This window comes from Scyliorhinus torazame, chromosome 4, assembly GCF_047496885.1.
Source record: "Scyliorhinus torazame isolate Kashiwa2021f chromosome 4, sScyTor2.1, whole genome shotgun sequence".
Lineage (NCBI taxonomy): Eukaryota > Metazoa > Chordata > Chondrichthyes > Carcharhiniformes > Scyliorhinidae > Scyliorhinus > Scyliorhinus torazame.
In genome coordinates, this window is record NC_092710.1 from 269,029,464 (window position 1) to 269,173,642 (window position 144,179).

At 47.8% G+C, this 144,179-nt stretch overlaps 1 protein-coding gene across 3 annotated transcripts; it reads left to right on the forward strand.

Moving 5' to 3' along the window:
- Positions 1–42,569: 42,569 nt before the first annotated feature.
- On the forward strand, positions 42,570–116,252 carry cnr1 (cannabinoid receptor 1). 3 transcript variants are annotated; one of them, XM_072499779.1, is made up of 3 exons: positions 42,570–42,684; positions 42,979–43,092; positions 95,077–116,252. In XM_072499779.1, exon 3 carries the CDS (start codon positions 95,138–95,140, stop codon positions 96,560–96,562), a length of 1,425 nt encoding a protein of 474 aa, XP_072355880.1. In that variant the 5' UTR covers positions 42,570–42,684; positions 42,979–43,092; positions 95,077–95,137; the 3' UTR covers positions 96,563–116,252. The 3 variants fall into 3 exon arrangements, with proteins under 3 accessions (XP_072355880.1, XP_072355881.1, XP_072355879.1); XM_072499780.1 differs by lacking the exon at positions 42,570–42,684 and adding an exon at positions 52,216–52,236 and having other exon boundaries at positions 42,813–43,092; XM_072499778.1 differs by lacking the exon at positions 42,570–42,684 and having other exon boundaries at positions 42,813–43,092.
- The last annotated feature ends 27,927 nt before the right edge of the window (positions 116,253–144,179 follow it).

Consider the following 144,179-nt stretch of genomic DNA (forward strand, 5'->3'; position numbering starts at 1 on the left):
TCGCCCACAACCAGGAGGCATTTGAGGGCATGGGCACACTGCCCTATACCTACAGAATACGACTCAAACCGGACGCCACCCCGGTCATTCACGCACCTCGCAGGGTCCCAGTGCCACTCAAAGACTGCCTCAAGCAGCAGCTGCGGGATCTCCAGGTCCAAGGGGTGCTTATCCCGGGTCACGGAGCCCACGCCATGGGTCAGCTCCATGGTGTGTGTTAAGATGCCCTCTGGCGAGCTCCAGATCTGCATTGATCCAAAAGACCTCAACAACAACATAATGAGGGAACACTACCCCATACCCAAACGGGAAGAGATCACGAGCGAAATGGCCCGGGCTAAAATTTTTACAAAACTGGATGCCTCGAAGAGTTTTTGGCAGATCCAACTGGACCAGTCCAGCAGGAAGCTGTGCACCTTCAACATTCCTTTCGGCAGGTTCTGCTATAACAGAATGCCATTTGGCATCATCTCGCCATCCGTGGTCTTTCACAGGATCATGGAACAGATGATGGAGGGCATCGAAGGGGTGCGCGTCTACATTGATGACATTATCATCTGGTCCACCACACCACAGGAGCACATCAATCGTCTCCAGCGCGTCTTTGCGCGGATACGGGAAAACGGCCTTCGCCTCAACCGAGCCAAGTGTTCTTTCGGCCAAACCGAGCTAAAGTATCTGGGGGACCACATATCCCGGTCAGGGGTCCGTCCGGATGCAGACAAGGTGAGCGCCATTACAGCCATGCCGCAGCCGGCAGACAAGAAAGCCTAGGCATGGTCAACTTCCTGGGGAAGTTCATTCCCACCCTTGCCTCCCACATGACGACTCTTCGCCACCTAGTCAAGAAGTCCACGGAGTTCCAGTGGCTGCCCGCACACCAGAAGAAATGGGAGGAGCTCAAAATTAAGCTCACCACAGCCCCGGTATTGGCGTTTTTCGACACATCTCGTGACACTAAAATTTCGACTGATGCCAGCCAGCCAGTCCGGCATTGGGGCGGTACTCCTACAGCGGGATGACACTGCGTCATGGGCCCTGGTCGCCTATGCCTCGCGGGCCATGCCCCCCACAGAACAGCACTACGCACAGATCGAAAAGGAATGCCTGGGTTTGCTAACCGGAATAGACAAGTTCCATGACTACGTGTATGGTCTCCCCCAGTTTACCGTTGAGACTGACCATCGCCCCCTGGTCAGCATCATACATAAGGACCTGAACGAAATGACCCCTCTCCTCCAGCGCATCCTACTCAAACTCAGGATGTACGACTTCCAATTGGTCTACACCCCGGGAAAGGACCTTATCATTGCGGATACCCTATCTAGTGAGTGAGCACACCGCCCGACTCGGAGGGGTTCGTCTGTCAGGTCGAAGCGCAGGTGGCCTTCACATCGGCAAATCTACCAGCCGACAACTCCAGTCTGGCCCGTATTCGCCGGGAGACTGCGGCTGACCCCCTTCTACAACGTGTGATGCGCCACATGATGGGAGGGTGGCTCAAAGGACAGTGCCCGCAGTTCTACAATGTCCAGGACGACTTTGCCGTCATTGATGGTGTCCTTCTAAAGCTGGACCACATTGTGATTCCGCACAGCATGCACAAGCTGGTCCTCGACCAACTACACGAAGGCCATCTGGGGGTCGAGAAGTGCAGACGGAGGGCCCGAGAGGCGGTATACTGGCCGGGCATCAGTGATGACATTGCCAATATGGTGCTCAACTGCCCCACCTTCCAAAGGTTTCAGCCGGCGCAACCTCCTGAGACGCTTCAGCCCCATGAGCTGGTGACGTCTCCCTGGGCGAAGGTGGGTGTGGACCTTTTTCACGCGCTCGGCAGGGACTATGTAATCGTCATTGATTACTTTTCAAACTATCCAGAGGTCATACGCCTGCACGATTTGACATCGTCCGCTGTCATAAGGGCCTGCAAAGACCCCTTCGCTCGCCACGGCATTCCGATTACTGTCATGTCGGACAATGGGCCCTGTTTTGCCAGCCAGGAATGGTCATCCTTTGCTGCTTCATATGGCTTCACACACGTGACGTCCAGCCCTCTGCATCCCCAGTCCAATGGAAAGGCGGAGAAGGGTGTTCACATCGTCAAGCGGCTCCTCTGCAAGGCTGCTGCTGCCGGATCGGATTTCTGCCTAGCCCTGCTAGCCTATCGCTCGGCCCCACTAGCCACTGGCCTCTCACCAGCCCAGCTGTTGATGGGTCGCACCCTCAGGACCACTGTGCCATCCATTCTGGTCCCCACAACCAACCATGCTCCGGTACTGCACAGGATGCAACAGCAGCGCGTTCGCCAGAAGATGGCACATGACACACGGGCAACTGATCTTCCCGCCCTGGCGCCTGGAGACGACGTCCGCATCCACCTACCAGAAGGTTGCTGGTCAGCACCTGCCGAAGTTCTCCGACGTGTGGCTCCCCGCTTGTTCCTGGTTCGCATGCCTGATGGCTCCATTCGCCGGCGTAATCGCCGGGCTCTTCGCCTTCTTCCATGCTCGCTACGGGAACTTACACCGACACCGCGCCCTCCTGTTGTTCCTGATGTCGACTTCGTGGAGCTTCCTGCCACCATGCCCATTCCATCGTCGCCCGTGGCCAGGCCCATTCCTCAGCCGGTGGATCCAGACCCACCCTTGAGGCGGTCAACCTGAATTCGTCGCCCACCGACTAGACTGGACTTATGAGCCTGTTTGAACATTGAACTCACTGATGCATAATACCACTGTGTTAATATGTTTCTATTTTTCCTTGTCGTTACAGGAGTTTGTTTTGACGATTAACATTTCCCCGTCTTTTGTTTATGGTACAACCTCGTTGCTATGTCGCACCTGACATCGCCCCTTGTATATAGTTTAGCCCCATGTACATGCTGTAGATATTGCACACACACACATTCAGCTGCATTCAGTACACATCTCTATTTATAACCACATACGCACATGTTCTTGTAAAAAAAGGGGGGATGTCATGATATTCAGGTAAACATCATGCTGCAAACACACATACATACTGATGGACAGATCAACAGACCAATCAATACACACGCAATACCACAGCCAATCACAGGCAAGAGCATACACACTATAAAACGGGGAACACGACACTTCCCGGGCATTCCAGCAGGAGACAGCTCAGGGCACAGAGCTCACAGCAAGCCACTCAAACATCCACCATGTGCTGAGAGCAACTCCAAGATAGTGTTAGGAATAGGTCCACAGATTCAAGGGTTATGATCGAACCTCAGTAACCAGTTTACCACTGTAAATATATGTTAGTAATAAAACTGAGTTGTACCATTCGCAACCGTGCTGGTTTGTCTGTGTAGCAGAGCACCCAACACATCAGGACCCTGGCGCTGTGAAGCCACAGTGCTAACCACTGTGCTACCATGTTGCCCTATATGGAATGCCCGTGGATTTGGAGACTTGGCTGACCTTAAAGATTGGGTCATCATTTTCGTAAATTTTCTTAATAACCTAACAAAACCCAGCCAGATCCACTACTTGTCATGCAAGTGGGAGCAGAAATTCAACTGGAGGAGGCTACAACCAGAGACCCACGGGATGACTCCCCAGCATTGAGGTAAGTGGTGAGGAAGGCTCTGGGTGAACCCAGAGTAAGTAAGGTGCAGCAATTTCCCTTTCTCCTCCTGGCCCAAGAGCAAATCTCAATTTAAAATTCAAAACATACTTGCTGGGGCTCTCCTGGCCCAAGATCCACTTTGCAGCAGGCCAGGACAGGCAGGAAAGCTGCCACTGCTCCCTGAATTAAAAATTCCAAATCCGAATATTTAAAGAAAGAGTCTGCCTTCCTGCAGGGGTCCAGCTTGCTCGCTCAAAAGAGCAGGTTAAAAACGAGACATGGCAGTAAGCCAGGTTAGGATCAAGGGCGATTAATTTGCTATCCTTGCTTTTAAATGTTAAATTCAGGGCTATTGTGTTTTTCGCCACAATAAGTGTGCAGCCCAGATACAGGCATTCAACCCAATTGATCTTTGATCACTGTACACAAACCTCCACCCATCCTTCCTCATCTAACCCTAAGGTATATCCTTCCATTCTGTTCTCCCTCACATCCTTACTCAGCTTCCCTTCAATAGATCTATGCTATTCTCCTCCTTGTGTTACCACATGCCTGCCACTCATTGGGTAAGGAGATTTGCTTAAATTCGCCATTGCATTTATTGGGGACTCTCTTATATTTGTGGCTCGTGGGTTTGGTCTCGCCCTCTCCCGGCACACATTTTCTCTTTGACTACCTTATCAAACCGGTAGAGGCTGCACGGTAGCACAGTGGTTAGCTCTGTTGCTTCACAGCGCCAGGAGCCCAGGTTCGATTCCTGGCTTGGGTCACTGTCTGTGCAAAGTCTGCACGTTCTCCCCGTGTCTGCGTGGGTTTCCTCTGGGTGCTCCGGTTTCCTCCGACAAGTCCTGAAAGATGTGCTGTTAGGTCATGTGGACATTCCAAATTCTCCCTTGGTGTACCCGAACAGGCGCCGGAGTGCGGCGACTCGGTGACTTTCACAGTAATTCCATTGCAGTGTTAATATAAGCCGACTTGTGACAATAATAATAAAGATTATGATTATTACAATTTTAAAGTCTTCTGTTATATTGCCATTCAGTTTTCTGTTTTTTTTTCAAGAAAATAATCCCAGCCTGTTCAGCCTTTCCTGATCAGCATAGCCTTACAGCCCTGGTAGTATCTTTGTAAATCTTTTTTTCCGTGTCCTCCAGTGCCTTTTTTATAATATGGAGCCGAGACTAGAAATGGGCACAGCATTCCAAGTGAGGTCTAACCAAAGTTTGATTCTAGTTGAACATGATTTATCTTTTTTTCAATTCTATCCCTCGAAGGGTGAACCCCAGTTCTTGGTTTGCCTTTACTATGCGGCCTTATTGAGCTATGTTGCTACTTGTAGTGATTTGTGTATCTGTATCTACAGATCCCTATGTTCCTTTACCCCCGTGTCATGTGAGAGTACCTGTAAGAAATGGGATGTTTAAGCAATGTACCTTTAAGAAATGGAGCTGATCATACTACTGAAGTGATGGCAGAGGGTGGGGGGAGCTGAGCTCACTTCTGCTTTTTGAGTTTCAGTTTGAGAACGTAGCTGAGAGTGTCTGTGTGTTTTGCTGTGAGCTGCAGGAAGAAAACACAGAGCTGGTCTGTTGATTTCTGCAATCCAAAGACTATAAATATATTGAATGTAACCTAATGTGCTCCTATTTTTGAAAGTTTGAAGTCTTTTGGATGTTTAAAGGAACAGTTTGAAGGATTATTTAGTGTTGTAGTCTTTTGAGGTTATCTTTGAAGTAATGGGTGTTAAGATATTCAATGTTTGTTTTAAAAGGGTTAACTTGAGTTCATAGAATAATCATTGTTTTGTTTTAAAAAAACACTTGTCCATTTTTGCTCTATCACACCTGGAGAGTACGCCGTGTGCTTCCCACACCACAATCTATTAAACGTTGTGTGTCGGTTGAACTCCATGAAACACTTTGGTGTTCTGTAAACCCGGACCCATAACACCCCATTAGACTTTTATCACTGTCACTTTCTTGTTTTCCTTACAAAAATGCTTCTGCCTGCAGATTCTTAGAATATGTTGACTATTGCCCAAAACTGGTACTGCTCGTAAACATCTTAAAATCGCTCTATCTACATTTCTTCCCTTGAAACATTTCTTAATACTTACCACTTTGATCAAGCTTTTGCTCATCTGCCCTAATATTTCTTTATGTGGCTTGGTGTCAAATTTTGCTTGATAACACTCCTCTCAAGTGCTTTAGGATGTATTACTATTGTCAAGCCAAGTAAAATATTCATCACTTTAAACAAGGACTTTCCTTGTATGAAAGCTTCTGGAACTTCCGTTATGTCTTTAAAAATGGATACCGATGAGCTGTTAAGTTGGCTGTCAAGGTGATCAGATGACCTTGCAACTTTAACCCATAATAACAGTCTTTATTAGTATCACAAGTAGGCTTACATTAACACTGCAATGAAGTTACTGTGAAAATCCTCTAGTCGCCACACACCAACGCCTGTTCAGGTACACTGAGGAAGAATTCAGAATGCCCAATTCACCTAACGAGCACATCTTTTGGGACTTGTGGGAGGAAACCTGTAAAAGAAAAAATGGGGAGATATGTCATTTGAAATGTGGCAGTCTGGCAATACCTGACCTAAGGCTACATGAGAGAATGTAGAGAAAAATCCCACGAAGGGTTAACAGCAGCTGCAAAAGAAGGTTTTGAAATGCAGTTAGCCTTTATCAAACAGGTGTTAAGAAAACAGCTTGTGACTATTCAAGCTGTAAAACTGATGTATGTCTTTTAAGTCACAGCAGATTGAACTTTTAGTTATATGGAAAAAAAACAATATTTCGCACCTTCTTTGAAGTTAATTATTTTAGTAAGCAGCTAGAAAAGAATGGCTAGGAATTTCAGTTGAATTGGGTGACAAATGTTTAGGTGTGAAATTCTGCTGACACCAGGTGAACATGGGAAGCTGGAGACAACGTGTCCATGGGAACACACGTTAGACCCAAATCGGAGTCAGAGTTCTGAGCTGGGGGCGCTATTTGATAATAAAGCAACTTTAGAAATGACAGAAACCAGATGTAACACCCCTCTGGGATCAAAGAACTTTTGAACATCACAAAGGAAACAATGTAATCAGAGATCGATGAGCTGAAGTCATGCTCAATATGAATACACAGTTGTGATAGAAATAATTTAGATTAAAGGTATCTTGTACAATCAAGAGTAAATAAAGTTACTTTACGAGAATTTCAAATAAACTTAATAACTGCTAGAAGGGATATATAAACCCTAAAAAAGGGGACAGCCAGCAGAGTCAGCTCTCATAGCTCGGTCATGGGAAGAATAGAACATAGCAACCGAGCAGAACAGCAAATCCATCTGAGAAAGACCAAAAGCTAAAGAAGAGAGATTGTCAAGGTGGACCTGAAGGTCTTTTCAACCAACCAGGGGAATTCAGAAACAAGATCTTTTTACTTCTCTGTAAAGACAGTGATGGCATCTTTTAAAAGAAATATAATAATAAAATAACTTAAAGTTTTAACCTGAAACAGTGGTTATTACAAAGTCTACTTTACTTACTTAGCAATGCGGGACCCAGGATCGATGCTACTAAGTGGTAAGTAGATAAAATTCTTCTATGAAGATATGGGTTACACTGGGGGATAACTTGAAAATATAGTTTGACCCGAATAGCACCCACCTAAGTCTGCATAGGATTCAGGGAGTGAGAATCCCTGTTCACCATTTAGAATGTCTTATTGACCCTTTTTGGTACAGAGGGAATTCAAACCAGAGAACCCGGAGGAAACCCACACACACATGGGGAGAATGTGCAGACTCTGCACAAACAGTGACCCAAACCAGGAATTGAACCCGGGCCCCTGGCGCTGTTGAGCAACAGTGGAAAACATTGCAAACCCTTCAGACTATCAAGCTACTGGAAAGTTCCAAATTGAATCATAATGGGTGGGGCTATCCCCTTTGAATGAACATGCTCTGTGGAATTTGCAGATTGTTCAAAGTTAACTCTAAGACACAGAGTCAATGGACTCCTAGACTTTATGGGCGGAATTCTCCAAAGTCCTGCTGGTATGTTCAATGGTGGGTTGGTGGGGTGGGGGGGAAGTAGAGAATTTGGTGGAAGGCCCAAAATTTGGTTTTACACCAAATTCCCTGCACATGGCATATCAGGAAACTGCTGGAGGCTGGTGAGAAACTTATTTCAACGAGCTAATGGGATACAAATATCCTTGTGGGGATTATAACACCCCTCTCTCCCAAAGTCCAAAAGTCCTCCTTCAGGCGCCAACAGTGGCGCCTTCTGCGCCACTTTGCCCACAGCTGTGATTCTGCCTGTGGGGCTCAGGGTGGGGCAGAGTGTACCGTTTGGCGACCGTTGTTTCCTGGCTGACCTCCGAAGAGTTATTGCCGGTACCAATGCATCTGCTTCTACAGACACTTCGGCGTCCATCTCTGATCCGGAGTCATCCTCCTCCTGCTGGACCGGGCATTGTGACCCAGATGGCTGGGCCCCCAGGCAGTTCTTCGCATGGAGGAGATGCTAATACTGCCGCTTAGGCATCGTGAAGTGCAGGTTCTCGCTTCTTCAGGTGGTCCAAGTTCTTTCGCTGAACTCTCCCCTGAACCTGGATTTTCTATGAGGCTGGACCTGTTCTCTCCAGCACTATGCCTGGGAGCCAAAGTTCCCCATTGCCACAATTGTGGGCATAGACTGTAACCCCTGTGTGAAATTTGCACCCTGGCGTCCTCAAGTTGTGGTGCAGCTTTTGCGCCTCCTGCTGCACCTCCACTTTCCTGCTGAGGCTCGGAAATGTGAGACTTAACCTGGCTCTAAGTCGTTGGCCACAACAGTTCTGCAGGGCGATTACCGTCATTGATGTGGCGTTGTGCGGTAATTAAAAGGGAACTGGGCCAGCCGCGTGTCCAAGGAATCTGAAAATGTTTATTATGCCCCTTTTGAAGGTTTGGACCGCCCCTTCTGCCAGGTTGTTGGAGGAGGGGTGATACAGGGACGTTCGGATATGCCAAATGCAATTTCACTTCGTAAATATAACAAATTCTTCGCTAGTTAACGGCGTCCTACTATCCTTTAACCTAAGGGGTTGAGTGAATATCAGGTAAGCTCTTCCTTTCTTTTTCTTGTTTTATCTAGAGGGGATGGCAGGGAAGGCAGCACAATGTTCCTCCTGCGGCATGTTTGAGGTGTGGGACGCTGCCAGCGTCCCTGCTGATTTTATCTGTGGGACGTGCACCCATCTCCAGCTCCTCAGAAACCGTGTTAGGGAATTGGAGCTGGAGCTGGATGAACTTCGGATCATTCGGGAGGCAGAGGTGGTCACAGATAGAAGCTTCAGGGATGTAGTAACTCCGAAGAATAAAGATAGATGGGTGATGGTGAGAGGGGCTGGGAGGATGCAGTCAGTACAGGGATCCCCTGTGGTCGTTCCCCTTAGTAACAAGCATACCGCTTTGGATACTGTTGGGGGGGGGGCCTTACCAGGGGTAAGCCATGGGGTACAGGTCTCTGGCACAGAGTCTCTCCCTGTTGCTCAGAAGGGAAGGGGGAGACGAGTAGAGCATTAGTCATTGGAGACTCCATAGTTAGGGAAATAGATAGGAGATTCTGTGGGAACGAGAGAGACTCGCGGTTGGTGTGTTGCCTCCCAGGTGCCAGGGTCCGCGATGTCTCGGATCGTGTTTTCGGGATCCTTAAGGGGTAGGGGGAGCAGCCCCAAGTCGTGGTCCACATAGTTACCAACGACATAGGTAGGAAAAGGGATAGGGATGTTAGACAGAAATTCAGGGAGCTAGGGTGGAAACTTAGATCTAGGACAAACAGTTATTATCTCTGGGTTGTTACCCATTTCACGTGCTAGCGACGCAAGGAATAGGGAGAGAGAGGAGTTGAACACGTGGCTACAGGGATAGTGCAGGAGGGAGGGTTTCAGATTCCTGGATAATTGAGGCTCATTCTGGGGTAGGTGGGACCTCTACAAACGGGATCGTCTACACCTGGACCAGAGGGGTACCAATATCCTGGGGGGGATATTTGCTAATGCTCTTCGGGAGGGTTTAAACTAGTTCAGCAGGGGATTAGGAACCTGAATTGTAGCTCCAATACACAGGAGGTTGAGAGTAGTGAGGTCATGAGTAAGGTTTCAATGTTGCAGGAGTGTACCGGCAGACAGGAAGGTGGTTTAAAGTGTGTCTACTTCAATGCCAGGAGCATCCGGAATAAGGTGGGTGAACTTGCGGCATGGGTTGATACCTGGGACTTCGATGTTGTGGCCATTTCGGAGACATGGATAGAGCAGGGGCAGGAATGGTTGTTGCAGGTGGCGGGGTTTAGATATTTCAGTAAGCTCAGGGAAGGTGGTAAAAGAGGGGGTGGCATTGTTAGTCAAGGACAGTATTACGGTGGCAGAAAGAAGTTTGATGAGGACTCATTGATTGAGGTAGTTGGGCTGAGGTTAGAAACAGGAAAGGAGAGGTCACCCTGTTAGGGGTTTTCTTTAGGCCTCCGAAAAGTTCCAGAGATGTAGAGGAAAGGATTGCAAAGATGATTCTGGATAGGAGCGAATGTAGCAGGGTAGTTGTTATGGGGGACTTTAACTTTCCAAATATTGACTGGAAACGCTGTAGTTCGATTACTTTAGATGGGTCCGATTTTGTCCAATGTGTGCAGGAGGGTTTCCTGACACAGTATGTAGATAGGCCAACAAGAGGCCATATTGGATTTGGTACTGGGTAATGAACCAGGACAGGTGTTAGATTTGGAGGTAGGTGAGCACTTTGGTGATAGTGACCACAATTCGATTACGTTTACTTTAGTGATGGAAAGGGACAGGTATATACCGCAGGGCAAGAGTTATATCTGGGGGAAAGGTAATTATGATGCGATGAGGCAAGACTTAGGATGCATCGGATGGAGAGGAAATCTGCAGGGGATGGGCACAATGGAAATGTGGAGCTTGTTCAAGGAACAGCTACTGCGTGTCCTTGATAAGTATGGACCTGTCAGGCAGGGAGGATGTGGTCGAGCAAGGGAACCATGGTTTACTAAAGCAGTTGAAACACTTGTCATGAGGAAGAAGGAGGCTTATGTAAAGATGAGACGTGAAGGTTCAGTTAGGGCGCTCGAGAGTTACAAGTTAGCTAGGAAGGACCTAAAGAGAGTGCTAAGAAGAGCCATGAGGGGACATGAGAAGTCTTTGCAGGTAGGATCAAGGATAACCCTAATGCTTTCTATAGATATGTCAGGAATAAAAGAATGACTAGGGTAAGAATAGGGCCAGTCAAGGACAGTAGTGGGAAGTTGTGCGTGGCGTCCGAGGAGATAGGAGAGGTGCTAAATGAATATTTTTCGCCAGTATTCACACAGGAAAAAGACAATGTTGTCGAGGAGAATACTGAGATTCAGGCTGCTAGACTAGAAGGGCTTGAGGTTCATAAGGAGGAGGTGTTAGCAATTCTGGAAAGTGTGAAAATAGGTAAGTCCCCTGGGCCGGATGGGATTTATCCTAGGATTCTCTGTGAAGCTAGGGAGGACATTGCTCAGCCTTTGCCTTTGATCTTTAAATCATCTTTGTCTCCAGGAATAGTGCCAGAAGACTGGAGGATAGCAAATGTTGTCCTCTTGTTCAAGAAGGGGAGTAGAGACAACCCCGGTAACTAAAGACCAGTGAGCCTTACTTCTCTGGTGGGCAAAGTCTTGGAAAGGTTTATGAGAGATAGGGTGTATAATCATCTGGAAAGGAATAATTTCATTAGAGATAGTCAACATGGTTTTGTGAAGGATAGTTCATGCCTCACAAACCTTATTGAGTTCTTTGAGAAGGTGACCAAACAGGTGGATGAGGGTAAAGCAGTTGATGTGGTGTATATGGATTTCAGTAAAGCATTTGATAAGGTTCCCCACAATCGGCTCTTGCAGAAAACACAGAGGCATGGGATTCAGGGTGATTTAGCAGTTTGGATCAGAAATTGGCTAGCTGGAAGAAGACAAAAGGTGGTGGTTGATGGGAAATGTTCAGGCTGGAGTCCAGTTACTAGTGGTGTACCACAAGGATCTGTTTTGTGGCCACTGCTGTTTGTCATTTTTATAAATGACCTGGAGGAGGGCGTAGAAGGATGGATGAGTAAATTTGCAGATGACACTAAAGTCGGTGGAGTTGTGGACAGTGCGGAAGGATGTTACAAGTTCCAGAGGGACATAGATAAGCTGCAGCGCTGGGCTGAGAGGTGGCAAATGGAGTTTAATGCAGAAAAGTGTGAGGTGACTCATTTTGGAAGGAATAACAGGAAGACAGAGTACTGGGCTAATGGTAAGGTTCTTGGTAGTGTGGATGAGCAGAGAGATCTCGGTGTCCATGTACATAGATCCCTGAAAGTTGCCACCCAGGTGGAGAGGGTTGTTAAGAAGGCGTACGGTGTGTTAGCTTTTATTGGTAGAGGGATTGAGTTTCGGAGCCATGAGGTCATGTTGCAGCTGTACAAAACTCTGGTGCGGCCGCATTGGAGTACTGCATGCAATTCTGGTCATCGCATTATAGGAAGGATGAGGAAGCATTGGAAAGGGTGCAGAGGAGATATATCAGAATGTTGCTTAGTAAGTTTGCAGATGACACAAAGGTTGGTGGAATTGCGGATAGCGATGAGGACTGTCTGAGGATACAGCAGGATTTAGATTGTCTGGAGACTTGGGCGGAGAGATGGCAGATGGAGTTTAATCCGGACAAATGTGAGGTAATGCATTTTGGAAGGTCTAATGCAGATAGGGAATATACAGTGAATGGTAGAACCCTCAAGAGTATTGAAAGTCAAAGAGATCTAGGAGCACAGGTCCACAGGTCATTGAAAGGGGCAACACAGGTGGAGAAGGTAGTCAAGAAGGCATACGGCATGCTTGCCTTCATTGGCCGGGGCATTGAGTATAAGAATTGGCAAGTCATGTTGCAGCTGTATAGAACGTTAGTTAGGCCACACTTGGAGTATAGTGTTCAATTCTGGTCGCCACACTACCAGAAGGATGTGGAGGCTTTAGAGAGGGTGCAGAAGAGATTTACCAGAATGTTGCCTGGTATGGAGGGCATAAGCTATGAGGAGCGATTGAATAAACTTGGTTTGTTCTCACTGGAACGAAGGAGGTTGAGGGGCGACCTGATAGAGGTATACAAAATTATGAGGGGCATAGACAGAGTGGATAGTCAGAGGCTTTTCCCCAGGGTAGAGGGGTCAATTACTAGGGGGCATAGGTTTAAGGTGAGAGGGGCAAGGTTTAGAGTAGATGTACGAGGCAAGTTTTTTACGCAGAGGGTAGTGGGTACCTGGAACTCGCTACCGGAGGAGGTAGTGGAAGCAGGGACGATAGGGACATTTAAGGGGCATCTTGACAAATATATGAATAGGATGGGAATAGAAGGATACGGACCCAGGAAGTGTAGAAGATTGTAGTTTAGTCGGGCAGTATGGTCGGCACGGGCTTGGAGGGCCGAAGGGCCTGTTCCTGTGCTGTACATTTCTTTGTTCTTTGTTCTTGTTCTTTGTTGCCTGGTATGGAGGGAAGATCTTCTGAGGGAAGGCTGAGGGAAGGCTGTTTTCGTTGGAGAGAAGAAGGTTAAGAGGTGACTTATTTGAGGCATACAAGATGATCAGAGGATTAGATAGGGTGGACAGTGAGAGCCTTTTTCCTCGGATGGTGATGTCTAGCACCAGGGGACATAGCTTTAAATTGAGGGGAGATAGATGTTGGACAGATGTCAGAGGTAGGTTCTTTACTCAGAGAGTAGTAAGGGCGTGGAATGCCCTGCCTGCAACAGTAGTGGACTCGCCAACATTAAGGACATTCAAATGGTCATTGGATAGACATATGGACGATTAGGGAATAGTGTAGATGGGTTTTAGAGTGGTTTCACAGGTCGGCGCACCATCGAGGGCCGAGACTTCCGGTTGCGGCAATGCGGAGCTAAGCCGCACGATTCGGCAGCTCCCGCGAAGACGGACTTTTGGGCTCGCTAACGGAGCCCCAACGGAACTTTTGATACAGACAACCCATGGGGAAGGAAGGAGAGAGGTCCCCTACTAACCTGCATGGACCGGACCCGCAGCGAAACGGCGGAAAAAGTGGCCCTGGAGCAGCGGGGGAAGAAAGAGAAAAAAAGCAAAATGGTGGCACCCACGGACAAAGAGGAGATGCAGGAGTTCATCAAGCGCTGCTTCGAGGAGCTGCGCAAGGAGATGGTGGCGCCTATGCTGGCAATAATTGAAGGACTTGGAGCAACCCAGAAAGCCCAAGAGGTGAAGGTCCAGGAGATCCAGGAAAAAGTGAGTGAGAACGACGACGAGCTTGTGGGCCTGGCGGAGAGAGTGGAGCGGCACGAGGCACTGCACAAGACGTGGGCGGGAAGACTCGAAGACCTGGAGAACAGGTCGAGGAGAAACAATTTGAGGATCCTAGGTCTCCCAGAAGGAGTGGAGGGGGCCGTGCCGTCGCATATGCGGGCACAATGATCAGGACACTGATGGGTGCGGAGGCCCCCCCGGGATTGCTGGAGCTGGACGGGACGCACCGAGTGCTGGCGAGGAAGCCCAAGGCAAATGAGCCGCCAAGGGCGATGGTGGTGAGATTTCACCGGTTTACGGACAGAGAGAGGGTCCTGAAATGGGCCAAGAAGGAACGGAGCAGCAAGTGGGACAATGCGGAGATCAGAATATACCCGGACTGGAGCACGGAGGTTGCTAAGCGGAGAGCGGATTTCAACCGGGCCAAAGCGGTGCTGCATCGGAAAGGAGTGAAATTTGGAATGTTGCAGCCAGCGCGGCTGGGGGTTACACATAATGGCCAACACCACTACTTCGAAACGCCCGAAGAGGCGTGGACCTTTATACAAACTGAAAAGTTGGATTCTAATTGAGGGTTTGTGTGGGAGGGGGGTGTTTGAGGGTTGAAGTATGATGATTGTTGTATATAGGGGGTCAACCACGCGCAGGAAATGCTATATGGGCTGGGGGAGAGAGACAAGGCCACGACAGGAGCTGCGCCATAGGGGACTGGGCAGGTTCTGGAAAGCGCGGGGTTTTCTTTCCCGCGCGCGGCAAGGAAGGCGGGAAGGGGAACGAAGGAATATACATTGATTGGGAGACTCTCACACGGGGGGGGGGGGTCAAAGGGATGGTGGGGGAAGCCGGGGTCAGCAGGTGTCAGCTGACTTACGGGAGGGATATGGGGGGAGCAAAAAAGCTAGACGGAGATCTAGCGGGGGGGGTGAGAGTCCCTCCAATCCGGCTGATAACGTGCTGAAGGCAGACGTGGCAATGCTCCAAGAGACACATCTGAAGGTGGCAGACCAGGTCAGGTTAAGAAAGGGATGGGTAGGACAGGTATTTCACTCGGGATTGGACGCAAAAAATAGAGGGGTGGCAATTCTGGTGGGAAAGCATGTGTCATTTGAGGCCAAGACTATCGTAGCGGATAATGGAGGGAGATATGTGATGGTGAGTGGATAATGGAGGGAGATATGTGATGGTGAGTGGGAGGTTGCAAGGGACGTGGGTGGTGTTGGTAAATGTATACGCCCCGAACTGGGATGATGCTGGATTTATGAAGCGCATGTTGGGGCACATTCCGGACCTGGAGGTAGGAGGACTGATAATGGGAGGGGACTTCAATACAGTGCTGGACCCAGCACTGGATCGCTCCAGATCAAGGACGGGAAAGAGGCCGGCGGCGGCCAAGGTGCTTAGGGGGTTTATGGGCCAGATGGGGGGAGTGGACCCATGAAGGTTTGCAAGGCCACAGGCCAGGGAATTTTCTTTCTTCTCCCATGTACACAAAGCCTACTCCCGGATAGATTTCTTTGTTCTGGGTAGGGCGCTCATCCGGAGGGTGGAGGGGACGGAGTATTCGGCCATAGCCGTTTCGGACCATGCCCTGCACTGGGTGGAACTGGAGCTGGGAGAGGAGAGGGACCAACGTCCGTTGTGGCGGCTGGATGTGGGACTGCTGGCTGATGAGGTGGTGTGTGGGAAGGTGAGGGGGTGTATTGAAAGGTATTTGGAGGCCAACGACAACGGGGAGGTGCGAGTGGGGGTGGTATGGGAGGCGTTGAAGGCGGTGATCAGGGGAGAGCTGATCTCCATCAGGGCTCATAGGGAGAAGACAGAGGGCATGGAAAGGGAGAGGTTAGTGGGGGAGATCTTGCGAGTGGACAGGAGATACGCAGAGGCCTCGGAGGAAAGATTACTTGGGGAAAGGCGACGGCTCCAGACGGAGTTTGACCTGCTGACCACGGGCAAGGCGGAGGCACAGTGGAGGAAGGTGCAGGGGGTGACCTACGAGTACGGGGAAAAGGCTAGTCGGATGCTGGCGCACCAGCTCCGTAAGAGGGCAGCAGCGAGGGAAATAGGGGGAATCAAAGATGGAAGGGGAGCCACGGCTCGAAGTGCAACGAAAATAAATAAGGTATTCAAGGCCTTCTATGAAGAGCTGTATAGATCCCAGCCCCCGGGGGGGAAGGGGGGATGAGACGATTCCTGGACTAACTGAGGTTCCCGAGGGTGGAGGAGCAAGAGGCGGTTGGTTTGGGGGCACCAATTGGGTTGGAGGAGCTGAGTAAGGGTTTGGGGAGCATGCAGGCGGGGAAGGCCCCGGGGCCGGACGGGTTCCCGGTGGAGTTCTATAGAAAATATGTGGACCTGCTGGCCCCGCTACTAGTGAGGACCTTTAACGAGGCAAGAGAGGAGGGAACCCTGCCCCAGACAATGACGGAGGCGACAAAACCTTGATTCTAAAGCGAGAAAAGGATCCACTGCAATGTGGATCGTACAGGCCGATTTCGCTCCTCAATGTGGATGTTAAGCTATTGGCAAAAGTATTGGCCACCAGGATTGAGGACTGTGTCCCGGGGGTGATTCATGAGGACCAAACGAGATTCGTAAAGGGCAGGCAGTTAAATACCAATGTGCGGCGTCTCTTAAACGTGATAATGATGACATCGGAGGAGGGAGAGGCGGAGATAGTGGCAGCAATGGATGCGGAAAAAGCCTTTGACCGAGTGGAGTGGGAGTACCTCTGGGAGGTATTGCGCAGGTTTGGGTTCGGGGGAGGGTTTATCAGATGGGTTAAGCTCCTTTACAGCGCCCCGGTGGCGAGTGTAGTGACGAACCGGCGGAGGTCGGAGTACTTTCGACTGTACCGAGGGACGAGGCAGGGGTGCCCCCTGTTGTTTGCATTGGCCATATCACTTAGGGAGTCTAATAAATGGAGGGGGGTAGTCTGCGGGGGAGAAGAGCATCGGGTATCGCTGTACGCGGATTACCTGCTGCTATACGTGGCGGACCCAATGGAGGGGATGGTGGAGATCATGCAGACTCTGAAGGAGTTTGGGGAGTTCTCGGGCTACAAGCTTAATGTAGGGAAAAGTGAGCTTTTTGTATTACAGGCAGGGGACCAAGAAAGAGAGATAGGGGACCTACCGCTGAGGAGGGCGGAGAGGAGTTTTCGGTATCTGGGGATCCAGATAGCCAGGAGTTGGGGGGCCCTACATAAACTGAATCTGACGAGGTTGGTGGAGCAAATGGAGGAGGATTTTAAAAGATGGGACATGCTCCCACTCTCGCTGGCGGGTAGGGTGCAGTTGGTCTAAATGGTGGTCCTTCCGAGGTTTTTGTTTGTGTTTCAGTGCCTCCCCATCATGATCACCAAGGGCTTTTTCAAGAGAGTAGGTAGGAGTATTATGGGGTTTGTGTGGGCAAATAAGACCCCGAGGGTTAGGAGAGGGTTCCTGGAATGCAATAGGGACCGAGGAGGGTTGACTTTGCCAAAGCTAGGGAGCTACTACTGGGCAGCAAACGTGGCGATGATCCGCAAGTGGGTCATGGAGGGAGAGGGGGCGGCATGGAAGAGGATGGAGATGGCGTCCTGTAACGGAACGAGCCTGGGTGCGTTGGTAACGGCACCGCTGCCGCTCTCGCTGACAAAATACACCACAAGCCCGGTGGTGGCGGCAACACTAAGGATCTGGGGCCAGTGGGGAAGGCACAGGGGTGCAACGGGAGCATCGGTGTGGTCCCCGATCAGGGGTAACCACCGGTTTGTCCCGGGGAAGATGGACGGGGGGTTCCAAGGCTGGCATCGGGCGGGGATTAGAAGAATGGGGGACCTGTTCATTAACGGGACATTTGCGAGCCCAGGGGCACTGGAGGAGAAGTTTGAGTTACCCCTGGGAAATGCTTTTAGATATATGCAGGTGAGCGCTTTTGTGAGGCGACAGGTGAGGGAATTTCCATTGCTCCCGGCACAAGAAGTTCAAGATAGGGTGATCTCGGGCATATGGGTCGGGGAGGGCAAGGTGTCGGAAATACACCAAGAGATGAAAGAAGAGGGGGAAGCGCTAGTAGAAGAGTTGAAAGGTAAATGGGAGGAGGAGCTGGGGGAGGAGATTGAGGAAGGGCTATGGGCTGACGCCCTGCGTAGGGTTAATACCTCCTCCTCGTGTGCCAGGCTCAGTCTGATACAATTTAAGGTGGTTCACAGAGCGCATTTGACGAGGGTGAGGCTGAGTAGGTTCTTTGGGGTAGAGGATAGATGTGAAAGATGTTCAGGGAGCCCGGCGAACCATGTCCATATGTTTTGGTCATGCCCGGAATTGGAGGGGTACTGGAGAGAAGTGGCGGGAGTAATATCCCAGGCGGTGAAAGTCCGGGTCAAGCCAAGCTGGGGGCTAGCAATATTTGGAGTAGTGGATGAGCCGGGAGTGCAGGAGGCGAAAGAGGCCGGCATTCTGGCCTTTGCGTCCCCAGTAGCCCGGCGAAGGGTCTTGCTATTGTGGAAGGAGGCGAAGCCCCCTAGCCTGGAGGCCTGGATATACGACTTGGCGGGGTTCATAAAATTGGAGAGGATTAAGTTTGCTTTGAGAGGGTCTGAGCAGGGGTTCTATAGGCAGTGGCAACCGTTCCTAGAATATCTCGCGGAGCGTTAGAGGAAGGTCGGTCAGCAGCAGCAGCAACCCTGGGAGGGGGGGGGGTGGGGGAGGAGGGAGGGGGGAACGAGAGATTGTTTGAGGGGATGGACGAGCGGGAGATAAAATGGAGGGTGGGGAGAAATGGCACGTGCGGCCAAGAGCCAGTGTATAAAGCTATGTAAATATACCATCTTGCCATGTATATATCTTGCTCAGGGTGACTTTGCATTATTTTGTTACGGGGGCGGGGGGGAGTTATTGTTTGTAAGGGGAAAAAATTGTGTTGTTAAAAACCTTTAATAAAAATATTTTAAAAATAAAAATAAAAAATAAAAACATCGAGGGCCGAAGGGCCTGTACTGCGCTGTAATGTTCTATGTTCTATCCGTTACCAGAATCTCAGGGATCCCATGGTTGCAAAATGAGCCCCGGTTTGGGGCCCTGGGTGTTGTTGGGGCCATTCTGTGCACCTCCAGCCACTTCGACCGGGCATCCACAGAACAAGGAACATGGACTGCAAGAATGGTCTTGCGAAATCCGCATGTAGACCTGTGGGCGTCCTGGCCACTCCCAGTGATGAAGGGAAGCCACCGTGGACGTTTCTGATGCTCCTGGCATGCGGGCAGCTAGGTATGACCATCTCAATGTCTCCATGTCTCCATTGATGCTGGGCCACCAAACAGTCACGGGCAATGGTAGACGGCTGAGAGCATTGGCATGGACAATCTGCGTATCCAGGTGGTGTCGGAGTGAATATTCATGTGCAGTCAGCAGAAACACCCAATGCTGAATTCTAGCTAATGCAATGGACCGGATTCCCTTATCCTCCCAAAAACTGGCCGAGCAGTGGCTGCGGTCTGTCACTATGGCCCTCTTTCGCGATTTGAGCATAACGTCGCTCTGCATCCGCCAGAGTCCTTGAAGCAAAGCAATAGGGCGTTGTATGCCGTTGTCCCATCCATGGGCCAGCACCGCCCCAATGTCGTACGTGGATGCATCGCAAGTCAGGATTAGAGCCAGCCAGATTATAGTGAGCGAGGAGCTACTTACACAATAGGTGCTGTAACACAACTAAGGGAAGACGGACCGACTACTCCCCGTGCGTTACCAGAGTCACAGTGGTCCCCACTGGTATAGGTCGCTAACCTCACTTTGGTGTTGTGCACTGTCAGTGGCATGATCCCTGCGCGGAGTCGCCGAAATGTGCAATGGTCCACGATGGGGACAGTAGCTCCAGTGTCTATTTCCATTATCACGGGGTGACCATTGATCTGTAATGTGACGTGGATTGGTGTTACCTTTGGGGCCGTGATGCAGTTCAACTGCAGTAAACAGTCCTCCTCATCCGGGGGGGCCCACATACAAGACCCTGGTTCACGGTGATCTCAGTGGCTGTTGTGGACGCCGTTCTCTGCGCCGCAATTAACGGCTCGGACCATCACGAACTCTCCAACCATACATTTGGCCATTGTGGACGGCTCTCCGCTTCACCCTGGGGGAAGGTATCCCTCCGGTCAGCGGTGACTCCCGAGATCCTGACCTAGCTGCAGAATTGCCCCTGGGGCCGCCCTTTCGGAGGCGGTCTGGTCAGACAGGCACTGCCCCATGATGCAGAGGGAGTTCAAAATGGAGGGCGGGCCAATCAATGGACGCCATAGTCCATGGGCCCCTGCGGCTCCTCCTCTCCTTTCTCCTCATGCTCGCCGATCAGTGAAAGCTCGATGGCCCATTCCAAATCTAAGGTGGGCTCTGTCAACAGCTGCCTCTGAGTGGCCGTGTTGTTCATGCCACACAATAGCCTACCCCCAATGTTTCAGAGAGGGGCGCCCGAAACGCGCAATGCCCTGCTAGACATCTTAGCCGGGTGAGACTAAGAGACTGCCTGCCGTATTAAAACAATACCGCTGCATACTTACGGAAGGCTGGGGATTATTGTGTTCAGAAACAAAAGCGACCAGTTCATCAAAAGATTTGGGGTGGGATTCTCCGTCAGCTGACCCCGAAATCGTGAAACGCAATTGGGCGGAGAATCAGCCTTGACGCCAAAATTGTGGAGAGCACCGGGCCCTGCTCCGATTCCTCGACAACGGCATCAATGAGTCTACTCCGCACGTACAATAAATGGCGTTTGCATATCTTTACTGGGCCTGACCCTGTATTCTTCGGGCTGCCGCGATGCTCTGCCTCCGTCGGGGGTGAGTTGTCGACGGCAAGTTTCACTTGTGGTTATAAAAATTGGGAAACAGGTGCCATGGCTGCTGAAGGAGAGAGTGGAGGTGGGACATGCAGAAGCGCGACGGTGGGGCTGCCAGCGCTGGTGCTGGCAAGGCTGTCTTGGGGAGTGGGCCTCCATCAGGTCCAGGAGAGGCAACCGGTGGGGGGGTGACCAGGGAATGGACCGTGGGCATGGGGACTTGATGGGATGCATGTCACCCCACGAGCATCGGCCCATGCCAGGCTTCATCCAGTGAGGAGGTTGTGGGGGAGGGTAAGGCTGGACAGGACATGGGGCCCGGGCAGGCACGGGAAGCCGCTTTTGGGCCGGCGCTCTGATCGTCTCCAGGTTCACCCAACAGAGAGAGTCCCATGAGTCTCTTCACTAACATGCCCAACCGAGGTGAGTGTCTGTGGGATGGTGGAGGGTGTTGGAGAGAGCTGTGACAAAAGTCAGTGTCATCCCTGGATGTCCCCCGTCACTGTCCATGTCCTCCTCACTGCTCACCCCCTAGGGTTGAGCTTGGGGTCAGGGAAGAAGGACTGGCCTCATCACCAGATCTTGCAAGATACAGGACATGACGCATGATTGGACCGTGTGTTGGGATGGTGGGTGGTAGTGATGGAGTGGGGGGGGGGAGGTGGAGAGACAGACAAAGCACAGGGAGAGGGGGTAGCTGGTGGCCAGGGCACCCGGCCATAGCGGCCGGTTTGGGTGCTGGCTGGTGGTGCAGGGTGAGGTTCAGTTGCCCTCCGGGTGGAGGGAAGGAGGGGTGGGGTTATGAGTGTGTGGGTCGGGGGTTAGTGCCAGGGGCACAGTGCTGTCTACTCACCCTGGCCGCCCTGAGGAGGTCATGCAGCTTCATACTGGCCAGTCCTGGCAGGGTTACCCACGGCGCTCACGACCTCTCCCACCTGGACCCAGGTCCGGTGCGCAGCGGCAGGTGGCAACCCCACCCCTCTCCAACCCCGGTGTGCATGGTGGCCCGTCTCTCTTCCACAGCGTCCAGCAGTGTCTCCTGTTCCGCGTCAGTGAAACCGGGTGCCGCTCTCTTGCTGCCATCTTGTTGGTTGGGATGAGTGTGTGTGGGGAGCGGAGTGTATATATGCGGCTGCAGCTTGTCAGCCTCTCGAGTGTCAATCCCGACTCCAGCTAATCAAACACCGCTCTTCATTGGAATCGGTCGTGTTCCACATGCCGCCGGTGCTAGCACATTAACGGGTGATGAATTAATCTGGGAACGGCACCAATTTTCCTGTCATAGAACACTACTGATTCAGCCTTGGCGTCACACTTAGGGCGGGCCTCCCTGAACAGGCGCCGGAATGTGGCGACTAGGGGCTTTTCACAGTAACTTCATTGAAGCCTACTTGTGACAATAAGCCATTATTATTATATTATTATTCTCCGTTGGCTAACGCCAAAATCGCAAAATGTAATTGCGTGGAGAATAGGTTCCGACGCCAAATTGCGGCGGGCGCCGATTTGACACCAAATCACAATTCTCCGTCACCTCGACTGCAGCGTCAATGTGGTCAGGAACAAACGTACAGTAAACAACCATTTACATATCATTAGTGGACCCGACCCAGTTGTCTCCAGGGGGTCCGCAATGCTCCATCTCCGAAGGGCCGTGTTCCCAACGGCCCGGTTCACTTGTGCTTTTAAAAATCGTGAAACCGGCGACGTGGCCGCTAAAGGAGAGGGGGTACACAAAGCGTCCAACATCACCATGATTTGCTGGCAGTTGTGTCGCTAGTCGGGGGCTTCTGCCAAGGTCAGTGGGTGGCCAGAAGGTGGACTGTGAGGTTGGAGTGGACGGGCACGATGCATCTTTGGCCCAGCCGGAAAGGTAGCTATGCAACTGCGTACACCATTGACAGCCCACTGCGAACCTAGGGCCATGGGTCGTATAGGTATCCCACGGGGCACCCAGTGAGGTACCCACTGGCCCCAGCTGATCCATTAGCTGCATAGGTGTGCTCAAGACCACCTGTGCCATCTTGTTCGCTGGGATGAGTATGTGTGGGGAGTCTAATGTGTATATGCGGCTGCAGCTTGTAAGCCTCCCAAGTGTCAATCACAGACCCGGCAAATCCCATATCGTTTTGCATTGGAATCAATTGTGTTCCACGTGGCGCCAGTGCTAGCCCTTCCACAGCTGCTTCATTGATCCAGGTCGGCGCCAATTTTGCTGTCGTGAAAGTCCACGGATTTTGCCTCGGCGTCAACACTTAATCTCAGGAACAAAAACTCCCGCCCTTAATTTTTGAAACAGAGAATTCCACCATTGACGTCTTGTGCAACTGGATAAGTCAGTCTTTTTATGATCCCCAAAGTCTGGGCCCCGCAGGCAGTCAGGAAAAGGATTTTCTGACGCTCTTCCCACAAAATCCCATTCACCTGGAAATAATATCTCATGCGTTCCATTCTTCCGGGCCTGCATCAACTTACTGAACATTGGCATTTTTAACTGTTACGACCCTATGTCCCGGGATAGCGTCCCGAGTGCGTCCGGAGTGTCCTTTGTACCTCGTAACCAGTTTAGTATCTTGAGGAAACCAGGGGTAAGAGAACTAAATGCAATATTCTGCTCAAGGCAGCAACTCACTCCCAGTACAGTCCTTGCTGGGAGAGCTAACCACAACAGGTCATGCTTTGGCCGGCTTTGATGTTCGTTTGTAACAAGCTCCAGCGGGGTGTCCTCTACCCTCTATCTGGGAAGCCCGTACTCCATGGATCCTATGGGGAGATCAACAATGGTTTGCCCATGGTCCTCATGGGGGTTACAACAACATACAACCCAGTTATCTGAACTTGCCTAAACCACAATTTCAGAGTGGGAGAACACTTTGTTCTTCACTGAACCACAAAAACACATAAACTGTTAATTGTTCTTTTGGTTTAATACTTGTAGAAGTGCACTATCTTCTTCAAGTGTTTCTTTCTTGAGTGTGTGGTGTGTGACATTTAGGTTTTTCGGGGTGAGTGTGTGAATAATTACTCCCCTTTGTTTAAACCCACAAAAGCCTGCTGCTGGTATTTGTGGATTGACTGCACACTAATCAGGTTTAGAAACACAGCCATCTATCTTCTCAAAAATAAACCACACTACAATAATAAGGAGAGGAACATTGAGGTGTCTGCTTATCACTCCTCCCTTGCCCACAACACTACATTAAATTTGTTATTAAATGCAAGTTGATGTTGTTACATTGATTAAAAATCAGAACATAGGGCAGCATGGTGGCGCAGTGGTTAGCACTGCTGTCTCACGGCGCCTAGGTCCCAGGTTCGATCCCGGCTCTAGGTCACTGTCCGTGTGGAGTTTGCACATTCTCCCCATGTTTGTGTGGGTTTTGCCCCCATAACCCAAAAGATGTGCAGTGTAAGTGGATTGGCCACGCTAAATTGTCCCTCAATTGGAGAAAGTGAATTGGGTACTTTAAATTAATTTTTTTTAAAATCAGAACATTCAACCAACAATGCAGCACTGTAGAACACAGACCACAGCGTGATGAGGCAATGGTTCAATCATTAACTCCTTCAACACTTCATCCAGACCCTGGCTGACCAAATAAATGATTTTCTATCACAGACCTGACTCTCTGATGAAGTGAAAGGTCATCTAAACTTGAAAAGAAAACTGAGCAGGGTTTGATTAAGAATTAGTATTCACTAGACAATCTATTCCGCTAATCTGTCGGTTAATAACTTATAATCTTTCTACAAATTCTACAAATTAATGAGATGCAGATCCTCTGTACATCTCTACTCATGTTGGAGCAGATTAATTATCTTACAACCTTCTGCTTAGATGCGCTGAAAATGATATCCAGCAGCATCTACTTTGAAAATTATGGAGTGATTTATTTCAGTGCAGTTTAGCATTCTGCAAACAGCATTGTGATGTCTGTCTATAATTATGTACACTAGCTTTTGGACTCAATTATGGTATCAGGTAACATGGGGGCGATTCTCCAATATTGGGCCCAAGTGTTCGCGCCGTCGTTCGCGCCATCGTGAACGCCGTCGTGTTTCACGACGGCGCGAGCCAGGCCCGGGCACAACGGATTCTGGCCCCCACAGGGGGCCAGCATGGTGCTGGAGCGGTTCGCGCCGCTCCAGCCTCCTTACGCGGCGCCAAATGGGCACTGCGCCAACCTGCGCATGCGTAGGGGACTTCTTACGTGCGCCGGCCCCGACCCAACATGAGGTCGGTGTACAGGGGCCGGCCGCGCCAGATAGTAAGACCGGGGTGGGGGGGGGGGGAGAGGCCGGCCCGCTGATCGGTGGGCCCCGATCGCGGGCCAGACCCCATCGGAGGCCCCCACCCGGTGAAGGACCCCCCCCCCCCACAGGCCGCCTCCCGACCATTCCCGCAGAGTTCCTGCCGGCAGCGACCGGGGTGAACTGTGCCGGTGGGACTCTGTCGTATCGACGCGGCCGCTCGGCCCATCCGGGCCGGAGAATCGGCAGCCCCGCCGATTCCAGCGGCCCGCTGCCGGCGACGCGCCAAACACGCCGGCGCAAATGGCACCGATTCTCCGCACCTCGGAGAATCGCGCGCCGGCGTCGGGGCGCGGTTGCGGCGATTCTCCGGCCTGGCGTGGGGCTCGGAGAATCTCCCCCCATATTACCATATCTGGCATTGCAAAATGCACAAGCACAGTGTTTCAGAAAAAGGATTCTTGCTGTGCATTCCCAGTTTAATTCTGTGGAAAATCTTTCTTAGGGACAATGACCAGAAATTGCGACTGGTCCGATTCATTGTAAAGATTCAGGATGTTGAGAAACTTGACACCTTGGGCGAAATTCTCCCCCAACGGCGGGATGTCTGCCGACTGGCGCCAAAGCCGGCGCCAATCAGACGGGCATCGCGCCGGGCCAAAGGTGCGGAAGGCTCCGCATCTTTGGCGGCCTAGCCCCAACATTGAGGGGCTAGGCCGACGCCGGAGGGATTTCCGCCCTGCCAGCTGGCGGAAATGGCGTTTGTTTCCCCGCCAGCTGGCGCGGAAATGCGGCGCATGCGCGTGAGCGTCAGCGGCCGCTGTCAGTTTCCCAGCGCATGCGCGGGAGCGTCAGCGGCCGCTGTCAGTTTCCCGCGCATGCGCAGTGGGGAGAGTCTCTTCCGCCTCCGCCATGGTGGAGGCCGTAGCGGAGGCGGAAGGGAAAGAGTGCCCCCACGGCACAAGCCCACCCTCGGATCGGTGGGCCCCGATCGCGGGCCAGGCCACCGTGGGGGCACCCCCCGGGGTCAGATCGCCCCGCGCTCCCCCCCCCCCAGGACCCCGGAGCCCGCCCACGCCGCCTGGTCCCGCCGGTAAATACCAGGTTTGATTTACGTCGGCGGGACAGGCAATTCCTGGGCGGGACTTCGGCCCATCCGGGCCGGAGAATCCAGCGGGGGGTCCCGCCAACCGGCGCGGCCGGATTCCCGCCCTCGCCCAATCTCCGGGAACGGAGACTTCGGCGGGGGCGGGATTCACGGCGGCCAACGGCCATTCTCCGACCCGGCGGGGGGTCGGAGAATGACGCCCCAGGCATTCAATTGATTTTGGACATGACAAACCAATAACCCTGCGACCCACTGCTGAATGGAAATGGGGAAAAACCTTTTACACGTCATTCAGGAAAATGGTCAATACAGTAAAACCTCAAATAGGCAAGGTAACCTTGTACAGACACAGGTCAGCGTGGATAAATCATATATTCGAGGGACGTATTGAAGCTACAGCAGCAGGAAATAAAAGAGTTAATAAATATGCACATACTAAGTAAAAGCAATAGAAATGCAACAGATAAAGATTGCAGGTACAATGTAACAATCCATATGCACACAGAACTATTTAAAGTAGCAGGAAAGGTAAACACATTTAGAAAAACAAAGGTTGCAACTAACATTTAATGCCAAAAGGTGCTATTCTAACAGAACTTTCCCACTGTGACTTACAAAAACTACCATCGAGGTCAAGGACAACTGGAAGGTTTTGAAAACTCTCCAGAGTATGAATTGGATCATTTTCATTCTGGACAAGGAGGATATGGAAAAGCACAATACCAACAAGGTATTCCGGATTTAAAACATAACCGAGCACAGCAGCGTTTTTTTCGGGTGATGTGAACAATTTTCCACAATCTCAGTACGGATGGAACAGAAAAATAAAACAACCAGGTCACAGAAGTTTATTATCTCAGTGTTTGTGTTTACTGTGAACACAAAACTCCTTCCCCCCACCTTCACACGCTTCAGCAGCAAACACTCGCAACGTCAGATCTGAGTTGAATATTTTAGTACCAGCATTGTTAAATATTGCAATGGAATCTTCATTTGAACAATTCATGGAGCAAAATTAGAATTCTACACTACTCCCAGTTCCATCACTGAGCACAGGCGTGGAGAATAGATAAATTCTTGATTACTTGCTGTCAACAATTGTGCAATGAAATATTAAATGAGAGGTAAATGATATAATGTAAATACATTTTGCTATGCATTTGCAACTTCCCAGTGAAATAAACCTCAGTACAGCTACAATTCAAAGGACATAATAAAGGACTATGGGAACAGGAATAATAAAAAGAGAAAATGCTGGCAATCTTGGTCCACAGTTTCCATTCCATCCTTCATCTCTAGAACAAAAAAAATATTTTCTGCCTTTCAGGTGTGAAGGATCACAAGCATCAACAATTAATTGGTACCAACACTGGATCCTTCTTCTTCATTTCCCTCTGATCCCTTCCCTTATTCTAATCTCATCTTTTGCCAAGTATTTCCTATACCCCTTGACCTTCCCCTCTCGGGCGTTGGATGATCTGTCCTGAGCAGAGTCCTCAGCTCCATGGGAGGCCTCAAAGAATCTTCTTCTGTTGCCTTTGCCTCTGTGCTCACTGCTTTGGCCCAGAGCAGACCCGTCTCAAGTGCTCTCCCGACACCTGGATCCCTCCCTCTTGCTTCTTACCCTCACAATAACTCTTCATTGAGAATGTCAATGTGACATCAGCCATCTCAATTTCCCTGCTCCCCTCACTCGCTTCAACTTCCTGTTTCCTTCCGAACCAGCAGCACTCCATTCTCTCAGACTTGATACTAACTTTATCATCAAACTGCTGACAGGGGTGTTTCTGTTGTTACCAGGTGTACCAACCTCTTCCAAGCAGAAACGGAATGCCAACTTTGACACCTCTTTCCGCCTCCCCTGGATTATGGTCCCACCACTGAACACCAAATCAATGTAGACAGGAAATCCAGGAAAACAGAGTTGAGGTCAATTAGATCCTATGAAATGGCAGAACAGGCTCGAGGGGCTGAATGGCCTACTCCTGCTCCTTATTTGTATTTTCATATGTTCATGTATCCAGGACTGTTACTGCTGTTATTGACCTCATGTTCTTGGGAGATCTACCCTCATGTCCTCTTGGACGCGACTCCCGAACAGCCTGCCTCTATCCCTTTTCCAAAATTCAAAAATAGGACTCTTGTGGTAAGTCTATAATTTCAGCCGATTCCTGCCCCACTGGATAGATTTCTTCCCATGTCGACTCTATTTTTTCCTGCTTTTGTCCAGTCTCTTCCCACCTACATCCATGACTTCTGATGCCCTGCGTCAATTTAACAGTTTCCAGGTTTTACAAATGACTCTTTTAATCCAAGCTTCTGCTCCACCTTTAACAGCAAATCCAGTCCAGAGGAATTTACACCAACCCCTTTTCGAATGTCCTTGTCTTGATGGCTACACAAGCTGTTCACAATTGTTTTAACTCTTTATTCCCAGACTGTTTGGCACCACACATGTGATCTACCTGTGAAATCTGCTGTCCCACTAATATGACTACTATAATTGTTTCTTTAACCCAGAACACTTTGTTTACACTCCCTTGAATTCTTCAGAACAATACCTTGGTCTCTGTTCTCTTTTTAAAAAATACATTTAGAGTACACAATTCACTTTTTCCAATTAATGGGCAATTTAGTGTGGCCAATCCACCTACCCTGCCCATCTTTGGGTTGTGGGGGCGAAACCCCCGCAAACACGGGGAGAATGTGCAAACTTCACGCGGACAGTGACCCAGAGCCGGGATCAAACCTGGGACCTTGGCGCCGTGAGGCAACAGGACTAACCCATTGTGCCACCGTGCTGAACTCCGGTCTCTGTTCTCTTGAGGTGTTTTAAATGTTTTTTCAGTCCTAGTTCCCTGGTGATCTGGATTATATCTTGTTCCTTTGGAAGCTTCCATCTCAGTGGATTGGAATGTGGAGGGCATAGTAATGCAAATTGTACAGCCAGCTTTGGCTGTGAGCTCAAGTCGCCCTTAGTCTCTGTTGTAAAAAGTCTCTGAATAGAATTTACCGGCCGTTCACACCAGCGGGAGCTTCCTGTCCCACCGATGGTGCACCCTGCCATGGGCTTCCCGGCGACGAGGGGTGCATTCAAAGGGAAACCTCATTGACAGTGCAGTGACCAGACGATCCCGCCGCCAGATAATGGCAGGCCGCCTCCGCCGCCATGAAGTACACGGCGAGTTGCACAGAAAAAATCCCACCCTCTATTTTAAAAAGACTCTTTTCTAAAATGTTTAGCTCATGTTTCTAGCCGATAAATTAAAAAGCATTCTTTGACATAAAGCATGTTTTCATGGCAACACAGAGTTCTCCTTATCACCTTGATGGTTTTTCAACATGTCATTCTAACCAGCACTGAACAGCCTAAGCTTCATTTCTCATGTATCAGAGCTCATCTTTACTTTGTCTTGCTTTTCGCTCACTTTGCCATTGTGTCAGCCTTAAGTAAATGAAACCTTGTCCTAGGAGCATTTTTAACACTAACTTGTAAGGTGAGCAACCTGTTGTAGACAGTGGGGATATTCTGTAAGAGAACAGAAAATTATCTAGCCTGTGCCAAAGAGAAACAGGTGAATTACTGCCTTGCTTGTCATCCAGCAAATACTACAGCAAAAATCTCTTCATTATAACTACATCTCTTTCTGCAGCACCATTTGATTTTGGGTGATAGGTTGGGATTAGAGTGTATTTGACACTATTCTTATTCAGAAATAATTCAAACTCTTCTGCTTAAACTGTGAACCTTTATCTGATGTCAGTGTGGTAGTCACCACTGTTTGTATATATTGCACATGTGAGAAGTAATACGGTAAGGCTCCTGTACTACAGGTACGGGGATAGATCCCTGCCTGCTGGCTCTGCCCAGTAGGTGGAGTATAAATGTGTGTGCTCACCGAGCTGCAGCCATTTCGGCAGCAGCTTTAGGAGGCAACACATCTCTGCTTATTAAATCCTCGATTACTCTCTACTCTTGTCTCGTCGTAATTGATAGTGCATCAGTCAGCACCTATTGCAATCCATAAATTGCAAATCAATTTCTCAAAACCTTAATAATTTTGGCACTTGTGGTATTGAGCATTAAATAATGTCCACATGCCATAGCTATCAACCAAAACAAAGTACTCTTCCCCTTCCGCTTAAAAGAAATCAACATGCACTCCTTCCCACAGTTTCTCTTGTCTTTGAACATGGAATTAAAGGAATCTTGGTTGGATGATTTCTCATTCCGAGGCACACTTCACAACTTTTCACCAATTCTTCAATCTACCTTTGGATGACAGGAGATTCTTGCAACTGCTTTCATACGGACTATTCTTGTGCTCTCTTGATGAAGTTGTGTGAACCATCTTTCTTTAAACCTTGGCAGAATAATGCGTCTTAAACCCCATGGGAGGCAGCCTTGAGCACAAACAATTCATTTCTACATGCGAAATACTCCTAAAATTTCTCACCATCACACTCTTTAGGCCAGCCATTCATTACATAATTGAACGCTTTACTGAGCACAACATCATTGTGAGTTTCTTCGTTAATTTCTCTGGCAGACACTGGTATGTCATTTGTATATGTAAAGAAATTCACAGATAACTCAGTGACTGGAAATGACTCACCCTTTTGGGTAAGGGAGTATGATTTAGGAACTTTGTACTGTTCTTCTGAATTCTTCTGCAGCTGCCTCAATGATGGAGTAATAACAATAATAATAATTGTTATTATTATCACAAGTAGTCTTACATTAACACTGCAATAAAGTTACTGTGAAAAGCCCCTAGTCGCCACACTCCATCACCTGTTTGGGTACACCGAGGGAGAATTCAGAATGTCCGATTCACCTAACAGCATGTCAAGTGAATCTCTAACTTTCATTTTCCTGTGGGTGTTGGAATTATATCTATGAACAAATGAACGTTCACCCATTTGGCCCTTCAAGCCTTATATTCATTTACTCTGCCTCCTCTGCTCTCCGGAAAAGAGGGTTCATCTGAGGGAAAGTAATTTTCCTAATCTTTATCTTAACTGAGTGGCCCCTTATTTTTAAGCTGTGTCACCCAGTTCCAGTCTCTTCCACAAGGGGAAACATCCTTTCAGTCGAGTCCACTCATTTTCCTTATGTTGTTTTTCTTGCTCTCTGCCTGAGTAAATTTCTTGATTTTCTTTCTCGATAATATAAAATTCTGTTTCCATATCTATCATGTGCACAATCTCAGGTTTTCAGAACTAGCTTTAGATCTACTATGGTGCATTGCTGAGACTTGGAGCTTCACAAAGACCTGGGTAATTGCTCTACACCGGTCCCCTTTCTGGAAATGAATGACTTTCTCACAGGCTTGGCACTTTGACTAGAAATGGGGCCATTCAAATTGTTGGTGGCTACCATGGCAATGGTCTCATCTAAACCTCTGACCCTGAGATTGTGAACTTGGCTGGAATTGTCTGCATCTTGCAGAAACCTGGTGATCCTCTCCTGCCAGCTCAGAAAAACAAATCTCTTGCAATCTCTTTCAGCCACTTTCTTGGCTGTGGCCTTATCATCGGCCTCCTTCCTCATCACCTTGTTCCTTTTGCTCAAAGGCTTAGCCTAGATTTTAGCGTCCTTTAGGTGTCCTGGGATTATGCCTCTCAGGTTGATTTCTGAGTCTATACCATACTCACAATGATGAGAGTTTCTTTGAGAAATGTAATTCATTTGAGAATGTAATCAGCAACAGTTTCACTTGGCAACTCTTTCTTTTCACAGAATGTAACTCTCAGTGCTATTTCATTCCTGGTCATGCCAGAATAGGAGTCCAGAATCTCATTAATTTCAGAATACTCCATAGTACTGAGGACTCATCGAGAACATTGGTTAGACACTAGCTCAATAGCAAATGGCTCCATCATGGCGAGGAAGACATTTATTTTATCCTCATCTCCTATTTTAGTCACCTTGAGCCAAATGTGGAACTTTCAGCCACAATTATACCAGTCTACATTTGTTAGGGTTTAATTCCCCCATTGACCCCAAATGTCTTCAGTGCTATTTTATTCAGCTCCAAAAGGTGCTCACTCATTGGCCTGAATTTTATCCTCAGGGAGCACCCAAAATCGGTGTGGGCAAGAATGGATGTGAAACCTGCTTCCGCCCAAGATCACATTGTTAATGCAATATTACGCTGGGTGACCAATTAAGGCCCACCCTCCATGTAACATGCCTGCCATTTGGGTCTCTGTACAGGCAGTGGCTGGTCCTCATAGACTAGCCAGTGGCGGGATGTCTAAGGTGAGAAGAGGCGCGTTTTGAGGGAGGTTGAGGGCACTATGCATCTGAAGGCTAAGAACTTTACTGCTCTCCAGGAATGTCACCAGCACCAGGAGGCCATGGAAGGGAGGAGGGCACGTCGGGTGGGCTAAGTGACCCCGCTTCACCAATGAGCAGCTGTCCTTGCTGGTGCAGGTTAGTGCCAGGTTCAGCATCCTGATGCCCAGGGATGGGAAGGGAAGGCTCTCCCACCTGGTTAAGAAAGCCTGCACTGAGGTGGCTACCGAGGTCAGTGGGCACAATGTTGTGCACGACACCTGACTGCAGTGCTGCAGTCAGAAAGGGTAAGTGGAGAGATGGCAGGTACCTGTGCGCTCAGTGGTCTAAGTGTGCATGCCAACTGGCACTGATACCTGCCCTGATAGCCATCCAAATTTGCAGGACGATTGATCGTCTTGGGACCTGGCAGTCCCGCAAGGTGTATGAATTGTGTGAGCTCCCAGGGCAAGGGGACCAACCTGTAAAACAGTGTCCTGTGTTCACAACCAATTTGCACATTCATTGAGTGGCACCCCTTCCTGTTGATGAAAACTCCCTGCCCTCCTGCTGGTGCCCTGCTGGCGACATATAATGGCAGTTTGTTGCACCCTGGTTGCAGGCGAACCCACAAACCCTCATGCTTTATCCGCTTGGCTTCCCTCATCTGTCCAGTAGTTGATGAACGGGTGGGCATGTCTGGAAGATGTCAGTATCACGAGCTTGACACAACTGTATGCAGCTGATTGCAAAGTGAGCCCTAAAATAAAGCTAAGACATAGAACCTGAGGATCACTGTGACTTTCAATGCCACTGTCATGGGGTGACCCACCCACACAGTTGGAGCCAATTTCAGGACCTATCATGTTGCAAAGGGATGTCACTGTGACCCTCGAGAGGCGCATCCTCCTGCAGCACTGGACCCCAGGCATTTGCAAGTATTTGTAGCACTGCCCATATGCTCTAGCTGATGTGTAGCGGTGTCTTCAGTGTCCCCTCCTGCCTTGGCCTCCCTGCTGGCCCTGCACCAACTGAGCCTGTGCCTCCCCACTTACAGGTCTCTGCCTGTGCTCACCTTACCTCCTCTCCCTCACAAACATAAAATATCTGAATTAGGAGCAAGAGTGGGCCACTCGGCCCCTCGAGCCAGCTCTGCCATTCAATAAGATCATGGTAGATCTGATTGTGACCTTAACCCGACATTCCTGCCTACCCCCGACAACCTTTCATCTCGTTAATCAAGAGTCTATCTACCTCTCAATTAAAAATCTTCAAAGGTTTTGCTTCACTGCCTTATGTGGAAGAGAGTTCCAGAGATTCATGACCCACTGAGAGTAATAATTGCTTGTCCTTTCCATCTTAAATGAGTGACCCCTTATTTGTAAATAGTGACACCTGGGACTGGACTCTCTGATTCTGCGGCTATGTCTGCAGGATCCATCTGGTCTTACAACAGAAAGTCGGCGCTACCCCTGCACCGATCCTCCGCCCGGTGGGGGGGTTAGCAGCCCCGCAGTGTAAAGCTCCCAGCTTTGCCTGTGGGTACGGCCGCAGAATGGTCAGGTCTGTGGCGGCGCAAGTGCACCGCAGCGCCCTGAGGCGGCCGTGCCATGCAACATGGCACCGACGGCGCGCAGACCCGGCCTGCCAAAAACTGCCCCTCTGTAACCCCCCATGCCACCCCCGACCACCCCACACCAACCCCTGCCGAAGCCCCTCTGTCAGCGGAATGGCTCCCCCCTCGACTGTGGCAGCGCTGGACACTGTCCGCGACCGCTACGCGAGGTCCCAGAAAGTTGTGAGGCCACGCGCCCACACCGTCGAGGACTCGGCCCATCGGCTGCGGAGCATCGGGGGAGGACGTCGGGTGACATCCTGAGGCCATCCATACAGCGTGCGGCGTACTCCCCGAGTACACCGGTTTTGAATGGGCGGAGCATCGCAAAAACGGCGTCCATCCCCCCCCCCCCCCCGATTCCAGTGTAAATGCGGATTCTCCAGCCGATCGCCAAACACGATTTCGCCGTCAGCGATCGGAGAATCCCGCCCCTGGTTCTATATTCTCCAACAAGAGGAAACATTCTCCACATCCACCCTGTTAAAATCCCTCAGGATCTTAAACATTTCAATCAAGTCACCTCTTACTCTTCTAATCTTTAGTGGATGCAAACCTAACCTCGCCAACCTATCCTCATAAGACAATCTACTCGTTTCTGTATTAGTCTAGTACAGTGTTTTCAAACTTCTTTTCCTGGGACCCATTTTTACCAACCGGCCAATCTTCAGGACCCACGCCGGCCGACCTTTGCGACCCACACCGCCGACCTTCCCGGCCTACGCAGGCTGACCTGCGTGACCCAGCATTTTCTCTTACCTCTTTTGCTGCTGACAAAAATGGAGGAAATGGTTTTGGCCCTCATGCACGGTCCTCCAATGGAACCTGTTGGGATGAAAATGAAATGAAATGAAATGAAAATGAAATGAAATGAATGAAGGAAGCCTTCCGGTGTCAGAAAGTATGGCGTCTCCATCTGTCCAAAGTTCTGCATTTTTTTCCTGTAAAGTTTTATCAAATAACGCACCCCCCCCCCCCCCGAACTTGTAAAAAATTCAAAATAAAATGAATAAAATAAATGAAAAAATAAAAGGAATTTAAAAAATGAATAAAATAAATGAATAAAAGCCCCCCGAACTTGTAAAAAAAGCTGCGACCGCTTAAAAATAAAAACCGACCGCACTGCGCATGCGTGCCCGATCACCGGCGCGTATGCGCACCGATGATATGGCACGCATGCGCAGTGCGGCCAGTTATTTTTTACATGTTATCGGCCATTATGTAGGCCGCTTGCAGCCGCCGTTATTAAAAGCCGGCTGCTGCGGCTGTTAGCGCGGATTTGCGCGATCAGGAGCGCAACCACGGACGGCTCCGCGACCCTCCTGACATCCGCGAGTTTGACAATGCCTGGTCTAGCAAACCTCCTGTGAACTGCAACCTTATCTGGGGCATGGCACACCACTCATCGTAGACTTCACCAACTTTAAGCAACAATACAAACCGCAAAGCACTTCTACAAACTGAGCAACAGCCTGTAAAAAAAATCAGCAACTAAGTAGCTGATGATTCCTTTAAATAGCATAGGTGTGAGGGTTCCAATGCTGCTGATTGCACATTTAGCTGTGATATTAAGAGAGGAAATTAGTTGCAGTATTTAGGTCGAAAAGAATTCCATTGGCGTCAAGTCAGTATTACGCATTGACTGATGTCACACGCTGCCCACTCTGCATATCTGGTACATGCTCCCTGCACCTGCACTAATGCCCGTACAAAAATGCAAGGTGCGCCACCGGGTGGAAGTTTGAACCTGAATGGTACACCTAGCTCCAAAAATGCAGACACTGAATTTTGCAGCCTACATCTCCAGGCAGAATTGAAGCTGAATAGCTTGAGCTGTGATTTATTACCATGAGACCTTTATCGAATTCTAAACATGTCATTCATAAGTTCATAAGATATAGGAGCAGAATTAGGCCATTTGGCCCATCGAGTCTGCTCCGCCATTTGATCATGGCTGATCTCATCCTGGCCTTAACCCCACCGCATTGCCCGTTCTCCATAACCCTTCAACCCATTACCAATTAAACATCTGTCTAACCCATCCTCAAATTTACTCACTGTCCCCGCATCCACCGAACTCCGGGGTAGAGAATTCCACAGATTCACAACCTTTTGGGAGAAGTAGTTTCTTCCCGACTCCGTTTTAAATTTGCTAACTCTTATCCTAAGATTGTGGCCTTTCATTCTAGAATGCCCCACAAGAGGAAATATCTGCTCCACATCTACTTTATCCATGCCTTTATCATCTTGTTTATCTCAATTTGATCTCCCCTCATTCTTCTGAACTCCAGAAAGTATAGGCCGAAACTTTCAATCACTCTTCATACGACAAACCCCTTATCTCTGGAATTAATCTAGTGAACCTCCTCTGAACTGCCTCCAATGCCACTGCATCTTTCCTCAAATAAGGGGACCAAAACTGTGCGCAATACTCCAGGTGCGGTCTTGCCAATGTGTTGTATAGTTACAACACTCCCTTACCTTTGTACTCTATTCTTTTAGCTCTAAATGCCAACATCCATTCACTTTCTTTATTATCTGCTATACCTGCATGCTAGTTTTCTGTGACAGGACTCATGAACAAGGAGCCCCAGATCCCTCAGCAACGGAGCACTCCAAAGTCTCATTTAGCCTTCCCATTTTTCTGACCAAAATGCATGACCTCACACTTATCCATGTTACACTCCATCTGCCACTTTTTTCACCCATTCTCCTAACCCATCTATATCCATTTAGAAGGTTCTTATTTCCTCATTACAACTTACTGCCCCACCTATTTTTGTATTGTCTGCATATTTGGCTGTAGAACCTTCTACCCCTGTATCCAAGCTGTTTATATAGATTGTAAATAATGGGGCCCAAGGACCGAACCCTGTGGCACACCATTAGTAACATCTTGCCATCCAGAGAAAGACCTATTTATCATGACTCTCTGTCTTCTGCCTGTCAGCCAGTCTTCTTTCAAAGCTAATAAATAATCCCTAATCCCACATGATCTTACCTTGCATATTAACCTTTTGTGTGCCACCTCATCAAACACCTTCCAGAAGTCCAGATACACTACATCTACAGGACCCCATTATCCACTTTGCTTGTTACATCTTCGAAGAACTCTTGCAAATTAGTCAAACATGTCAATTAGTCAAACTTTGGCCTTGATCTTTAAGTCATCTTTGTCTACAGGAATAGTGCCAGAAGACTGGAGGATAGCAAATGTTGTCCCCTTGTTCAAGAAGGGGAGTAGAGACAACCGCAGTAACTATAGACCAGTGAGCCTTACTTCTGTTGTGGGAAAAATCTTGGCAAGGTTTATAAGAGATAGGATGTATAATCATCTGGAAAGGAATAATTTGATTAGAGATAGTCAACACGGTTTTGTGAAGGGTAGGTCGTGCCTCACAAACCTTATAGATTTCTTTGAGAAGGTGACCAAACAGGTGGATGAGGGTAAAGCAGTTGATGTGGTGTATATGGATTTCAGTAAAGTGTTTGATAAGGTTCCCCATGGTAGGCTACTGCAGAAAATAAAGAGGCATGGGATTCAGGGTGATTTAGAACATAAGAACTAGGAACAGGAGTAGGCCATCTGGCCCCTCGAGCCTGCTCCGCCATTTAATGCGATCATGGCTGATCTTTGTGGACTCAGCTCCACTCTCCGGCAGTTTGGATCAGAAATTGGCTAGCTGGAAGAAGACAAAGGGTGGTGGTTGATGGGAAATGTTCAGACTGGAGTCCAGTTACTAGTGGTGTACCACAAGGATCTGTTTTGGGGCCACTGCTGTTTGTCATTTTTATAAATGACCTGGAGGAGGACGTAGAAGGATGGGTGAGTAAATTTGCAGATGACACTAAAGTCGGTGGAGTTGTGGACAGTGCGGAAGGATGTTACAAGTTACAGAGGGACATAGATAAGCTGCAGCGCTGGGCTGAGAGGTGGCAAGTGGAGTTTAATGCAGAAAAGTGTGAGGTGATTCATTTTGGAAGGAATAACAGGAAGACAGAGTACTGGGCTAATGGTAAGATTCTTGGCAGTGTGGATGAGCAGAGAGATCTTGGTGTCCATGTACATAGATCCCTGAAAGTTGCCACCTAGGTTGAGAGGGTTGTTAAGAAGGCGTACGGTGTGTTAGCTTTTATTGGTAGAGGGATTGAGTTTCGGAGCCATGAGGTCATGTTGCAGCTGTACAAAACTCTGGTGCGGCCGCATTTGGAGTATTGCGTGCAATTCTGGTCGCCGTATTATAGGAAGGATGTGGAAGCATTGGAAAGGGTGCAGAGGAGATTTACCAGAATGATGCCTGGTATGGAGGGAAGATCTTATGAGGAAAGTCTGAGGGACTTGAGGCTGTTTTCGTTAGAGAGAAGGTTAAGAGGAGACTTAACTGAGGCATACAAGATAATCAGAGGATTAGATAGGGTGAACAGTGAGAGCCTTTTTCCTCGGATGGTGATGTCTAGCATGAGGGGGCATACCTTTAAATTGAGGGGAGATAGATATAAGACAGATGTCAGAAGTAGGTTCTTTACTCAGAGAGTAGTAAGGGCGTGGAATGCCCTGCCTGCAACAGTAGTGGACTCGCCAACACTAAGGACATTCAAATGGTCATTGGATAGACATATGGACAATAAGGGAATAGTGTAGATGGGCTTTAGAGTGGTTTCACAGGTCGGCGCAACATCGAGGGCTGAAGGGCCTGTACTGCGCTGTAATGTTCTATGTTCTATGATTTGCCCTTCATAAAACCATGCCGACTCTGATGGATCGCGCTTTGACTTTCCAAATGTCCTGATATTACTTTCTTGATAATTGATTCTATCAATTTCCCAGCAGCAGATATTAAACTATTTGAGATCCTTAATCAAAGAACACAGAACTTTAAATTGCGGGGAAGATAAAGTCAGAGTGTTACTGTTTGCCTCAAAACTTCTCTCATTAACATTTCAATCATTAGCATAACTGAGATCCACTGCCTCTGGTCTGTTGATGTGTATACTTTCCAAAACAGCTAGTGTTAGTCATTGAACACGACTTAATTCATTTCTGGGCACAGATATTGACGCAGTTACAGACGTCCAAAACAGACGTCTCCTTTGTCATACGTAATTGTGTAGCCAATTGCAAGTGTTGACCTCTTTCGCTTGCAGTTGGCTGTTCTCAGTTTTTAAATCATATCTGCCCTATCTCTTTAAGCTAGTTAAAACCATAATACAAAACCCCTCTATTTTATCATCATTACCCTGCTCATTTTCCATGAAATATACAATCCTTTAGAACTAATTTGCTTTTCTCAGTTCAATAACCAGTCTAAATTCCCTTTCAAATTAATATATCATGTTCCCTGCCTTCATTGCAATCCCTGTTTTAGTACAATCTACAAATTCTACAAACTTACAATTAGAGTTACTGGCAAGTTAGTATTCAAATACGATGACTGAAGTGTTCCATTTCACACACACCATCTCACCACCTCCCCCCACCCCCACCCCCCTTCCATCGAAATTTATAAGTGCTCCCCGTGTTATTCCCCTCTCTCTCCCCCCCCCCCCCCCCCCACCCCTCCGCATCTGCCACCTTCTTACCTAGTATCGAGTTTCACTCTGGACGATTGCCAGCGATTATATTTGCTGCCAATCCTACAACATTTCATCCGAGCCCAACATGTCTTTCGTGACTCTAGTGGATGCCCCACACGTCTGTTCTGTATTCGTGAAACACCCTGGGATATATGTCACCTGGCTCAAAAGATGTGTTAATCTTGAGCATGCCTAACACATAACTTCAACATTTCCAAGAGAGTTCGTGCACAATAGCGTGTCAGCGCTTCAATTTCTGTGAATAGTTTTAGGAATAATGAAGTCAACTCAATCATTTTTCCTTCATCTCCAACTTCTCTGCTGTTCCGACTTCAAGGTTTCTAACGTCCCTCGGTGAGCTTTTCGACTGTGGCGGGACAGGAAAATAATGTTTTACGCGCTTTACTTATTTTGCCACATTCCTCTTGTGGGCCCTGACTGTGCCATTTATATGGGGCATCTTCTATATTCCTTCCAGAATTCTACCCTTGCTTTCCCACCATAGGTGTTGCAAAGATGTTTTTAAAATCCGTAAACTTCCAATTTAATGTATTGATTTATCTATTTCGGAGTTTCTTAATAATAATAATAGTAAAATGTATTAGTGTCAGAAGTAGGCCACATTAACACTGCAATGGAGTCACACTGACCTTCGTGCGTTCTGACAAAGCTTTGACAAAGGGTCATCTGGACTCGAAACGTTCGTTAGCTCTTTTCTCTCCCTACAGATGCTGCCAGACCTGCTGGCTGAGATTTTCCAGCATTTTCTCTTTGAGTTGGGGTGTTATATATTTGTTTTACACATTTTATATCATAGTTCTTAAATTTAGCACTAATTTGGAGAAACATATTGTAAAAATATTGGACACTTGCTAAAACAGCTGCAATACATTCGGGAAAAGTGCTCAGCCTCCATTCTCGGGGCAGGTTGTGCTCTGGCTACCCAGTTTGCTTGTGAAGAACTGATCGATCAGTTATCAAAAGCACCCAGTCAGATTTCGCTGCCTAAACATCGGGAACTTTAAAACTTTGGGGGGGGGGGGGGGGGTAAAGGGGGGAAATCTTCAGTCTAATCAGAGTCAAAGTTTAAACTTTCATCTGAGCATTCGATATGATTGTTCCTGTTCTTTTTATCCTATCATAAATCTGAATCAATGAGAACATCAATCTCATCGCAGGTTGCGAGTCAATTCATTCCGGCGCATTCAGTAGTTATCCTTGAGCGTCGGGTGTTTTCAGTTCGGTGTTTTCGATTTGAAGGGGGAATGGACATCCCCCCCCCCCCCCCCCCCCCACCCCATTGTTTCTTTTGAAAACACGTTTTAGTTCGTGCGCTGCCTGTTTATGTGTCTAATCCGCCTCCTGAGATTGAAATCGACCAGAGGTTTCCGCGGGATTAACGCATTTTATTTTTTGTTTTGGCGATTTGAGTAAAAGCGGTATTGTGCAAGCCTGCCTTTTATCCGGGGCTGGTTCTCATGACCACTCGCACTTTTGCAGTGACATTAATGCGACATGAACAAGCAGCTCCAGGCGGATAATGTTTGACAGGAGACAATGAGACGAGGCTGCACTGACAGCCGTGTGCGGTGCAGCACTCGCTCAGGGGGATGCTTGCTTTGCTCTCTTGTCTTCTCTTTCATTTCCAGATGAGCAAATTTACCGTCCATTATGTTCACCAAGCCTGTGAGGAGGCATCGCTGGGAATCGGGGGAGGGGGGGGGGGGGGGTGTTGGGGGAGTTGTGATCAATGAGGAAGGCTTGCTGCCAGGCGCACCCCCCTCAGTCCCATTCGCTCTCCACACCGGGGAAGTTACCTATTGAATCATTTTCAAAACAAGCGAGGGAGCTCGAACTGGCAGCCACGGTGAACCGGGAGACAAAACACCAAACTTCCTATTTATATGTGCCCGTATACAAAACAGCTCCCCTCCGAACCTGTGAGGTAAAATGAACAATTCCCCCCATTATCCCAAAAGGGAAGTTTGCCAGTTTCCACCCGGATGGGATTAAAGTCTAGAAATTTCTGGAACCCCCGCCCCATAACAAGCCAGGCGGCAGCTGTGGAGGGAGACACCGTTTTCAGGTGGACAACCTGACAGGTGTAACTCTGGTTGAGCTGGAATTCACAGGGGAGGGAGCGGGGTGTGACCCCAGGTCGGAATTGGCGGGCTCTTGTTTTTTTTTCAATGGCGCAGAGGTGGGGGCTGCTTTCACAAACATAGCGCATCAGCCTCCAGATGTTGTGTCTGGCCAAACCCAAGAGCTCACAATGTTATTGATAACCGGAGCATCGTGGCTGGGGCCAGCGTGAGATTTCCCATTCTTGTTTGTTTTTTTCAAAGCCGCTGCTTTTGTGCCCAGACGACAAATAACCAACCCCCCCCCCCCCCCCCCCCCCCGACAGCCGTGTAGTTCTCTCAGTCACACCTTCAGGACTCGGCTGCTGTCTGACTTTCCCCACACTTTACCATCCCCTTGACGGGGCATTTATTATACAGCAACATATACCGCTGTTGCCACGGTTAAACAGCAGTCGGGGTGAGGGGGATTTTGTTGCCGGCACCCTGCATGTGTGCCATGGGGACTCGGTGACCACCCTGAGGGGGGGGGGGGGGGGGTCTGAATGTTAACCCCCGCCACCCCGGACCTGAGCCCCTCTCTATTGCTCTCCGCCCGGAGCTCCTACGGGACTTCATTGAAAGGTCATCCGTCTGTCCTATGTGTGTGTGTGTGTGTGACAGCACATCCCAACCCAAATCCAATTGACAGCAACATTTTGGAAACATGTGGCCATATGATTTTTCTTTTTACAGATGTAGATCATTCCAAATTAAAATGGGCTGTTCCCAGGATGTCATGGAGATGTCTTTGTGAAAGGGGATCTAACCAAACAGGGCAACTGGGTCCATTCATGCGCCAACGTGGCAGATGCATTTCAGATTTAGTTTTTTTTGTACGTGTGTGTGTGTATTTCGTACTCTCTTCGCCCCCCCCCCCCCCCCCATTTCTAAAAGCAACATTGATTTACATGCCAGTTTCACAGTTCTACGGATAGCTCCCGGCGCGTATGGAGCCTGTGAGAGTCTCCTTGACAAGGGTGTCAACACGTGATAAGGTGACAAGGGCTTCATAAATGTGCTTGGAGAGAGAAAAAGAGGCGGAATGAGAGGGAAAGAGAGAATCCCAAAGAAAGCACAGGTCGGGCGGGGGGAGAGGGGGTGGGGTGGGGGAGAGCGGTGTGAGTCCACAGGAGAGACAGAAACGAGAAGTGAGTGTGTGTGTCAGAGAGAGAGAGAGATCATCCAGCACTGACACCAGCTCACAGCGAATAAACTATGGAAATCACATCGACCGGGCACAGTATGGGAGGCAGCAGTGTTTTAATCCAATCTCCAATTCCTTTCACTAGAGAAATCCCTTGAAGAGGAGGGGGTAAAGGACAGCGCATAAAGTGCCTGAGAACGAATCAATCCAGCTTGACAAAAGAGATCCCGAAGCTGTAAATGCAATTCGAAAATTAAAGGTAAGTTCATTTAGTGTGAGTGCTGATATGTATAGATGTGTATATATATCAAAATGATATCGCTTTCAAACGCTGTGAATTGTATTTTACTGAGGAGGAAGGTATTTCAACCAATGGCACCCTCATGGTACAATTGAGTGCATTGTAGTTGCATGATGTTTGTTAATGATTAAATTGAAGACCAACTTGATTAAACTTGGACCAGAGTTCTTTCTTTTTTTTTAAATAAAGAAAGAAATTTCTGATGCTAATGCTCCATTCAACTTTGCCAAGTATCCCAGCCGCTCCGAGAAGGAGTCAGGAATGGGGAAGCTCTGTAATTTCGAAGCTCATCACCTTCTGCCCTGGATCCCCGGCGTTCTTACTTCTCTTTGTGACTGAACGCTCCCGCCCCCCCGCCCCCCTCCCTGAAGACTCCCCTCGGAGGGGCCAGGTACGAAGAATTCATCCACCTCTTTCATGTCTCCAATATTAAACCATTGTATTTTTGTGCACCATATCCCACTGGCCGATTCAATGCATAACTGGTTGAATAAACAATGAGTGTAATTAAAATTAAGGTGACGTAGGCACCTTTGCTAAAAAGAACCATTCGACCTTTAATGTTAACATATGTATAGAATACAAACCTGGATGCACCCCATACCGTGTCGGAATAATCTAAAAATGTTTGAAGGGACTTCAGGTGCCAAATAAGAAAATAGCGTAATATATGATCAAAATGTGTTAACTTTTTTTGGAAGGGTGACTTTGTGCCCTGGGTATTTGGTTTTAGAACTATCAGCCCGGACTGAGGTTGCATTTGGGACCAAGAAGCTCACTCACTCTCTGCCTGCAATGGAAGAATGTGTTTTGTAGCAAGCAATATATATGGGTTTTTTTTAAAGTCATAGTATGCAAATGTTAAACATCGAAAATGCAAGGTGCTATAGCCGTGCATGGATGCAACTGCTCTCCGCTTCATGCACTCCGCCACTCCATGTCGGTTCCTTGGACCCAAATGTTTCATGTCAGCAAAACAATCAATCATCACATGATCTGATTTTGGCACTGATCAGTCAGCCGCTGAAGTGAGTGGGCGAGTCGCCCAACAGGCTTAAAACCAAAAGGGATTGGATGACATTTCAACTTTTAAAAAAAATCTACACCAGGCAAGCTACCAGCAAGTAAAATGAATAAAATTGTGTTTTGAAGAAAAATAACTTAATTGTACTTCTCTTAAAAGCCGACGGGCAGTTTGCCGCTGGTTGCATGTCTGACTGAGCTCTGATGGACTGGCCCTAGATCATCACTGATTAATTTTAAGCTGTATCGACTATCCCCTGGCATGGCATGCAGGTTTGTGAGTTGCCACAGACACTACATAGTCTATTTATCATCAGTGAGAATCGTGATTCCGAAAAAATGGCATCCTTCAGGAACAATTTGGAAGACAGCTCACATAAACACTCAGACCTGGTTAGCAGTTTATACACATGTCCACACATATATATATTTAAATAGACTTTATACTTAATTTGTTCAATGGGAAAACATAATTCTTAATATTTTAAGGAGAGCCAGATTTACTTCATCTATCAGTGCCCCTGAAAACTCTGGGGGAGGAGCTGCCGGTAAAGACCCAGTCCAGTGCCCATTTAAATCTGCAGCTCACTGTAACACTTGCTATTCACAACTAATACCAATAAACACTTCGCGAGTAGCTACAAGGCAGTCAGTCTAAATTGACAGATGAAGGCGAGTGAAAGCTGAAAGAGATTTTAAAAAATCATTGGCTTCAGAAATTGCACTTGGCGTCAGTTGTGTGGCTGCCGGTCATTGGTGCTCTGGTAAAGACTGAATTATATTAGAACAATAGGATTCGCAAAAGGGTAATTTAATCCGTTATTAAATGTCACCAGAAGATCAAAGTTTCACATCATCGTTTGCAACATATTCCTCACGATATATTTGTGCAGAGTAATAATCCTGATTTCCACATTTCACTGTAATCAGCTGAAAAACAATTTGCCTTTCCAACAGACTATCATCCTTACCATCCATTCATTAAACACATTACTTTTCCACTTAAATCAGTTGGCATTAGGAAACAGTGCACAAAGGAAATCTCACCAGTCCAACATATAGCAATTTCGTATTATTCATGACAATCAATTTTTTTTTACCCATTAAGGGTCACTGGCAGTTTAGATGCATCATCTGATGCTTGGAGGCACAGACAATGATTGAAAGGTAGCATAGACACATTGTATACCCAGTAATTCAGGAGAGGAGTGTATAATTTCTGGTGGTGTAGAAGGGAGAAAGTTTATGGTTTTCACTTGTTAGGTGGGAGATGAACGCTATTATGATTTTTGGTTCTCTACTGGGAAGGAAGTGGTTTGTTCCTATGGTATCCAGTTGACGATTTCATGCATGGGATTCCTAGTTATCAAATAGCCACTTGATTGTACAGGCATTGAGTGTTGCGGGGGAAAAAGAGACATGCTGTCAAAGCTTTTTGTCTTGCATATGGATAGGACAGTTGCAAAAATTCCAAATTTCAAAGGGAGCAACAATTTGTGCTGCGTGAGAAAGGGTGCTGATTGGTTGGCATATTGATTCTGATGGATTGAGGCATTGCCATGGAGAATGCACCAGGGAACTACTTCCCCCTATGCTTTTGTTAATTCAAAAAATATACAAAATCTGGACATATTCCTTTTGAATGCAGAGGACAGGTCCCTGTGTCTGAAAAATGTATCTTCTAGTGAAGTTACAAATGAACCTGATTGCGAGCTCCACTGGTATTCTTAAATTGGTTGTTAGTGTAATTCTTTACACACTCGGGTTGTTGAACAAGTGTTGTCAAATCACAGAGTTACATCTAATGTAAGACATCATTATTCTGAGTTTTGCAAGCATGTGCTGGTTGAGTGGGGTCAGTATTCTCCCTATTGTGAATAAGGTACTGACTGCACTCTTTATTCTTTCATGGAATATGGACATTGCTGGAAAGCACAGCATTTGTTGTCCTTAATTGCTCTTGAACTGAGTGGCTTCCGAGGCCTTTTCGGAGGGCAGATAAGAGTCAACTACTATGCTGTGGGCCTGGAGTCAGATGTAGGCCAGACCAGCAAGCACAGCAGATGCTTTCCCTAAAAGGCATTCGCGAACCAGATTTTTAAAATGACAATCAATGATAGCTTTGTGGTCACCATGACTGAGTGTAGCTTTCAATTCCAGATTTATTAATTGAATTTAATTTCCACTAGCTGCTGTGGTGGAATGCGAATCTGTGACCAAGAGGATTAGCCTGGGTCTCTGGATTACCAGGGCCATGCCAATATGCCACCATGTCCTCAAACAGCCTGTGCTCATCAAGCTCAGATTATGATGTCTGATGTTAGATGTGATTCCACAATTGGACATGACCTGCTGAGCAATCCCAATTAGAATTGACTTGTCAGCCAATCATTACACTTTTCTTATGTAGTAGAGAATGTTGCTCCCTTTGAAATTTGGATTTTTTGTTCTGTCCTGATGAGTGCAAGATGAAAAGCTTTGACAACATGCCTCTTTTTCTGCAATGCTCCTGGTTATCACTTGTGGGTAGCCACATGACTCTTGAAGTAGCTGTCAGTCTTGGTTCATTGGTAGCATGCTTGCCTTTGAATCAGAAGGTTGTGGGTTCAAAGCCACATTGCAGAAACTTGAGTATATACCCTCGGCTGACACTTCAGCGCAGTACTGAAGTTCTTTCTTTTCCCTCTGATGGAAATATAAGATCTCGTGCCAATTTTTGAAGGAAGGTAAGTGATTTTCCCAATGTCCTGGACAACATTTATCCTTCCACCAATTAATATGGATAATTTAGTTATTTACATTATGGGATCTTGCTGTGCATATTTGCCTACATTACAAGAACCATGACACCCCAAAAGTATGCAATTGCCTTTGATGCACTACAGGATGCGTTATGAAATGCACTATATACATGCAAGTTTGTTTTTTAATTTCATGTTTCCCTATTAGCAGATGTGGTGAAATTCAATATTATAGTAGGATGTATGTACTTTGATTGTTCTGACGTGAAATGAATACTTTCTTGTTGCTTTACCTTTGAAGGATTGGGTGCAGGGCATGAATTCTCAATAATCCAACTAGCGTGCATATTTCCAGTGAAGAGTAGGACATGTGACCATTAAAAAATTTAGTGATGAATAAGCTCTTGATGATTTAGTGAATGTTCATTTGATTTTTAATGCTCTGATTGTGCATTATGCTCATATTAGTTTTTGGTGTCGTCTTATAGTATTCAATCCTAGGCAGTGCCTGCTCCATTAAGGTAGATAATGGCTGCCACTGTGAGATCAAGCACTCCTAGCTCTGTGTGTACTTCTTCCAGCTCCACTTTCTTCTTCCTCCTCAGCTTCGGCAACTTCTCTTTCTGCACACATCCAATTTTTCGAAATAAATGGTCCCATCCTCTTTAACGCATTGCCCCACTCTCTGCCGTTGTAGGGGCTGTTTAGCTCAGGGCTAAATCGCTGGCTTTGAAAGCAGACCAAGGCAGGCCAGCAGCATGGTTCAATTCCGTAACAGCCTCCCCGAACAGGCGCCGGAATGTGGTGACTAGGGGCTTTTCACAGTAACTTCATTTGAAGCCTACTTGTGACAATAAGCGATTTTCATTCATTTCATTTCTTGCATTTGATTCCTCTCTCTTTTTCATTGTAGATTTTTCTCTGTCTCCATCATGTCAGAATCTATTCCAGACATTTACAGCCACTTTCTGATTCAAGCCTGGCTGCCACCACGACTTGGGTGCCACATAAAAGGCTACTACCCAAGATAAGAACTCATGGTTTTGGATGTAATATATTATTGTGATTAGAGGATTGACTAACTATCTGAAAATAAAGGGTTTACATAAATGGATCATTCTCAGGTGGGCAAACTAACTTGTCGGGTGCCAGAGGTCTCAGTGCTGGGCCTCAACTATTTACAATTTATATAACACCTTGGATGAAGGAATTGAATGTATTAGAGCCAGATTTTCTGACAATACGAACATAGGTGGAAAAGCAAGTTGTGAGGAGTACACAGGATCTACAAAGGGATATGGCTAGGTTAAGTGAGTGTGAATAATAGAAATGCAAAATATTATTTAGAGAGACTACTGAAATTTGCCATACAGAGAGGTCTGGGTGTCCACATATATGAAACACAAAATGTTAGCAGATAGGTAGCAAATGATTAGGAGGGAAAATGGAATGTTAGCCTTTATGGCAAAGGGGATGAATATAAAAGTAGGGAAGTCTTGATATAACAGTACTGGGTGTTGGTGAAACCATACCTACATGTACTGTATACATTTTATGGTCTCCTTATTTAAAAAGGGGTGTACTAGCAATGAACATTCACTAAGTTGATTCTTGGGTAGTCTTATGAGCAGGTTGGGCCTATACTCATTGGAGTTTTGAAGAATGAGAGGCAACCTTATTGAAACATGCAGAATTCTGAGGCGGCGTGTCAGGCTAGCTGCATAGTTTCAGAATAAGACTTCACGTAAGACAGAGAAAAGGAAGGATTTCCTCTCTCAAAGATTCATCAATCTTTGCAATTTGCTACTCCAACGAGCTGTGGAGGTGGAGACATTGAACTATAAGGGAGCCAAGGCAGAAATATGGTGTACAGACCAAGATCTTATTAAATGGAAGAACAGGCTTGAGGGACCGTACACAATCATAGACAGGGCAGAAGAAACCCCATTCAAAAGAGCACCCGCCCCATCCCCATCACCCCACCTAACGTTTGGACACTAAGGACCAATTTAGTGTGGTCAGTCCACCTAACTTGCATGACTTTGGACTGTTGGATGAAACTGGAGCACCCGGAGGAAGCCCATTAAACAGATATAGGGAGAGGTCGGAATTGAGCCCAGGCCCCTCGTGCTGTGAGGCAGTGCTGCTAGCCACTGTGTCACCGTGGTCTATGTGCTCGTATTTCTTATATTCTTATGTTGCTGTAGTACCAAGTCTGCTGGCTAAAATAGACTTGCCGAGTAAATTACCTCATTCCCATCTCTCACATCAAATTTACTGCTTGAGAACCAATCTTCTAAACCCACTTCCATCCCCTTGTTAATTTCCCACAACCCTGCATAGCATACCACAGCAAGTTTAGTGTCATCTCACCCTCCCTCGCCATTATCTCATTCAATGTACTTCTAGTTATATAACCTTCTCATATTGCCATGCAAAATATTTCCTAATTTTGAAACAACATTTCAACTTACTGACACGTGGCTATTTCTTCCTCAGTACAAATCATCCCATCTGACTTTGCATGTAGCTCACTCTGACTGCTGCAGTGGTTGCGTGGCACACATTACAAGATCTCTTCTTATAGTTTGTCTCTTATTTTACTTCATTTTATAATAATAATAATAATCTTTATTGTCACAAGTAGACTTACATTAACACCGCAATGAGGTTACTGTGAAAATCCCCTAGTTGCCACATTCCGGCGCCTGTTCGGGTACACAGAGGGAGAATTCAGAATGTCCAAACAGCACGCCTTTTGGGACTTGTGGGAGGAAACCGGAGCACCCGGAAGAAACCCACGCAGACACGGGGAGAACGTGCAGACTCCACACAGACAGTGACCCAAGCCGGAAATCGAAACTGGGACCCTGGCGCTGTGAAGCAACAGTGCTAACCACTGTGCTACCGTGCTTCCCGCCCCCGCCATCACCTTCTCTATATTTCCTTTAAGAAACTCCGTCTTTATTACGTCTTCATCCCACCCTCGTACATCTTTTATACTGAAATCTTTTATGTCCTATCTACTCTATTTTTGCAATAAGTTACTCGCCATCCTAAACTCACTTCCTTACTTCCTAAACTTTTTTCATCAACTTCATGTCTGCCTATTTCAACTTCATCCTGCACCTAAAATTCCTCTCTGACATTTGACCATCAATCAACTTTCCCAATCCTGTTAACACATGATAGGCACAACAGCAACCTGCACCTATATAAAGTCCTTAATGTAGCAATCATTCCACGACTTATTACAGAAGCATTATCAAATAACATTTGACACTGAATCACATGAGGAGATAAAAGACAGATGACCAAAAGCTTGGTCAACCTATGTTTTTGAAAACAATCTCCATAATAGGGGCAACTTTGCCCCTAATACTTGTAAATTTGAAGCCGTAATCCATGTCTCAATCACCTCAAAGGTTTGATTTTCCAATATCCTCCCATCTGGCTTCACAAACTTAATTTCTTCCAAAATGTTTAACCCATGTCCTCACCCCCAATAAATGCCACACTCCATTCAAGACCACTCCAGGCTCCACCATATGCCTATGGTGTAGACCTTCAAGTTCAGAATTCTTCATAGCCTTGTTCCATCCTTTCTTCTTGATCCCTTTTGCCCTACCTTCCGCCATGCAGCCTCTGTTCTGCTAACCTGAACTTTGCCCGGACCCTGTTCCACTGTTAGAAAATGTTTCTTCAGTTATTATCTTCCTACCCTCTTCACTTATCTATTCAGATCCATCTACTTTCCAGATACTTGTTTGCTTTGAAAAACCTTCACAAAACTCTACTCTTTGAATTTGCCTTTAGTTCCTCATCCTGATCTCGCCAATAGTCTTTCTTTTCCCAATATTTGCTATCTGCCAAGTCCCTTTCCTTCTTACTGTAAAGATTTTTAGGATATCCTCTTCATATGAAAAGCGTAGAATCGTACAGCACAGATGAAGGCCACTTGGCCCAATGAGCTTCTGCCAGCTCTCTCAAGGATCCATCCAATTTTTTTAATGTCACATATATATATCCAATTCCCTTTTGCACGTTACTATTGCTTATGCTTCCACAGACAGTGCATTGCTGATCATAGAAACATAACATAGAAACAGAAAATAGAAGCAGGAGGAGGCCATTCAGCCCTTTGAGCCTGTTCCGCCATTCCGTATGATCATGGCTGATCATCCAACTCAGTAACATCTTCCCGCTATCAACTCAGTGCATTAAAACAATTCTCCTCACCTCATCTCTGATTCTTTTGTTAATTACCTAAAATATGTAACCTTTGGTTACCAATACCTGACCTTGGAAACAGTTTATCCTTATTTACTCTAACCAAATTTATGAAAGCTCCTTCTCTGCTGTAAGGAGAACAATCTCAGTCACTCTACATAACTATCGTCGCTCACCCCTGGTATAATTCTGCTAAACCTCCTTTACATTCTTGTAGTTTGGTGCCTAGAATTGGACCTAAATACTAGCCAAGATCACCAGTGGATTACAAAGGGTTAATACTATATAAATGCGAGTTTCCATCATGGTGATACCATGATACAGTTTTAGATACAGTGTATACTTCAGCTTTGGCCTTTGTTGAGGTGAAATACTCAATAATTTCAAATAAGAAAGGAATATGTTGATAGCCTTAGATGAAGAGGGGTGGGAGGAGCCTCATGTCGATCATAGATATTCGCATATGCCAAATGGCCAGTTTTGTGGTGTACATTCTATGTCGGCAGAAGCTTGTTAGAAGTAATATCTAACGGTAAACTTAAACACTTCTGAACACTCATCACTATTCTTAGTACATCTATGCTACTCAGCTTACATAAGAAATAAATAGCTGTTCTACTCACATTTGAAGGAAACTGAAAAGCAGTTTAAAAAGTAGCATTTCTTTTATAATCACTTCTATAATTCTATCTTTGAATTCAGGAGGCGACTCTCCCCAAGTGTCTGAAACTCCCTCCTTAGGTGCCTTATTTGTCATTCAATTACACCATTTCAAAGCCCTTCTCTTGTTGTAGTGTCCTCTCATTTCCTGCCTCTTTACTTGCTTAAGACCTTTTGCATCTTTAATGCTGATGAAGGGTCATCAAGCTGAAATGTTGACTCTTTCTCACTGCACAGACGCTGCATGACCTGCTAAGCATTTACAGCTTTTTTCCAGTTTTATTTCAGTTTTGCAACAACTGCAGCTTTTGTTAAAAATTAGCATGATGCATTGGCACCAAAGGGAGTTTAAAGGTGTAATTCAGTCTCAGTTTACTATTAGTCCTTAAAAGCAATTTGAAATTTATTTCTGTGATTTTATTTCTAGGTTGAAACTCCCAAGACAAATGTAAGTTTTAACAACCTTCCATAGATATTTCATTGAATGCAGGAGGAGATTATAGCTAAGTGTTTGCAACTCCCTCTGTGGGTGTCATTTAGTAATCGCAGAGTAGTACCAGATTCCAATTCTATGGTCATTGAAACCGAGCATTATATGATTACCATAACATATATGGAACTAGTTCCAGATAATCACACTGTAATGCTTGGCTACACTGCCAGCAATGCATAGTTAAAAACAACCACATATCAATGTGCTGAAAGCATCTTCTCAGCAATTACATGGTAACATCAAACTATACAGCCAGCAATGTGCAGATCATAAGAGCAAACCATTATACATTTGAGTGTCTGCAGCTCTCCGGATCTGGGTGTGAGTGTGCTTTGATAATTGCATCCTAGTAATTGTCAATTGCACACCATACGACATCTGAGAGACAATTAAACACATAGCAGGCAAAAGCTGCGTGCATTTGTTTTCTATAATGCAGTATAATCTTATACTGTGTTTGTTGCGCAGTCAAATCAGTAGTTCCCATGCCCCCCCCCATGAAGGGCGACCTCTAGTGACTGCGACAAAACCAATATTCCAGCACACCAATTAGTATTTTGAGCTTCCGCAGGATGCAGCTGTTACTGTTTCCTAATTATTTTGCGGATTACACACTTATAGCAGCTAGTTTCCCAAAGGCACATAAGTAGTATTGCACTAATTTTTATATTATTGATGTTATTACAGCAGCTTAGCATCTTAACCCTTCAGTAACATTGAGGAAATGTGTAAGAGCTTTTACATATTCTACTGTTTTCCAAATGTTTTTGGGTAAGTCCTGAAAGACGTGCTGTTAGGTCATTTGGACATTCAAGGTCTTTTGGAGCTTTTATTTTTCTCTTTTCACTCTCATGCTCTCCATATCGCGGCGGTTGGGAAGGGGAGTTGTTCTCTCCCAACACTGCATCAGCATCACCCTGTCATTGAATGCTTGGTGCAAGATAGTGGCCTAAGCTGACTGACGCAGCTGTTTCTTCCTCCCCCACCAAGGGGATGTACCTGCCCTCTGTTCTTTTGCCTATCACATGAATGGGATTGAGGAGCTCATAAAAACATCAGAATTTGGAGCAGGAATATTCACCCAAGACAGCTCAATAAGATCACAGTTGATCTTCTACATCCATCTCCCCATACCCCTGATTCCTTGACAATATGAAAACCTCGCGATTTTTGACTTGAATATACTCGACGATGGAGCATCCACACACAGCTCTACAGAATAGCGAATTTCAAAGAATCACAACCCTCCAATATCTCTAGCTTAAATGGCTGACCCCTCATCCTGAGGCAAAGACTATTCTTATTAAGTCATATAAAATGTATTTTCCTTGCTCTCTTCAAAGCTTTTCAATGTATTTTATCACTTGTGCAGCACTGCCTCAATGTCATCCTGCAGGATCTGGCGTGATTATGGGTTAATCGCAATTTGGGGCTTAAATTCACAACCTGCTGACCCAGTGGCAACAATGTGCCCAACTGAGCCAAGCCGATCCAATCCCTGATTGTTAAATGATCCTAAATCTTCTAAATCTAACTGCATGGATTGCTCTGTCTCCAATTTACCAACAAAGAAGTGATGCCTGAAGTATGTCATTTGTATTCCTTTCCCAGCCCGTAAATTTCCATTTATTACGGTTCTTTATTTCTTGGACTTGAGTCAATTTCTTATTAGTTATGGTATCCTTTTTTTCTACGGCTATTTACCTTGAATGGTAATTTATGACCTGGAGCCACGTCAAACACTTATTGAAAACATAACTATACAACAATTACTGCAATACCCTAAGACTAATATTGGGTCTACAATATCATCTTCAAATAAATTCCGTATTTAACTATAATATCCTCGTCTGTACTCATTCTCATTGTTCTTCACATTTAATCCCTTAAAACCCATTTCAAAGATTTTTCTCCACAAGGGAAATGCAACCAACTGGTATAATTTCTGTTTATGCCCTCTGACAATTTTTAAATAATGATATTATGTTCTTCATTTTCTAATCATCAGGAGACCGTCTAAAATCATGGGATGTTGTGCTAGTGAGGAAGATCTTCAAGAGAGAGAGAATACAAAACAAATCAGAAAGCAATATAAATATTATAAATGCTGCAAATAAATATATCTCTCATTAATATTCTGCTAATCCGTCACATGTTTTCCTAATCCTTCACTGATACATTGCTAATACCCATATTTTGCCAGTGTAATAATTTGATTCAGTACACTGTATCCTCTGCTCACTCACTTAACCTGTCTTTGCAGCCTCTCTGTGTCTTCCCACCTGGCTTAGTATCATCAGCAAAATAGATACATTATTCTCTGTGTCATCATCTCAGTCATTAATATAAATTGTAAATTGCTGAGACCCCAGCACCGATCCTTATGGCATTCCATTATTCCCTTCTTGCCAACTTGAAAATGCTCCACTCTCTCTTTTCTATCCATTAACCAATCCTCCAACCATGCTAATGTATTACCACCAACATCATGAGCCCCTTTGCCTATTAACATCTTGTATGGCACCTTATTGAATGCTTTTTGGAAATTCAGGTGTACTATATCTACTAGTTCCCCTTTATCTACTCCACTAGTTACATCCTGAAAAAAAATTGTCAAACAGAATTTCCCTTTAGTAAAATCCCGTTGACCTGTCCTAATCATACTGTGTTTTTCTAAGTGCATTGCTTAATAACAGATTAAAGCATTTTCCCAACAACTGATGTTAGGCTAACTGACCCATAGTTCACTGTTTTCTCTCTCCCTCCCATCTTGAAAAGCAGTATAACATTTGCCAACTTCTAATCTAATGGGACTGTTCCCGAATCTAATGAATTTTGGAAAATCATAGCCAGCACACCCGATGGTCGAAATCTTCCATCCTTGTTTGTGGCTGGGATTTTCCAATGCCGTTAAAAGTGAATGGAGTTTTGCCCGGAATGTCAAATTCTCTGTCCTCACTCGCAATGGATTCCACCACGACAATATGAGAGAATTCTGCCCACTATCTCTGCAGCTATCTCTTTTAGAAGCCTGGGGAACTGTTGGATTTTAGTCCCTTAAGTTTCTCCAATACTTAATCGCTGCTGATACTAATTTTTTTAATTTTCTCACTCGTTTTAGCCCCCAGGTTGCCGTTGGTTTCTGGTATAGAACCCATCTCTTCTACTGTGAAGACAGGCACAAGCTATTTGTTCAATGCCTCTACCATTTCCTCATTCCCCAAGATCATTTCACCTGTCTCTGCTTCTAAGGGACTGGCGTATATTTTAGCTATTTTCTTCCTTTTCATATACTGATAAAAACTGCGTCAATCGGTTTCATTATTTCTGGCTAATTGACTCACAAACTACATTTTTTCCCTTTCTACCTCAGCCACTGACTGCATTTATGGACTAAGATGGTTTACATTGTTTTGTTGGCTGTAAAGATTCTCCATGCAATGAGATTAGATCATTTTAGCCCATTTTCTAGTGTGTGAAATTACACAGAATAAAACTACTCTAACTTGTCACTACATTGACAATCAGCCACCTCTTATAACAGTTGGATCTCTAAGTCACATTCATATAATAATATTATTATGAATAGAACTATGTTCTACAGCTCCAATATTTGTGAGCTGTCTGCAGGTGACCTCACAACGAAATAGGCAGCTCCAATTAAATGTGTTAGAAACCTTTGAGCATTGTGATGTCCCGACACTACAGGATCATGGTGTGCATCAGTCTTATGATTTTGAGTGTGACTCTTTCGACTCTCAATATTACTGACGCAAGGTTAACCTCAGCCTTGGGTTCCTTTGCAATTCAGAGCTTGTATAGTCACACCTGTTGTGGTAAGATAACCTACCTGGCTCACTTAAGCCAAAGCTGAAACCGGCCGTGCAAAGAACTGTAGCACTGGCGGGGTCACAAAAATTTTCTGGTGTGAAACTCTGTAGTTGTCCGTGACCTTAGTGATCCAGGAGTGATTCGTGCTGCTAGTGCAAAAATGGAAACATGGTACATTCCTCAGCAGTGACATCCTTCACTTTGATGAGCAATTTAAAAAAATTAACAAAGAATGATACTTCCCAGAAAATAATATGAGCAAACAAAGCATTTAGCATCTTGATACAGAGCTGGCAGATGTTATCTCTAGACACCACATGAAATATATTAAAGTGATATTTAATTGAATACTGGTATATCTCAGCTTTTGTTGCTTTTCTGGTACAACGGGTTGAATATTATTTTTTAAATTATTTGAGATAGAAGTTCAAAATGACAGAAGATTATTGCCTTTGGTTTATGACCTATTTCAATAATTACTAGCTGATTAACCTTGGAGAACCAAATTACTTTCAAAATATGAGCCTTGTTATCATTAGTGCCAGCATGGTTTTTGGACTGTGTAGTAGAATAAGGATACATATGAAATCTGAAAAGTTATCAGAAATGATTTATTGGCTTCATTTTATTATCTCATAAATGTTTTGTTCATGTAGGGAGATAGGCTTGTATTTAAATTATGCCTTTCACAATCTCAGCACGTTTCAAAGGATGGACTTGCACGGACTACTATTGCCGCAGCCTGCAAGGTAGCCATCTTGCAGCGCACTCCACTGACCGCCCAACGGGACCCGTAGATGCGCAGAGCGCCACCGGCCATATATGTGGCACCCCCCCCCCCTCCCCAAGGCAGCCCCCTGAGGTCTTCACAGGTCCTGCCCGCCCTCACAACCCAAGGGGGACGCCCTCAGTAGATTCCATGGAAGGGCGCAGAGCGTACCACTGGCATGGGCGAGTGCCGGGCCTAGAGGTGTGTAGGGCGACATGTCCGGGGAACTGGCCAGGGTGGGGATGGGAGGGGAGGGGGCCATGCGGGGGCAGGGGCTGCAATGGAGGAGAGAGCCACCGTGTAGCCCTTTGGACCTGGTTGGGCACGGGGTTAACCGCTATGCTAACTTGTCTGCTTTTCACCCCCTACAAAGAATGGATTTCAGTAGCTAGCCAGGAATGGTTGGCATCCACCTGTCCACCGCAGCACTGGCCGATACACTGCAGTTGTACGAGCAGCAACTGCTCGGGGTCGACCCCGCAGAACAGGAGCCTGCCCCAGAGGAGCTGGCGAGGATGGACAGCTGGCCATCCAACAAGCTGAGGAGGAGGTGGAAAGGCGGCACCACATCCGGCCTCATGTATATCAGCACGCCTGCCATTCGAGGAACAGCCAGACCGAGCGTGTCACCGAAGACTCCGGCTGAGCAGGGGGACCGTGCGACAACTCTGCCACATCATGGCGCACCTGGAATGGAGAGCGTCAAGGTGACTGTCGCCTCAACTTCTACATGATGGGATAATTTCAGGCCCCGAGTGGGGTTCTGTCTGGGATCTCACAGACCTCCGTGCACAGATGTCAAAATATATCCACCTGGATATGGACCGAGCCCACCAGGTTGCCCGGGCAGTGGGAATCGCCACCTTTGGCGGAATGCCCCAGGTCCAGGGGGGTGATCAACGGGACGCATAAGACCATAAGATATGGGAGCAGGATTAGGCCACTCGGTCCATCAAGTCTGCTCCACCATTCAACCATGGCTGATATGTTTCCAACTCCATTCTCCTGCTTTCTCCCATAATCCATGATCCCGTTATTAATCACAATATCCCCTTATTAATCATGTCCCCACTACAAGTGCCGCCGCATGAGGGGGTGGCCTTCACAAACCAAAAGGGGTTCCACTCGATGAACATGCAGCTGGTGTGTGACCACCAGCTGCTCATCATGCACATCTGTGCCCGATACCCAGACAGCCTGCATGGCGCCTTCATCCTGGCACAGTCAATGGTTCCTGATACATTCGAGGTGCACCCTCGGGTGAAGGGTTGGCACCTGGGCGACAAGGGTTAGCCACTGTGGTCATGGCTGATGACATCTATCTGGAGGCCTCAGACCGACATGGAGACCCGCTACAACGACGCCCATGTCGTGACCAGGATTGTGATCGAGTGGTGCATCGGTGTCCTGAAGATGTGGTTCAGGTGCCTGGTTTGCTCTGGTGGCAACCTCCCATATCACTCTAGGAGGGTGTCCCACATCTTGGCGGCATGCTGCTTCCTCCACAACATTGGGCAGCAGAGGAGCGATGTGCTGGAGGAGGAGGAAGAACACCAGGCCTAGTCCGATGTGAAGGAATCCAGGATATGCAGGGCATGGTGCCTGGGCATCCACTGGAGTCCGTAGAACGTGTGCGACTGGTCCGCAGCACACAGGACACTCCAATCGCCACAAGGTTCACCGATTAGGGAACCTGGCCAGTGGCTGCTCGACCGTCCAGTCCCGCCCCCGCACACCAAACCCCCTCCCTCCCACGTCCCCAGCACCTGCACCCCACTCTGTGCTTCCTACCTGCGGACACAACAGAGTGCAGGCCCTGGGCTGGCAGTTTCAGCGGGGATGGATGATGGATGATGATGACCGGCTCTGGGATAAACTCTACATCTTTGCACGGAGGGCTACGCCTTGAGACAGGTGTGCAGCCGAAATGAGCTCTGGGAGCTCTGCCGTCACCTGGCGCTGCCAGTCCTGCAGACCCATCCTCGTATCAAAGAACAAACAAAGAACAAAGAAATGTACAGCACAGGAACAGGCCCTTCGGCCCTCCAAGCCCGTGCCGACCATGCTGCCCGACTAAACTACAATCTTCTACACTTCCTGGGTCCGTATCCCTCTATTCCCATCCTATTCATGTATTTGTCAAGATGCCCCTTAAATGTCACTATCGTCCCTACTTCCACCACCTCCTCCGGTAGCGAGCTCCAGGCACCCACTACCCTCTGCGTAAAAAACTTGCCTCGTACATCTACTCTAAACCTTGCCCCTCTCACCTTAAACCTATGCCCCCTAGTAATTGACCCCTCTACCCCAGGGAAAAGCCTCTGACTATCCACTCTGTCTATGACCTTCATAATTTTGTAGACCTTTATCAGGTCGCCCCTCAACCTCCTTCGTTCCAGTGAGAACAAACCGAGTTTATTCAACCGCTCCTCATAGCTAATGCCCTCCATACCAGGCAACATTCTGGTAAATCTCTTCTGCACCCTCTATAAAGCCTCCACATCCTTCTGGTAGTGTGGCAACCAGAATTGAACACTATACTCCAAGTGTGGCCTAACTAAGGTTCTATACAGCTGCAACATGACTTGCCAATTCTTATACTCAATGCCCCGGCCAATGAAGGCAAGCATGCCGTATGCCTTCTTGACTACCTTCTCCACCTGTGTTGCCCCTTTCAGTGACCTGTGGACCTGTACTCCTAGATCTCTTTGACTTTCAATACTCTTGAGGGTTCTACCATTCACTGTATATTCCCTACGTGCATTAGACCTTCCAAAATGCATTACCTCACATTTGTCCGGATTAAACTCCATCTGCCATCTCTCCGCCCAAGTCTCCAAACAATCTAAATCCTGCTGTATCCTCTGACAGTCCTCATCGCTATCCGCAATTCCACCAACCTTTGTGTCGTCTGCAAACTTACTAGTCAGACCAGTTACATTTTCCTCCAAATCATTTATATATACTACAAACAGCAAAGGTCCCAGCACTGATCCCTGTGGAACACCACTGGTCACAGCCCTCCAATTAGAAAAGCATCCTTCCATTGCTACTCTCTGCCTTCTATGACCTAGCCAGTTCTGTATCCACCTTGCCAGCTCACCCCTGATCCCGTGTGACTTCACCTTTTGTACTAGTCTACCATGAGGGACCTTGTCAAAGGCCTTACTGAAGTCCATATAGACAACATCCACTGCCCTACCTGCATCAATCATCTTAGTGACCTCCTCGAAAAACTCTATCAAGTTAGTGAGACACGACCTCCCCGTCACAAAACCATGCTGCCTCTCACTAATACGTCCATTTGCTTCCAAATGGGAGTAGATCCTGTCTCGAAGAATTCTGTCCAGTAATTTCCCTACCACTGAAGTAAGGCTCACCGGCCTGTAGTTTCCTGGATTATCCTTGCTACCCTTCTTAAACAGAGGAACAACATTGGCTCTTCTCCAGTCCTCCGGGACATCACCTGAAGACAGTGAGGATCCAAAGATTTCTGTCAAGGCCTCAGCAATTTCCTCTCCAGCCTCCTTCAGTATTCTAGGGTAGATCCCATCAGGCCCTGGGGATTTATCTAGCTTAATATTTTTTAAGACACCCAACACCTCGTCTTTTTGGATCTCAATGTGACCCAGGCTATCTACACATCCTTCTCCAGACTCAACATCTACCAATTTCTTCTCTTTGGTGAATACTGATGCAAAGTATTCATTTAGTACCTCACCCATTTCCTCTGGCTCCACACATAGATTCCCTTGCCTATCCTTCAGTGGGCCAACCCTTTCCCTGGCGACCCTCTTGCTTTTTATGTACGCGTAAAAAGCCTTGGGATTTTCCTTGACCCTATTTGCCAATTACTTTTTGTGACACCCTTCTAGCCCTCCTGACTCCTTGCTTAAGTTCCTTCCTACTTTTCTTATATTCCACACAGGCTTCATCTGTTCCCTGCCTTTTAGGCCTGACAAATGCCTCCTTTTTCTTTTTGACGAGGCCTACAATATCTCTCGTTATCCAAGGTTCCCGAAAATTGCCGTATTTATCCTTCTTCCTCACAGGAACATGCCAGTCCTGAATTCCTTTCAGCTGACACTTGAAAGCCTCCCACATGTCAGATGTTGATTTGCCCTCAAACATCCGCCCCCAATCTAGGCTCTTCAGTTCCCGCCTAATATTGTTATAATTAGCCTTCCCCAATTTAGCACATTCATCCTAGGACCACTCTTATCCTTGTCCACCAGCACTTTAAAACTTACTGAATTGTGGTCACTGTTCCCGAAATGCTCCCCTACTGAAACATCTACCACCTGGCCGGGCTCATTCCCCAATACCAGGTCCAGTACCGCCCCTTCCCTAGTTGGACTGCCCACATATTGTTTTAAGAAGCCCTCCTGGATGCTCCTTACAAACTCCGCCCCGTCTAAGCCCCTGGCACTAAGTGAGTCCCAGTCAATATTGGGGAAGTTGAAGTCTCCCATCACCACAACCCTGTTGTTTTTACTCTTTTCCAAAATCTGTCTACCTATCTGCTCCTCTATCTCCCGCTGGCTGTTGGGAGGCCTGTAGTAAACCCCCAACATTGTGACTGCACCCTTCTTATTCCTGATCTCTACCCATATAGCCTCACTGCCCTCTGAGGTGTCCTCCCACAGTACAGCTGTGATATTCTCCCTAACCAGTAGCGCAACTCCGCCACCCCTTTTACATCCCCCTCTATCCCGCCTGAAACATCTAAATCCTGGAACGTTTAGCTGCCAATCCTGCCCTTCCCTCAACCAGGTCTCTGTAATGGCAACAACATCATAGTTCCAAGTACTAATCCAAGCTCTAAGTTCATCTGCCTTACCCGTAATACTTCTTGCATTAAAACAAATGCACTTCAGGCCACCAGGCCCGCTATGTTCAGCAACTTCTCCCTGTCTGCTCTGCCTCAGAGCCCCACTGTCCCTATTCCCTAGTTCTCCCTCAATGCTCTCACCTTCTGACCTATTGCTCCCGTGCCCATCCCCCTGCCAGACTAGTTTAAACCCCCCCGTGTGACACTAGCAAACCTCGCGGCCAGGATATTTATGCCTCTCCAGTTTAGATGCAACCCGTCCTTCTTATATAGGTCACACCTGCCCCGGAAGAGCTCCCAGTGGTCCAGATGATGGAAACCCTCCCTCCTACACCAGCTGTTTAGCCACGTGTTTAGCTGCTCTATCTTCCTATTTCTAGCCTCACTGGCACGTGGCACAGGGAATAATCCCGAGATTACAACCCTAGAGGGCCTGTCTTTTAACTTTTTGCCTAGCTCCCTGAACTCCTGCTGCAGGACCTCATGCCCCTTCCTGCCTATGTCGTTAGTACCAATACGTACAACGACCTCTGCCTGTTTGCCCGCCCCCTTCAGGATGCCCTCTACCCATTCGGAGACATCCTGGACCCTGGCACCAGGGAGGCAACATACCATCCTGGAGTCTCTTTCACGTCCACAGAAGCGCCTATCTGTGCCCCTGACTATAGAGTCCCCTATTACTATTGCACTTCTGCGCTTTGACCCTCCCTTCTGAACATCAGAGCCAGCCGTGGTGCCACTGCTCTGGCTGCTGCTGTTTTCCCCTGATCGGCTATCCCCCCCGACAGTATCCAAAGGGGTATACCTGTTCGAGAGGGGGACAACGACAGTGGATTCCTGCACTGACTGCCTGCCCTTTCTGGTGGTCACCCATTTCTCTGCCTGCACCTTGGGTGTGACCACATTTATATAACTGCGATCTATGACGCTTTCCGCCACCTGTATGCTCCTAAGTGCATCCAATTGCTGCTCCAACCGAACCATGCGGTCTGTGAGGAGCTCCAGTTGGGTGCACCTTCTGCAGATGAAGCCATCCGGGATGCTGGAAGCCTCCCGGACCTGCCACATCTCACAGTCAGAGCACTGCACCCCTCTAACTGACATTGCGTCAATTAATTAAAATTAAAAGTTTAAAAATGTTTTAATATATATTTTTTTAAAAGTTACTGTTAACTATCTGTTTCCTAGCGCTAGATTTCTAATATAAATGCGAAAGCTAAATATAGTACTCTCCGATCTCTGGCTTAGATACCCCTCTAAATTATAATTAAGTAATTATGTTTAATTAGTTACAAATGCTTAATTTTTTTAATTTAGTGTAGATTCCCAACCAGCCACTCAGGTCACAGCTTTTCTGTGATGTCACTTCAGTTTCCCCCCCGACACACACAATTTGAAAAAGGTATAACAGTAAAAATCACTTACTTACCTTCTTACCTTCTGAGTGTCTTAGATGTTCTCAGGTTCTCTCCCTGACAGAGACTGCTCCTCCACCTCCGAACGGCTCCCGAAACTTGGCCGCGATCTTTTAAAATCTCCGCTCTGACTCGCAGCTCCGGCGCTTTTTAAATCTCCCGCGCTTTTAAAATCCCCCGGCTCTCTTTCCTCCCGCGCTTTTAAAATCCCCCGGCTCTCTCTCCTCTTGCGCTGTTTTCAATGTCCCGACTCTCTTTCCTCCCGCGCATTATAAATCCCCCGGCTTTCTCTCCTCTCGCGCTGTATTCAATGTCCTGGCTCACTCTCCTCTCGCGCTGTTTTAAATCTCCCGCTCTCTCTCCACTCGCGCTGTTTTCAATGTCCCGGCTCTCTCTCCTCTCGCGCTGTTTCCAATGTCCCGGCTCACTCTCCACTCGCGCTGTTTTAATTCTCCCGCTCTCTCTCCACTCGCGCTGTTTTCAATGTCCCGGCTCTCTTTCCTCCCGCGCTTTTAAAATCTCCCGGCTTTCTCTCCTCTTGCGCTGTTTTCAATGTCCCGGCTTTCTCTCCTCTTGCGCTGTTTTCAATGTCCCGGCTTTCTCTCCTCTTGCGCTGTTTTCAATGTCCCGGCTTTCTCTCCTCGCGCGCTGTTTCCAATGTCCCGGCTCACTCTCCACTCGCGCTGTTTTAAATCTCCCGCTCACTCTCCACTCGCGCTGTTTTCAATGTCCCGGCTTTCTCTCCTCTCGCGCTGCTTTCAATGTCCCGGCTCACTCTCCTCTCGCGCTGTTTTCAATGTCCCTGCTCAATCTCCATCAAGACCCTGGTATCGACCAAGGTCTCCATGCCCGCGGCTAGGAACTGGATGATGTGGGAGTGTGTACGCATCGAGCTGTGTGTACCGATTGATGGTCTGACTGTAGTCGATGACCATCCTGTGTTTCTCCCCAGTCTTGACTACCACCATTGGAGCTCTCCAGGGGCTGTTACTGACCTCAATGATCACCTCCCGCAGAAGCCGTTGGACTTCCGACTTGATGAAGGCCCTGTCCTGGGCACTGTACCGTCTGCTCCTCATGGCGACGGGCTTACAGTCCGGGGTGAGGGTTGCAAACAGTGAAGGCGGCTCGACCTTAAGGGTCATGAGGCCACAAACGGTGAGGGGGGCAGGGGTCCGCCGAATTTCAGAGTAAGGCTTTGGAGGTGACATTGAAAATCGAGACCTAGTAACCAGGCAGCGCAGAGATGGGGGAGGACGTAGAGCCTGAAGTTGCTGAACTCCAGGCCCTGAACGGTGAGGGTCGCGGCACAGTACCCCTGGATTTGCACGAAATGGGATCCGGAGGCCAGGGAGATTTTCCGGGTGACGGGGAGTACCGGGAGGGAGCAGCGCCTTACCGTAGCAGGGTGGATGAAACTCTACGTGCTCCCGGAGTCGAAGAGGCAGGTCGTCTCATGTCAGTTGATCTTTTCCGTCGTCGTAGCGGTCGCGAGGTTGCGGGACCGAGACTGATCAAGGGTGATGGAAGCGAGCTGCGGAAGATGTTGTGAGTTCCCGGGCTGATCAGCGGTGGCGGAGGTATCGGCGGGCCACGAATGGCCAGGTGAGCAGCGGTCCTGAGGCGCGGTCCAAGATGGCGGCGCCCACGGGGCGCACATGGCGGGCGACATCAAAGATGGCGGCGCCCACGGGCCACATGTGGTTTGTGGTGGAGAAGATGGCGGCGCCCCTGGGTCACACGTGGGGGGTGTTGTGATGCTGGGCCTGGAAACAGCGGCGACCGACCTGGGCCTGGCAAACGGAAACAAAGTGGCCCTTCTTCACACACCCGTTGCAGGTCGCGCTACGCACCGGGCAGCGCTGCCTGGGATGTTTGCTCTGGCCACAAAAGTAACAGTTGGGCCCTCCGGAGTTGGTCGGCTGCCGTGCGGCGCAGGCTTGCGGTACAATCGAGTCGGCTGCTGGTGGGGCCCACAATGCCCATGAGGGTGCCGCGCGGTCGGAGGTGTAGGCCTCCAGATTATGGGAGGCCACTTCTAGGGAGTTAGCAAGCTGCACAGTCTCTGCAAGGTCGAGCGTACCCCCTTCCAATAGCCACTGGTGGAAATTGCCCAGGGTCCCGTACACAAGAAATAGGACAAATCCAACCCAGCCAATTACCGCCCGATCAGTATACTCTCCATCATCAGCAAAGTGATGAAGGAGTCATCAACAGTGCTTTCAAGCGGCACTTACTCAGCAATAACCTACTCAAGTATGCTCAGTTTGGGTTCCGCCAGGATCACTCAGCTCCACTCAGCCTTGGTTCAAACATGGACAAAAGAGCTGTTTGCCAGAGGTGGGGTGCGAGTGACTGCCCTTGATATCAAGGCAGCATTTGGCAGAGTGTGGAATCAAGGAGCTCTACCTAAACTGGAGTCAATGGGAATCGGGGGGGAAACTCTCTGCTGGTTGGAGTCATACCTGACACAAAGGAAAATGGTTGTGGTGGTCGGAGGTCAATCATCTCAGCTCCACGACATCACTGCAGGAGTTCCTCAGGGTAGTGTCCCAGGCCCAACCATCTTCAGCTGCTTCATCAATGACCTCCCTTCCATCATAAGGTCAGAAGTGGGGATGTCTGCAGATGACTGCACAATGTTCAGAACCATTCGCGACTCCTCAGATAATGAAGAAGTCCGTGTCCAAATGCAGCAAGACCAGGACAATATCCAGGCTTGGGCTGACAAGTGGCGAGTTACATTCCTGCCACACAAGTGCCAGACGATGACCATCTCCTCCTACAAGAGATGATCTAATAATTCAATGGCGTTACCATCGCTGACTCCCCCACAATCAACATCCTGGGGGTTACCATTGATCAGAAACTGAACTGGACTAGCCATATTAATACTGTGGTTACCAGGGCAGGTCAAAGGCCAGGAATCGTACGGTGCGTAATTCACCGCCAGACTCCCTAAAGCCTGTCCACCATCTGCAAGGCACAAGTCAGGAGTGCAATGGAATACTCTCCACTTGCCTGAATGAGTTCAGCTGCAACAATACTCAAGGAGCTTGACACAATCCAGGATAAAGCAACCAACTTGATTGCTACCCTTTCCGCAAACATTGAAACCCTCCACCAACGTCGAACAGTGGCAGCCGTTTGTACCATCCACAAGATGCACTGCAGAAACTCACCAAGGTTGCTTAGACAACACCTCCCAAACCCATGACCACTATCACCGAGAAGAACAAGAGCAGCAGATACCTGGGAGCACCACCTGGAGATTCCCCTCCAAGTCACTCACCATTCTGAGTTGGAAATATATCGCCATTCCTTCACTGTTGCTGCGGCAACATCCTGGAACTCTATCACTAACAGCACAGTGGGTGTACCTGGACCTCAGGGACTGCAGCAGTTTAAGAAGGCAACTCACCACCACTGTCTGAAGGGCAACTAAGGATGGGCAAAAGATGTTGGCCTAACCAGCGATGCCAACATCCCGTTAATGAATTTTAAAAAATTTAATTTTAAAGCGGCTCAACCGAGGTGTGTGTCTGTGCGGTGGTGGACAAGGTGTGCGTCTGTGCGGTGTTGGACGAGGTGTGTGTCTGTGCGATGGTGGACGAGGTGTGTGTCTGTGCGATGGTGGATGAGGTGCGTATCTGTGTGGTGATGGACGAGGTGCGTATCTGTACGATGGTGGATGAGGTGTGTGTCTGTGTGGTGGTGGATGAGGTGTGTGTCTGTGTGGTGGTGGACGAGGTGTATGTCTGTGGTGATGGATGAGGTGTGTGTCTGTGCGATGGTGGATGAGGTGCGTATCTGTGTGGTGATGGACGAGGTGCGTATCTGTACGATGGTGGATGAGGTGTGTGTCTGTGTGGTGGTGGATGAGGTGTGTGTCTGTGTGGTGGTGGACGAGGTGTATGTCTGTGGTGATGGATGAGGTGTGTGTCTGTGTGGTGGTGGATGAGGTGTGTGTCTGTGCGATGGTGGACAAGGTGTGTGTCTGTGCGATGGTGGATGAGGTGTGTGTCTGTGTGGTGATGGACGAGGTGTGTGTCGATGTGGTGGTGGACGAGGTGTGTGTCTGTGCGATGGTGGATGAGGTGTGTGTCTGTGTGGTGATGGACGAGGTGTGTGTCTGTGCAGTGGTGGATGAGGTGTGTGTCTGTGCGATGGTGGACAAGGTGTGTGTCTGTGCGATGGTGGATGAGGTGTGTGTCTGTGCGATGGTGGACAAGGTGTGTGTCTGTGCGATGGTGGATGAGGTGTGTGTCTGTGTGGTGATGTGATGGACGAGGTCTGTGTCGATGCGGTGGTGGACGAGGTGTGTGTCTGTGCGATGGTGGATGAGGTGTGTGTCTGTGTGGTGATGGACGAGGTGTGTGTCGATGCGGTGGCGGATGAGGTGTGTGTCGTGCGATGGTGGACGAGGTGTGCGTCTGTGCGATGGTGGACGATGTTTGTGTCTGTGCGGTGGTGGACGAGGTGCGTATCTGTGCGATGGTGGACGAGGTGTGTGTTTGTGGTGGTGGACGAGGTTTGTGTCTGTGCGGTGGTGGACGAGGTGCGTATCTGTGCGATGGTGGACGAGGTGTGTGTCTGTGCGATGGTGGACGAGGTTTGTGTCTGTGTGGTGGTGAACGAGGAGTGTGTCTGTGTGGTGGTGAATGAGGTGTGTGTCTGTGCGGTGGTGGACGATGTGTGTATCTGTGCGGTGATGGACGAGGTGTGTGTCTGTGCAATGGTGGATGAGGTGTGTGTCTGTGCGGTGGTGGACGAGGTGTGTGTCTGTGCGGTGATGGACGAGGTGTGTGTCTGTGTGGTGTTGGACGAGGTGTGTTTCTGTGCGGTGGTGAATGAGGTGTGTGTCTGTGGTGGTGGACGAGGTGTGTGTCGATGCGGTGGTGGACGAGGTGTGTGTCTGTGTGATGGTGGACGAGGTGTGTGTCTGTGGTGGTGGACGATGTGTGTGTCTGTGCGGTGGTGAATGAGGTGTGTGTTTCTATGATGGTGGACGAGGTGTGTGTCTGTGTGATAGTGGATGAGATGTGTGTCTGTGCGGTGGACGAGGTGTGTGTCTGTGTGATAGTGGATGAGGTGTGTGTCTGTGCGTTGGTGGACGAGGTGTGTGTCTGTGCGATGGTGACCGAGGTGTGTGACTGTGCGGTAGTGAACGAGGTGTGTGTCTGTGCGGTGGTGGACGAGGTGTGTGTCGATGCAGTGGTGGACGAGGTGTGTGTCTGTGTGATAGTGGATAAGGTGTGTGTCTGTGCGCTGGTGGACGAGGTGTGTGTCTGTGTGATAGTGGATGAGGTGTGTGTCTGTGCGCTGGTGGACGAGGTGTGTGTCTGTGTGATAGTGGATGAGGTGTGTGTCTGTGCGCTGGTGGACGAGGTGTGTGTCTGTGCGATGGTGGACTAGGGGTGTGCCTGTGCGGTGGTGAACGAGGTGTGGGTCTGTGCGGTAGTGGATGATGTGTGTGTCTGTGCGATGGTGGACGTTTTGTGTGTGTCTGTGTGGTGGTGAATGTGGCGTGTGCCTGTGCGGTGGTGGACGAGGTGTGTGTCTGTACGATGGTGGACAAGGTGTGTGTCAATGCGATGGTGGACGAGGTGTGTGCCTGTGCGGCGGCGGACAAGGTGTGTGCGTGTGCGGTGGTAGACGACGTATGTGTCTGTGCGGTGGTGGACGAGGTGTGTGTCTGTGCGATGGGGACCAGGTGAGTGTCTGTGTGAGGGTGGACGAGGTGTGTGTCTGTGGGATGGTGGAAGAGGTGTGTGTCTGTACGATGGTGAACGAGGTGTGTGTCTGTGTGATGGTGGAAGAGGTGTGTGTCTGTACGATGGTGAACGAGGTGTGTGTCTGTTTGATGGTGGAAGAGGTGTGTGGCTGTGCGCTGGTGAACGAGGTGTGTGTCTGTGCATTGGTGAACGAGGTATGTGTGTGTGCGTTGGTGGATGAGGTATGTGTGGTATTATCAGGTATTGCAGTATCCAAGAGGCTGAAGACCACTGGTTAAACCTAGGAGTTTACCATTGGCTGTTTGGTATGTAGCTCCACCTGGACAGGCGGGGTATAAGAACCGGTGCCGTCCCAGCAGCCCTCATTCTGTTCCGAAGCTGCTGGGGAACAGTTCTAGTCTATTAAAGCCTTCAGTTATGTTACTACCTCGTCTTTAATTGTAATTGATCGTGCATCAATTTAATAGACTACACTTAAGCTGAAAGGATGGATCTCCGAATCAAGCCGGACTGTCTACAACTCAGCCCCCACGCGGAGAACTCGGCGGCGATATTTAGGCACTGGCTGGCGTGCTTTAAAGGCTACCTCGAGATGGCCGGAGGCGCCCCCTCAGGGGAATAGAAACTGCATCTCCTGCACTCAAGGGTAAGCCCTGGGATCTACATCCTCATCGAGGAGGCGGAGGATTTTGATGCTGCGATCGAACTGTTAAAAGGACATTATATCCGCCCTGTAAATCAGCTCTACGCACGTCACCTGCTTGCAACTAGACGGCAAAGCCCCGGGGTATCGTTGGAGGAGTTCTATCGTGCGCTACTGGTGCTGGGCAGAAACTGTGGCTGCCCGCAAGTTTCGGGGAGCGAGCACACGGAACTCCTAATCCGGGATGCCTTCGTAGCAGGTATGAGCTCCTCAGAGATCCGCCAAAGACTCTTAGAAAAAGACACCCTGGGACTTAGAGAGGCACGGGCCCTGGCAGGGTCCATGTACGTTGCCTCCAGAAACACGCAATCCTATGCGCCCGACCACGCGGCGGCCCCCTGGGCTGCGTGGCATCCCGCAGCGGCAGCCCCACAGACCTTCCCCGTATCCCCGCAGACCTGCGCTGCGAGACGGCCCGCTAACACCGCCGGGCCCTGCTGTTTCTTCTGCGGGCAGGCGAAGCACCCCCGCCAGCGCTGCCCAGCCCGCAGCTCCGCCTGCAAAGGGTGCGGCAAGAGGGGCCATTTTGTGGGGGTCTGCCAGGCACGAGCCGTGGCCGTGGTCTCCAGCGACTCTGGACCGCCGCGGCAACCTTCCCTATGGGCCCCAGGTGGCCAGCACTCTCCGCCACCCCCCTATCCTAGGGCCACGGGCACGGCTACCTTGCCATCGGACACCACGCTGGACGGATGGGCGCCGCCATTTTGTCCATCCCCGCCGCCATTTTGTCCATTCCCATGTGCGACCCATGGGAGACGCCATCTTGGATGGGGCCCCAGGCCCCCAGCACGGCCAACTACATGCTGCCCGATCAAAACCCGCAACTACTTCATCTGGCCTCGGTGATTCTTGACCAAAATCGACCTCGGACACTCGCAACAGCAACGACGACGGTCTTCATCAACGGCCACGAGACGTCCTGCCTGATCGACTCTGAGAGCACGGAAAGCTTTATACACCCCAACACGTTAAGGCGCGGTTCACTTGTTACCCACCCTGTAAACCAAAGAATCTCCCTGGCCTCCGGGTCACACTCGGTGGAGATAAAGGGGTTTTGCCTCGCGAACCTCACTGTCCAGGGCAGCAAATTCAACAAGTTCCGCCTTTATGTCCTGCCGCACCTCTACCCGGCTACACTCCTGGGGTTGGACTTCCAATGTAACTTGCAAAGCCTGACCTTCAAATTCTGCGGCCCTATACCCCCCCTTACTGCCTGTGGCCTCGCGACCCTTAAGGTCGACCCACCTTCCCTGTTTGCGAACCTCACTCCGGATTGCAAACCCGTCGCCACCAGGAGCAGATGGTACAGTGCCCAGGACCGGACCTTCATCAGGTCAGAGGTCCAAAGGCTACTGAGGGAAGGGGTTATTGAAGCTAGCACCAGTCCCTGGAGAGCTCAAGAAGTGATGGTAAAGACCGGGAGAAACATAGGATGGTCATTGACTACAGTCAAACCATCAACAGGTTTACGCAGCTGGATGCGTACCCCCTCCCCCGCATATCCGACCTGGTAAACAGGATCGCGCAATATAAGGTCTTCTCCACGGTGGATCTCAAGTCCTCCTACCATCAGCTACCCCTCCGTACTAGTGACCGCAAATAATCTGACTTCGAGGCAGATGGGCGGCTCTATCATTTTTTAAGGGTTCCCTTTGGTGTCACTAACGGGGTCTCGGTCTTCCAACGCGAGATGGACCGAATGGTTGACCGGTACGGCTTACGCGCAACGTTCCCGTATCTTGATAATGTCACCATCTGCGGCCACGACCAGCAGGACCACGACACCAACCTCTGAAAATTTCTCCAGACCGTGAAAATCCTTAACTTAACGTATAATAAGGATAAATGCGTATTTAGCACCGACCGTCTAGCCATTCTAGGCTACGTAGTGCGAAATGGAGTTATAGGCCCCAACCCTGAACGCATGCGCCCCCTTATGGAGATCCCCCTCCCTCACTGTCCCAAGGCCCTGAAGCGCTGCCTCGGGTTTTTCAGTTATTACGCCAAGTGGGTCCCTAACTACGCAGGAAAAGCCCGACCCCTAATCCAGTCCACAACCTTCCCCCTGTCGACGGAGGCCCGCCAGGCCTTCAGCCGCAACAAGGCAGACATTGCAAAGGCCACGATGCGCGCCATCGACGAGTCCCTCCCCTTCCAGGTCGAGAGCGATGCGTCCGACGTAGCTCTAGCCGCCACCCTCAACCAAGCGGGCAGACCCGTGGCCTTCTTCTCCCGTACCCTCCATGCTTCCGAAATTCGCCATTCCTCAGTCGAAAAAGAGGCACAAGCCATTGTAGAAGCTGTGCGACATTGGAGGCATTACCTGGCCGACAGGAGATTCCCTCTCCTCACTGACCAACGGTCGGTGGCGTTCATGTTCGATAATGCACAGCGGGGCAAGATAAAAAACGACAAGATCTTGCGGTGGAGGATAGAACTCTCCACCTACAACTATGAGATCTTGCATCGTCCCGGGAATCTAAACGAGCCTACTGATGCCTTGTCCCACGGCATATGTGCCACTGCACAAGTGGACCGCCTCCGATCCCTCCACGAGGACCTCTGCCACCCGGGCGTCACTCGTTTTTTCCACTTCATTAAGATCTGCAACCTGCCCTACTCCATCGAGGAGGTCAGGACAGCCACCAGGGACTGCCAAATCTGCGCAGAGTGCAAACCGCACTTCTACCGGCCAGAGAGGGCTCACCTGATAAAGGCTTCCCGTCCCTTTGAACGCCTCAGTATGGACTTCAAAGGCCCCCTCCCCTCCACCGACCGCAACACCTTCTTCCTGAACGTGATTGACGAGTACCCCCGGTTCCCATTCGCCATCCCCTGCCCCAACATGACCGCCTCCACCGTCATCAAGGCCCTCCAGGGTATCTTTACACTGTTTGGTTTCCCCGCGTACATACACAGTGATTGGGGGTCCTCCTTTATGAGCGACGAACTGCGTCAATTCCTGTTCAACAGGGGCATTGCCTCAAGCAGGACAACGAGTTACAACCCCTGGGGAAACGGGCAGGTAGAGAGGGAGAACGGAACGGTCTGGAAGACCATTCTATTGGCCCTATGATCCAGGAATCTCCCAGTCTCCCGCTGGCAAGAAGTCCTCCTGGAGGCCCTCCACGCCATCCGGTCACTGCTCTGTACAACTACCAACCAGATACCTCATGAACGTCTCCTTGTCTTCCCCAGGATGTCCTCCTCCCGGGACCTCGCTCCCAACCTGGCTAGCAACACCCGGACCCATCCTGCTCCGGAAGGACGTGCGGGCGCACAAGTCGGACCCGTTGGTCGAGAGGGTCCACCTGCTGCACGCTAACCCCCAGTACGCCTATGTAGCGTTCCCTGACGGCCGGCAAGATACAGTCTCCCTCCGGGACCTGGCGCCCGCCGGAACCCCACGCGCACCCGAACCATTACCCACCCCCCCCCCTGCACAGCACCTCACAGGAGGGTCAGTCCTCCCGCCACTCCTGCCTAGGCCCTCTCACGCACTGGCACCCCCCTCTCGTGGCAGCCGTTTGCCCCACCAGCGCCGTCTAGGGGTGACGAAGCTGCCACGGAGGCCGAAGCCACGCTCCCGGAGTCACAGACACCCGGACCCCCACCAGAATCACCACCGAAGCTCAGATGATCCAGGAGGACGACCAGGCCACCCGACCGACTGATTGCTTCAATGTAACTGTAACTGTAACTGAACACTGAATGTATATATCTTCCACGCTTGTAAATATTCTCGACAACCCTGTAAGGAGGTATCACGGTACCTCCATATCTGATCATACCATGTTAGATGCAATTGTAACCACTGGCCACCACCCCCGCCGGACTCTTTTTTAACAGGCGGTGAATGTGGAATTATCAGGTATTGCAGTACCCGAGAGGCTGAAGACCATTGGTTAAACCTAGGAGTTTACCATTGGCTGTTTGGTATGTAGCTCCGCCCTGGCATGCATGGTACAAGAACCGGTGTCGTCCCAGCAGCCCTCATTCAGCACCGAAGCTGCTGGGGAACAGTTCTAGTCTATTAAATCCTTCAGTTATGTTACTACCTCGTCATTAATTGTAATTGATCGTGCATCAATGTGTGTCTGTGCGGTGGTGGAAGATGTGTGTGTCTGTGTGATGTTGGACGATGTGTGTGTCTGTGTGATGGTGGATGAGATGTGTGTCTGTGCGGTGGTGGACGAGGTGTGTGTCTACGATGGTGGACGATGTGTGTGTCTGTGCGATGGTGGACGAGGTGTATGTCTGTGCGGTGGTGGACAATGTGTGTGTCTGTGTGATGTTGGACGATGTGTGTGTCTGTGTGATGGTGGATGAGATGTGTGTCTGTGCGGTGGTGGACGAGGTGTGTGTCTGTGTGATGTTGGACGATGTGTGTGTCTGTGTGATGGTGGATGAGATGTGTGCCTGTGCGGTGGCGGACGAGGTGAGTGTCTGTGTGATGGTGGACCAGATGTGTGTCTGTGCGGTGGCGGACGAGGTGTGTGTCTGTGCGGTGGCGGACGAGGTGAGTGTCTGTGTGATGGTGGACCAGATGTGTGTCTGTGCGGTGGCGGACGAGGTGTGTGTCTGTGCAGTGGTGGACAATGTGTGTGTCTGTGCGATGGTGGATGAGGTGTGTGTCTGTGTGATACATAGAACAGTACAGCGCAGTACAGGCCCTTCGGCCCCCGATGTTGCGCCGACCTGTGAAACCACTCTAAAGCCCATCTACACTATTCCCTTATCGTCCATATGTCTATCCAATGACCATTTGAATACCCTTAGTGTTGGCGACTCCACTACTGTTGCAGGCAGGGCATTCGACATCTGTCTTATATCTATCTCCCCTCAATTTAAAGCTATGTCCCCTCGTGCTAGACATCACCATCCGAGGAAAAAGGCTCTCACTGTCCACCCTATCCAATCCTCTGATCATCATGTATGCCTCAATTAAGTCACCTCTTAACCTTCTTCTCTCTAACGAAAACAGCCTCAAGTCCCCCAGCCTTTCCTCATAAGATGTTCCCTCCATACCAGGCAACATTCTGGTAAATCTCCTCTGCACCCTTTCCAATGCTTCCACATCCTTCCTATAATGCGGCGACCAGAATTGCACGCAATGCTCCAAATGCGGCCGCACCAGAGTTTTGTACAGCTGCAACATGACCTCATGGCTCCGAAACTCAATCCCTCTGCCAATAAAAGCTAACACACCGTACGCCTTCTTAACAACCCTCTCAACCTGGGCAGAACGGTAGCATTGTGGATAGCACAATTGCTTCACAGCTCCAGGGTCCCCGGTTCGATTCCGGCTTGGGTCACTGTCTGTGCGGAGTCTGCACATCCTCTCCGTGTGTGCGTGGGTTTCCTCCGGGTGCTCCGGTTTCCTCCCACAGTCCAAAGATGTGCAGGTTAGGTGGATTGGCCATGCTAAATTGCCCTTAGTGTCCAAAATTGCCCATAGTGTTGGGTAGGGTTGCTGGGTTATGGGGATAGGGTGGAGGTGTGGACCTTGGGTAGGTTGCTCTTTCCAAGGGCCGGTGCATACTCGATGGGCCGAATGGCCTCCTTCTGCACTGTAAATTCTATGACTATGACAACCCGAGTGGCAACTTTCAAGGATCTATGTACATGGACACCGAGATCTCTCTGCTCATCCACACTGCCAAGAATCTTCCCATTAGCCCAGTACTCTGTCTTCCTGTTATTCCTTCCAAAATAAATCACCTCACACTTTTCTGCATTAAACTCCATTTGCCACCTCTCAGCCCAGCGCTGCAGCTTATCTATATCCCTCTGTAAGTTGTAACATCCTTCCGCACTGTCCACAACTCCACCGACTTTAGTGTCATCTGCAAATTTACTCACCCATCCTTCTACGCCCTCCTCCAGGTCATTTATAAAAATGACAAACAGCAGTGGCCCCAAAACAGATCCTTGTGGTACACCACTAGTAACTGGACTCCAGTCTGAACACTTCCCATCAACCACCACCCTTTGTCTTCTTCCAGCTAGCCAATTTCTGATCCAAACTGCTAAATCTCCCTGAATCCCATGCTTCAGTATTTTCTGCAGTAGCCTACCGTGGGGAACCTTGTCAAATGCTTTACTGAAATCCATATACACCACATCAACTGCTTTACCCTCATCCACCTGTTTGGTCACCTTCTCAAAGAACTCAATAAGGTTTGTGAGGCATGACCTACCCTTCACAAAACCGTGTTGACTATCTCTAATCAAATTATTCCTTTCCAGATGATGATACACCCTATCTCTTATAAACCTTTCCAAGATTTTGCCCACAACAGAAGTAAGGCTCACTGGTCTATAGTTACCGGGGTTGTCTCTACTCCCCTTCTTGAACAAGGGGACAACATTTGCTATCCTCCAGTCTTCTGGCACTATTCCTGTTGACAAAGATGACTTAAAGATCAAAGCCAAAGGCTCAGCAATCTCCTCCCTAGCTTCCCAGAGAATCCTAGGATAAATCCCATCCAGCCCAGGGGACTTATCTATTTTCACCCTTTCCAGAATTGTTAACACCTCCTCCTTATGAACCTCAAGCCCTTCTAGTCTTGTAGCCTGAATCTCAGTATTATCCTCGACAATAGTGTCTTTTTCCTGTGTGAATACTGACAAAAAATATTCATTCAGCACCTCTCCTATCTCCTCGGACTCCAAGCACAACTTCCCACTACTTACCCTAGTCATTCTTTTATTCCTGACATATCTATAGAAAGCTTTAGAGTTATCCTTGATCCTACCTGCCAAAGACTTCTCATGTTCCCTCCTGGCTCTTCTTAGCTCTCTCTTTAGGTCCTTCCTAGCTAACTTGTAACTCTCGAGCGCCCTTACTGAACCTTCATGTCTCATCTTTACATAAGCCTCCTTCTTCCTCTTGACAAGTGTTTCGACTGCCTTAGTAAACCACGGTTCCTTTGCTCGACCACTTCCTCCCTGCCTGACAGGTACATACTTATCAAGGACACGCAGTAGCTGTTCCTTGATCAAGCTCCACATTTCCATTGTGCCCATCCCCTGAAGTTTTCCTCTCCATCTGATGCATCCTAAGTCTTGCCTAATCGCATCATAATTGCCTTTCCCCCAGAATTAACTCTTGCCCTGCGGTATATACCTATCCCTTTCCATCACTAAAGTAAACGTAATCGAATTGTGGTCACTATCACCAAAGTGCTCACCTACCACCAAATCTAACACCTGTCTTGGTTCATTACAAAGTACCAAATCCAATATGGCCTCACCTCTCGTTGTCCTATCTACATACTGTGTCAGGAAACCCTCCTGCACACATTGGACAAAAACGGACCCATCTAAAGAACTCAAACTATAGTGTTTCCAGTCAATATTTGGAAAGTTAAAGTCACCCATAACAACTACCCTGTTGCTTTCGCTCCTATCCAGAATCATCTTTGCAATCCTTTCCTCTACATCTCTGGAACTTTTCGGAGGCCTAAAGAAAACCCCTAACAGGGTGACCTCTCCTTTCCTGTTTCTAACCTCAGCCCACACTACCTCAATCGACGAGTCCTCATCAAACGTTCTTTCTGCCACCGTAATACTGTCCTTGACTAACAATGCCACCCCTCCCCCTCTTTTACCACCTTCCCTGAGCTTACTGAAATATCTAAACCCCGGCACCTGCAACAACCATTCTTGTCCCTGCTCTATCCATGTCTCTGAAATGGCCACAACATCGAAGTCCCAGGTACCAACCCATGCCGCAAGTTCACCCACCTTCTTCCGGATGCTCCTGGCATTGAAGAAGACACACTTTAAACCACTTTCCTGCCTGCCGGTACACTCCTGCAACTTTAAAACCTTACTCATGACCTCACTACTCTCAACCTCCTGTATACTGGAGCTACAATTCAGGTTCTCACGCCCCTGCTGAACTAGTTTAACCCCTCCCGAAGAGCATTAGCAAATTCCCCCCCCCAGGATATTGGTACCCCTCCGGTCCAGGTGCAGACCATCCCATTTGTAGAGGTCCCACCGACCCCAGAATGAGCCCCAATTATCCAGAAATCTGAAACCCTCCCTCCTGCACCATCCCTGTAGCCACGCGTTCAACTCCTCTCTTTCCCTATTCCTCGTCTCGCTATCACGTGGCACGGGTAACAACCCAGAGATAATAACTCTGTTTGTCCTAGATCTAAGTTTCCACCCTAGCTCACTGAATTCCTGCCTTACACCCCCATCCCTTTTCATATCTATGTCGTTGGTACCTATGTGGACCACGACTTGGGGCTGCTCCCCCTCCCCCTTACGGATCCCGAAAACACGATCCGAGACATCACGCACCCTGCGTGATGGTGGATGAGGTGTGTGTCTGTGCGATGGTGGACCAGGTGTGTGTCTATGCGGTGGTGGACGAGGTGTGTGACTATGTGGTGGTGTACGAGGTGTGTGTCTGTGCGATGGTGGACGAGGTGAGTGTCTGTGCGATGATGGACGAGGTGAGTGTCTGTGTGGTGGTGGATGAGGTGTGTGTTTGTGCGATGGTGGACAAGGTGTGTGTGTCTGTGTGGTGGTGAATGAGGTGTGTGTCTGTACGATGGTGGACGAGGTGAGTGTCAATGCGCTGGTGGACGAGGTGTGTGCCTGTGCGATGGTGGGCGAAGAGTGTGTCCGTGTGGTGGTGGACGAGGCAGTTCCCTGTGCGGTGGCGGACAAGTTGTATGCGTGTGCGGTAGTGGACGAGGTGTGTGTCTGTGCGATGGTGGACGAGGTGTGTTTCTGTGCGGCGGTGGACGAGGTGTGTGTCTGTGTGGTGGTGAATGAGGTGTGTGTTTGCAGTGGTGGACGAGGTGTGTGTCTATGCGATGGTGGATGATGTGTGTGTCTGTGCGATGGTGGATGAGGTGTGTTTTTCTGGTGGTGGGTGAGGTGTGTGTCTGTGTGGTGGTGGACGAGGTGTGCGCCTGTGCGATAGTGGACGAGATGTGTGTCTGTGCGATGGTGAATGAGGTGTGTGTTTGTGGTGGTGGACGAGGTGTGTGTCTGTGCGATGGTGGACGAGGTGTGTGTTTGCGATGGTGGGCGAGGTGTGTGTCTGTGTGATGGTGGGCGAGGTGTGTGTTTGCGATGGTGGGCGAGGTGTGTGTCTGTGTGGTGGTGAATGAGGTGTGTGTTTGCGATGGTGGGCGAGGTGTGTGTCTGTGTGGTGGTGAATGAGGTGTGTGTTTGCAGTGGTGGACGAGGTGTGTGTCTATGCGATGGTGGATGATGTGTGTGTCTGTGCGATGGTGGATGAGGTGTGTGTTTGCGATGGTGGGCGAGGTGTGTGTCTGTGTGGTGGTGAATGAGGTGTGTGTTTGCGATGGTGGGCGAGGTGTGTGTCTGTGTGATGGTGGGCAAGGTGTGTGTCTGTGCGATGGTGGGCGAGGTGTGTGTCTGTGCGATGGTGGGCGAGGTGTGTGTCTGTGTGATGGTGGACGACGTGTGTGTCTGTGCGATGGTGGGCGAGGTGTGTGTCTGTGCGATGGTGGACAAGGTGTGTGTGTCTGTGTGGTGGTGAATGAGGTGTGTGTCTGTACGATGGTGGACGAGGTGAGTGTCAATGCGCTGGTGGACGAGGTGTGTGCCTGTGCGATGGTGGGCGAAGAGTGTGTCCGTGTGGTGGTGGACGAGGCAGTTCCCTGTTCCCTGTGACAAGTTGTATGCGTGTGCGGTAGTGGACGAGGTGTGTGTCTGTGCGATGGTGGACGAGGTGTGTTTCTGTGCGGCGGTGGACGAGGTGTGTGTCTGTGTGGTGGTGAATGAGGTGTGTGTTTGCGTTGGTGGATGGTGTGTGTGTCTGTGCGATGGTGGATGAGGTGTGTTTTTCTGGTGGTGGGCGAGGTGTGTGTCTGTGTGGTGGTGGACGAGGTGTGCGCCTGTGCGATGGTGGACGAGATGTGTGTCTGTGCGATGGTGAATGAGGTGTGTGTTTGTGGTGGTGGACGAGGTGTGTGTCTGTGCGATGGTGGACGAGGTGTGTGTTTGCGATGGTGGGCGAGGTGCGTGTCTGTGTGATGGTGGGCGAGGTGTGTGTTTGCGATGGTGGGCGAGGTGTGTGTCTGTGTGGTGGTGAATGAGGTGTGTGTTTGCGATGGTGGGCGAGGTGTGTGTCTGTGTGGTGGTGAATGAGGTGTGTGTTTGCGATGGTGGGCAAGGTGTGTGTCTGTGTGATGGTGGGCGAGGTGTGTGTCTGTGCGATGGTGGGCGAGGTGTGTGTCTGTGCGATGGTGGGCGAGGTGTGTGTCTGTGTGATGGTGGACGACGTGTGTGTCTGTGCGATGGTGGGCGAGGTGTGTGTCTGTGTGATGGTGGGCGAGGTGTGTGTCTGTGCGATGGTGGGCGAGGTGTGTGTCTGCGATGGTGGGCGAGGTGTGTGTCTGTGCGATGGTGGGCGAGGTGTGTGTCTGTGCGATGGTGGGCGACGTGTGTGTCTGCGATGGTGGGCGAGGTGTGTATCTGTGCGGTGGTGAGAGAGGTGTGTGTCTGTGCGGTGGTGAGCGAGGTGTGTGTCTGTGCGGTGGTGGGCGAGGTGTGTATCTGTGCGGTGGTGAGAGAGGTGTGTGTCTGTGCGATGGTGGGCGAGGTGTGTGTCTGTGCGATGGTGGGCGAGGTGTGTATCTGTGCGGTGGTGAGAGAGGTGTGTGTCTGTGCGGTGGTGGGCGAGGTGTGTATCTGTGCGATGGTGGACAAGATGTGTGTCTGTGCGATGGTGGACGAGGTGTGTGTCTGTGCGATGGTGGACGAGGTGTATGTCTGTGTGATGGTGGACGAGGTGTGTTTCTCTGTGGTAGTCTGTGTTAGGAGGATTACGGTACCTAGCAATGCCGGAATACCATTGGTGGAGAATGTACTTGTTCCCATTGGATAAGCTTTTATGTTAGCTCTGCCCTGCAAGGTGGGGTATAAGAGCCCGTGCCACCCCAGCAGCTTTCTTCTGTACCTGCGCTGCTGGGGGAAACATCTAGCGTATTAAAGCCTTCAATTGGCTCCAACTCGTTTCTGAGGTTATTGATCGTGCATCAATTTAATAAGCTAGATTTGAAAGGATGGAGCTCCGAATCAAGCCGGAGTGTCTGCAACTCAGCCCCCGTGCGGCAAACTCAGCGCCAACCTTCAAGCACTGGCTGGCGTGTTTCAACGGATATCTCGGAACAGCCGAAAACACACCCACGGGAGAACAGAAACTGCAAGTCCTGCACTCAAGGGTGAGCCCAGAAATCTACACCCTCATCCAGGACGCGGACGATTTCAATGCAGCAGTGGAGCTGCTGAAAGGACATTATATTCACCCAGTAAACCCTGTAAACCGACATCTGCTAGCGACGAGGCGACAAATCCCCGGGGAATCGCTGGAGGAATTCTACCGTGCGCTCCTGGTGTTGGGGAGAAACTGCAGCTGCCCGCAAGTTTCGGCGAGAGACCACACAGAACCTTTGATCCGGGACACTCTCGTTGCCGGTATGCTGTCTTCCCAAATCCGCCAGCAATTGCTGGAGAAAGAGACACTAGGCCTCAAGGAGGCACGGGCCCTTGCCGGCTCCCTGGATGTGACCTCCCGAAACGTCCGCACTCATGTCCCCGGCGCACGGCAGTCCCCTGGGCAGCGTGGAAATCCCCTCCGCGGCAGACCTCGAGGCATCTCCCATCCTCCCACAAGCTTGTGCTGCAAGACGGCCTGGCAACCCCGGGGGGCCCCGCTGCAATTTGTGCGGGCAAGCCAAGCACCCCCGACAGCACTATCCGGCCCGTGCATCCACCTGCAAGGGATGTGGTAAAAAGGGCCACTTCGTGGCGGTATGCCAGGCCCGCCCGGTCGCTGCGGTCTCCGGCGGTGTATACGGACCGCCACCACAATCCTCTCCACGGTCCCCGTGCGGCCAGCGGGTGCCGCCATCGTCCTCCTCCAGGGCCACGTGCGGCCTCCGGGCGCCGCCATCTTGTCCCACGGACGCCACGTGCGATGAATGGGCACCGCCATTTTGTGCACCCCCGGCCATGTGCGACCAATGGGGGCCGCCATCTTGGATGGACTCCCAGGACCCCAGCTCGGCTGACCACACACTGCCCGAAGAAAACATTCAACTGCTGCCACGAGTAGCCTCGATGACCCTGGACCAGTCTCGGCCCCGAACACTATCGATTGCTTCGACGACGGTGCTTATCAATGGGCATGAAACGTCCTGCCTAATCGACTCTGGGAGCACAGAGAGGTTCATACACCCCGACACGTTAAGACGCTGTTCTCTCCCCGTCCACCCCGTTAATCAAAAAATCTCCCTGACCTCCGGATCTCACTCAGTAGAGATCAAGGAGTTTTGCGTAGCTAACCTCACAGTCCAAGGAAGCGAGTTCAAAAACTACCAACTCTACGTCCTTCCCCACCTCTGCACGGCCACACTCCTAGGGTTGGATTTTCAGTGCAACCTCCAAAGTCTAACTTTCAAATTCGGCGGCCCTATACCCCCCCTCACTGTCTGCGGCCTCGCGACCCTCAAGGTCGATCCGCCCTCCCTGTTTGCGAACCTCACCCCGGATTGCAAACCCGTCGCCACCAGGAACAGACGTTATGATGCCCAGAACCGGATCTTAATTAGGTCAGAGGTCCAACAGAGGTTACTGAAGGAAGGTGTCAGTGAGGCTAGCAATAGCCCCTGGAGAGCTCAAGTAGTGGTTGTAAAGACCGGGGAGAAGCGTAGGCCTTTGAACGCCTCAGTATAAATTTCAAAGGCCCCCTCCCCTCCACCGACCGCAACACGTACTTCCTGAACGTGATTGACGAGTACCCCCAGTTCCCATTCCCCATCCCCTGCCCAGCCATGACCGCAACCACCATCATAAAAGCCCTCCATAATATCTTTACGCGGTTCGGTTTCCCCGCCTACATACACAGTGATAGGGGGTCCTCCTTTATGAGCGACGAGCTGCGTCAATTCCTGCTCAGCAAGGGCATTGCCTCAAGCGGGACGACCAGTTACAACCCCCGGTGAAATGGACAGGTAGAGAGGGAGAACGGAACGGTCTGGAAGACCGTCCTACTGGCCCTACGTTCCAGGAATCTCCCAGTCTCCCACTGGCAGGAAGTCCTCCCGGATGCCCTCCACTCCATCCGGTCACTGCTGTGTACCACGACCAACCAGACACCTCACGAACGTCTCCTTGTCTTCCCCAGGAAGTCCTCCTCTGGAACCTCGCTCCCGCCCTGGCTGGCAGCTCCCGGACCCGTCTTACTCCGAAAACACGTGCGGGCGCACAAATCGGACCCATTGGTCGAGAGGGTCCATCTCCTCCACGCTAACCCTCATTTCGCCTACGTGGCGTACCCCGACGGCCGACAGGATACGGTCTCCCTACGGGACCTGGCGCCCACTGGATCCCCACACCGCCCCCCCAGGCCACCAGTCCCACCCTCCCTCCCACCGGCGCACCCTACAGCCGCCCCCTTCCCAGGTGGATCGGTACTTCCACCGGCCCCGTCTAGGCCCTGCCCACCGGCGCACCCCACAGCTGCCCCCTTCCCAGGTCAGTCGGCCCTTCCACCAGCCATGTCTAGGGGTGTTGAAGCTGCCACAGAAGCCGAAACCACGCTCCCGGAGTCACAGATGCCCGACCTCCACCGACATCACCACCAAATCTACGACGATCGCAGAGGACGACCAGGGCCCCCGATCGACTAATTGCTTCCTTTTGAAATGTACATTACTTTTGTAAATAGTTAAGAGTTGTAATGAGGCAAAACGCTGTACGAAGGCATTATGGTACCTTCATAACTGTAACTTCTACCACTTTTACCACGTTGTAATATGAAGCCACCACCCCTGTTGGACTCTTTTTTCACAGGGGGTGAATGTGGTAGTCTGTGTTCGGAGGATTATGGTACCTAGTAATGGCGGAATTGGTGGAGAGTGTACTTGTTCGCATTGGATAAGCTTGCATGTTAGCTCCGCCTTGCAAGGCAGGGTATAAGAGCCCGTGCTGCCCCTGCAGCTTTCTTCTGTACGTGCTCTGCTGGGGGAACCATCTAGCCTATTAAAGCCTTCAATTGTCTCCAATCTCGTTTCTGAGGTTATTGATCGTGCATCAGTCTGTGCGATGGTGGACGACGTGTGTGTCTGTGCGATGGTGGACGAGGTGTGTGTCTGTGCGATGCTTGATGAAGTGAGTGTCTGTGCGATGGTGGACAAGGTGTGTGTCTATGCGGTGGTGGACGAGGTGTGTGTCTGTGCGATGGTGGATGAGGTGTGTGCCTGTGCGATGGTGGACGAGGTGTGTGTCTATGCGGTGGTGGACGAGGTGTGTGTCTCTGTGTTGGTGGACGAGGTGTGTGTCTGTGTGGTTGTGGATGAGGTGTGTGTCTGTGCGGTGGTGGACGAGGTGTGTGTCTGTGTGGTGGTGGACGAGGTGTGTGTCTGTGCGATGGTGGATGAGAGGTGTGTCTCTGTGGTGGTGGACGAGTTGTGTGTCTGTGCGGTGGTGGACGAGGTGTGTGTCTCTGTGGTGGTGGACGAGGTGTGTGTCTGTGCGATGGTGGATGAGAGGTGTGTGTCTCTGTGGTGGTGGACGAGGTGTGTGTCTGTGCGATGGTGGATGAGAGGTGTGTCTCTGTGGTGGTGGGCGGTGCCGGTGGTAGCAGTGCCGAGAAGTCTGTGTTGTCCCCGGGTGTGTCCTTCGGGTCCCGACTCATCATCAGATGAATCTTGGTGATGTGGCTGTGGGTGGGGGATGCCCGATGGCCCCCTCCCCTTATTGCCTGGTGTTCCTGGAAGACAAAAGACAAGAGACATGGTTAGGTCGCGGGTGGGGGCTTGGGGGTGTGCAGGTGATGGAGGTATAGGGGTGTGGGGGGATGTGTCTGGGGGCGAGGGTAGAACATCTGTTCCGGGATGTTCCGTTCCACTCTCCGGCTAATAGGATTCTCCATTGTGGCGACCCCATGCCGCCGGGAAGCCCGCAGACGAGGGTGCGCTGCTGGCGGAATGGGGAATCCCGCCAGCGGAGAATTCACCTGTCTGTTCTCCCATCGGAAGATAATTGTGACTGATTTATGTTCCTTCTGGGAGCGCAAATCAGTATCCCAGGAATGCAAATTTATACACACGAGGAATAGGTCGGATTCTCTCAGGAATCCCGCTTTCAGACTCCATCTTGAGTGGGCGGCCCGATAGCGAAGTCCTGCGGCTGGCCACCTGCCCCCCTGCACCCCCGGCACCTCTGGCACCACGACTCAGCCGCCCACCCCCCGCATCGCAAAGCAGCCCTCCCCCGGATGTTCTGGGTGACCCAACTCTTCCCAAGAATGGAGGTGACTCGACCCATCCCCACCCCCAAAGACTCCCAAACAAGGGAGACCCCTCTCCCTCAGGGTCCCCCTTAATAGAGGGAACCCCACAGGGACCCCCTAACTACAAGGACCCCCCCCCCCACACAGCGACTCCCTAACTAGAAGGACCCTGCACAGGGACCCCTTAACTGGAAGACCGCACCCACAGGGACACCCTAACTAGCGCGCCTCCCCAAGAAACCCCCTGACTAGAAGGACCCCCTACAGAGACCCCCTAACTAGAGGGACCCCCTACCGAGACACCCCACAGAAAAATACCCTGTCTGGAAGTTAGGATCGGCGGCAGAGACGCCAGGCCTCTAAGTCAGAACATCTTCACTAACTGGGCTATTTCACCGGAAGTGTGGGCACAGACCATTAGGTATGACCCTCCTGTCTTGGACGTCATGATCTGGCTAAGATCAATGAGATTGGACTGAGAATTTTAAGCTTTGCTGCTACCATGAACTTTGTGTAACTAACAACATCTTTCAGAACAAGCCATGCCACTAGACATCTTGGCACCAGTGGATCTGATCAGCACCAGGCTCTGTAAACAGCATATTCAGCACACAGAGCTATCATAGTGCCGGCCATGTTTGCACCAGTGTTAGGATTTAACCCTCAAAGCTTTCTCATTAAAAGCTGTCCTCTTATCAATGCCAGCCGTACAACCTGCCCAGATGAAAAAATAGTTTTTCAACTTGATTAAGTTGACTAACCCATTGATTAACGGGTTCGCTCCATCATTCCCACATAGAGTGCAGAAGCAAAATGGAACTTACTTCAAGACACCATCTACAATACCACACTCAACACTTGGGAAGCAAGAGTAGGAAAATGCTGACTGGTTTAAAGCTAACATCACTGTGATGGAACTTAACATGAACGCCAAGTGATCCGCTCTCATAAATTACGAGTGAGATCCGAGCATGAAGAAGTGGAATGATCTAAGCTGCCCAAATTAAACGTCAATATACCGTTAGGTAGCGTGACAATGAGTACTGGTTGCAACTTGCCAGAATAACCAGATGTCCTTCGACACGGAGCGTACGAGGGGCATGCATGAAGGTATCAAAATGGCAACAGACACATCAGCAAAGAAAATGGCTCAATTGCAAATAAAGGCAGGGAATGTCATCACTGACTTTTTTATTCGTTCAGGGGATATGGGCGTCATCGGTTGGGCCAGCATTTAGTGCCTATCCCTAACTGCTCTTGAGCTGCGTGACTTACTCGGCCATTTCAGAGGACATTTAAGAGTCAACCACATTGCTGTGGGTCTGGAGTCAAGTGTAGGCCAGGCCAGGTAAGGATGGCAGACTTCCTTTCCAAAAGGACATTATTGAACCAGATGGGTTTTTCGACAATTGACAATGGTTTCATGGTCATCATTAGACTTTTAATTCCAGATTTTTTATTGAATTCAAATTTCACCATCTGTTGTGGTGGGATTCAAACCCTGGTCCCCAGAGCGTTGCCTCGGATCTCTGGATTATAATATCACTGTGCCACCATCTCAAGAAAATCCCAGCCTATATATTGTCATAATCTCATCAAGACATTCAACCATGTGAGAGGATGTGGTCACTTTAAGCAGCTGGAAAAAAACTGGTTGCTTGCCAAAGCTGCTCAGTGTGATCTCCTCTTTCCATCTTAGCACAATGGGTAAGGTGTACCATGACAGGACAACATTGGAACTCCTTGAGATCTGAAATTGGGGCAAACAGGGCGGTGCTCTGAAACTGACACCCTTTGACATATTCTTCTCTCTGCTGCTGTCATTTGCCTCCTGGTCATCTACGGAAGGTATGTATCTGGTTATGGGCCAGGGTGTAGAGAACCCCAAAGTGTAGCATGGAGTTCACCTGACCCACAACTTTTAATAGATTGTGGTATGGGGAGCACACGGTCCACTCTACAGGTGTGGTACAGCAGAAATGGAAAAGTATTTTTTAAAAGCAAAACAATGTTTATTCTAGGAACTCAAGTTAACCTTTTTAACATACAGTGAACATCTAAGCAACCATCAATTCAAATACAACCCCCAAAGAATACAACACTAAGGTATCCTTAATAACTTCCCAAACAACATCCCAAAGACAGAAGAAACACCTTTTAACAGAAGCACATTAGGTTTACATTCACAACTGAGAACATTTATAATTCTGAATTCACCAAATGATCAAGAGATAGTCTTTTGATGGCAGAGAGAACAGCAGTACACCTGCTTGGTTTGGCTTCAGCTCCAACACTGAAAACAAAACTAAAACACACCCTGCAGCAAACAGCCTAAAACGAAAGTAAAAAGCGGACAGACAGCCCAGCTCCACCCACTCTCTGACATCACTGATAAACACCCATTTCTTAAAAGTACATTTCTAAAACACCCATTTCTTAAAGATACTCTTACATGACACCTCCCCCCAAGAAAAAAAAATAAACCATCAACTTCAAGATGGTTTCATTTTTCACTTTTTCACTATCCTTTAAGAAATACACACGTAAATATACTTTCTCATTTCAAAAAACAACACACACAAACAGGTATCATAATAGAGTCTATTTTTTTTCATCTTCCTCCAACTGGAATCCTTCTCGATTGACAGTCTCTATGAAAAAGATGGTCTCTGCACGATCTGCCCATTTCTTTAGCCTCGGCATTTCTCTTTAAAGCCAGATACTTTAGTTCAATCTGATCGCAGAGTCCCTTGTAATTCTCCAACACATGCGCATTGGTTATCACAGCTTTCAGGCCGTCAAATGCCTGGTGAAAGTCCACTGTCCACTGAAATTTTCGACGTTTCTTCAGCGAGTCCATCAGTGGAGCAACCATGCTACAAAACGTTTGCACAAATGTTCGATCAAATCCACTCATGCCAAGAAATCGCATTATTTCCTGTCGTGTCGCGGGTATCGGAAACTTCCCAATAACTTTTGTTTTCACATCCTGTGGGACCATTCGACTCTGTCCAACGACCCTGTATGGCCAAGGAAAGTGACTTGGGCTTTTCCAAATTCACCTTTGGCTAGGTTTATTACCAAACCCGCCTCCTGCAGTCGATCGAATAACTCCATCAGATGTTTTAAATGTTCTTTCCATGTCTGGCTGAAAATTACCAGATCGTCGATGTATACTGCACAATTGGATAATCCTGAAACAACTTTGTTAGTTAACCGTTGAAATGTGGCTGGGGCGTTTTTCATGCCAAATGGCAAAACTTTGAATTGGTATATACCATCTGGAGTCACAAAAGCAGAAATCACCTCCGCCCTTTCGGATAAAGGTACCTGCCAGAAACCTTTTAAGTAAATCCAGTTTAGAAATAAAAGCCGATTGTCCCACTTTCTCAATGCAATCCTCCAAATGTGGGATAGGATAAGAGTCTGTTCTTGCAACTGCATTAACCTTTCTACAGTCCACACTCAACCGTTGGGTACCGTCTGGTTTAGGCATCATCACTATGGGTGAGTTCCATTGGCTGCAACCCGTTTCAATTATGCCATTTTTAAGGATACTCTCAATCTCTTTGTTAACCTGTGCCAATTTTAAAGTGTTAAGTCTGTATGGATGTTCTTTGATTGGAACAGCATTTCCCACATCTACATCATGTATAGCCATTTTAGTACTTCCCAATTTATTTCCACAAACCTGCCCACGTGATATCAATAACTCTTTCAGGTCAGTTTGTTTTTCCTCTGGAAGGTAACTCAACAATTTATCCCAATTTTTAAGAACACCCTCATTTTCCAATTTAATTTGAGGTGTGTCAAATTCACAGTCATCTGGATTTGATTCGTCACTTTGCGTTAGAATCATTAAAACCTTCTCCTTTTTCTCTCCTTCCCTTTCAAAGTACCTTTTAAGCATATTCACATGACACACTCGGTGAGTGTTCCTTCTATCTGGTGTTTTTAACCACATAATTCACCTCACTTAATTTCCTTTCAATCTGATAAGGCCCACAAAATGTAACTTTTAAATGCCCGCCTACCATTGGTAACAACACTAAAACTTTATCTCCACTGGCCAAACTACGAACTTTGGATATCTTGTCTGCTACCCGTTTCATCACATTTTGTGCAACTTTTAAATGTTCTCCAGCCAATTCACCTGCTCTATTTAATTGTTCCCTAAAGTTTGACAGGTAATCCAATAATGTAATTTCCGATTTCTCACTCACCAATTTTTCCTTAATCAATTTAAGTGGCCCTCTTACTTCATGACCAAAAATTAGTTCAAAAGGACTAAATTTGGTTGACTCATTAGGTGCATCCCTAATTGCAAACAGTACGAATGGAATTCCTTTATCCCAATCCTCTGAAGAATCGTGACAATAAGCCCTCAACATTGTCTTTAATGTCTGATGCTACCTTTCTAATGCTCCCTGCGATTCTGGATGGATTTAAATTGTTTTATTCTTAAGCTATCCTTAACTCCTTTGAATAACCTTGAGGTAAAATCTGATCCTTGATCCAATTGTATTTCTGTGGGTAGTCCATATCTGGTAAAGAATTTAACTAACTCCTCCACAATCATTTTAGCTGTAATATTACGTACTGGAATGGCCTCTGGAAACCGAGTAGACACACATTATCGTCAAAAGATAGTGGGCGCGATTCTCCGCTCCCGCGCCGGTTTGGAGAATCGCCTGGGTCGCCAAATTTCCCCGTGACACCGGTCCGACGTTTCACGGAAGCGGCCAGATCGGCTCAATCGCGTTTTGCATGGCGCGGTCCAGTGAATCGCCCGAGAGAGCCAAAATGGCGATTCACCGGTACCCCCGCGATTCTCAGTGCCGGATGGGCCGAGCGGCCTGCCCAAAACGGCGGGTTCCCCCCGGCGCCGGCCACACCTGGTCGCTACCGGTGGGAACAGCACGGGGACGCTGGGGGGGGCAGCCTGCGGGGGGGAGGGGGGTGGAGAGGGGATCCTGCACCGGGGGGGAGCCTCAAATGGGGTCTGGCCCGCGATTGGTGCCCACCGATCGTCGTGCCGGCCTCTCTTAAGGAGGACCTCCTTTCTTCCGCAGCCCCACAAGATCCGTCTGACATTTCTTGCAGGGCGGACTCGGGGAGGATGGCAACCACGCATGTACGGGTTGGCGCTGGCCAACCCGCTCATGCGCTGGTGATGCCAGTTATGCGGTGCCGGCCGCGTCATGTATGCGGCGCCGCCTTTACGCGGCGCCAAGGCCTGGCGCACGTAAATGACACGGCGCCACTCCTAGCCCATTTTCAGGCCCTGAATCGATCGGGATAGGGGCCGTTTTGCGCCATCGTGTACCTCGACGGCGTTCACGACAGCGCAAACACTCTGTCTCCATTTCGGAGAATCGCGCCCAGTGATTCCCACTTTTTGTTTTAGGAAGCGGTCCTACACAATCAATTAGGACCCTTGTAAAAGGTTCCTCAAATGCTGGAATGGGTATTATCACTGCTTGAGGTTTCCCTATCACTTGACATGTGTGACATGATTGACAAAATTTAACTGCATCTTTATGTAGTCCAGGCCAATAAAAATGTTTTTGTATTTTAGCTTGAGTTTTCCTTATTCCCAAATGACCTCCCACAGGTACCTCATGTGCAACTCGCATCACCTCCTTTCTATACCCTACCGGCAATATTGCTTGATGAACCTCTGCCCACTTTTCATCCGCCTGCATATGTAAAGGTCTCCATTTTCTCATCAAGACATCACTTTTACGGTAATAACACTCTGGTATACACGCAGAATCCTCTTCCGTGTATGCTTTCTGATACATCCGTTTTATTTCTACATCTTTCTGCTGTAACTCCGCCAATTTTCCTGAACTAAAAATGTCCGCCTGATCCTCCACCTGTTCTTGTTCTTTTTCAACCATCTGATCAAAAATTGTTTCTGATAATTGCAGTTCAACTTCATCTTCACTCTTTGATTTCTCCTCTTGTCTTAACCTGTGGCTTTGCGACCTTGTTACTACACAATCTAGAAAAATCACAGGATATTCGTCCTTCAACACTTCAGTTGTCTGATTTTCCACTGGCTTATCAACCACAGTAGGCATCACTCCCACCTGCGATCCAGCTATATCATTACCCAAGATAAACTGTATTCCTGGACAAGATAGTTTCTCTATTACTCCTACTACCACTTCACCACTCTTCACTAGATTTTCCAACCTTACCTTATATAATGGAACACGGGCAGCACGGTGGCGCAGTGGTAGCACTGCAGTCTCACGGCGCCGAGGTCCCAGGTTCAATCCAAGCTCTGGGTCACTGTCCGTGTGGAGTTTGCACATTCTCCCTGTGTTTGCGTGGGTTTCACCCCCACAACCCAAAGATGTGCAAGGTAGGTGGATTGAACACGTTAAATTGCCCCCTTAATTGGAAAAAATGAATTGGGTACTCTAAATTTATTTTAAATATATATATATAATGGAACACTACTCCTCTCACCCTGAATTCCACATATTACCACCTTTTCTGGCAACATTCTTCCCAAACTACATAATTCCTCATCTCTTACAATTAAAGGTTGATGAGCTCCCCTATCTCTTAAAATTGTGACTTCTTTACCTGCTCCTCCTGATACACATGAGTAAACTTTACCCACACAAGTAAATTCTTTAAAGAGATCTGGCACCTTCTTATCAATCACCTCTTGATCAGGCTGTACAATCTTTTGCACCTCCTTCACTTCACTTAGGCTTTCCTTCACCACTTTAACAAACCCCTCTGTCTTATCCTGTGTTACCACATCAGCCTTCCCAGTACTTTTCTTCAACCACCAAAACTGTGATTTTACATGGCCTAGTTTATTACAGTGAAAACATTTGAAACTTTTCATTTCTCTTCCATCCTCCTGGATTTCTTATTTAATCTGAGGTACACTCTCCTTATTATCTCCCATCAGATCACCTTTACCTTTACCACTTGGTTATTTCTCATGTCCCCAGTTTCTATCCCTCACAGGCTGAAACTGATGTCCGAAATCAAGCTTTGATTTATGAACTAATTTATAATCATCTGCCATTTCCGCTGCTAATCTCGCAGTTTTAACCCTCTGTTCTTCCACACGAGTTCTCACTACATCAGGAATTGAATTTTTAAACTCCTCCAAAAGTATAATTTCTCTGAGTGTTTCATACGTTTGGTCTATTTTCAAAGCCCTTATCCACCTATCAAAATTACTCTGTTTGAGCCTTTCAAACTCCATGTATGTTTGACCAAATCCTTTCCTTAAATTTCTAAACCTTTGTCTGTAAGCTTCAGGCACTAGCTCATATGCACCTAAGATGGATTTTCTTCACCTCCTCATACGTTCCAGATACCTCCTCCGGTAGTGATGCAAACACTTCACTAGCTCTACCTACCAGCTTTGTTTGAATCGGTAATACCCACATGTCCTGTGGCCATTTCATTTGTTTAGCCACCTTCTCAAATGAAATGGAAAAGGCTTCTATCTCCTTCTTGTCAAACCTTGGCAATACTTGGGCATATTTAAATAGATTCCCACCAAGCCTTCGACTTTGACGCTCTTTCTCACTATCATCCAACTTTACGTTTCCCTTTATGTCTGCCAATTTTAACGGCTGTCATGTTTCATTCCATACTGAAGAACATATGTAATGGCAAATAGACAGACTCATGCCTGTAAAGAATTTGGTTTGACCATTAGCTCCAGGAAGCCAAATGCCACAGTCCAGGATGTTTCCACACCACCATCTATCGGCATTGACAATGTGACGCTGGAGGTTGTTGCTTGCTTCACCATCGCCAGCAGTCTGTCACTTGATGCTGAAATCAACACACACATCGCAAAAGCTACAGCTGTTATGTCCAAGTTGAGTAAGAGATTGGGGAAAAGCAGAAAATGACTGAGAACATCAGTCTATGGGCCTGCCAAGCTTATATACTCAACACACTCCTCAACAGTGGTGACACCTGAACAGCAGATGCTTGGCTGGCGAAAAGGCTGAACAGTTTCCACCTTCACTTCTCAGGAATATCCTTGGCATCTCTTGGCAAGACAAAGTCACCAACTCCGAGGTCCCGGAGTGTGCTAATTCCTTCAGCATACACACATTGCTGAGTCAATGATGTCTACACTGGCTCTGCCACATTCACGTGATAGATGACAGCCATATTCTCAAAAGCCTTCTGAATGGTGATCGGACCAGGGCGCGATTCTCCCAAAAAATTGGGAAGTTAATTTGTGGCGGATTTTTCAGAAAGTTTGCCGCCGGCTGTCGGCGAGTTCCCCACCTCCATTCAATGACACTTAGTCACTTTTTTGGACCCTGGTGAGTTTCTCACTGTTTTAGCCCACACTTAGAGGGCGGGATTCTCCGTCCCGCCACATCCGTTTTCCAGTGCAGCGCACCCCCGCCGACAACGGTATCCTCCATCCCGGCAGCCGACCAATGAGGTTTCTCATTGTGAGAACCCACACGCTGTCGGGAAATCCATGGGCATGAGTGTGCTGCCACAAAGCGGAGGATCCCGCCGACGGAGAATCCCGCTCAGAAATTGTTTTAGCACTGAGGAGCTGAATTCAGAGCTCGGGCTGCCATTTTGAAAGGGTGCCGCGATTTCTAAGTGAGCTTGTGGATCCCAGTGGCTTTTACAACGTCAGGACGTCCCAAAGTGCTTTACAACCAATGAAATGCGTCTGGAATGTATTCTCAGTTGTAATGTAGGCAATGCAGCAACATTTGCATGCGGCAAAGTAACACAAAGAGCAATGTGATAATGAACATATGATGGGGATAACCTGCTGCTGCTCTTCAAACCAGTTTCATGGGATCTTTTAGATCCACCTGAGAGCACAAATGGCTCATTGGTTTAATATCTCATCCGAAAGAAGGTCTCTCTGACAGTGCAGCACTCCCTCAGTACTGCACTGGAGCGCCAGCCTAGATTGCAGCGCTCAGATCCTGGAGTGGAACTTTAATCCACAACCTGTTGATGCTGAGACAAGAATGTTACCAACTGAACAATGATAATAATAATACACATTGCTAAAAAAATAATTTTGTGGGTGCTTTGGCAAGGGGTGGGGTGGGGGGGGTTGCAATTGTATGGTCGTCTTTCATCTGGATTCCCGCCCACCTGCACCAGGTAGCAATTTTACACTGGGGTGGGAAGGGCCTCAGACAAAGAAATCCTTCCTTGCCCCAATGGTTATCATGGAGAATTCGCCAGAACACTTTTGCCCACCATGCCTCCGTTTTTCTTGAAAAGGTCTCCATGCCTAGGCATGTTCCGTTTTTTGCCGAAGAGATAGGTCCATGTGTATGAACATATGTAAATTCTAGCAAGTGTAAGTGAGGCACATTGCAAACTTGGGCTAATATTTCTAAATTGGTTGTTAGTGTACTTCTTAGCACACCCAGGGCTGTTCAGGAAGTGCTGCCCAATCATGGAATCACATCTAACATTAGACATTATGTTGATAGTTTTTTCAGATGCGGTCTGCCTATTGCAAGCAGGCAAATACATATACACCCATGCTTCTACATTAATGGGTATCACTTCAATTTTATGCACTAAGGTTAGATATGCTGACTCAGTTTGGACTTTAAATTACCATATACTGTCTGTTGGTGCAGAGTGTCTATTGAACCCATTGTGTCAGTCAATGAGTTTGAGATGGGTTGGAATTTACACCAAAGAGTCCATTTTAGAGCAAAATCTACTTACAAAGCACAGTCTATTTGCCACACACCACAGTAAACAGTTTACAGTGGCTATTTACAGTAGCTACAAACTACAGCAAACAGAACTCATAACTGAATCAGGGGGATTATATCTCCTCATAAAAACAGGGTGATTTCTCCAGCAAGTGAGTGGAGAATAATTACATAAGTGAAAGAAAGATTGTTACATATCAATGATATACATCATATCAATTCCAGTCACTTACAGCAGCACCAGCCCCTGGTATGATTGACAGGAGAATTACTCAATCATTTCCATTCAGGCCAGGCATAGTGGTGTGCATTATATGCTGCCGTAGTGGCAACCAAATGCTTAATATTTTCAAATGAAGCAAGATTTTAAAAGAAAAAAATAGAGCCAAGTAAAAGAATGTATTATTTTACAAAGTCCAATCGCAATCAATGTCAGTCATTTAAAAGGTTATGCTAATATGTTTACATATTTGTTTAGTAATTTCTATTTTTCTTTGTCCTAGTTTTTTCCCACCTATAGCCTGTTGGAAAGAAACGGCCCACACGTTTCCCACATTGAAAGCTATGATGAAGTCTCTACTAGAAGCTCTTTCGGATACTACTTTCCGAACAATCACTACCGATCTCCTTTATATTGCATCCAATGAAGTGCAGTATGATGATACTAAAGTAGACCTCAACATGACAAAACTTGGTTATGTCACTCAGAATCTGCACTCTTCCCTGGGAAAAGGCAATGCTTATCTGGAAAAAATGACAGCGGGGGAGGAGCTTTTATCCAATGCTAACGTTTATGATTCAATGAATGCTACTAATTACCTGTACAACCAATCAATTATGAATGATGAGTCGACAATAACGTGTGGAGAAAATTTCATGGACATGGAATGCTTTATGATTTTAACTCCAAGTCAACAGATGGCTGTCGCTGTATTGGCTTTGACTTTGGGGACATTCACAGTACTAGAGAATGTATTGATTCTATGTGTTATAATTCGATCTCGCAGTCTCAGATACAAACCGTCTTACCACTTTATAGGCAGCTTGGCAGTGGCCGACCTCCTGGGCAGTGTGATCTTTGTGTATAGTTTTGTGGACTTCCATGTATTCCAGAGGAAAGACAGCCCCAATGTCTTCCTGTTCAAACTTGGTGGTGTGACAGCCTCCTTCACAGCTTCAGTGGGCAGCCTCTTCCTCACAGCCATTGATCGATACATCTCTATACACAAACCCCTTGCCTATAAGAGGATTGTCACACGGCCAAAAGCAGTCATCGCTTTCACTGTTATGTGGACCGTATCAATTATAATTGCCGTGCTGCCTCTGTTGGGCTGGAACTGTAAAAAACTGAACTCTGTCTGCTCGGACATCTTTCCTCTCATTGACGAGACTTATCTAATGTTCTGGATTGGTGTTACAAGCATTTTGCTGCTTTTCATCATTTATGCTTATGTGTACATTTTATGGAAGGCACATGTTCACGCTGTCCGCATGATCCAACGTGGCACCCAGAAGAGTATAATTGTACAGGTGACTGAGGGCGGCAAAGTGCAAACCGTTCGTCTCGATCAAACACGCATGGACATCCGGCTGGCCAAGACGCTTGTCCTTATTCTTGTGGTCCTCATCATCTGCTGGGGACCTCTCCTAGCCATCATGGTGTACGACGTCTTTGGGAAAATGAACAAGCTCGTAAAGACGATCTTTGCCTTTTGCAGTATGCTGTGCTTACTCAATTCAACAGTTAATCCTATTATCTACGCTTTGAGGAGCAAAGATCTGAGGCATGCTTTCCGTAGCATGTTCTGCTCCTGCAAGGGGGCATCAGCTCAGCCGCTGGAAAACAGCCTGGAGTCGGACTGCCAACAGAAACAGGGAAACCACCCTGGCACCATGCAAACAGCTGCCAGGACCTGCATCAAAAGCACTGTAAAAGTAGCTCAAGTGGCCATCTCAGTCTCCACGGAGACATCAGCTGAGGCCGTCTGAGTATAAGAATCTGATGATTCACACTGACAATAATTCTTTAATGGTTAAATCGCATTCCTCTAAAGATCATTTCAAAAGAACTTCGGCAGCACTTCTAACATTTTGCCATGACATCACTCGCACTAGCTTTGGATATACAGCAAAGCCAATTTAGGAACTGCATCCATCCAACTGGCTCATGCACGTCAAACTAGAACCAAGCTTTTGATTAATAACTTGGTTTGCACTATAAAAGTGAAACAGAAATATGTATGGGAATACCACAGATATCACTAAAAAAACATTCTCAAGGACCATCCCTAAGCCATCTGGAAATGAGGATGCCCTTTTAAGAATGTCCAAGAAATTAATGTCTGTCACATGTACAATAATGATGCAGGTACTTCTAGGATGTTCATGGGAACCCACTTTATACTTCATGATTGATGCCACCTCTGTGTTGCTGTTTGTCCGCCCTAGTCCTGGTGATGTATTTGGCTGGTTTGCTCATATTTAGATAGGACTGGACCAAATTTTGACCACGGTTATAGCTTCCTAATTGCAACTGGTCAGAACAAAGCAACATATGAGAACACATAACCACATAGTGGGCTATTGTGCATGCTGATCATAAGAGCCAACTGATTAATTGACTCATCATTGATATGATCAATGGTGCATCCCCTGTTAGATTATATTTGAATTTACAAATTAATGATCTGCTAATTATAATGAAATAACTTATTGATTGTCTACCAGCAGCTAAGCTTAACTTTTTATTCTTTCTTGGTCATGTGGCAGATATTGACCTGATCGATTCCTTTTAATATGCAACGGTGCTTGTTGCGGGTGTATGTAAGGATACACAAGCTTTACACTAATATATGACATAACCTTAATTGCCAACTCCGTTAGCTTTTAAATATTGGATTAAGCAACTCATTTTAAAAAATCATCTGTGAAACTAGCAGTGTCATTGGGCCATTTAGTAAACCAGTTCACTTCTTGCTGGTTGTGCAGTTTGATTTGTAATCTGCATTTAGATGCCTTGGCATTGGGGATAAAAGTATTCTGTCTGGCAACAATCAGCAAGAGCAATTTGAAAGTAAATAAAGGTGCAATTATGGAATATTTTAATAACACTTACCAAAATATCCTACTGATGGTCAAATTTGACTTTTCTATCCAACCCTGATTGTTGGAATAATTACTCAGGTGGTTTTGAATTCAGAGGCACAGATCATTTTTCAAAACTCCCTAAAGCTGTAGTTTTCAAAATAATATTGGACAGATGGGCTGAGAAATTGAGCTCATTTGTGCTTGTTTTTTGCGTAACATGAGTGTTCTTATGGCTCCAAAACGATGTCCACAACACCTGTGCACACCTGTGGGCGAATTAAGCTACATAATGCAAGCAGCAAACATCCACCAGAAGTATGGAGAGCAGGAAGATATCAGTGCTAAACATCGTGCAGTGCTGACTTGACACCAGCAAAGGTATTTTGAAGCTCAAGGCCCCAGCTAGCGTCAGGTCAAAACCGTACACATCTAAGCATACGTTCAGCAGCAGGAAAGACCCACCCCACCCCCACCACAACCGCCAGCACTATTTAAATGGATTCGTCAACTGCTTACAGGTTAGATGCTGGTTAATCTCTTTTGGTTGTTGCTATGATTCTATAAATATTTGGTGCTTTCTATAATTGTTCCATTTTGCAAAGGTCGCTGGGGAGTAGTGTGGCAGGTGTAGCAGAACGTTTGCTGACTTCAAGGCTTCTGCACAAACCAACTGCGTGCACTCATAGACATTCCCTTTGGAATACAGCATGACTTGGGGAATGGGGGGAAGCCACACAGAGCAAGGCAAGCTGCTGGAAGAAGGAGGAGGAGGAGAAATGTTTTCAGTAGGAGGCCATAGCCAGCCAGGGTGTTCAGAGAGCAATTCTCATTAAGCTCACCAAGGAACAGGGTGTGTGATATCTGTGCTTCAGTCAGAATGTCCTTATTGAAATCTAGCGCTTGTTGCAATATTGTAGCAGGACAATTGTCGAGTGTCTGTGAATTTGACTATGGTAATGTACTTTTATATGCTTGCTTCCTTCCAGGCTGGGATTGTAAACATTTGCAACACCTCCCAGTTTGTAATTCACTATTACACAAAGAGAAACTGACAAGGTGAGAACATGTCTTCACTATGATTTCAGGGTTCCCCATGGTGCAGTATGCCATTGACCGCTTACACATCACTTTGTCAGCACTACAAGACAACTCTGCCCTATACTGGGACTGTGAAGGGATTCCACACCCTTGTGTGTGACAATAGACAATAAATCATGTAGATCGATGTCCATACTCCGGTAGCAGCCATGACGCCATCATTTTGTAGAAATCTACTGTGCCAGCTGCATTTGAACCATAATAGCAAATCAAAGAGTGGCGACTGAACAAGAAGAGTGATCCACTGACTTGATGTCTGGTGACCCTGGTGAATGACCCATGCACATATTTGCAGCATTGCATCTAAAGAAAGCCCCGCTGCCATATGCAGCGTGATTGAGCAGATCACTGGGGTGCTTTAGCTATGTTTCTGCTGCCTGGATAGCTCTGAAGGAACCCTGCAAGACTTGGCCAAACCAAGATGTGTGGTGGTCTGCTGCATTCTGCATACTTATGTTATTCACGAAATCCCACCCTCCCAACCTTGTACCTCGCCTGAGGTGGTGATCCTCAGGTTAAACCACCATCAGTCAGCTCTCCCCGTCGAAAGCAGCCTACGATCATTTGGGACTATGTTGACTTTACCTCTAACTCTACATAACCACACCATTATAAGGGTGCAGCCCTTGCCACCAGCTATATGGCAAGCGGGAGGAGAAGGAAGAGGAAAGGAGGAAGCAACCTAACCAGTCTTTTTCTGTCTGGATTATCCACGAAGAACTCATCTGAGTGCGACACACCAATTCCCCATCCATCGGCAGTGCCACACCGTACCTTTGTCACTGGCTACACCATGGACAAAATACAAACATAAAAAATAATATTAAATGAACATCCCAAACCAAAGTTAAAAATGAAATTCTGCCTTATAGCTCACAAAGTCAATATTTCAGCCTTGTGCATTCCTTACTGCCTGCTCTCCGTATGCCTCTGCCTGACCTAGTGTTGCCTCACAGTGCTACCCTAGTGGTTACAGCATGGCCGGTGGAAGCTGTAGATATTCATTGGGGAAACTGGAGGTAGTCTTGGAGGACAACCTCGAGCAACATTGGGCTTTGAAGGCCTGACTGCAGACTGCAACATCTTACTGTGGATAACAGCAGTTTGGCTGGCTACCTGATGGACAACGGCGAGGGCACAGGTGGAGCGGTGGGAGTAAAAGGTTCATGTTTACACAACCTGCAGCCGGTAAATCAGAAGAGATGTGGAATCTCAATAGTGAACAGCACCATCCCCTCCTTGCGGGGATAAGGACATGGAGGTCTTCTACCCTGGTGAGCTCCTAGTGTCTCCGGTTAAGCACTACCTTGTCCAGCAAGAGAGAGGAAAGCATGTCAGTGAGTGTTTGCCTGATGCAACTGCTGTGGTTGAATAGCTGACAGTGTGCATGCTGTGGGTGTCTGGTTTGCGCCAGTGCTGAGTGTGTGAGGAGGAGCAAGAACATAGGGGGCGATTCTCCAAAATGGAGATGAAGTGTTTGCGCCGTCGTGAACGCTGTCGCATTTCACGACGGCGCAAAACGGGCACGGGGATGACCGATTCTGTCCCCCACAGGGGGCCAGCACGGCGCTGGAGCAGCTCACGCCACCCCAGCCTCCCTTCCTGGTGCCAAATGGGTGCCACGCCAACCTGCGCATGCGTGGGGGACTTCTTCAGCGCGCCGGCCCCGATGCAACATGGCGTGGGGATTCAGGGGCCGGCCGCGCAACAAAGTAGGCCCGGGGCAGGGGGGGGGGGGGGGGGGGGGTAGAGGCCGGCCCGCCGATTGGTGGGCCCCGATCGCGGGCCAGACCCCATCGGAGGCCCCCCCAGGAGACTGAGCACCTTTCCCCGCCACACAGGCCGCCCCCCCCGACCCTTCCCGCAGAGTTCCCGCCGACAGCGACCAGGGGTGAACGGCGCCGGCGGGACTCTGTCATATCCGCGCGGCCGCTCGGCCCATCCGGGCCAGAGAATCGGCGGCCCCGCCGATTCCAGCGGCTCACGGGCAATGCCGCGTCAAATGCGCCGGCACAAATGGCGCCGATTCTCCGCACCTCGGAGAATCGCGCACCGGCGTCGGGGCATCGTGGCGCGGTTGCGGCGATTCTCCGGCCCGGCGTGGGGCTCAGAGAATCGCCCCCATAGTGTTAGGTATGAGTTTTAATTGATAATATTGTAGGTTGGTGACCTCCCTGACTATGTTCTACCACCAACTTCAGAGCGTGTGACTTCCAGTGCAGCTTCTGAAATCCTTGGAGCTCACTATGTCCATTTCTCCTCCATTATCCATTCCTTTCCAGGTCAGATGCTGTTCAATCGTGACTCTCAGCATCTGTTCCAACCAAAATGTACCTCCCCCGTCAGAATCGCAGGATAGCTTTAAGCTAACTTTAAATGATGTGAGGCACTTACAATATTGGCCCCCTTGCTGACATATTTAGCTAATGAACAGAGCAGTTAGCCTGGCTTGAAGCAGAGATCGTTTAAAAGATCAGGCAGTGCCAGTGGAAACAACCTGTCCGCATCTATCCTATCTATTCCCTTCATAATTTTATATGTTTCTATAAGATCCCCCCTCATCCTTCTAAATTCCAACGAGTACAGTCCCAGTCTACTCAACCTCTCCTCGTAATCCAACCCCTTCAGCTCTGGGATTAACCTAGTGAATCTCCTCTGCACACCCTCCAGTGCCAGTACGTCCTTTTTCAAGTAAGGAGACCAAAACTGAACACAATACTCCAGGTATGGCCTCACTAACACCTTATACAAAAGCAGCATAACCTCCCTAGTCTTAAACTCCATCCCTCTAGCAGTGAAGGACAAAATTTCATTTGCCTTCTTAATCATCTGTTGCACCTGTAAACCAACTTTTTGCGACTCATACATTAGCACACCCAGGTCTCTCTGCACAGCAGCATGTTTTCATATTTTATCATTTAAATAATAATCCCTTTTGCTGTTATTCCTACCAAAATGGATAACCTCACATTTGTCAACATTGTATTCCATCTGCCAGACCCTAGCCCATTCATTTAGCCTATTTAATCCCTCTGCAGACTTCCAGTATCCTCTGCACTTTTTGCTTTACCACTCATCTTAGTGTCGTCTGCAAACTTGACACATTGCCCTTGGTCCCCAACTCCAAATCATCTATGTAAATTGTGAACAGTTGTGGGCCCAACACTGATCCCTGAGGGACACCACTAGCTACTGATTGCCAACCAGAGAAACACCCATTAATCCCCGCTCTTTGCTTTCTATTAATTAACCAATCCTCTATCCATGCTACTACTTTACCCTTAATGCCATGCATCTTTACCTTATGCAGCAACCTTTTGTGTGGCACCCTGTCAAAGGCTTTCTGGAAATCCAGATATACCACATCCATTGGCTCCCCGTTATCTACCGCACTGGTAATGTACTCAAAAAATTCCACTAAATTAGTTAGGCACGACCTGCCCTTTATGAACCCATGCTGCGTCTGCTCAATGGGACAATTTCCATCCAGATAACTCGCTATTTCTTCCTTGGTGATAGATTCCAGCATCTTCCCTCCTACCGAAGTGAAGCTCACTGGCCTATAATTACCCGCTTTCAGCCTATCTCCTTTTTTAAACAGTGGTGTCACGTTTGCTAATTTCCAATCTGCCGGGACCACACCAGAGTCTAGTAAATTTTGGTAAATTATCTCTAGTGCATTTGCAATTTCCCTAGCCATCTCTTTTAGCACTCTGGGATGCATTCCATCAGGGCCAGGAGACTTGTCTACCTTTAGCCCCATTAGCTTGCCCATCACTACCTCCTTGGTGATAACAATCCACTCAAGGTCCTCACCTGTCATAGCCTCATTTCCATCTGTCACTGGCATGTTATTTGTGTCTTCCACTGTGAAGACCGACCCAAAAAACCTGTTCAGTTCCTCAGCCATTTCCTCATCCCCCATTATTAAATTTCCCTTCTCTTCCTCTAAAGGACCAATATTTACCTTAGCCACTCTTTTTTGTTTTATATATTTGTAGAAACTTTTACTATCTGTTTTTATATTCTGGGCAAGTTTACTCTCATAATCTATCTTACTCTTCTTTATAGCTTTTTTAGTAGCTTTCTGTTGCCCCCTAAAGATTTCCCAGTCCTCTAGTCTCCCACTAATCTTTGCAACTTTGTATGCTTTTTCCTTCAATTTGATACTCTCCCTTATTTCCTTAGATATGCACCGTTGATTTTCCCTCCTTCTACCGTCCTTCCTTTTTGTTGGTATAAACCTTTGCTGAGCACTGTGAAAAATCGCTTGGAAGGTTCTCCACTGTTCCTCAACTGTTTCACCATAAAGTCTTTGCTCCCAGTCTACCTTAGCTAGTTCTTCTCTCATCCCATTGTAATCTTCTTTGTTTAAGCACAAAACACTAGTGTTTGATTTTACCTTCTTACCCTCCATCTGTATTTTAAATTCCACCTATCGCTCCTTCCGAGAGGATCCCTAACTATGAGATCCTGAATCAATCCTGTCTCATTACACAGGGCCAGATCTAGGACCGCTTGTTCCCTCGTAGGTTCCATTACATACTGTTCTAGGAAACTATTGTGGATACATTCTATAAACTCCTCCTCAAGGCTGCCTTGACCGACCTGGTTAAACCAATTGACATGTAGATTAAAATTCCCCATGATAACTGCTGTACCATTTCTACATGCATCCGTTATTTCTTTGTTTATTGCCTGCCCCACCATAATGTTACTATTTGGTGGCCTATAGACTACTCCTATCAGTGACTTTTTCGCCTTATTATTCCTGATTTCCACCCAAATGGATTCAACCTTATCCTCCATAGCACCGATGTCATCCCTTACTATTGCCCGGATGTCATCCTTAATTAACAGAGCTACACCACCTCCCTTACCATCCACTCTGTCCTTCCGAATAGTTTGATACCCTCGGATATTTAACTCCCAGTCGTGACCATCCTTTAACCATGTTTCAGTAATGGCCACGAAATGATAGTCATTCACGATGATTTGCGCCATCAACTCATTTACCTTATTCCGAATACTACGGGCATTCAGGTAAAGTACACTTATGTTAGTTTTTTTACTCTGTTCTGAATCTTAACACTTCGATCAGTAACCCCTCCTAAATTATATTTCCTCTTAACTTTTCTCCTAATTTTCCTTGTCGTTGAACCCATATCTTCATGTAACAACCTGCCGCATCGATTACCATTAATGTTTTTACTTCCAGTTTTATTCCTTTTAGTATTCCTGGTCCTATTCACTGAGCTCCCCTCAGTCACTGTACATTGTACTGTCGCCCTTTTTGATTTTTGACTATGGCTTCTCTGCCTTACACTTTCCACCTTACTGCCTTTTGTTTCTATCCCTGTTTTACTACCTTCCAACTTCCTGCATCAGTTCCCATCCCCCTGCCACATTAGTTTAAACTCTCCCCAACAGCTCGAGCAAACACCCCCCCTAGAACATTGGTTCCAGTCCTGCCCAGGTGCAGACCGTCCGGTTTGTACTGGTCCCACCTCCCCCAGAACCGGTTCCAATGCCCCAAGAATTTGAATCCCTCCCTCTTGCACCATCTCTCAAGCCACGCATTCATCCTATCTATCCTGACATTCCTACTCTGACTAGCTTGTGGCACTGGTAGCAATCCTGAGATTACTACCTTTGAGGTCCTACTTTTTAGTTTAACTCCTAACTACCTGAATTTAGCTTGTAGGACCTCGTCCCGTTTTTGACCTATATCGTAGGTGCCTATATGCACCACGACAGCTGGCTGTTCACCCTCCCCCCCCACACCCCCAGAGTGTCCTGCACTGCTCCGAGACATCCTTGACCCTTGCACCAGGGAGGCAACATACCATCCTGGAGTCTCGATTGCGTCCACAGAACCGCCTGTCTATTCCCCTTACGATTGAGTCCCCTATCGCTGTAGCCCTGCCATTCTTCTTCCTGCCCTTCTGCGCAGCAGAGCCAGCCACGGTGCCATAAACCTGGCTGCTGCTGCCTTCCCCTGGTGAGCCATCTCCCTCAACAGTATCCAAAGCGGTATATCTGTTTTGCAGGGAGATGACCGCAGGGGACACCTGCACTGCCTTCCTACTCTTGCTCTGTCTTTTGGTCACCCATTTTCTATCCTCCTCAGTACCTTTCACCTGCGGTGTGACCAACTCGCTAAACGTGCTATCCACGACGTCCTCAGCATCGCAGATGCTCCAAAGTGAGTCCATCCGCAGCTCCAGAGCCATCAAGCGGTCTAACAGGAGCTGCAACTGGACACACTTCGGCAATGAACGGACAATGAATGCTGGCCGTGATGGCGAAGTCCACATCCCTTGAATAAATTTTAAAAAATAAGTCATTGCATGACAATGATAATCACCCACAATTGGTTGAGGGATACTTTTGAGATCCCCAGTCCAAGGGAAATCATTGCTTTCCAGTGAACACTTGAATCATTATCTGTCAGGAGAAAGAAGGACAAACGTTTAAGTATAAAAGCAAAAGACTGCGGATGCTGGAAATCTGAAATAAAAACATAAATTACTGGAAAAACGCAGCAGGTCGGGCAGCATCTGTGGAGAGGAATACAGTTAACGGGTGGATCTTTTAAAAAAAGTAACAAAGTGCACGATTTACCGGCCATGTCCCACCGGAACTGGGACACGGTACAGCCAGTAGATCCTGGGCGAGGCCTCCCCTGTGATTCCCGACGGCCGTTACGCCTCGCGAGATCACAATGGGAGTGACCCAGTCTCGCACGGCTAAATGAGTCGAAGAAGCCACTTGGCCATGCTCGCGCCGGATCTAATGGCTACCCAACATCTATCGGCCGTGTTGAGGTGACCCCAGCTGAGCGCCATTCAGTATTGGTCCGCACAAATAGGGACCAGTGTGTTAAGATGCTGGAAGTTTGTCAAAATATGTAAAATGATGGAAACACTCAGAAGATCAAGTACCATCTGTGGTGACAGAATCAAATTAACATTTTAGATCAATGACCCTTATCAGGGGCGAGATTCTCCGACCCCCCGCCGGGTCGGAGAATCGCCGGGGGCTGGCGTGAATCCCGCCCCCGCCGGTTGCCGAATTCTCCAGCACCGGAGATTCTCCGGCCCAGATGGGCTGAAGTCCCGCTGCTAGGATGCCTGTCCCGCCGGCGTGGATCAAACCACCTATCTTACCGGCGGGACAAGGCGGCGCGGGCAGGCTCCGGGGTCCTGGGGGGGGGCGCGGGGCGATCTGGCCCCGGGGGGTGCCCCCACGGTGGCCTCACCCGCGATCGGGGCCCACCAATCCGTGGGCGGGCCAGTGCCGTGGGGGCACTCTTTTCCTTCCGCCTTCGCCACGGTTTCCACCATGGCAGAGGCGGAAGAGACTCCCTCCACTGCGCATGCGCCGCCCGGTGATGTCATTTCCGCGCCTGCTGGCGGGGCACCAAAGGCCTTTTCCGCCAGCTGGCGGGGCGGAAATCAGTCCGGCGCGGGCCTAGCCCCTCAAGGTTGGGGCTGGGCCCCCCAAGATGCGGAGGATTCCGCACCTTTGGGGCGGCGCGATGCCCGACTGATTTGCGCCGTTTTTGGCGCCGGTCGGTGGACATCGCGCCGATCCCGGAGAATTTCGCCCCCAGAAGTGGATACACCAAAGGCAGGGCAAGAGGGGGGGTGGAAAACACAAAAGGGAAGCTCTGTGATAGGGTGGAAGGCAGGAGGGTGAATGACTTTGGTCCTTTCTCCCTGAGTATTTCCAGCATCTTCTGTCATTATTTCAGACAAATAAGGGTTGCATTTGGTGTACATCTGATTATTCAGTGCCTAACTTGAGCATCCAAAATTAGTTGGTAAAGTATTCTTGAGTGTATAAGCTTAAAATGATACTTGGTGGAGAAACCACTTAATGAAAATGCTCGGAGTTGTCCACAAAATAAGATACCTTTGGTGAAACTGGCCCTTCTCTAAATGTAGAAACCGTGGTTGATGTATTCAGCTTACAGTTCCATGGAATGGACAGTCACATTACAAAAGTAAATACTTCCTCTTGAATAAATAATAATATAAAGCAATTATTATTTGCTGTCATATTGTCACATCTGTAGATGAAAACCTACATCAGGTGCTGATGTGAAACAGCCAGCTGTTTTAAAACAACAGCTTCGCTTTTACAGTGGATTCTTTGGAAAGGAAAGTAGTCTACTTAATTCCCAGCTGAGGGAGACAGGAAGGAACATATGACTGTGATATGTAGATATTATTGACAAGTTGGATGAATTGTGTGCTTGTAATCCCCAATTGTGCAGCATGCTTAAGTCATCAGTAAAAATATCAGAAGCAAGTGAGCAGAGGATTAAAAGATGAATGGGATTTGGTGTAAGTTAGAACATGGGCAATCAAATTTGTATGGCCTCAAGTTTACAAAGGGTGGAATGTGAGTTTCCAACCAGGAATGCATTGGAATAGTCAAATTCAGAGATAGCAAAGGGGTGGATGAGGTTGCCACAGCAGCTGAGCTCATTTAGGCAATTAAATAAACACTCTTAGTGATGACGTGGCAATGTAGTCGTGAGATCATCTCTGATCATTTATGAGACCAAGGTGGTGAACTATCTGGTTTCGTCTTAGACAGTTGCCAGGGAGATGAGTGGAGTCAGTAGCCGTTGAGTTGAGTTGGGGCTGGGGACAAAAGACATCATTGACTTCAGCCTTTCCAGTATTTAATTGAAGGAAATTTTGAGTCATCCAGCATTGGATGTGGGACAAGCAGTCTGATAATCTTGTCATAGTGCATGGGCGGAAAGAGATGGTGGTGAGGTGGGTGTCGTCAGTGTATATGTGAAAACTAATGCTGTGCTTTCGGATGACATTGCTGAGGAGAGGCATGCAGGTGAGAAAAAAGAGGAGGCCAAGGATAGATCCTAGGGGGACACCAGACCTAATTTTGACGTGCCAGAGATATTTCAGGTGACTCTTTGGCTATGATTAGATAGAGAGGAACAGAAACAGGTGAAAGCAGCCCCACTCAGCTGGACACGAGTGAAGAGGTACTGGAGGAAAATGGCGTGACCAGCTGTGGCAAAGACTGGAGATTGTCAAGAAGGCAGAGAAGGGATAGGTTCCCTTTGGCACTGTCTCACAGGATATCATAGAATCATAGAATTTACAGTGCAGAAGGACGCCATTCAGCCCATTGAGTCTGCACCAGCCCTTAAAAAGAGTACCCTACTTAAGCTCACACTCCACCCTATCCCTGTTACCCAGCAACCCCACCTAACCTTTTTTTGGACACTAAGGGCAATTTATCATGGCCAATCCACCTAACTTGCACATCTTTGGACTGTGGAAGGAACCGGATCACCCGGAGGAAACCCACGCAGACACGGGGAGAATGTGCAGACTCCGCACAGACAGTGCCCCAAGCCGGGAATCGAACGTGGGACCCTGGAGCTGTGAAGCAACCATGTGCTGCCCAAGACATTTGTGACTTTGATGAGCTGATAAGAGCTATTTCAGTATTATGCCAGGGAGACCGGATCGAAGACAGTTCTAGAAAGATGGACATGGATTTGGGGGGCAACAGCACATTTAAGGACATTTGGAAAGGAACTGGAGGCTCCAGGTAGGATCTTGGTCTGCAAAGATGGTGGTGTCAAGTGTTTATTTTTTGAAGGTGGAGTAGCACTGGAAGATTTAAAGGAAAAAGGACAACACTTGAATTGCGAGGACTGTGTGCAATATCAATTAACCAGGAAGTTTAGTGGGAATAGTGTAGAGTGAGCAGGAGGGGGGTTCATGAGCTCGGAGATGCCATGAAGGGAGATGGGAGAGAAACAATAAGAGCTCAGGGCTAGGGCAGGACAGACCTTTAGAGTAGTTTTGGCCTAGAGGGTTAGTAGAAGGAAGGGCAGTGACAGAGGCAGCTGATTGATTAGTCTTACTCTTTATGACAAAAGATCCATGAGTTCCTTACACATATTGTTGCAAGTGAGAATAAAGGTAGGGGTGAGTTATTTAAGTTTCAGAAGATGGTTTGCAGTAAGAAAAACATCCAAGGGTTATCTTTGGATTCCAGAATGATCCTGGAATAGTGAACGGTTTTGGTAGACAAGAGCACAGCATTGGATAGTCAGAGGCTTTTTCCCAGGGTAGAGGGGTCAATTACTAGGGGACATAGGTTTAAGGTGTGAGGGGCAAGGTTTAGAGGAGATGTACGAGGCAAGTTTTTTACACAGACGGTAGTGGGTGCCTGGAACTCGCTACCGGAGGAGGTGGTGGAAGCAGGGACGATAGTGACATTTAAGGGGAATCTTGACAAATACATGAATAGGATGGGAATAGAGGGATATGGACCCAGGAAGTGTAGAAGATTGTAGTTTAGTCGGGCAGTATGGTCGGCACGGGCTTGGAGGGTCGAAGGGCCTGTTCCTGTGCTGTACTTTTCTTTGTTCTTTGTCCTTTGTTCAAGCAGGAGCTGAAAGGTGGTCCAGCCAGATCTGGTAGTGAATGACTAAAGCAGAAGCTCAGAAGGAGCTTTGGTCAGAAGATAAGAGTTTACAGAACAGAAAGAGGCCATTCAGTCCATCGGGGGAGTTTTCCCAGGCGAATGGGAGAGGGTTTGGTTGGATGTGGGGAGTTAAATCCCCTGAAAGTGACATTGGGTCAGGATCTGAAAGTGAGCGAGGAAGCCTGTTTTAGTTGTTGGGAAATGAATGAGATGATGCAAACAGGCAATTAAATTCCTGTGTAACCTTACATTCTGGCTTTACCAGCCCAAGCACCAATGCAGCAAAGCTGTCAGCAACTCACCAGAGTCAACCAATGAAACTAACAGATTTGTAAGGCTTCGAACCTGTGAAACTGAAGAGTACCAGCCCAAATCCATGTCCATCTTTCCAGAACTGTCTTCAATCCGGTCTCCCCCGGCACAATACTGAAATAGCTCTTATCAGCTCATCAAAGTCACATGACTTGGGCAGCATGGTAGCACATGGTTGCTTCCCAGCTCCAGGATCCCAGGTTCGATTCCCAGCTTGGGTCACTGTCTGTGCGGAGTCTGCACGTTCTCGCCGTGTCTGCGTGGGTTTCCTCCAGGTGAAGGGCTGCTGCTCACCGTACTCCTCTCAAAGAGTGCTTTTGCTGCTTGACAAGTGGTTACCACCTGTCTGGCACTTCTCTCACATTTGACTGCGCTTCCGAGCTGCGAATTGTAACATCAGCACAGGAGCAGCTTCAATTCTCTGCTGAGGGACATGTGGAGCAGCAAGTGCATGGGCAAGAGCAGGTGCAGGAGCAACCCAACAGCCTTTTCTTCAACCGTATGGCATTCCACAGGACAGAGGGGCTGGACGCCCTAGAATTTAGTGAAAGGAGGCGAGAGTCCCAACACAGTGTATACAGGCAAAGGATTCAATTCCCTTAACATATCTGAACAAGATATTTCTGAACACAAGTACCTCTGGGGGCTCACAGCAGCTCACTTCATGGGCACATGAAGGGTGAGTGTGAGTGTTGGCTGTTCAGATGAGGATGTGAGGTGCCTGGAGAGATAGGGCTGAATGGAGCTGCAAGGTATTTTGTCCTGAGAAATGCTGGACAGGAGAACGCTTCATCGGTCAGAGTGTGAGACTTGACACCTGAAAGTGATTTGTCCTGGAAAGAGGTGCTGGATCCTCATGGTGCCTTTGTTGGGGAGACCACACTCGTACTGCTGGCTTCCTCAGTCACTTCCATCCACATCTGCTTTGCTGGTGGCAATGCACTTGTCCTCCTGTCTCTGCGCAGACTCCCACAGCAGGACCTCCAGCTAAGAGTGAGAGACCTGGGAGAGCAGTTTTCTCACGTCTCCTCTCCATTCCTGTGGTTGCTGCAGCCTCAGAAATCAATGCGCTTTGATCCTTTCTTACCCCTTCCAGGACCTCTTTAAGTAAAAATTCTCTCTTTGACAGAATCATAGAATTTACAGTGCAGAAGGAGGCCATTCGGCCCGTCGAGTCTGCACCAGCCCTTGGAAAGAGCACCCCATTTAAACCCACACCTCCACCCCATCCCCGCAACCCAACCCTTTTGGACACTAAGGGCAATTTAGCATGGCCAATCCACCTAACTTGTACATCTTTGGACTGTGGGAGGAAACCAGAGCATCCGGAGGAAACCCACGCAGACCCGGGGAGAAAGTGCAAACTCCACACAGTCAGTGTGTGACCCAAGCCGGGAATCGAACCTGGGCCCCTGGAGTGTGAAGCAACTATGCTAACCACTGTGCTACCGTGCCGCCCGGTTTGGAGTGTGACCCTACCTGCTGCCCAGCACAAGGGGGAATCCAGAAGCAGGATGCCAATGCCATATCTCAGTTAAAGAGCCTCAGCAAACCCTGCTGCAACTGTCAACAGGTTCCTGAGCCACTAAAGATGCCGCCATCGTGACTGTTGAAAATTCCATCCACTTTATCTGTGTTGGCTCTTCTCTGCAAATTAAAATTAATCTCTTTCTTTCCGCCCATATATCTTCCTCGGCTTCAAATGTTTTTCCAAATTTTCCCCAAGAAGCAATGGTCTCCGCTGCAACCACTGTCTGTGTTGAAGAATCCATGCTCCAGTCATGCTCTGACATTTCTCCTGACCTCTCTACTTACTCTCTTTGAGGCAAATTTTAATTCATGAGTGCTCATTATTGACTTCCCAACCAATAATTTTTAAAAATCTCTTCTCTTCTCTTTAAAAAGTGCCTTCTTTGTCACTTTGGAAATAGTCCCTTCATTCCAATTCTCTCCTCATGATTATAGTTTCCCAACCCTGGCATTTGAATCTATGTTATAAGCTGCTTTAATGATCTTTCTATACAAGTGTGCCAGGAACGTAACCACTCTTAACTACAGCCAAATTAATGCTTTGTACAAATGTAGCATTACTCTTTATTCTCGTGCTCTATGATCAAATTTATAGAATTCCAATTCTGTTTTTCTTTTCTTTTGTTTGTTTGGAATTGTCATGTTAGTATAAAACATAGAATTCCCTTGAATGCAGTCACTAGGCCCAATCATTTTATGCTGCCTTTTATGCTCCTTTTCCCATTCTTCAACATATAGCTCTACCAATGGAATCTTTCATTCTCCTTCTCCTACATGCTGATTTAACCTCCCACTAAATGCATCTACACTATCTGCATGTCCAAAGATGTGAGATCAGGTGGATTGGCCATGCTAAATTGCCCCTTAGGGTGGGGTTGCAGGAATAGGGCGGGGGATTGGACCTGGGGTGGTCTTTCGAAGGGTTGGTGCAGACTCGATGGGCCGAATGGCCTCCTTCTGTATTGTAGTGATGCTTTGATTCTATTCTATGATAAACACGATAACAAAGAACGAAGTACAAATAAAAGTACAGCACCGGAACAGGCCCTTCGGCCCTCCAAGCCTGCGCCGACCATGCTGCCCATCTAAACTAAAATCTTCCACATTTCCAGGGTCCGTATCCCTCTATTCCCATCCTATTAATGTGTTGAAACATCATGGGTGGGATTCTCCATCCCACCAGCCCCGTTTCCTGGCGTTCCCCCGCCGGCAGCAGGATCCTCCATTCCAGCAGCCAGCCAATGGGGTTTCCCATTGTGGCCATGCTACGGCATCGGGAAATCCACAGGCGTGGGTGCGCTGCCGGCGAAGCGGAGAATCCTGTCAACGTAGAATCCCGCAGCATGATTCTATGATGAACTAATATTTGTGATGGCGAGTTCCACATCCTCACCACTCTCTGCATAAAGAAGTTTATTTAAAATTCTGTATTTGATTTCCTGATGATCATATTGATGGCCTTTAGTTTTGCACTTGCCCACAAGTGGAAACATTCTCATTGCTATCAAACTAAGTAATTTTATGGCATAGAAAGCATGCCCATTAGAAGCTCGAGATTGGCCTAGCTCAATTCGTAATTCTGTTATCACTATTGGCTCCTTTGACTTGTCAGAGAGAGCAGATTTTCATCCAATAAATTTTGAGCAGCATTAGAATCCAGATTCTGAGACATAAAGTAACAACTCTCAAACTGACAGTGATCCTGAAATATAAATGTTGGGGTGGCGGGGGGGAATTTTATGCCTCCTCTCGTGGCCTGTTTATAAGAGGGGACGGCATTTAATCAAATGGGAGGATGGTGTGTGAGCGCCCTGCTGCTTTTTCTGACTCCGTCAAACTTAATTCAGGGTGGGAAGACCTGTGATCAGATTTCCCACCCCTTACCAATTCAGCCCTTTCAGTGGGCAATTAATGCCTATTTAATGGGTCCCACTACTATTGATATTAACTCAACTCATTTGTCGAGCATGACAAGAAAACCTGTGTGGGTCTGCTTGTGGTCGGTCTCCTATGGGGGATTGCTCATTGAAAGGAACTCAGAACCTGATCGAGGGACCTGGCATCAGAAATGGGGGCCCTGCTGAGAGCCACTCCTTGCCCTTAGAGCCAACCCCTTTTCACCCCTGCCCCAAGACTCCCACCTCATGAAACCCCACCTGTCCTGACTTACCTCTGGCCTGGGTCTATCCTCGATCCATGGACCTCTGGTTTGGCTGTTGTCCCAGCAGCACAGCCACCATTTCCCTGGTGACCAGCGACTCTGTTTGACCAGCAGCTCTCGGGGGTGGGATTTCCAGGTCGTTGATCCCAGGGCAGGCCCACTGGTGGCCACTTAAACGGCATTTAATACTGATGAGCTTTCCCAGAGGAAGCAAGCCAGGCCTCTCACTAGCTCTCCTGCTGGCAGGCGAGACCTCCAACGCCTCCATAAAATCCTCTCTAATTACTTGGGCGGCACTGCGGCACATTGGTTAGCACTGCTGCCTCACAGCGCCAAGAACCTGGGATTGATTACAGCCTGGATGACTGTCTGTGTGGAGTTTGCACCTTCTGGCATGTCTGCTTGGGTTTTCATCGAGTGCTCTGGTTTCCTGCCACAGCCCAAAGATGTGCAGGTTATTGGATTGGTCATGATAAATTGCCCCTTTGTGTCCAAAGATGTGCAGGTTAGTTAACGAGGATAGAGCGGGGGAATGGGCCTAGGTGGGGTGTTCTTTTGGTGGGTCGGTGCAGACCCATCGGGCCGAATGGCACTTCTGCACTGTAGGGATTCTATGGACCTTTAAAAAAGTGAAGTCTATGTGATTTCCCCGTATGTATCAAGAGGGAATATTTTCAAATCAGTCTGCTGGATTCAGTTTTAATCATTTATGTATAAATCTGAAATAATTAACGCAGTGCTATTGGAGAGGATCAGCACTAGCAAGTTAGAATTGGATGTGCATCAGTTAACCTCAGCACCTCTCTCAGAAGAAGTGGTATCCGCTGGATAACTTTTCAGTTCGTGCTCTTGGCTTTGACTATGTCACTGGAACTTGGATTGTTTGTAGTCATTGTTTTTAACAGAATTCCACAATTTATGTCTGCTTCAATAATAATATTTTAAAATTGATTTTGACTTTCAGAACACTGATGCACCCAGGTATTGGTTGACATGTTTATCAGGCGGTGCTGGATCAGTACTCTAACTGCTAAATGTCTCCTGATTAATAAGACCATTGCTGGCAATTGTCACCACTTTTGCTTTTTGCCAGTGTTTACCATCATTCATACAAAATGCTAAAAGCATTTTGCTTTTAAAAGCTTTTAAAAGACTAAAAGCTCAAAGATAACTAAGAGAGAGGCTTACGTTTGTCCCTCACTGATCGCCTGTCTGAAAAATCAAATCCGAATGAAATTGTTGGAATAGATATTTTTTTAAAAGGGAGTGGAGGATAAAAACTGCAACAGGAAAAATGTTGCTCACGGTCGTGTCCAGAGGAAAAAATTTCAATCTTTTAAGCCTTTTTTTTTTAAGTGGATAAAAAATCCTTTTAGGCAACAATGCAGCCTCCAACGTACTGTGCACTTACATGAGCATCTGTGCTTGCAGTCCCCTGGAGTGTGACTTTTCAATCTCAGTTGGGCTGTTAGAGGAGGAAGGAAAGTCAAAGACTGAGTCACTCAGGATGCTCTTATGAATCTGCCAATAATTGATTTAAGAGCAGTATTGGCAGAAACCTGGCAGCAAATCATCTCTGCCCCTCGTGGTTAGGGAATGTGCTGAAGGAGCACATAAGGAGGGGGAATAGTTCTTTTAAAAGACAAAAATAGAAATAGTATTTTTTAAAAATTTGTTAGCAGCGATGGCTACAGAAAATTTAGGAGAATTAAAGGGTTAAATTGTGAAGTGGGGAAAACAAGAAACTTGTGACCTCTTTATTGGAAGAAAGCTCAATAATGAAAAGAAACATGCAGCCCACATCCTGGCCATGCACGGTGCCATCGCCCTCATAGTATGATGTTAATGGCTTCATCTTTCTATCACAACATATGAACGAAAGCACAAGGTGAAAGTTATTTTTTCAGTTTATTCAAAGATATCTTGATCATCAACTTCTCCGACATTTAAGGGGCATAATAACATCTGTTAACAGTGCAAATGTTATCGACCCAAAAATTGCATTATCTTTGATCAATATGAAAATGCAGCATATTAAATAACTCATTACATTACAAAGGCTGCATTGTCAGCTGCAAAATGTGAGATTTACATTTCTGTTGCTAGGATAAACAATATTAAGATGGGTTTAAAAAAAAAAGTATAAGCGCATTCATATCCCATCTGTCACTGTAAAATATTTTAAGTGCTTTGTTTAATGTATTTGGTCTGTACATCGAATTAGAAAGTGAAAATTGTGTTTTTTTTCAAACTTAATTGTCTAAGGTAACTGATCAGGGTAAATTCCAAATTTACACAACTCCCTCAGAGCACAATCTGAGAGAGAGAGAGACATGAGAGAGACTGCAGTACAGCTGCAATGTGATTCATGAGTCTTACAGAAGAGACAGCATCTCTTTTAACATATTAAGAAAATTGTACTCGATAATTGCCAACAGTTGGCATCTGTGTGGCACAGTGGGTTTCCATACTGTTTGCCCTACTTTTGGGATCGAGGTTCATACCTAGCCCAGACTGATGAGACAAAGGGAGCTTCAATCTGCTGCCTGTAAAGGTCCTAAGAGAAATGATTTGAGCAGTTTCAACTCAGTTCCTAATGGGTATGAATACACGTCTCTTAATTTGTCCCTAAATTGACAATCTCACCCAGGAAGGTCACAAGAATAGCTGCTATGGGAAAAGGGGAGAAAGATTACACTGATGGGTTGGGTTTTGCTATTTCCAGTTAAGGGTTAAGGAGAGGTAACTCTGCATCTGGCTGTGCTGGACCTCGCCAAGGAGTGTTATATACTACCACTGGATATAATCAGTGGAAAAGTGTTCGATTTCCCAGTATTGAAGTCCTTCACTTTTTTTAACGCCATGGCAAAAATAGAGTCCTTAACTATTTACTTAGACACTAATATCTCCCTCTGTGCTCAGCCTGGTAACAAAATTGGCATAGAATTACTGAAAAGAAGGGATATTTTACCAAAGCTGTCAACTTCCTCTGTTCACGCATTTTTGAAATGCAAAAAAAACCGACAGCTCCAAAAAAGTCAACAGATTTTTGAAAAGTGTTCTTATAGACTTTGTTTTAAGCACATTTGACAGAAAAAAGTAGAGAAAAAAAAGCAAGTGGTACTGCCTGTTTAGTTAAGCAACTGTAAATTGTGACGAGTTATTCTTAAAATGACAAACTAGCTGAGATTGGTAGATGTATTAAGTGTGTGCAACCTGTAACCTGAGATACAGTTCTTTAGCAGGTAGGATGTGATTTTGCTTCCTGGTTTATAGAGTCCTTTTCCTTGTATTATTCCAATGGGAACCAGTGTTATTTATTTGTAAAATCTGATGTCAACCTTTGATCGTGACTTGTGTGCCAGGGTGTAATTGTATCTGCACTTTAAGACTGGTGAATTTGCATGATAACAGCATAAATCAGATAAACTCCTGGTTTTGTAGGACAAAGCCAACTGCTATTTGTGATTTTTCATTGATGCCTAACACCCTAATGTATTAGTCTTTGACATCCTGTAAAATAAAGATATGTTTGACGGCTAAGAAAAGTGTGGTGTTATTTTTTCATACAAGTGTTATACGTGGTTTCATACCAGTATAAGCTTGAACCCGGTGAAGTACTGTGAATCATCTAACTGGGAAGTTACTAATCCTGCACTTGTTACTGTCATGTCCATCTCTGGTTTCTGAATTTAATGTTTAATTTAGATGTACTTGTGGCCTTTCAATTCGCAGATATTTAATATTATGGACCGAAATTAATGGCGGCACTGCTGTCTAAATGAGGAAAACTGGGGGCAACAACAACTTATATTAATAGAGCAAACTTAAGGTAGTGAAGCATCCCAAATGCTTCTCAAGAGAATTATAAAACAAAGTATGACACAAAGCCACATAAGGAGATGTTAGGTCAGATGACCAAAAATGTGGTGAAGGAGGTTTGAAGAACTGTCTTAAAAGAGGAAGGTGAGGTAGAGAGTTGGGGAGGGCACAGATTCCAGAGCTCGGGACTCAGGCTGCTGAAGGTATAGACAACAATTGTGCAGCAATTCTAATTGGGGAGGGGCAGACCTGAATTAGAGTGCAGATATCTTGATGTGTTCGGCAATTGGAGATTTCAAAGATATTCGGGGGGGGGGGGGGGGGGTCAAGGAAATGAGGGATTTGAAAACACAGGTGAGAATTTTAAAATGAAAACATCGTTTCACGGGGAGACAATTCATGCCAGGAAGCACAAAGGGGGGGGGAGGGGGGAGCGGGCAACAGAGAACCAGGACTTGGTGCGAGTTAAGACATGGGCATCTGGTTTTGGATGACTTCAAGTTTACGGTGTGTAGAATGTGGGGGTCCAGCCAGGAGTACATTGGAATAGCTGAGTCTAGGTGTGAAAAAAGCACGGATAAGGGGTACCCATGCCTTGTTCATTTATGGTCATCAGGCATTGGGTCTTCTATCCTTTTAAGGGCAGTGATTCAACAAGAGCTGCTGGCCAAATAGAGGGCAAGCAGCTCTTCAGTCCCAGTAGTGTCACTGAGAGGGGTGGCACTGCTGGTACTGCAGCTGGTTAAGACCAGTAACAATACAGGAAGACCCAGATCCCAAGAAAACATGTCAGCTCACTTTGGCCATTCAAGCAGGCACAACAAACGTGGAGAAGGATCATTGTTGGGAGGTGGCCCAGTCGGTGGGGGGGGGGGGGGACACTTTCCGCATTTCCAGTGGAGGACCCTCCATGGGCTACAGGGTTCCCGGTCAAGAGATGATCACTCCCACCCCAAGACTGCAAGGCTGGCAACATTTACGGGACAGTCTCCCCACGTGGTGTATGACCTGTCAACCACTAGCAGAACACCCGCAGGATGAGACCATTGTCAATTAAGGCACCATTTAATGGCCTCAATTGGCTCAGGATGGCCACCCTTAATGCTACTCACCCCTGACTGAATTGGAGGGATTCGGGAAGGTGAAGGGCACTCCAGCCTCACCTCTAAACCTGATCCGATGGCAGAAGTGGACTCTGCCCTATGCATGCTAACAGTATTATACCTTTATTCAGTAGCCCTAAAGAAATGTACATCTTACCAAGCAATTGCCCCAGCAGGGTAATATATAGGAGCACAGACCATAAAGATTTGCAACGCAGGAATACATCAAGGACTGAAGAACGGTCCATTCACTCAAAATGACTTGTCAAACAGATTTCAACATCAAGATGCACTATAACTTTAAAACCCACTCCAATCTTCAGTATAAAGTGTGGAAGGAAGTCATGGGCAAGAACACTTTGCTGTATTACCCATTTTTGGTGAGTAATTTTTTTTCCAGCACAAAGTGGCATATAATTGTGATGGACAGAAAACTCCCCAGATTGAATCAGGTGCTAAAATGAAGTGTTATTATGCACAACTTGAATTAAATGTTTATTGAGGTTTATTTAATGTAATTTTTTCTAGGAACAACTATGTATTATGGGGTATAGGTGGAGATGAGGATTAGTTAGGAGGGAAGGAATGAGGTTGAATTTTTATCAGGTAAGATGTAGATATGAGAATTATTTTAATAAGTTTTTTAAACAAAATAACTTAAAAGTAATTACGTTTATTCTAATTTTCATCGTTAACAAAACCGTTTTCTTAACTCCACTCACCAGCAAATTTTGAAGTTAAAGGTTTATGTTTGAATAATTATTTTACTATTTAAAGCATTAGTGATTAACAAACATAGGTTTTTCTTTGTCTCATCCACCAGGGAATAATCCCGTGTTGATCTACTTAAAATGGTAATATGATAATAAGACATTCCTTACTTTGCAACATCTAGCCACACATAGTTTTCACTGCATCCATTGATTATATTCTCAAGGGCTGTCAGTGGTTTTGCTATTTTATTATATGTTGGAACGCCATCATAAAATAGAATTAGTTTCCCATGCTCCACTACATCATTGAGTTGTCCTCTGAAAATCCAATACGATTAAACCAATATTTTTGGAAAAAGGTAGGTGAATCAATGTCCATAATAATCTTTAATATTGTCACAAGTAGACTTACGTTAACACTGCAATGAAGCTACTGTGAAAATCCCCTAGTCGCCACAATCCGGCACCTGTTCGGGTACACAGAGGGAGAATTCAGAATGTTGAATTCACCTAACGTGCACATCTTTCGGGACTTGTGGGAGGAAACCCCTGCAGACACGGGGAGAATGTGCAGACTCCGCACAGACAGTGACCCAAGCCAGGAATCGAACCTGGGACCCTGGCGCTGTGAAACAACAGTGCTAACCACTGTGCTACTGTGCCGCCCACTGAAGCAATATTCTCATATTCCTGTCCTAAAATAAGGTAAGCTACCCCTCCTCATCCATCTTGTCTTGTCTGTAATTTTCGACACAGTTGACCACACCATCCTCCTCTAATGCTGCCCCACTTTTGTCCACGACACTCACCTAGTTTCACTTTTATCACTCTAATAGCATAGAGGATTGACAAAATACAAATTTCTTTACCCGTCAGTCTGGCCTCAATAAAAGTCGAGATGGATTTGCAGGTCCAGCATTAGTTATTTTATTTGGCTTGCAAGCCTGATTCATTTCACAGAAGCATAGGACACATCCAGTCTCCTACACCCCGGAAAGCGAATGAACAAAGAGACAAAGGGATTTCTGCAAATCAATTCAAATGGTATCAAGTTTCACATACACGATTCCCATAGGTCATCCTATACCCCTCCTGACCTGGTCATACATTCTGATTGGCTCACTTCTCATCCCTTCCTCTGGCCCCCTTATTACCCAGCATCTTTTTCTCCTCCTTTGGTGGACACACCTCCTCCTTGCTTTGCCATGCGGTCTGAAATCCTTTGTCTGTGAACTCACCAGAATGAGACTGGCCTATCTCTACATTACAGTAACTAATATCTCTAAAGTAACTATTTTATATCACATTCGTCAGGATCACCTGTATGGCTTCTTATCCAGCTCACACGTTGTAACATCTTATGTCTTCCAAGGATCTACCCTCGGACCTCTCTTTTTTCTCATTGATACGCTGCCACTCAGTGACACAATGCCAAAATATGTCCATTTCCACATGTACGCTTACAACACCCAGCTCTGCTTCAGCATCATCTCCCTTAATTGTATTTTTAATTAATTTATGAGATATGAGCATCGCTAGTTAGGCCAGCCTTTATTGCCCATCCCTAGTTGTCCTTAGAAGGTGGTGATGAGTTGTCTTCTTGAACCATTGTAAAGTCCCTGAGGTTAGGTTCACATAGTGTTGTTAGGGAAGAGGTTACAAAATTTTGACCAGGCCACAGTGAAGGAATATTTCCATGTCAAGCTGTTGAGTGACTTGGAGGGGAACCGGCCCTGGTACGGGTTCTCTGCCTTTAAGGTAGGATCCATGTTCTTTTGCCTAAGCAGGACAGTGTGGCGTAACTTCACTAAGGTTGGGTCCTTTTGTGTCCACTCATGAATCTGCGAGGCTGTGGCCGGCAAGGTGTCCATAAAATTCAAGACCAACGCTACCGAAGGAGATGGTGGGCATATCCGCAATCGGAATCTGCTCAAGACATCCACATTTATGATTTGCGCACTCATATGCCGCCAATAATAGCGTCCTTTGCTGTACTCTGGCCGACACTATCAGTGGGATTGCCCTACTTGAACAGGACAAGTAAAGGTTTGTGGCCCGTTATGATTGTAAAGGACTGCCCATAAACGCACTGGTGGCACTTTTTGATGCAAATATTATGGACAGTCCTTCTTTTTCGATCTGAGCATTTCTATGCTGTGCATCAGTCAAAGCCCTTGATGCATAGGTTAGTGGCCTCTCCGTCCCGTCGTACATTTGATGGGGCAATACCACCCCAATGCCTGGAACGGCTATGGTGCATCAGCAACTTGGAGGACGATATCTGTCACTTCACTTTGTCAAACGCATCTTCTTGCAGCGACCTCCATGCCCAGTCCTGGTGTTTTTTAAGAAATGCATGTAGTGGGGCCAGAATGGTTGCCAAGTTCAGGATGAATTTGTCGTAATAATTTAGGAATCTGACGACCGACCTTGGTTGGGTTGTATTCTCAGGCACGTTCGGACCTTCTCCTCCAATGGGTGTAAGCCACCCTTGTCGACCCGGTACCTTAGGTATGGGACCACCTTTATGTGAAGTACACACTTGCCCCCTTTTAGGCGGACGCCTGCCTCAGAGAACAGATGGAGAACTTCCTCTTAATTATACCGCTTTTCCTTTTTGGTGTCTCCAGTGATCAGGACATCATCCAAGTAAACTGCTTACCTTGAAAACTCTTGGAGGATGCTTTCCATAGCCCTCTGAAAAATCACACAGACTGGAAGTCTGGTGTATTCATAACGACTCCTGTGGGTATTGATGGTCACAAACTTTCTGGATGCTGCGTCCAGCTCCAACTGGAGGTGTGTGTGGCTCCTGTCTAATTTGGAGAAGGGGTAACCCCCAGCCTGCTTTGCATAGATATCCTCGTGCGCGGAATTGGGTACCCGTCCAAATGAGAGGCCTTGTTCACCATCAAATTTGTAATCCCCACACAGGCGGACTAATTGATCCAGCTTCAGCACTGGAACTACAGGCGCTGCCTTCCCCACGAACTGCACAGGACGGATAATCCCCAGGCTTTTCAGCTGGCTGAGCTCATCGTCCACTTTCGGCAACAGGACATGGGGGACTGGGCGGGCCTTAAAATACCTCAGTTGGGTTTTTGGGTCTACGTAAAATTTGGCCACGGCTCCCTATATTTTCCCTAGGCCAACCAAGTATTTCCGTAGGACCATGTACAATTCCCCCAGAACCCATCTTGAAAATCTTCTACCAGTTCAGGCAAAGCCTCTGCAGCAAGTCACGGCCCAACACACTGTGAGGCAGCAGTGCTAACCACTGGACTTCGCACTACTATCAGCGGCAAACAAATTGATTGCCAACCGGATTCGTCATTGTGCCTACAATATCCAAAGGTTCTCCTGTGTACGTTGCCAAAGGTGCCTTTAGCGTCCCCTAGGTACAGGTGTTGGATTCTTCTCCGGACTTTCCAGGGTGTTTGCTGTCCTATAATCGGGAGAGCAGCCGCTGTATCAATTTCCATTTGAAGTGGGTGGCCAATAACCTGGGCAGTGATTTTGATGGGAGCTATTCTTGGCAATGCAGTTTAGCTGCATGGACTCGTTCTCATTGGGTTGTGAACATGTCCCCCGACATGTTCCTGGTCTGCACCACAGATGCAATACTGCTGCGAGTCATAGAATCCCTACAGTGCCGAAGGAAGCCATTCGGCCCATCAAATCTGTCCTGACCCTCTGAAGGAGCTACCCATCCAGGCCCACTTACCTGCCCTATCCCCATTACCCCACCTAACCTTTGGACACTAAGTGGCGATTTAGCATGGCCAATTCACCTAACTTTGGAATGTGGAAGGAAACCAGAGCACCGGAGGAAACCCAGGCAGACACGGGAGAATGTGCAAACTCCATACAGTCATGCAAGGCCAGAGATGAACTCAGGTCCCTAACACTGTGAGGCAGCAGTGCTGACCACTGTGCCATTCCAGGTCCTCCTACTGGGGCTCAGGGAAAATGTCTCGCCAGGCTGTGGAGGCCCTCAGCTAATGGGCGTGGCCCCGATGCTGCTTGAGCTGTGGCTGGGTCCCACTGGCTCTACTCTTAGGGGGTTGTTCGGCTAAATGGGGGCACCCAACATTATTCACCTCCAGATCTAGCGAGCCCTGGAGTTCCTGGACTCCCTCCTCTGCGTTTTCATGCAAGACGGATATCTCTATGGCCCTTTTCAGGTCCAAAGAAGGTACAGCCCAGCTTACGTGGGCCGGCATGGTTTTATGCCACACATAATGTGGTCCCTCAGCATCTTCGGAAGGGGCGGCCCATAATCGCAATGCTTAGCCAGCTTGCATATATGAAGCAAGAATTCTATAACTGACTGCCCCGGGTTTTCTCGGCCATGTTGAACCTGTACCTTTGTTCAATTACTGACAATTTGGGGTCATGATGGTCCGCCATGAGTGCTACCAGTTCGTGAAAGGTTTTGGAATCAGGGGCCGCAGGGTAGGTCAGGCATATTTTGATGAAGCCAAAGGTAGGGGCTTCACAGGTTGTCAGGAGTATCATATTCTGGTGATCATGCCCAATAATGGTGTTCACCCTAAAAAAGTAATGTATCCTTGTTGAATCCCAAATTTCTTTCTCCGTCAGTCTGGCCTCAATAAAAGTCGAGATGGATTTGCAAGTAAAAAGAAGTTATTTTATTCAGCTTGCAAGCTACCTAGTCCACAGTGATACAGATAACATGTTGCTTTCTGCAGCCCCGGGAACTAAGTGAAGGTCCCAGACAAAGAGATCAGTACTCATACATTCAAATGGCATCAAGTTTCACATACTCGACACCCATAGGTCATCCTATGTCCCTCCTGACTTGTTTGATCTATTCTGATTGGCTCACTTCCAATCCCTTTCTCCGGCCCCTATCAATGCAGCATCACTCTCATAGACACACCTCTTCCTGCTTTTTCCATGCGGTCTAAAATCCTTTGTCTCTACTTGCCAGAATCAAAGTGGCTTATTTCTACATTACATTAACTAATATCTCTAAAGTAACTATTTTATATCACATTCGTCATTCCCTCCTTTTATCATTCCATGATAACCGAACTATCCAATACATAGCTACGGTTCCTCATCTAAAAAGATCCGTCGCTGCATTTCCAATTCCTGTCTTAGCCCCCCTTCATCTGCTTCACCCTCATGGATTTTAACAGTTAAATTTTTTGGGGGGGTTAAATTTTACCCATCGCACATTTAAGGATGGCCAGGCCCACAAAGATGCAGCCGATAGCTACCACTAGATACATGGCCATATTTATCAACCAGTCCTTCCAACCTCCAAATCCCCAGTTACCCCAAGAGCCAGGATCCTGCATTCTGTCCAGGTGATCCCGTATGTGATCCATAAATTTAGTGATGTTATCCTGAACTCCCATGATACACTTGCCCTGCACTATGGCGCATACCCCACCCTCACGGGCCAGAAGATAGTCAAGAGCATACCGGTTCTGCATTGCAAACAACCGTAGCTGAGACAATTCCTTGGTTATTGCCCCGAGGGCTCCCAAGGTTTATTACCCGGGTTTTCCTCAGTTTGGCCTTTAACTAACTTAAGTGTATCTCCCCGTAACCTACGTTCTAGCTGTACTTCCCTTCTCATACGCCCCATCCTCTCTCTAGTCCCTTTCACTTCCTCATAGCCTCTTCCAACGCTCTTCTGACAGCCTGATATTACCTTTATTGCACCACTCTTAACACATCCAAAATCAAATTTACATGTATTCCAAAAACAAGGCAATGTCCATATAATGTTCCCTTCCCATCGCCGGGACCGGTGCAACTGCTTCATGACTCCTGCATTCTCCTTAACTTTGATGACCTTCCATGAGTCGATACCATGTCCTCGTATATGGGGGCAGTGAAGAACATCACCTTTGCAGAGGTGATGTAACCTTGTAGATTGGTTGGGGCTACACAGATACATAATATTCCCCTTTTCCATGTCCATCGCCAATAACACGCCAAGCGAAGTGAGGCCAAATATCATACAGACGATGCGTAGCCACTCCATCATGCTCCACACCTGTAAAATAGCACTGGAGAAGGGAGGCAGGTTAGTATCCGACCTTTTACAGTAGTGGAGATGGACTCAATTTACAGTGATGTAGGTGGACCCAAGCACTTCGCCCCTCCACTTTAACTGCTGTGGGGGTGGTAAGGAGAACTTGGAAGGGCCCGTCCCATCGCGGCTCCGACCCCTTCCTAGTCCAAGTTTTGACCATGACATAACTACCGGGCTGGACTGAAAGTCAGCTAGGTACTGGGGGCGATGGCTGGTGAGCCGCCCGGACCTGGCCATGGTGTTCCTTGAGCACTAGCGTGAGGGCTAGAACATAGGTGGTCATCTCTTCAGTCATCTGATGAAACTGAACCAGTCTGGGAACCTGCAGGCTCCAGGGAGTTCTAAGAGGCCTGCCATGAAGAATCTCGGCGGGAGAGAGTCGGGCCGGTCCCGCAGGTGTAACCCGCAGCTGGAAGAGGGCAACGGGGAGCAACTTAAGCCATGTCAGTCCCGTGTCTGCTCTTAATTTAGCCAATTTAGTTTTGAGGGTCTGATTGTGTCTCTCAACCAACCCGGCCGCCTGCGGTCTATAAGCACAGTGTAACTGCTGGCGTATGCCCAACTGGGAGCAAAACTCCTTGTTAATTTGTCCAATAAAATGAGGCCCATTATCAGAACTTAACTGAGCTGGTATACCGTACTGGGGAATGATTTCCCTCATCAAGACTTTAACCACAGTAGCAGCTTTATTATCGATAGTCGGATACGCCTCGACCCATCTGCTGAACACATCCACAATGATCAAAACATATTTATAACATTGACACCTTTCCAACTCAATGTAATCCATTTGGAGCGTCTCAAAGGGACCACTGGGCAACGGGGTTTGCCCCTTCCCACAAGGGATACCTTTTCCGGTGTTATATTGCTGACAAATCAAACACCGATTACTGATACTTTAGGCCAACCCCTGCATTTTAGGGTGCCACCAAGTGTCCAGCAACAAATCACTAGTCCCTCGAGCCCCACAATGAGTTGCAAAGTGTACACATTCAATGACCCATAAAGCCAGCACATCAGACATACAAGTCTGATGTGCAGGCGTGGTCCATAAAGAGGAAACAGAATCATATGTACAACCTAACCGTTTCCACATTTGTTTATCACTCTCAGGAGCGTCCTCCTGTAACCTTATGACGTCTTGGATGGTTGGCATTGACTTGTCAGAAGCAGACATATTTTTAGTAGATTGTTTAGTCTGACTTAACATCTTAGGCACCATCACTTGCTGAATTTGTGCGGCTGTTCGCGCTGCACAATCTGCTCGTTCATTACCAACGTCAACTGGGGTTGTACCATTCGTGTGGGCAGCGCATTTAATAACGGAAATCTGCGCGGGCATAAGGAGGGCCTGCAGTAGGTCATTAACTAAACCCCGGTGGGATATTTGACCACACATAATCATGTCAGGTTGTTCTGACGAAATGTCACTCAAATCGCCCCTTATTGTGGTAGTTTCCTGAATCAAGGCTAAACAGTCGTGGCCAGGTGCGTCTTCATGGACAGGGGGACCACTAAGGAAACAGGCTGGATTGATAGTGGTACAGTATTTAAATGTCAGACGTGGATTGTTCAAAAGTATATCTCATACCTATTCTGACGAGCTGCGGTATGATGCTGAGACTGCAGTTGCCTCAGTAGTGCGATGACCGAGTGGGAGCTATACACCGTAATATCCTGTTGGAGGGTGAGAGCATGTAACGGCTATGCGATGGCATTGATTGAACGTAAATCCTGTACTAATCGGTACTGGTCTGGTTTGGCTGGTTTAGGCACAGCAAGTATGGGGGTGTTACATTCTGATTGGCAAGGGACCAAAATACCCTGTTTCAACAGCTCTTGAATTAATTTATCTATTGATGGAGCAGCTTGAGATTTCAGGGGGTATTGTCGAATGGAAGGTAGCTTTACATGATCCTTAATCATCACCTTAATAGGTGTAACATTTGTCTTTCCCACTTGTGATGGGTATTCCGCCCAGACCTGTGGATTGACATATTCCAACACATCATGTCCCCTGTGATGCTGCAGTCGAGTGTTAATCGTTTCAGGGACCTCAAAATATTTTATGGTAGTGCCGTCCGGCATGACTTGAAGTGCGTAGTCTGTTGGATCCGAATGATCCACTGCCCTCCTGACCATTCGCCCCATATCCCTGGCATGGTACTGGTCATGGACCTGACGTGTAATATGAGGGCTTACCGAAGCTGACTGTGGCCATAAATGTGGTGATATTGTAACAAAATCGGCTGTACCTTCTTTTCCCATGACTGTGGCTGTAACCTTGACTGGCCATTCGGTCTCAAGTAATGGCCGGTATTTGTCCTCCAACTCCCTGTTTCGTCCAGTTCTGTCATAGGCCAGGGTAACGTGATGCAGTGACTGTTCAACGTCTAACGTCCACCACTGGGGGGTGATAGAAATATAGCACTGTTGTCTCATCCTCCATGATGTAACCGTTACCCCCTCATCTCTGCATTCTAGCTGTAGCTGGAAGATACACAGTAAATCTCGGGCCAACAAGTTACAGTCCAATCCAGTAGTCACTACAACCTGATGCTCTGCAGACTTCTTCTCGTAAGTGACTGTCACAGGTTCAGAAATAGGATACTCACACACCTGTCCTTGGAACCCTGACAATTGCTGCGTGTGGTCGGATAATGGTAATTTAAGTGCTGATTGCACAGAAGACATGGCTGCCCCGTCCTCTTCTTCCAGTAGACCAATGGCCCCTCAGAGGGGGCTGCGGTTGTAGAGCTGTTGATTCGTTCGGTGGGCCATAAAAAGGGGGTGAGGGTCCCTTTGGGTGGGTTTGGTATCCTCCTCTTCGCTGATCCACCTACCCAAAGTCACTATATTGGGGCTCCTGCTGGTAAACTACCATTTCTGCCGCTTGTTGGGATCACCAATCATCCTTTTTCATTACATACTCAGTCTTAACCTTTGTAACTGAGCCTCCTTCTTGGCCTACACCCTCCTTCCAATAAAATCTGACTGCCCTTGCCATCTGGGAAGGGTCGTTCTCTGTCCAATTCATGTTATTACATTTCACAGCAGTAACCACAGAAGGTGGTAGGCAATGCATTAACATAGCACAATATTGAGGGGAATTCTGACAATTTTGATACAGCAAATCGCCTGACTGCCCCCGGTGGATTTCATTAAAACGCTCCAGAAATTCCTCTGGCTCTTCAGTCTTCTTAGGTTTTAGGTCTAAGATAACAGAAAGATTTATGGGCCTTTGAAATGTGCTATTCAACGCATTCAAGATCTGTGTCTTTCTATCGTCGTCTAACGCATAGGCCTGCTGAAGTGCGGCATGACTAGCATAATTCAGGTGGTTAAGATAATTGCGGTACTCTGCTGGGGTTAAAATCTGCTGGACTAGGGCCCAGAGGTCCCTTAAATCAGCTTGATAAATTGAGATGGTAGTTCTCAAGGAATCCATGAAGGCAGCAAGAGATTTTTTCTATCTGGGATTGTAGACATAATAGCCATCATCTCACTGGGTGTCCATGGGAAGTAAACGTCTATCATGGGGTTCGCTCCCACAGTCACTGCGTCGGGGTTTCGCATCTTCCTAATCGGTAACTGTCTCCGAATGTCACCAGGGGGCACTCTAGCTATTTCCCCTGGTTGTTCCAGGACTTCAACATCTCTCCCTGTCACTAGGGGGAGTTCTTTCTCTTCAAAAGAATCTGTTTCAGCTTCCTTTGTTCCCGAACCTTGTGGTTTCTGCTTAGTTTGGAGAGACTTAGGTGATATGCTTACTTTTCCAAATTATTGAATTTTTCTTTTTCTGTCAATTCAAGGTCTGCCATTGAACTACGTAGCTCATCTCTTGTTTGACCCGCGTCTTTCCTCTACTTGCGCTTTTTTTTAAAACTTAAAAATGTTTGAAAATTCAAATTGAATTACTGCAACTTGCAAGCTTAGCTCTGACTCAACTCAGAACTAAATTTACAATTTGCTTAACACAAACTTGTATAACATTTACAACTTAATTATTTCTTTATCTTAACAATTTTTCTTTTAACAAGTTTTTTTTCTTTTACATACACATAAGTATTAGCAAAATCAACTATCATCTCCAGATTTACACTTTTTAAAATGGTGTCCATGATCTTCTTTAAGTTTCTATTAATTTCCAGATAAAATGAGATAAACCTTATTTCAAGTAAGTAAAACTTAAGATTCTGGCAATTTCAATCAATTGCTTTCGAAAATAATAACTTTTATCAAAGAGGTGGAGAAACCCACTGGTTTCCTTTAATTAATTCAAAACGTAACTTTGCTGGTGTTCACTGTCTCAAAGGAAAGGTATCCGATTACACTACAGACTGGTGCTGTTATCTCAAGGCCTGAGTGAGAAGCACTGTCTGTCTTTAACTTTTCCTGCTGCTGTTAACCCTTTGAGAGACTTCTGCTTCAACCAATATGCAGCATTCCCCACAATCTCAACTAGTCCTCGGAACTGCGTTTTTCACCAATACAGTCCAAGGAGACAATTTTAGCTTAATCAACTATATATTTAAAACACTCACACATAGAGTTGAACCATCTTCAGATTTAAAAACAGTTATACTGGACTGAACCTTCAGTACTGAAGTCCCATCAGCCCCTGAACCCATATAATAGACAGAACCTTCATTACTGAAGTCCCATCAGCCTCTGAACCCTTATACTTGGAATTGAATCATCATTTGAGATGTCACATCAACCCAAAACCCTAACCCAAGCCGAAACAACAATACGAAATCCCATCAATTAAATTGCTAATCCCCAGACTGACCTGTGATTTTGTCGAGGCGGTCTTTCTGTGCCAACCGCGAGTGACCAGACTAATCAGACGATAAGAAGAGGGGAACAATCAATGCGCGGTCATTTTCCAGTTCTACATTGAGGGCCCTCGTTCCCCATCCTCCTGTTCATAATCAGTCTAATTCTGATTTCGCAGTTGAACCAGGATCGCCCTGAGAAATCCCGGGTTTCGGCACCAAATGTTGAATCCCAAATTTCTTTCTCCGTCAGTCTGGCCTCAATAAAAGTCGAGATGGATTTTCAAGTAAAAAGAAGTTATTTTATTCAGCTTGCAAGCTACCTAGTCCACAGTGATACAGATAACATGTTGCTTTCTGCAGCCCCGGGAACTAAGTGAAGGTCCCAGACAAAGAGATCAGTACTCATACATTCAAATGGCATCAAGTTTCACATACTCGACACCCATAGGTCATCCTATGTCCCTCCTGACTTGTTTGATCTATTCTGATTGGCTCACTTCCAATCCCTTTCTCCGGCCCCTATCAATGCAGCATCACTCTCATAGACACACCTCTTCCTGCTTTTTCCATGCGGTCTAAAATCCTTTGTCTCTACTTGCCAGAATCAAAGTGGCTTATTTCTACATTACATTAACTAATATCTCTAAAGTAACTATTTTATATCACATTCGTCATCCTCTCAGCATATTGGGTCCAGTCTTCTACGCCTGCATGAATGCATTGAGCCTCCCGAATATTGGCATTTTAAAATTTGTTCTGACCATGATCCCTTGTAGAGAAATTCAACTGTGGTCCGGACATCCAGAATCACAACCTATAGTTCCAATACTCCTCGTCGCCAGTATAATATCCACAGGAGCTCTGAAAATGATTTAAACTTAGAGGTTTATTAAGTTAAATAAATGCAAGGCCGCAAAGTGGCGGCAGTACAACCAGTCCCATCCGGGACCATCCAAAAATGCCGGTTCCTAATCTGGCCGCCTTTTATCGGTACGATTTTATAGAATTTACAGTGCAGAAGGAGGCCATTCGGCCCATCGAGTCTGCACCGGCTCTTGGAAAGAGCACCCTACCCAAGCCCATACCTCCACCCTAACCCCATAACCCAGTAACCCCACACAACACTAAGGGCAATTTTGGACACTAAGGGCAATTTAGCATGGCCAATCCACCTAACCTGCACATCTTTGGACTGTGGGAAGAAACCGGAGAACCCGGAGGAAACCCACGCACACACGGGGAGAACGTGCAGATTCCACACAGACAGTGACCCAAGCCAGGAATTGAACCTGGGACCCTGGAGCTGTGAAGCAATTGTGCTAACCACTATGCTACCGTGCTGCCCAAACAAGCATGACTCCGCCCCTCAGTGAAATGAAATGAAATGAAAATCGCTTATTGTCACAAGTAGGCTTCAATTAAGTTACTGTGAAAAGCCCCTAGTCGCCACATTCCGGCGCCTGTTCGGGGAGGCTGGTACGGGAATTGAACTGTGCTGCTGGCCTGCTTGGTCTGCTTTAAAAGCCAGCGATTTAGCCCAATGTGCTAAACCAGCCCCTGTGGGGGAGCGTGTATCACATAAGCCCCATGGGGAGATCAATTGGGTCATCCTTGTGGGGTTATTGCAGTGTCCAGCATGACCTTGATTATTCTTTGTAATGCATTACCTACCTCTATTGCACCACAGGTATCAACTGTCTGCATTATGTGGAGCTAGTCAGCAGTTCAGCCACAACTCTTTGCATGCCTGCAGTTGTGTTTCAAGGGGTTTTCTAGATCACCCCACAATGTACTTTCTGGAGCTGCTTTGGTGATTAACTCTTTGGTGTTAGTCGAACTTGGAATTGCAGTGGTGGCTACATATATTTAATGCCATATACACCAACAATGGAATTATTCCGATGTAGGTGTCAGAGAATTGGATTGAGAGTGGGTTTACAGCAATACACCTAATCATCAAAACAAGTTGAATTGAATGAGAAGGAATATTAGTGTCAATGATGAAAATTTCACCTTGGCTGAGGTGCCAACGATTTGCAAATATTTGTCTATTCCAATGGACGTCTGTTGAATATCTCTATGTGTATCTGTCCGACCTAATTCTATTTTTTTTGCACATTCCTGATTTTAATCCTTTCAGCATTGGTGTCTCTGCCTTCAGCTGTCTATGTTCTGGACTCAGGAATTGCCTCTCCCAAAGCCTCTATATTTCTCCCTCTTTAAGAGACCTCTCCTATCCCAATAAATACTCACGTGGCTCAGTGTAAAATTTTGTTTGATAATGCTACTGTGAAGCACTCTGGGACATAGTATTATGCTAATGATGCTATATTGTTAATGATGCTAATATGTAAGTTGTTGTGTGTTAATCCCTGCAATTATCTGTCATCATCCAAATTGGCAGCTTCATTTGCTAACTGAACACTTAGATAAATTCCTTAGTAACCAATCCTGCAGTGACTGGGCCTGGGGAAGTGCAGTATGGAAACCATTGACAGGAGGAGAAATGGAATACAGCAATTTCAAACTATTGGACATTGATAGTGGAGGTGATTAGCCTCACTGTCTCAACTGTGCAACTCTTTGTTGAGGAAGAAAAATGCACCTACTTGTTTGTTCAATTGATCAACCAGAGATGTTGACTAACACGGAGAACAAAATCAGTGGCAGTAAAAAAGGGGGCAGGGAAGGTAAAGGGTTGCAGAGGTGAGGCAGAGAGAATTTATTTATATTTGTTCTTTTAGTATATCGTTAAAGCATTTGTAGCTTTTAGATTCCTAGTAAATGTTATTGCTGATTTATTGCCTCAGTGTTTGATTTTCTGTGAGATGTTGACGACTAAAATCTAATTTCTCCCATCTCATTATTTGACCTGTTAATGAAAATAGATTGAATATTTCACTGAGGTGACCGAGATTAAGATAATGGCCGTGATTTAATGGCATTGTCACACCCGACTTGGTGAGTGGCTTCTCGCAAGATTTACAACGTTCAAAACGCCTCACGAGATTTAATGGAGTCTTGTGAGACGTCACGATCTGGATCACACCCAGTGAGGATGCGATCCATAGATCCATATTGTTCGCTGAATTCTCCCAGTGCCCGGGACCCAACGGCCGCGCCTGGGAGACCTCGCCAGAACGCCATTTAGTACTGGTTTCCACAAACTTGGACTAGTCGTAATGGCACCTCGTGGAGGGGGGGGGGGGTGATATCCCAGGCCATTAGAGACCCCCAGGTGGTCAGGGACAGGGCAGGGTTAGTGTTAGGGTTAGCACCCTGGCACTCCATCTGTCCTCTGTGCACCTTGGCACTGCCAGTTTGGCATCCTGGCAGTGCCACCCAGGAACTTTGGCAATTCATTTCTGGATGCCAAGGTTGCACTGCTAGGATGCGAGGTTGGCATGACCAGGGATCAGGTTGGGGAGGCCTTATCAGGTGAACATAGAAAGTAGAACAGTGCAGCACAGTACAGGCCCTTTGGCCCAGGATGTTGTGCCAACCATTTATCCTAATCTAAGATCAACCTAACCTACACCTCTTCAATTTACTGCTGTCCATGTGCCTGTCCATGAGTCGCTTAAATGTCCCTAATGACTCTGACTCCGCCACCTCCGCTGGCAGTGCATTCTACACACCCACCACTCTCTGTGTAAAGAACTGACATCTGACATCTCCCTATACCCTCCTCTAATCACCTTAAAATTATGTCCCCTTGTGACAGCCATTTCCACCCTGGGGAAAAGTCTCTGGCTATCCACTCTATCCATGCCTCTCATCACCTTGTGCACCTCGATCAAGTCACCTCTCTTCCTTCTTCGCTCCAATGAGAAAAGCCCTAGCTCCCTCAACCTTTCTTCATAAGACATGCCCTCCAGTCCAGGCAGAATCCTGGTAAATCTCCTCTGCACCCTCTCCAAAGCATCCACATCCTTCCTATAATGAGATGACCAGAACTGGACACAATATTCCAAGTGTGGTCTAACCAGGGTTTTATAAAGCTGCAGCAAAACCTCGCGGCTCTTAAACTCAATGCCCCTGTTAATGAAAGCCAACACACCATACGCCTTCTTAACAACCCTATCAACCTGAGATCTATGTACGTGGACCCCAAGATCCCTCTGTTCCTCCACACTTCCAAGAATCCTGCCTTTAACCCTGCATTCAGTATTCAAATTCGACCTTACAAAATGAATCACGTCACATTTATGTAGGTTGAACTTCATCTGCCACTTCTCAGCCCAGCTCTGCATCCTGTTAATGTCCTAGGTGAAGCGGGGGTGAAACAGTGTTCCTGGGGAATCCCTGAGGTTGAGGGGGAGGGTGGGTCAAAAATGGAGGGGGGGGGGGAGAGGCTGAAAGGATGGGGGGGAATCAGGGTAGCCAGACAAATTGGCGCCGCGATCTGAAAGAAGCCTTTTCTGCTGGGCTCAAATGACTCTAAGTGTGCCCTCGGCGGAACAAAGCTCCTTGGGGGCACAAAAAAGGCAAAGTGCCATTCAAAGTCCGAGATCTCAAATCCAGTCATATGCTCATGGTCTGCAGCACAGTGGTGGTCCCCGCCCTCCTGTATGCATCAGAAACATGGACAATGTGCAGCAGACACCTCAAATCCCTGGAGAGATATCACCAACGTTGCCTCCACGAAATCCTGCAAATCCACTGGCAGGATGTGTACCAATGTGAGCGTCCTCCCCCAGGCCAATGTCCCCAGTATCGAAGCACTGGTCACGCTGGACCAGCTGCGATGGGCGGGCCACATTGTCCACATGCTCGTGAAAGAAGACTCCCGAAACAAGTGCTCTACTCTGAGCTCCGCAATGGCAAACGATCACTAGGAGAGCAGAGGAAACGCTACGACACTCTGTAAACCTCCCTAAATAAATGCAACATCCCCATCGACACGTGGGAATCGTTTGCCTTAGAACGCATAAACTGGAGAAGAAGCATTTGCGAAAGCGCCGACCATCTCGAGCACCACAGAACCCATCTCTCCAGAATGGAAGCAAGTCTCCCTCGACCCTGAGAGACTCCCCAAGTTTCTCAGCACTGCAGCCACCGAGAAACACCGTGTTAAACGTGCCGAAAACAGGACGTTCATCTTATCCGGTTAAATTGCGCCCTATTTTTATTTTTGAAAGCATCCTAAAATTAACGAGGATGCACTATTTTTAAATGCCCTTCTTCCCACTCCAGCATTAAATACAGATGTACAGGATCGCAAGCAGGAAAGCATTTCAATCTGAGGTCCTTCACCACCTACACAATGTAACGGACTCTAACATGGAGGAGATTGTTTTAGTTTCATTATTAATTCTATGAAGATTTGTCATTTTGAATTCCACTTGACAGCAGGAGTGGCTCCAGTCACGCCAGTTATAGATACCTTTACGCTAGAAGGTGCATGAAAGTGATCTACGAAAGCCCGGCCTCTGATTTCTCAACTTCACCAACCCCACCCCCCTCCCGCCCCCACAGAGAAGCATGTATCTCCTACTGTGTATTTCTCTGTGTCATGAGAGAGACTGGAGAACAGTGGGCATAAAGCCACACTGCGCCAGTCTGTGGCACAGCATGTTGGAGCTGGGCCATTGTGGTATTATTGGAATTCTTGTGCTCAGTTGTAGTGAACTGTGTGTTGGCATGAACTTTAAAGAAAGTTTCATTGCAGGGTGCAAGCACAGAGAAAACTTACTTCACACAAGAGGGAATAATGACTTTAATCAGGCCGTTAACTCAGTACACTGCGGGTGACAGTTGGAATGGTATTATTGTGTATTATTTGGAATCGCAGGTATAGCTTAATAATTATACCAAAATGTATTTTTTTCTTCATAAAAAAGTTAATCATATCACGAAAATGAAAACAAATTATAAATTCACTGAAGCAAGGGGACAAAGGGCGAATGAAAAAAGATAGTTGCATTTATATAGCGCCTCAGGATGCCTCAAAGGGCTTCATAGCCAATTAAATACTTTCAGAAGTGTAGCATTGTTGTCATCCAGGAATGCTGTAATGGGAGCATTATTATGATCCAGCTGTGAGTTTCACTGTTCAAGCATCGTGCAGATTTCTGCATGATCCCACTGTTGTGGGACATTGCCACTCTGATGGTTAAGTTCAGGATTTCTATTCCAAGCATGCAGGATGCGAGATTCAAGCTGCAGAATCTCTCAAAAAGCATTTACTGTAGCATACCTTTATACACAACACAGATCCAGCTGACTGTAAGCCTGGGCGTATTTTATCGGCTCATGGCCTTCATGTGTGCCTGGTAAACATGTCTTATCATATTTTTACAGACGAGGAAGCCAAGCAGACAATACGAAACGTAAAAACAGAAATTAGCTCGGGTTTATCGGCTACAGAAAAACAGCATTCAGATTGTGGTGGGAAGATACAGCTAGAAAGACACCTTTCATAACTATAACTCACTGTAATTGTAACCCTAAGGACCAGTATCAGCAGGAATATCCAGTAAGGTCTTGATAACCAACTTTTTTACTGTTAGTGGGAAAGGAGTTAAGATGAAACAGATTAAGTATGGTCTCTAGATAGGATAAGGAGAACACAAATAGTATCTAGCTAAGAGGAGGTAACGAGCACTCCTCGGTGAAATGTTGAATATAAACCTATATGTAGACAAGATTGGAATTTAAACAATGTTCTGTGTTTATGACCAACAATGTATAAATAAGGTGCCATTTTTGTGATTTGGCAGAGTGCTTTATTCGGGGCCCCTAAGAAAATGCTCGCTCTGCATGCTTGAATAAACCACCGTGACCTGTATCTGAGTCTCCTGTGATTCGTTTGTAGAAGTCCACCACAACACTACTTTCCTTGATCATGAGCAGCATGGTGGCACAGTGGTTAGCACAGCTGCCTCACAGCGTCAGAGATCCGGCCTTGGGTGGCTGTGCGGAGTTTGTGTGTTCTCCCCATATCTGCGTGGGTTTCCTCTGGGTGTTCCGGATCCCTCCCACAGTCCAAAGATCTGCAGGTTAGGTGGAGTGGCCATGCTAAATTGTCCCTTAGTGTCCAAAGATGTGTCCTCCTGCACTGTACGGATTCTATAGCTACTTAAGAGTAGCAGCACCAATTTAAAGGGATTGCTGTCATTTCTGATTGTGGCCATTTCCAGGAATAAAAGGCTCAAAGATAATTGAAAAATAAATGGCAAGCTTTGCAAAGTCTACAAAGGAAATTGTGGCTGAAGCTGAACAGTTGGAAAAGTCAATAGGAAATACAGTCTGTGGGTAATTGGCACTTCCCCTGATACCATGTCTGATGCCTGATAAGGTGAATTTCCTGCTATAATTTGAGGATGGGTATCCTTTATGGCCTTCCCAGAGGTTCACAATGCCTGACAAGATATTGCAGGCAACATTGCGAGCTGTAGGGCGTGACAACAGGTGTAGCGGAATATGGCACACCTCTGCAGAATCAGTCAAGGTAAGACTGCTCAACAGTGAGAAATACCAGATAGAAGGCCCAAAATTCCATGTGTTCGTTGTCAACCTGTTCATCAATATCATGCTGGGACCTGTGGCTTAGCAAATCAAATAACTAAGGCTATAGATCGGGCTCGAAACTAAATAGTGGGGGTGGGCAGGATGGGGTGGGGGGGGGGGGGTGGGGAGGGGGATTCAGATGCAAGCATGGAAATTTAAATAATCAAAGTGTAAGGAGAAGGTAGGAGTACAGGTTAATGATGAGGCTAATTGTTACTAGATCATGAAAAATCATGAAAGTTTGCACGTGCGAACGTTATATTACACCAAGGAATCGTACAAGAATAGGGAAAATTAATAATAGGACAAACCTTAAAGCTTTGTATCTGAATATGCATTGCATTCAGAATAAAATTAATGAGTTAACAGACAATTCGAGACAATGGGGTATGATTTGCTGGTGATTACTGAGACATGGTTATAAGGAGACCTCTGGGAGTTGAATATCCAAAGGTATTTTGGAAGGAAAGACAGTACGGAAAAGGAGGAGATGTAACTTTTTTTAGTTAAGGAAGGGATCCGTGCTGCAGTGAGAAATTGGCACTGGCAATCAAGATCTCGATACAGTGGGTAGAAATCAGATTTATAAGAGAAACAAGTCCCTGGTGGGAATAATCTTATGTGCCTGAATTGTAGTTCGACAGTAGGACGCGTTATAAACCAGGAAATATTGGAGGTTTGTACAAAAGGTACAACAAGGTTCGGTGGGATTATTGGGTTGTGGGGTAAGGTGCTCTTTCCAAGGGCCGGTTCAGACTCGATGGGCTAAATGGCCTCCTACTGTACTGTAAATTCAATGATTCTGTGAATAAAGGTACAACAATAATCATGGGTGATTTTAATATGCATGTAGACTGGATTAATCAAATTGGCAAGGGTAGCCTTAAGGGAGAGTTCATAGAGTGTGTTAGAGATTATTTCTTGGAACAATATATTGACAAACCAACCAGGGAGCAGGCTGTTTGAGATGTAGTATTGTGTAAAGGGATGGGATTAATTAGTGATCTTGTAGTAAAGTATCCTCCAGGGAACAATGATCATTGCTTGTTTGAATTTCAAATTCAGTCTGAGGGCAATAAACATGAGTCCCACACTAGTGTTCTGGTGTTAAACCAAGGTAATTACATAGGTGTGAGGACAGATTTGGTCTAGAGGGCTGGTCAGAAAGACTGAAAGGTAGGACAGTTGATGAACGGTGGCAGACATGTAAGGAGATATTCAATTCCTCTCAACAAAAATATATTCCAGAGAGGAAGGAAGATTGTAAGAGGGGGAAAATGCATCCGTGGCGAAGCAAGGAGGCAAAATAGAACAAAAGCAAAAACTAAGGCATACCATATTTCAAAAGTCAGTGACAGGGTGGAAATTATTAAACTTTTAAAGGACAACAGAGGATTACAAAAAAGTAATAAAAAGAGTAAAGGTAAATCATGAAAGAAATCCAACGCAAAATATAGAATGGACAGAAAAAGACTCTATAAGTATATAAAAAGGATAATGCCAACATTGTTCCCTTAGACGACAAGACTGCACATTTTTGGGTTGTGGGGGCGAAACCCACGCAAACACATGGAGAATGTTCAAACTCCATATGGGCCGGGATCGAACCTAGAATCTCGGTGCCATGAGGCAGCAGTGCTAACCCACTGCGCCACCATGCTGCCTGAACAATCCCAATAGTAACAGGTAATGCAGAGATTTTGAAAAGGAGGAACTTAAATTATCACCATCACGAGGCAAACATGCCCCCCGGCAACCCCAAAATCGTAACCAGCGCACAGGACCCTGCCAGACGTGACCCCAAAAACGAAACTCGCGCCCCGGCCACCGGCAGACGCAACCACCCACCTTTCACAAAGTCAGACATCTCACATTGGATCCCAGGACCATCCAGCCGCCGCCGAGGAAGCGAGGGAAACGCGACGGTCTGCAGGTGAGACTGAAGCAACACGGCTTCAAGACCCCAGCATACTCCTGGCAAACGTTCAAGCGATCGAAAACAAGCTGTATGAACTTAACGCTAGACTTACCTCTCAGAGGGAAGTAAGAGACTGCTGCTGCTCTGTTTTACCAGACTATGCCATACAACCTGAAGGCTTCTCAATTCATCGGGCGGATCGCACCACGTCATCAGGCAAAGGGAAGGGTGGAGGGGTGTGCCACCTCATCAATTCCTCCTGATGCTTGGATGTGGCGACCCTGGTGACCGACTGCTCCCCGGACCTGGAATACCTGACCGTAAAGCGTCCCCGTACTATCTAGCTCGTGAATTCACTTCAGCCATTATCACAGCGATCTACATCCCACCCCAGGCAGAAGTGAGGAAGGCCATGGACGAATTGTACACAGTTGTAAACAACTACGAAACAGAACATCCGGTTGCCTTGTTCATCGTGGCCGGGGAATTCAACAAGGCCAACCTCAAGAGTGTACAGCCAAAACCCCACCAGCACATCTCCTGTCCCACCAGGGGCGACAACGCTCTTGACCACTGCTACTCAAAAATCAAGGGCGCCTACCGTTCCATCCCCCGACCGCACTTCGGAAAATCGGACCTTCTCCCGGTATACAAGCAGAAACTGAAGCGGGAGAATCCGGTTAAGAAGGTCGTGCAGTGCTGGTCCGAGTCAAGAGAAGAGCTCCAATGTGACTGCTTGGAGTCAGTGGACTGGTCCATATTTAAGAACTCAGCAACCAACCTAAACAAGTATGCCACCACCGTCACAGACTTCATCAGCAAATGTGTGGATGACTGCGTGCCACAGAAAGCAGTACGTACGTTCCTCAACCGGAAACCGTGGCTTAATCGGGAGATTGACGCCCTACTGAAGGCCAGGTCTAAGGTGTTCAAGGCAGACGACCCTGACCTATACAAGAAATCCAGGTACGACCTCTGCAAAGTCATCAGGAATACCAAGAGACAATATCAAACCAAGCTAGAGTCACAGACTAGTGTTACACACTCTCGTAGGTTGTGGCAAGGCTTAAACAACATATCGGGCTACAAAGCAAAGTCAAGCAGAATCTCCGACAGCAGCGCACCCCTCCCTTATGAACTCAATGCATTCTATGCTCTGTTCGAGCAAGAAACCATCAATCCACTGACGACTGCCCCAGCAGCCCCGGGCACATCCATACCCACCATCACAGATTCCGAAGTCAGATCGGCCTTCCTGAAAGTGAACCCTCAAGAAGCCGATTGGCCAGGACGGGCACCCTGGTTGTACACTCAGATCCTGCGCGGACCAGCTGGCAAATGTGTTCGCGGACATCTTCAACCTCCGTTCTGAGGTCCCCACCAGCTTCAAGAAGACCATCATCATACTGGTGCCAAAGAAGAACCAGGCAAAGTGCCTCAATGACTATCGACTGGTGCCCCTGACATTGATCGTAATGAAGTGTTTCGAGAGGTTGATCATGAGGTACATCGATCCCACACTCCCAGAATGCCTAGATCCACTGCAATTTGCATAATGCCACAACCGGTCCACAGCAGGTGCCATCTGCCTGGCCCTACACTCATCCCTGGAGCATCTTGACAACAAGGACTCCTACATCAGATTCCTATTTATTGACTACAGCTCCGCCTTCAACGCCATAATCCCAACCAAGCTCATATCAAAGCTCCAAAACCTAGGACTTGGCTCCTCACTCTGAAACTGGATCCTTGACTTTCTGACCCATAGACCACAATCAGGAAGAATAAACAACACCTCCTCCCCTACTATACTCCCTATACACGTACAACTGGGCGGAAAAATTTAGCTCCAACTCCATCAAGAATTTGCCGACGACACAACCGTAGTGGGTTGGATCTCGAACAACGATGAGTCAGGGTACAGGAGGGAAATTGAGAACCTAGTGGAGCGGTAGCGACAACAATCTCTCCCTCAATGTCAGCAAAACTAATGAGCTGGTCATTGACTTCAGGAAGCAAAGTATCGTACACACCCCTGTCAGCATCAATGGGGCCGAGGTGGAGATGGTTGACAACTTCAAATTCCAAGGTGTGCATATCACCAAAAATCTGTCCTGGTCACCAAGGTGACGGTCGCCCATTTACACGACGGGGTCCTTCCAGGCACCGAGTGGGGAACAGTCCAGGATCTCGCAGACCTCGGTGTATAGGTGCATCCGTGCTGTCACGAAGGCCCCATCAGCCCAGGCGGCTCATTACATCCATTTCAATGTGGACCAAGTCCACCTGGCTGCCTGGGCGCAGGTGTTCATCGCCATCGCCGGGATAGCCCGGGTCCAGGCCGTGATTGACGGGACACATGTCCCCTATAAGCGCCCGCAGATGACAGGCAGCTCTACACCAACTAAAAGGGTTACTATTCAAGGAATGTGCTGCTGGCATGTGACCATCAACTACGCATTATTCATCTCTGCGCCCAATATCCGGACAGTGTGCATGACGCCGTCATCCTGGCACACTCCACAATTCCTGACATTTTCGATGCGCCCCCATGGCTGGGGTGTTGGCTCCTGGACGACAGGGCATACCCACTGCAGTCATAGCTGATGCCACCTATCCGGAGGCCAGAGACCGACACAGAGACCCGCTACAAAGATGCCCATACAACAACCAGGTCCATGATCGAGCAGTGCTTCGGCCTCCTGAAGATGCATTTCAGGTGCATGGATCACTCCGGAGGTGCCCTCCAGTATGGCGCTGGGAGGGTCGCCCACACCGTGGCAGCCTGCTGCATCCTCCACATCGCGCAGCAGAGGGGCGACATGCTGGAGGAGGAGGATGAACACCAGACCTCGCCCAATGAGGAAGATGCGAGGGAGAGCAGGGATGGGCAGGGCATGGGGCCAAGGCAGGCACGGGAGGCCGCACAATGTATGTGCCAGGGCCACTGTGCATGGGATGCTCTGATCGCCTCCAGGTTCATTGACTGGACGAGGGGGTGGAGGGGGGGGGGGGGGGGGGAGTGGAACTGGGCTGGGGCACGGACACCGCATTGCAACCTCACACCCCATCACTCCCTCCCCCCCTGGCAACCCCCCGCCTGCAACCCCCTTTGTGAAACATGCCTGCCGCAGATACATACCCTGGTGGGGGGATGTTGACAAATGTCATGGGGAACCGTAACTAAGCAGGGTCTCACTTCCTCGCCCACAGCCGAACTGCACATCAGCGACTTCCGTTTCCTCTAGTCTGCCGGCCACGTTCAAGGCCCTCTGCTCTGCCACAGTGAGGGGCTGCAGGCCCAGCAATCCCCCTCCTGCTTTTTCCCGCTCCTGGCAGTTGTGGGCAGCATTCTCCTGGGGGGGCAAACAGAAAACAACAGCTTTAGACAGTCCGTAGCATGCAGCCCAGGGGGTGGGTAGCTGGTGGTCTCAGTGACCAGTGCACTCAGCTGTGGCGGCCGGTATGGGTGCCGGTATGTGGTGCATGGGTGGGGGGGGGGGGGGTTCTGCTGCCCTCCAGGTGGGGGCGGGGGATTAGGTTAGGGGTGTGTGGAACTCACCCTTGTCGCTGTGAGGTGGCCGTGCAGTTTTGTACGACACTGCTGGCCAGTTCAGATGGTGTTGCCCATGTCGCTGGCTGCCTCTGCCACATGTGCCCAGCCACAGTGAACGGTGACGACTGGCAGCCTCCTTCCTGGGGTACAGGACCATCTGCCTCTCCTCCACCATGTCCAAGAGGGTCTGCTGCTCGGCATCGGTAAACTTTGGGGCTGCTCTCCTCGCTGCCAGCTCGTTGGCTGGGATGGTGTGTGTGGGGATTGAAGTGTGTATATGCGGCTGCAGCTTGTCAGCCTCCTGAGTGTCAGTCGTGGAAGTGCCGAATCTGGCACCGTTGCTCAATGGAATCGATTATGTTCCACGTGGTGCCGGTGCTAGCCCCTTAACAGTAGCAGAATCAGTCCAGGTGTGGCGCCAGCTTTGCTGTCTTGAAAGTCCATGAATTCTGCATTGGCGTCAACACTTAATCTCAGAAACAGAGAATCCCACCCATGAACTGGGTTATCTCAGTGCATCAAAGATCATTTATCCTTTTATTTTATTAATATTTTCCTTACCTTTCAACCACCCCTTCCCCTCTGTGTTGTTTGTTTGTGTGTGTGTACATAGAAAGAGTGGGGTTGAATAGAAAGGGAGGTCATTGGGAAGGAGGCATTAGATAGTCAGTTACGTTTCTCTGTCAGTTTAATTATAATTACTTTACATAATAAAAGGTTACTTGTGTTAAAGTTACAAACCTAGTGACTGTAGATTATTTGGCTCAGCCAAGAACCTTGGTGAAATATTGAAGGTTGCTACACCAAATAAGAGCTCATGGTTCCGGAGGTACCAAATCAGCATGGATAGAGGATTGTTTAGCTGACAGGAAACAGAGATGAGGCAACAATGTGTCATTTTTAAATAAAATCTAATTTTTCCTATGTTGCGACTTCAGGTCAGGTGGGGCTGGAATTGACTGTGCACTAACCCAGGGTGCCGCAACACTATTATTAAGGAGGTTAGAGCAGGGCAATTAGAAATTCTCAATGTAATCGGGCAGAGCCAACATGGTTTGGTGAAAAGAAAATCATGTTTGACTAATTTATTAGAGTTCTTTGAGGAAGTAATAAGCAATATGGATAAAGCAATGTGGAGGTGCTGTATTCTGATTTCCAGAAGGCATTTGACAAGGTGAGATATTAAAGATTACCATGCAAAATAGTAACTCATGGTTCCGGGGGCAACATGGTTCCTGAGGCTTAAGTAGGGTGCTCTTCCCAAAGGCCGGTGCAGACTCAATGGGCCGAATGGCCTCCTTTTGCACTGTAGGGATTCTATGATTCTATGACTCTAACATAGATAGGGAATTGTTTAGCTAACAGAAAACAGAGAATAGGCATCAATGGGTCATTTTTGTGTTGGCAAGATGTAACAAGTGGAGTGTCACAGGGATCAGTGCTGAGGCCTCACCTATT

Bases quoted from the DNA above. Each gene is read 5' to 3' on its own strand.
- cnr1 (XM_072499779.1), top strand. From the start codon at position 95,138: ATGATGAAGTCTCTACTAGAAGCTCTTTCGGATACTACTTTCCGAACA.